The 144,179-nt window shown below is 39.0% G+C and overlaps 3 protein-coding genes across 6 annotated transcripts; 1 reads left to right on the top strand and 2 right to left on the bottom strand.

The window, feature by feature from the left end:
* Nucleotides 1-9,846: 9,846 nt before the first annotated feature.
* On the bottom strand, nucleotides 9,847-99,511 carry LOC120312813 (leucine-rich repeat-containing protein 37B-like). Of its 3 annotated transcripts, XM_039354017.1 has the most exons (16): nucleotides 99,377-99,511; nucleotides 95,611-95,802; nucleotides 93,544-93,638; nucleotides 92,371-92,469; nucleotides 83,058-83,129; nucleotides 82,706-82,777; nucleotides 75,027-75,098; nucleotides 74,222-74,302; nucleotides 70,299-70,370; nucleotides 68,650-68,724; nucleotides 65,913-66,031; nucleotides 62,791-63,980; nucleotides 61,034-61,141; nucleotides 58,904-58,950; nucleotides 19,777-19,866; nucleotides 9,847-11,058 (listed from the first exon to the last, which is right to left on the bottom strand). In XM_039354017.1, exons 3-16 carry the CDS (start codon nucleotides 93,615-93,617, stop codon nucleotides 10,989-10,991), a joined length of 2,241 nt encoding a protein of 746 aa, XP_039209951.1. In that variant the 5' UTR covers nucleotides 93,618-93,638; nucleotides 95,611-95,802; nucleotides 99,377-99,511; the 3' UTR covers nucleotides 9,847-10,988. The 3 variants fall into 3 exon arrangements, with proteins under 3 accessions (XP_039209951.1, XP_039209952.1, XP_039209953.1); XM_039354018.1 differs by lacking the exons at nucleotides 9,847-11,058; nucleotides 19,777-19,866; nucleotides 93,544-93,638; nucleotides 95,611-95,802; nucleotides 99,377-99,511 and adding exons at nucleotides 51,927-54,880; nucleotides 85,262-87,370 and having other exon boundaries at nucleotides 92,371-92,472; XM_039354019.1 differs by lacking the exons at nucleotides 9,847-11,058; nucleotides 19,777-19,866; nucleotides 58,904-58,950; ... (1 more) ...; nucleotides 95,611-95,802; nucleotides 99,377-99,511 and adding exons at nucleotides 59,997-60,476; nucleotides 85,262-87,370 and having other exon boundaries at nucleotides 92,371-92,472.
* Nucleotides 13,566-47,911, top strand: HAP1 (huntingtin associated protein 1). Of its 2 annotated transcripts, XM_039354015.1 has the most exons (15): nucleotides 13,567-13,883; nucleotides 22,070-22,146; nucleotides 22,486-22,602; nucleotides 23,737-23,837; nucleotides 25,425-25,533; nucleotides 27,693-27,771; nucleotides 28,765-28,895; nucleotides 29,428-29,502; nucleotides 30,363-30,497; nucleotides 34,071-34,141; nucleotides 34,523-34,744; nucleotides 35,853-36,142; nucleotides 41,425-41,643; nucleotides 42,331-42,433; nucleotides 46,113-47,911. In XM_039354015.1, exons 1-15 carry the CDS (start codon nucleotides 13,745-13,747, stop codon nucleotides 46,606-46,608), a joined length of 2,364 nt encoding a protein of 787 aa, XP_039209949.1. In that variant the 5' UTR covers nucleotides 13,567-13,744; the 3' UTR covers nucleotides 46,609-47,911. The 2 variants fall into 2 exon arrangements, with proteins under 2 accessions (XP_039209950.1, XP_039209949.1); XM_039354016.1 differs by lacking the exon at nucleotides 42,331-42,433 and having other exon boundaries at nucleotides 13,566-13,883; nucleotides 46,113-46,309.
* A 12,528-nt stretch (nucleotides 99,512-112,039) lies between the features above and the next one.
* On the bottom strand, nucleotides 112,040-119,062 carry LOC120312817 (protein FAM71C-like). Its single transcript, XM_039354020.1, has 7 exons — nucleotides 118,800-119,062; nucleotides 116,896-117,059; nucleotides 114,620-114,819; nucleotides 113,972-114,200; nucleotides 113,414-113,715; nucleotides 112,448-112,497; nucleotides 112,040-112,174 (listed from the first exon to the last, which is right to left on the bottom strand). The coding sequence occupies exons 2-7, from the start codon at nucleotides 117,046-117,048 to the stop codon at nucleotides 112,074-112,076; spliced, it is 1,035 nt and encodes a 344-aa protein (XP_039209954.1). The 5' UTR covers nucleotides 117,049-117,059; nucleotides 118,800-119,062; the 3' UTR covers nucleotides 112,040-112,073.
* Between the last annotated feature and the right edge of the window lie 25,117 nt (nucleotides 119,063-144,179).

Consider the following 144,179-nt stretch of genomic DNA (forward strand, 5'->3'; position numbering starts at 1 on the left):
TTTCAAAAGCCAATAGAATAAAAGGGAGTAGCACAGCTAAGGAAAAGGGGGGAAAAATGGCGGACTGCATTGTTTGGCGATCCCCGTGAAATGGTCGTTCGACCCCAAATGGGGTCCTGACCCACAGGTTGAGAACCACTGCTTTAGATCTGTGTTTTTGACCCTGACTACTTTAAGATGGATGGACTTCAACTCTTAGAATTCCATTGACAGCATTCTGGGGACTTGAGGTTCACATGTTTTAAAGTTGCCAAGGTTGGGAACACAGATTTTGAGTGTAATCTTTGAGGGCAACAAGTACAGACCTGACATTCTCCACAAGATTGCGGTATGCCACTCCCAGGAAGCAGTTTGATAGCCAACTTTGAATTGAAATGAAACAACTTGCACCTGATTGGAGCCAATTACAAAATGTTTCTAATTGCTTTGTGGTTAGTGCTGGATGAGGTTGAGCTGACCTTGCATTTTGCTTCTAGCAAGGGATAGGTATGCTTAGTTGGTAGTGTTCTAGCAACTACTTGCTCTTCATTTCTGTCATCATCTCCTGAGCTACAATATTATCATACAATCATACAATCTACAATCATAAAATGGTAACAAAGAATAGAATGGAATTTTGAAGCTATTGACTCCAATCCCCCAACCCTACAAGGAATCTTGCCTCTGCTGCATACATTCTTTTCTCTAGGGGCCAGAAAGACTCAAATTTTAACCATAGGATTTGTTTTTCATATCCTCTGATCATTTCCTTCCTTTATTCAGATTTCCAAAGAATATAGAGAGCCAATAATGATAGCCTCTTATTCTTTGTGTCAAATGCTCTGTAGAATAAGAAGTATTTCATATATTCACCACCAAGAACATAATCTTACAAGATAGAACTACTGCCATCACAACTAAATGCACTGTAAACTCACATCTTACTGACCTGTCAATACTGACTGGAAAGTTGGTCTGACTCTAACATAACTGGCAATTGCCAGGCAGGGAAGGCTGCCTTGAAGCTAAAATGCAAGGCAATTTACTTTCTTGGGAGCTAAATAGCCTTTAAGAAACCATTTAAAGGATGCTTGGTGTATGTTTCTTTTATCCCGCTATTGTTTCTGGCCCCACTTTTAAAAGAGTACCAAATTCTGCAAACGCAGTTTGCCAGAAATTAGGTATGCTCTTTAGAAGGCCAGATCCTGAAATTGAAACTCAAATTCTTTGGCCACCTAATGAGAAGGAAGGACTCCCTGGAGAAGAGCCTAATGCTGGGAAAGATTGAGGGCAATAGAAGAAGGGGAAGACAGAGAATGAGATGGCTGGATGGAGTCACTGAAGCAGTAGGTGTGAATTTAAATGGACTCCAGAAGATGGTAGAGGACAGGAAGACCTGGAAGAACGTTGTCCATGGGGTCGCGATGGGTCGGACACGACTTCGCAATTAACAACAACAACAACACACAATATATAGGAATGTCTGTGGAGATTCTCAGTCATCCAGGTTATGGTTGTCTCAAAGATGTTTTTTCAAAAGGCAACCGGACTCTTTTTCCCTGAATTTTTCTCTCAGAGAAAAAACAGTCAAATTGCCTTTTGAAAAAGTACCTTTGCAATATAGGAACTGAAGAATATAGGAACTCTATTCTTGCTATGTTTATTTGCCCATGAAAATCCACAAGGTGGCAGCAGCGTTCTTTTTTTGTAAGAGCATTGCTTAGACCGGTTTTTCCCCCCAACTTTGACAATATTAAGATGTGTGAACTTCAACTCCCAGAATTCCCCAGTGAGTATGAGAGTGGAATTCTACATATCTTAGTGTTGCCAAGGTTGAGAAACACTGGACTAGACTGTTCAATGATATTTGTGGGATGAGCAGAGAAACAGAAATAAAAGAGTTGTGTAGCTATTTGCACATGAGACACCCCTCTGGTTTAAAATAAAATTTTCACTGATCTGAACTTCACTCCTAATGGTTTTATATCCGTGTCTATATACTTTTCATGGCAACAGTATACAAGGAGCTTCATGGATTTTATCTGAAAAATAATAAAATTAATAATAGGCAGATATAGTACAAGTAATCCTTGATGTACAACCATTCATTTAGTGACCATTCAGAGTTACAACAGTAACTCAGTCCAACAATAAAGTGATTTATGACTATTCCTTGTACTAAAACCATCACAGCACCCCTATCGTTACAGGATCAAAATTTGCATACTTGGCAACCAGCATGTACATGTGTGTATGCCTGTAGGTAGGCATGTAGCAGTGTCCTTGAGTCACGCGATCACTATTTGCAGTTTTCAAACCAGCTTCCAACAGGCAAAGTGAATGGGAAAATCAGATTTACTTAACGACTACGTGATTCACTTAACAACCCAGTGATTTGCTTAACAATCATGACAAAAATGGTCGTAAAATCAGCCTAGACTCATTTAACAAACACTTTGATTAGCAATGGAAATTCTGGTCCTAATTGTTGCCTTAAGTCAAGGAATAAGGGCAGTTCAAATCCCTTTGTTGTAAGCTGTCCTGTTTATATTTAAAAAAAAATGATTCAACAGCTTAAGAGAGCAAATCACTCATTTTAAGGGAATGCATTTTTGATATCCCATTATAATGTTTGGCAAAATGTCTTATAATGTATTTTAAAATAAGTTAAAGTTGCATAATCTTGTGGCCAAACCCTTGTTCACTTAATGTGACCAAATCACTTTGAAGATACAATATACAGTAATTTTACTAGGCCTGCAAGCAATATAGTATAAACTAGCTCCCAGCAAAGCATTGTCAGCTTGCAGGGCAGACATGATCAAAAGCAGAAGATTGCTCAGTGTCCCAAAGTGGAAGGATGCCTCGATTCCCACGATGGACGGATGGTTATAAAAGCGGATGGAATTAGCAGAAATTAACTGTGCTGAAAAGAACTTAAGTACTTTTGTTTCTACTTGGAAACCACTTCTGGACTTGTGCTTGAGGTGGGAAAAAATGATATCATGATTTTGGGTTTTACCGATTAGACTGATTTGCTGGTACAGAAATGGCTAATGCATACTACTATAGAACTATAAAAAGTTGAGATTCGATTTTAACGTCTGAATTTACTGCAACAGAGAGTTGGAAGGCAATGCCTTTTGTTTCTTCCCCTCCCTTTCTTCACCCCTTTTTTGTTTTCCGTTATTCTATTGTTGTCCCTTACTATTTGCTTTTGTATTTTCACATCATTTTATGATATAAATAAATAAAACTAATGTATATGGGGGGAATCTCATAGGTTTTATAGTGAATGCATCTCATCTGACGAGGGATACCTTTTTATCACTAGAGTAACTGACATCTACTGTCAATCTTTAGTTTTCTTGCCTTTAATGTATTGCAAAATTTAAAATGGGCTTAGTTTCCCCAACATTCAAATCATAGTATAAATAGCACACCAGCTGAAATGGCGCAATATGGTAAATTGCAATCGAGAAAAGCTTGTGATATTCTATAGCTAGGCACATCTTACAGACAATTCAGCTTCTTGAGACCAAAGGGCTTGCCTCACTTTCCCCTTTGCTAATCAAACCATCTCCCTTTGTCTCTCCTCCTATTTTGTCATCAGATTTCTGCAACAGCAGCAATCTGCCAGAAGTGGAAATCATCAGCCTTCTGGGGGAACAACTGCCCTTGTATAAACTCCGGGCAGACACAGTATTTGGATATGACCACAAAGATTGGATTCAGACACCTCTGCTCTCCTCTGATGCTGCTGATGCCCTCACATTCAAACAGGTCGAAGAGACCCTGAAATACTTCTGTAAGTAACGTCTGGGAAGAAGTCCAATCGATCCAGGAGCATAACAACAATTCTTAGTTTTTAAATTTCTTTTTAACTCCTTAGAGTAGGGTATACGTGCTATTTTGGAAAATTACAGTAACTTTATGAGGTAAGTCAGTATTATCGGTGTGGTGCAGAAGGAGAAGCTGGGTGTCAGCTGTGAGATAGGGATCTGATTGCAGTTGGGTCTAGGAAATTCTGAAAGAACTGAGATAAGGCTTCAGTAAAATAATTCCCACTTCTATTATGTTGCTTCTAGTGGTATATGTCTACACCACTGCAGAACTCAACTGCTGGGCTTTTGACTTTGTGGATCACATGGTATATCTTTCTTACTCATGAAAATTTAAGCATTTTTACAGTACTCAGAAGGGCTAGCTCCTTGCCAATCCTTTTTTTTATTTAATTAAGCTACCTTTTTTTTTTAAAAGTAGTCATTTGTGATAAAGGAACAAGAAATGTTCCCCAGGATTGTTGTCATGAGAATCTGTAAAAAGAACAAAAGAAAGGACTGATTTTTCATAAGGTAAGGTGAGACTAATACCACTGCATTGTATATGTTTCTGTGGAAATAATTCCCACTGGGTTCAGGAGAGTTTAGGAAATTGTCTTAGTTCCTAAATCTTTCTTAGGACTCAGTGTGTCCATTATGCTATTTTTCAAAGCATAATTACAAATCAAAACCAAGATAATCCAGTTGGACAGACTCATCAGCAATGAACTTCGTAAAAGTCAAGTAGCTTTGAAGGTGCTGTGGATTTTTATGGAGCAAATGCTGTCACGAGAACTTATTAACCTCCTTTGTTCGGCTCTGGATTGTCCATCTGCTGAGCCTGCATAAATACACTGAATCATAATCACTAGGTTTTAATTGCACACGAAGCCGCAAAAAACTAATCATTTCTGATGTGGTCAGCAAACCATTACTGCTACCTCTGCCCTGCTGCTTTGTGAACTTTTTACCTGGTTTTGTTTTGATTTTGCCCTCTGAGTGCTTAGTACATTTAGGAAGATGCTTTCTAGTGAATTAAACTTTTGAGCTGTTGTTTAGTCCAGAGTGATCTTTGTGTGGAGTGAAGAGGTCGGGGCAGTTTCTAATTTGCATTATTTGAAATTTTCCAGCTTTTCCAAAGATGAGCAATATTATGTTGTGTATTATTTTTACAATGTTTTAAAATCATTTTATATTTTACTAAATTTGTTTACATATGTATGAATCTATGTATATTTCCTTTATCCCTTTATATTCTATAATGTATACAGATATACACTGTGTGTGTGTGTGTGTGTGTGTGAGAGAGAGAGAGAGAGAGAGAGAGAGAGAGAGAGAGAGAGAGAGAGAGAGAGAGAGAGAGAGAGAGAGAAATCTCCTTTATCCAATCTATCCTGTAATGACAATACATATAGAAACAGAACCCAGGATTAACCCCCCCACACACACACACACACAAATACACAAAGCATCTGCTGGTCTCTTGTCTCTTTATCCATAAAGAATAGCAGCAAAACTAACTTTTCTTCCATTCCATTTTTTCTTAACTCAATTTTAAAACATGGGGAAATTCTGTCTGTGTTTCCATCCAGCCTCTTAGGTGTTTTTAAAATTTTAATTTCATTTGCCAATTTTAAAGCAATTCCACATAAAATCTTCTACATTTCTTTCTCCTGAGGACTGAATGCTACTGTGCTTTTTTCCATCAACTTTCATTCTTCCCCATCTCCCCCAGCATAACTGAGGAATGGGGGCTGTGAAGGGGGAACTGTAGGAAGAGGGTGAGGAGAGACTGGAAGTCCCCACCACAACAACCATTAAAACAACAATAATAAAAGTAGCGGCATGTTTTAGCTTTCAAATTGGCCTGTGGGCCTTCTCATTAGGGGGCCGAAGTATCTGAGCTTTCAGCTTCAGTATCTCTCCTTCCAAAAAATAGTCAGAGTTGATTTCATAGGATTGATTGATTTAATCTCCTTGCAGTCCAAGGGATTCCCAAGAGTCTTCTCCGGCACTACATTTTGAAAGCAATGGAACTCCTTATAGGTATATATTTTTAATTCTTTGTCCTCAGTCAGAGCAGCCATTGTGGACTATTTACCGTAAATCTATTAATTGCCCAATGGACTATCCGCAGCGAAGGGGCAAATGCAGCTAAGTTGTTTTCACTCCATATCAGACAATGGGCTTTTCCTCATAGTATGTATGCAGTTGTGAACCCTTGCCATGACAATCAAATGCCACCCTTACCAACTATCTGGTCTTCAATCGATATCCCTAGTTCTCCTCTTTTCTCTTACCCTCTATGAATTAAGCTCATTTTAACATATCAATTTAGGATTCTTGTAGACTTCTGTAGAATATATGTGTATCTGCACACCAGTGCTTTTTTTACAGCCCTATTTATGCCCTTTTCTGTATTTCCTCACGGGAAGACCTGAAAGGCCAAGCTGAGGACAGATTATCAAGGAGAATATCTACTTGATCACTAAGAGTTGACAGTGATTTGATGGTACATAGTCAGTCTGTGTTTCCTACTTCTATAAACAACTCTTTAAGAAACAGTCCTTTCTCAAGGACTATTTTACAAGCAGATCCCTTGTTCTCAAATGTCAAACTTTTGAATTAGAAAGAGAGAGCCATACCATATTAATCTGTTGCTTTGGGAAGGATGATTTGATTCCCAATGATTTTTTAAAAATTCATATGCTCTATTTCACTCTAGATAGCAAGTAAATATGTTTAACTAAAGATTGATTTTGCACCATCAAGTTGCATCACCCATTTGCAGGAGTGCCCCATTAGAACCATACCAGCAGATAAAGTTATTAATGAATTTATCATTGATTTTTGACATATAATTGACATAAAGGTTAAAAAGCATTGGGGCTAGAATACAACCCTATGAGGGTGAACGTTGGTTCTACGAGCTTGTAAACTGATTTCCAAATGTTTCATTACCAGGCTAGGTAACATCTTCATCTCGACTGAAGATGTTACCTAGCCTGGTAATGAAATGTTCGGAAACCAACCCACAAACTTGGAAAACGAACCTTCACCCTCATCCTACACCCGAGCTACAGATATTCACCACTAGTGCAAATACAATGGTATCTAATACCATTATGGGTAATTATATTCTTGGAGAACCATTTACACTTATACAGATTTTCAAATGGGTGTTTGAATAGAGGGTTAGGCCTTATCCAAAAATAAGAATATGGGTTCCATATTTAAGGTGGCCAATTTCTTCCACAAAAAGTTTAAAGAGCGCACTGAGATCTATAAAAGTGGTAAACAGTTTCTTGTCATTAGTTAATTGTTTTGTTATGAGATGGCATAAAATAAAAAATTGTCTATTGTGGAATGCTCTGGTCTAAATGTCTATGGAGATTCTTAGTCATTCAGTTCATGGTTGTCCCAAAGATGCTTTTTCTCCAAACAGCACTGACTTTCTTGATTTTCCTTGAAGATATTTCATTTCTCAACTAAAAAGCTTCTTCATTTTTAACTAATTGATGGGAAATAGGATTTATAAGCTTCTCAGCCAGCCAGCCATTAACACTCTGAGGATCTTGAAGCCACCTGGGGGCTAATCTGTGTCCTCAGAGTCACCTGAATCAGAGTGCAAATGAGTGTGGAACCATTTTGGGATTGCTGAAAGGACTGCATTGCAAACAGAAGATTTTTGTTGTTATTTAGTTGCGAAGTCGTGTCCAACCTATTGCGACCCCATGGACAATGTTCCTCCCGGCCTTCCTGTCCTCTGCCATCTTCTGGAGTCCATTTAAGCTCACGCCTACTGCTTCAGTGACTCAGTCCAGCCACCTCATTCTCTGTTGTCCCCATCTTCTATTGCCCTCAATCTTTCATTGAGAGAGGACTGTTCAGTTTTAACATAGATAACCTATTTGATTCCTCTTTCAAACCAATGATCCTCTCTGTCCAGAATGTGAGCCTTGTTATCTTTAAAAGAACATGACCCTTGTCTTTCAGATGTAGATGGAACTGCTGAATCCTGTCCTGATGCTCTGGTTCTCCTGTGTTGTGCCATACATTTGTGGAATGGTTCTTTTGTTTCCACAATGTATAAATCTGCACTCGCCTTGCTGCATGTACCACATTATTCTGTTTGTGCCTGAGTGTTTTGTCGTTGAGATGGACAAGCTTGTCTTAATGTGTTCCTAGATTAAAGTATACACTTATATTTTGTTTGTTGAAAATCCTGGTGTGCTTTTCCAATATTCCAGTCTAAATGCAGCTTGTTCTTTTGCTAACAGATTTCTTTCCACTACCCAGCTTTCTATTTTGTTCAAAAGGTGTTTTGCATACATTTTAGCCATAATTCCAAGCTATCAGTTTTTTGTAATCACATCTTATTTTTAAATTTTTAGTGTGGGTTTTTTTAATGTTAAGGTCCTGAGTCTGGCATATTGCTGCCAGCAGTAACTTTCTGATATGTAAACAGAATCAAACCAATTTGAATTTACTTGCTGTTTGTTTCTGGTTTGATATTTGTGTTTTTCACTGAAAACTTTTTAATCATAAATCAGTGTAATGGGTCAGGATTTTATCTGCACCTTGGATAGAGGAGGAAATTGAGTTTCTCTGAGTTTGGACCTGTTCTGAATTCAGCAAGATGGATATAACCTTAGCATCAACCTTAGCCTAACTGAGCTTTCTATTCCACCTTACTTTAAGATTAGCTAGTCGCCTCTAGTGAAGCATAACTAGGATCAGATCTGCCTTAGAAATGGACTGTTTGGTCATCATTGCTACCCGCCCTCATGTGAGCCTGGATGTCAGAACAAACCCAGTATTGTTTTATGCAACATACATGCAATCTAAAACACTGCCATAGTTTCCTGAATAATATTTAAAAGGATACATAAAATTAGGTGCTTTACCTTCTAAAGTATGGAAGATTACACTTATAAATTAAGGAAACAAGTTCTGAGCCTGAGGTATTTCTTTTAGAGTCTCTAGAGAGCCATGATGGATCAATTATAAGATAATCCTCAGAGACAGCACCCAGGCATACAAAATCTTCTAAAAAGGTACCAACCCTGGCAGTAGCTTTGGGTGATATTAGCAGAAAGTAGGAAGTGTGGTGGTAGATGTTCAGTAGAACTCTTTCAGAAATTCTACAGCTAAATGTTGGGGAAAGTCATCTCCAAAGACCAATTCCTGCCCTTGCCAACCCAGCTGTGCCTTGGCAAGTGTAGTCTCCCCTTCTTGCCTTTAGTCTATTTCCTTGAAGCATTAGAACAGGATCTAAAGCCTGGTAATTGAATCTTTTCCTTATTTGTGGTAAAACATGTCTCTTGGAATGCTATGAGGTCAAAATTAGACAAGAACTCCATTGGGTCCCCATTCATTACCCTATTTTTCAAGCCAGTGATATTTCAAATCAGTAACTGGATAGAACTAAGTAATGTAATATTAGTGGAGATGATTGGGAAGGAATTGGAATTTTGAATTGAAGGACATGGGTTTTTTGAATGGGACTGATGTTATCCAAAATTCCTTCAGTGTCAAAACAAATCATACTGAAATTTGTCTACCTTTATCTCTGCCTTGCTGTTTGTAAGCTGTAGTAGATTTTGAGATGAGCAGCAATTTGGGTGGAGTACTTTTGCAATTTGGCAGAATAACATCAGAGTCCAGGAGGGATAGCTTACTTTTAGGTGAGTAGTAGGATGATGTCTTGCTTCAGCTTCTCTCCTTAGCCAGTTTTGAATGACTTCATGAACCTTAACCCTTGCTGATGAGTTGGGAGTTAAATCTATTATTAGAAACATTGAGCTAAGGGTGATCTCTTCCTTATAACTCAGAGCTACTCCAAGACCATCCTTGGATGGTAATTCACCAAGATTTGGAATGCGTCTTACTTCCTCTTGTTTATTGAATTCTATTTTATTTCTGTTACTTACATTTTCTGTATCTTATGATGTTTTATCAGGGAGTGGGGGGAGTAAAATGGAAACTTCTCATACACTTTGTTGTTCTTTTCCATGTCCATATTACATGTTGAAAAAGAGGAAGAACCTGCAGATGGTTTCTCAAAGCAGGCATTATTGGGCAGTTGGGATTCCCTTGTTGCATAAGCCTTCTATCAGCTGGACAATCTGAGAAGAGCAAGGTTCCTCAGAGATTGAGGCAGAAAGATATAGAACTGTACGGCTGGAAGGGATCTTGGAGATCAATTAGTCCAACTCTCTGCCAAAGGCAGGAGTTCTTAACTTTAATTACTTTATCAAAGAAGGTAATAAAGCTTGTTTGACATGGCCTGTTTTTAATAAACTTATGCTGGCTTCTAGTAATCACCTTGTTCATTTCTAGGTGATCATAAATCTGTTGTTTGGTTATCTTTTCCAGGATTTTCCCAGGTAATAATGTCAAGCTGATTGGTCTGTAGCTTTTCTCCTTTTTGAAGATTAGAATCACATCAGCCCTTTTCTAGTCTTCTGGCAGTTCCTCTGTGCTCCAGGAGTGCTAAAGTTGGGATCTTGTAGATCCCACTCCAGAGGATCATATTTGTTTCAGAGGCTATCAGAAAAAGTAGGAGAGGTTTGGTTACTTGCTGTCAAGTGGCTGTTTACTTTTTAGATGTCAACTTTAAGCAGTTTAGTAGGCTTGAGTGAAGTCTGGGAAGCAGAATGTTGAGTATTTTTTTTTTTTGCCATTACAGAGATAATAAAAATACCGGTTTCCAATAAAAATAGTAAAAATACAATTGTCCAACAGAAAATGAATACAAGAAATGAAAATAAAATGAAATGGGGTTAAGTAAAAGCAAAAGAGCTAGTTAAAAGTTAAAAGTAGACTTAAAGCAGTGGTTCTCAACCTGTGGGTCGCGACCCCATTTGGGGTCGATCGACCATTTCACGGGGGTCGCCAAACAACGCAATCTGCCATTTTTTTGTCAGCCGGCGCAGGGGGCGCCGCCGTGCATGCACGCCACGCAGGGGGTGGTGCATGGGGCGCCGGCGCGTGCGCACCACGCAGGGGGCACCGGCGTGCATGCGCGCCGCCTGCTTATGTCCGGGGTCACTGTATAAAAAGGTTGAGAACCACTGACTTAAAGGGAGCTCTTAATAACAGATACTACCTCTAGCCATCTTTTCCATGATCATCTGACCCTACCTTCAGGTCTTCCCATGGTGCATCCATCCACCTTGCTGCTGGTCATTCTCTTTCTTTCCACTCTTCCAGCATTATATTTCTCCAGGAAACTAGGTCTTCAAACAATTTGAGCCTGCATTAAAGTAAAAATTAAAAAAAGTCCTTACTTATAACAACATAGTATGTCAGAATTCTTATTAAATCCTCAACAAAACCCTGATCAACACCTGACTTCATGATTTCTACATGTGGGACCTCTTTGTATATAAAGTCTATATAAGGATTTCTAGGGGAAGGTGGTAGACTGATGTCTATTCTTTTGTAGGAGTTCTGACTACCTGCTTTTTAATGCTTTCACTAGATATAATAATAATAATAATAACAACAACTTTATTGTCACTTTGAATGTACACCACTTGGCATACATCAAAATGAAATTTCGTTGCATACAGCTCTCAAAGGGTCACCACCTACTGTTCTAGGAAAGCCTGTGTTTGTATCTGTAGTCTTTCCCAAACTTTGGTCCCTTCAATATGTTAGGGCCTCAGTTCAGCCTGGCATTTTGGTCAGGATGAGTAATTGTGATCAGAATTGCTACAGTCAAAATTGGATCCAGCCTCCATCCTTATGACTAAAAATTTTAAAAAAATGGCTTAATATTAGACTAACTCAGTTTTTATTGCCACTCATTGTTCTCTCTCTTCTTTGAGCTGCATCAGCTACTGGATGCTTGCCATTCCCATTTTGTACTTTTTGTCATTCCATGGCATGGGGTGACTTTTTTGCATTTTCCTATTTATTAGGCCATTGACAACAGTGGATAAAAAAATTACATAATACATGCTAAATGATGGAGCCAAATTTGTAATTTTGCTCGCAGGCTTCCAATTCATAAAAATGTCCAGGGAGGACTAGAATGTGGAAATATGGAAATCGCAGTGTACCGTAAACCTTCTCTTGGATTGTCTTGAGAGCTTTTGGTGGGGTATTCAGATTTTGATAATGGAAGGACCAAAACAGAACTTCAGAAGGCCAGCAATATCTGCTATGATAGAGGGCAGAGAAAATGGCCTCCAAGGACAAAATGAAGGAAACAGTCAAATAAGCAGTCTTAAGCCTGAGCCAAGAAACTAATCTGAGAAAACATCTTCGACGAGCTTCTTCATAGTTCACAGCACCAATTCTGTTACTATAGCTGTTTACAATAAAAGTAATCCTGAGCTACATGGCATTTGTTTCTTAGTCTGGTCTAATTTGTAGAGTTGACAGCTATACAGAATTTTCCTTATTACTTCTAAAGCCAGCTCACAACAATACATCTCTGGATTATAATCAGTCTCATATCTTTCAGAGTATCCTGCTGAGAGTCGCTAACCCAGTGTTTCTCAACCTTGACAATTTTAAGGCATATGGACTTCAACTCCCAGTTGAAATCCACATGCCTTAAAATTGTCAAGGTTGAGAAACACTGCTCTAACCCCAAAGCAGTCTAATTGTGGAACAAGAAACCAAAGCTGGGAAGAGTGGGCTTTGGATGGGATATTCAAGGCAGGAGGATGAGAAAGAAAACTCTGATTATTTATTTGTTTAGTATACCAGCAATCTACAATAAATCATAAAATCCAAATTAAAGTTAGGCATCTGTAGTAAAAGATATGATTTTAGAGACTCAGTTCTTAGAAAAGTTCCCTGTGCAAATTCCTAAAATGAGTAAGTTTGATTAAATTGATCTGAACTTCATGATGGATTGGATTTTAGACCACCACATAAGGGTTTTCAGTCTCTGCACTTTACATTATGCTTTGTCCAGTATGTGCAAAAGATTTTACCAGTGTGTCCCAATTACTGTATTTATAGCCCTCTCAAAACCTGGCACATCCTGTATATGGCAAACATTGGTTGGGCTCACTGTGCCTTGCCTTTTGTTAATAAAATACTTTTTTTATCAAAACGTCGTTCCATTGTTAAAATTTAATTTATTTGCAGCTATCTTTAAACATTGTTCATATTCCCCGGAACGTCTTAACTGCTAGACGTTATGGGATTAGAGAAACATTATGAGGTTGCTGTATTTTCTTGGTTTTCTTAAAAAACAACAACCCACACTTACCCCTCAAGGGAAATTTTTACACCTTTCATTCATCCGTAGAGGCGAGTTAATTAACTTTTGGCTTTTAGTAGCATACTTCCTAATTTTCCCCCAAGCTACTCTGCGAATGATCCATGCTAGTCAGTTTTTGTTTTTGTTTTTTTTAAAGGAAATGCTAATTTGTCAGGCTTAACGTTAAGAAAGAACAACGCATTTAAGAAATGGCTGAAGTCATACTAGCCCACCCTCCCATTCAAAAATACTGCAGAATCCCGGAGCTGGGATGGACCACTATGCTACATAACAATAGGAGGAGGCTAATTTATTTCCTCACCCACAACACCTTTGCTATATCCATTTCAGCTCTACTACCCAATCCTAGCATTCGATCTTCCTATAAAATCCTTTTATCTTCAACTCTTCCTTTCTTTTTCTTGACCATTGTGGAATCAAGATATTCAGCAACTTTTACCCCCACCTCCTCCGTTCCCCCGTCTTACCCCGGAAAATGGATTCTTCCCAAGCAGGTGGACCTCATTCTATAAATGTATATAGGGTGTTGGTAGGACAAGGAAAGCCTGCAATGCAAATTAGCGTTGCTGGAGGAAAGTGAGGTGGGCAAAACGAGCATCTCTCTGACGCAGCTGATGGGCGTCTGCTTGGCTTCGCCTGTTCCTCCTCTCCCAAGGTGAACGATCCAAGGGACCGGATCCTTGGACCTGAAAAGTTAATGTTGCCTACCGAGGCAGAGGCTTTTCTGGGCTCGCCCGGAATGGAATTCTGGGTCAGCCCCGCTACTTGCGACGAAGTCAAGGAGAACAGCGACCTGAGCGGTAACGAGGAGCTCTTACCCCAGGAATTGGAGGAAGGTGAGGAGGAGGAGGAAGGGGACCAGAGCGAGGGATTCTGTTCGGCTTGGACCTTCAGCCTTCTCACGCCCTTTGCCTGTCATGAGAAAAGCTTCTGCCGATCTGTACCTTTTTGTTTTTCTAACTGTATCTCTTGACAAAAGTTCAGTGCTTGGAAGGTGGATTTAGACTCTAGAGCAGGGGTTCTCAACCTTGGCCACTTTAAGACTTGTGGACTTCAACTTGTGGAAGTCCACAAGTCTTAAAGTGGCCAAGGTTGAGAACCCCTGCTCTAGACTGGTGTTTTTCAATCTCGGTAACTTTAAAGTCTATGGAATTCAGCTCCCAGAACTTCCAGCAAGCAAATTTAAGATTTGTAGATGGCAGCTTTCACAATTCTCTAGTCAGTATGCTGTCTGGGGAACTCTGGGAAATGACATCCATACATCCTAAAATTGCTGCAGTCTGAAAAACTGTTCTAGAAATTTTCCTTTCAGTAAAGTTATTCAAGTGTATCAGAATTTCCATCATCCCCAGCCTGCAATATGTCTAGTCTTGGGGCCAGTCCACATCTGTTGGTGAAATGCTATGAATGGTCCAGAAAAAAAGGTAGGTGTGAGCTAAAACAAAACCCAGTTTGTTCTTCATAACCAAGTTGCAGAACAAACTCTAGATGAAGCTGCCTGCCTGCCTGCCTATCTTCCTTTATAGGAGATTGCCAGCTTGTTTCCCTTGGATTTGCCCTTCTAGTTTTGATTGCCCAATGTGTATAGATCTGCAGATTGCTACTTTCCCTATCAGTTTACTTCCAAAATGTTAATATTTTGTTTTTGTTTGCCATGGACATAATTTTAAAAAATCAACCTGTTTAGTTGAAAAATCTAACTCCCAACTCTGTTGCTTTAACCAAATCTGCATAAGATTGGTTAGAGATGGTGAGAATTGTAGTTAAAAAAATTAGGAAAGTGATGTTTGTTACTGTTTCTTTCCCTCTGTTTGAAGCTACTTATCAGAATCTTATAAGTCCTATTTCAACAGGTGCAGGGAAGAAACAACCTCAGATTCCCATCTCTTGACTGTTTCATTCAAATTCTATGAACCTCCTGTTTTCAAACTGTTTTTTTAATCTTTCAAAATAAAATGGGAAATAATGATATTGGAAATAAGCCCAAGATCTTAAAAATTAGATTAGTAGGCATGTGTGTGAGAAGGAGATCATTTTAATGTTACTGACAGCAAGTACAATGTAGAGTAATAGGGCAGGTTCTAATCATTTCAGTTGGAAAAGATATTAGAGAAAGCTGAGTAATAAATACAGTAAACTTCCTTGGCAATTATTGGAGGAATTCTCCTAGACAAAAGGAAGAGGGGATGTAATGTCGTTTTTTTCATATGTGCTCATCTAACTTGAGAGCAGATGGAAACACAGAAATCATTAAAATGTGCAAAAGCTAATCTTGTACAAAATTCCCTCTAACTTAAGTGCAATCAAGGTTGAAGCACATTTTTCATTTTCCTTTAAATTTGAATGGTTTTTCTTCCAATTTGGACCATTTTAAAGGTTGAGATTTATGTGTGACCCCCAGTGATGTTTGCAATGAATCTACAATGTGCATTATATGTGCATTATATAAATTGGCTGCCTGCAGTTTTTCTTTTTCAATGTGGGTTGTTGTTGAGGTTTTTTTTTGCTTTTGCTGTGTATTATGAAGCTTTTAGTTCATAGGAATGAATCCATATATTAAACTTTTGGTTATTTACCATAGTATTAGTTGCTCCTAGATGTTTCTCTGCTTCTTTATGATAACAGGCAATACAACTAAAAGCTCCAATGACTTTCCAACTAAAATGGTTCATTGATACATTTATTACGTGGTGATATTTTGGCCTTTGAATGCTGACCATCCTCCTGCAGGCTGTACTGTATGTTCTATGATCCTTTAAGAAAGTAGAGTATAACCTTTCCATTTTAAGAAATACTCCACAAGGTACTTGACTTCCTAACTATTATGCAGCCCCTGAAGTGGTCATCTATTCATATGTGGAATAAAGCTCCATTGATTCCGCTATGGGGCTTGAGGATAATCTGGTAGGTTAAGGTCTACCGAGCAAAGTGGAACTATCTTACAAATAAACCCAGAGATGATACTATCTCCTAGCAAGCTTTTCCTTCTATTTACTATTTTACTATTTTACTCACCTACGGAGTAAAAGAGGGAAATTATAGCTGCTCACCTGGTTGCTTCTCTCAAGGTTCTTTCTTGTTAAGCAGGTTATTGCAATGTTCTTTTACCATCAAAGCAGAAATCTTGTATAGTTATCTTAATTTTGTTAAACTATCATATCAAAGTTATAATTGAATGTTTTTGTTATCTGGCCTTAATCATAGGTTATTAGAATGGCTTTAAAAATGATTACTTTTGTTTGTGGGGAGCTGTTTTAGTTATTCCTGTAGTAAAAAAATGCAAAAATACTATAGATTTAATATTTTACTTTTCATGGGGATATCTAATAAGGTATCATAAGGTCTAATAATGCCTTTGGTAACATGGCTTATGGCCTTAGTGGTTGGAGGTGATAGGAAATTTAGATCAGCACATCTGGAGAACAATGCATTCGGAAGGCTAATCAGAAATGTCCACCAAACCTTAAGTCAACGTCCCATCTTCTGTAGCTTTTTTTCCTCTTAGTCCAAACTTTTATGTCCAAGAAACCTGATGCTGCTTAATAGGCTAAGATTTGGGTTAACTGACTATAAAAAGTGTACTTTTGTACTTTCTGAGAGATTCCCTTATCTCATTTGCAGCGAATGTAATCTAAGAGTAAAGAATTTTAAAAGTTCATTCTTCTGAAGAATCCGTGAACTATTCATGAATTGTTATGATAAACTCATTTGAGAAAGATTCAATAGCTTTACTGCTATAAAATACAGGGACATAGAGTCATTTTTCTCCCAGGTCACCATGAATTTGAACTAAAGATGCTTTGCTTTGGTTTGTCCTACCATCTTGGGGCCTTCTAGTCCAGACAAGAAACACACTGAGGAGTTCCAACTCTTTATTATAAGATCACATTAAAAAAAAAATCTTAAAAAATATAAAAGTACATATCTTCCCCTCAACTTTATAGTCCAAGAAACTAAGAAGTTTGCCATATGACCATTCCTTTTGTGGGCTCAGCTGCCTCTTGTCTGACCTTTGTCTAGTTTGTGACTCTTCTGTTTCTCAAAGCCATTCTCACATACTGTTACATCCTGTTGCATGTTACATGTTTTGGGTGAAATATAGGTAGTCCTCAACTTATGACAATTGAGCCCAAATTTTTATTGCTAAGCGAGACAGTTGTTAAGTGAATTTTTTGCCTAATTTTATGATTTTTGTTGCCACCGTTGTTAAGTGAATCTGGTTTCCCCAATGACTTTGCTTGTCAGAAGGTTGCAAAAGGTGATCACATGATCCTGGGACACTGCAGCCTTCATAAATGTGAGTCACTTGACAAGTGTCTGAATATTGACCACATGATTACAGGGATGCTACAACAGTTGTAAGTGTGAAGAAGAGTTATATTTTTTCAGTGCTGTTGTAATTTTGAACAGACACTAAATGACCTGTTGTAAATTGAGGACTACCTGAAATGTCAACTTTTGGGTATTGCTTTTTTGGTGAAGTTTTGAGAAGGAATGCTAAATGCCTAATTCTGTCCTGAAACATGACTTCATTTTACAGATTTAAGGTTTCAACTAAAGATACATTTCTCCCTAAGTTGAGAGAGCAATGTTGTCCAGGGATGGAACATTTTACAAAATGGTGTTCCTTGATTTGTGAGATCATGCCTCTTTTATTGCCAAATAACAGGAATCCCAAGGATTACTTAAAGCAGCCTTCCCCAACCTAGTACTCTTGGTATGTGGTGAGATTTATCATGCTGGCTAGAAATTCTAAGAGTTTCCAACAGAAAGAATACTTGTTTGGGGAAGTTTGGTATATAGTAAATCAAAGTTCCCATGGCTTAGGTTTCCTGTGGACCTCTACTCCCAAATTTCTGAGCAATATTCAAACTGGCTGAGGAATTCTGGGAGGTTGGTCCATACTCTTTGGCCAGATACAGCAAGGCCATAATAAATTATCTGCTTATTTTGTTATTGAAATAGCATGATCTGAAACTATGTAAAATGAGCAGCATATATTAACAGCATGTAAACTACCGGTATCTTCTTCCATGAGAATGGAGCAGGAAAGTAAGGAATTAAAAGCATATTTATAACCTGTTTCTATAGACTTTTGATGTAGCATTTTCACTGAATTCAGTGTGACTCCTGTCCATAGTATTTATTTATCCTTAGTCTCAATTACCCAATGCTATAGAAAAAGGACAAGAAACACCCTATAAAGTAGTTATTAATTTGCAAGACATTGAGACAGAAACATTGATTTAATTAATCTAGCAATCACCACCACCACCACCACCATTTTTATTTCCAGACTGAACTTATGGCCTTGTCTGAATTAGAAAAGATTGAACTGCCTCCCTTGTTCTGAACTTCTGGGGCAGAGACAAAGAGAACAATAGGAGCGTTCCCATGTTAGACAGATGCTATGCATGGAATAGCCAGGCAAAGAAAGCCTTTAAAATTTGCATAGCTGCTTTGTTTATCTATACTTTGCTGGAAAACTTTCATGCTCTAATTATTTCCAATTGTGGCTCCTTTGGATGCTGGTATGCCATATAGATCCCCTATGGAGCGAGGGGGAGGTCCATACACACACAAGCTGGGGGAGTGTCATGATGTCTCTGTATAGCAAGATTGTGCCAATCAGCATGCAAGCAGAAAGGGAAGAAGGATTAGCTGGTTTGTTAGAATAGCAAGTGGACAGATAGGACAGGATGTTCTCTAGGATTGGAAATCATAACCACTTTACTTGGCTCTGCATCCACCTCCGGGAACAGCATAATAAGATTGAATGTCATTATTGCTCTATTAATCCACTTACTGTTCATCAAATAAGGAACATTTTTATTTTGCTATATTAATAAACTGCTATCAATTACCGTAAGCATCTAGGTAGCAAACAGCAAAGCAAAATGGACATAATAATAGATGAGAACATCAATGCAATACCATCCAGATGAATGGCTATAATTGAGCTGAATGAACATTGGAATACTATAGTTTTAACTGCCTTGCAGAATGAAAGGAGGAAACTCCCTCCAGGAGGAACTGGGTCAGAGCACAGGAGCTACAGTGAGTAAGGTCTGCTGCTCAGCCCACCCTCCATGCAGTTTTCATGGGGAAAGAGTCTCCATAGGATGTGTCTAGCAGTTTAGACTCTGTAATAGAGGGAAATTAAGTTCTGGTAGGATTACATCCTGTCCTATCTGTAATCCAGTGCTGTACCCTAATGGGCTTATTTACCTTTAAGAAGCAGATTTATGTCTACAGATAATAAGCTATCCTTTCTAATCTATTAACCAGCCCTGGATTTGGCCATGGGGAGGGGAGATCTTATTTAGGTTATAGCTAAATAGGTAAATCCCAAGAGCCTTGGCTCTGTGATATTTCCTGACTTGAAGGGTATTCCACGTGAAAACTGAAGTTTCAGGTCATTTTTTTTCCAGAATATCAATGCCAGAATTGAGCATTTGAAAGGACCATATGTCAGTCTTAGAAAATTCTGCTTGAACATGTTGAAGAATTAGACAAACCTTTTCAGCCCAGGCTAATGGCAATGTTGTTGCTTTTTTTTAAAGGCTAAAATAAACTGAAACGTAGAGATTATTAGATTATTGCTTATGTTTAGTCCATAGCTTCTTCAGGTATTACCAGGAAAGATTTCTGTTTGGAGAAATGATGCCAACCTATGCCATTAATAGTGAATGAGATGAACCAAAAGTTTGATTTTAAAGTTGTGCTTACCACACGTCCAACATAGATTTGCAAATGAGCCAAATAACCATGGTTTCTTCTTCCAATTCTTGATTTGTTTTCTCTTTCTTCTGCCAATATCTGTTAGAAATATGGAGAATGCAAAAGCCTTAATAGTATTTTGACTCAGAACTATAGAAATAAGCCGTTTTACAGGGAGTCAGAATTTGCAAACCAAATTGTAGATTGTAGCCCCAAAAATTCTTTCTTGGGATGGATTCATACATCAAATCGTCACTATGGCTTAGTATAAATGCATAAAAGCTTCCCAATATTTCTAGCTTCTAAATAAAGTTCATATATGAAACCAATAAAAGAGACTAAAATGTGCATCTCTCTCTGTGTGTATCTATATATCTCTATTTGTATCACCTTTCCAAGAGCCTATTTTATGAGAATTTGTGTTGAGATTTCAACTTGCTAATAAATTGAATATTATTAAAAATTGGCTTGATTTTGGACATTTGTAATACAGATATGGGGTTCCTTCAACATTTTAGAAACCACCAGGGAGTTCCTATTGCCTTTGATAATGTTGAAATATTAGTTGAATTGTACCTACACCTCATTAAATTACCTCCGTTTCTCCTACAGAGTCAAATCTGTTCCTGCATTAAGGAGCTTTGAATGCCCTGCTGGAGGTGGAGGGGGGGGGAGGGAGATAATTTATGAGCATTTAATTGAATCTGACAATTGTCCTTGGAGGATAAATGACAGAGATGACATGGCATAGCTTTCTGTGCCTTTCCCCAAATGTGTTTTTCAAACCTATCTTATTTTGGTTGTGTTTTTCCATTCTTTCTTTTCCAGCTTGAGGCAAAGTGTCTTTTGCCTGGGCAGATATGCTTATTCAGCAGAGTAAAGCAAAATTTATGTTTGCCAGGAAATTATTTAATAGATCAGTTACTCCCACAGTAAACATTTTTAAATCTGGGACTAGAAATACCTTGGGTTATTTTTTTAATATTTAAATCTGTTAAAATACTGTATTTTGACTGGAAATATAAGTATAATCCTGGATACCAATTTTATAGTATTTATAATATAAACATAGTATTGAATGCCAAGTAATAATAGTTGAACTGAATTAACATTCTACTAGATGGCACTGCAAAGATGCAAACACAATATTGCAAGTTATGTAAAAGGCCTTCAGAATTTCTCATCTGCAAAATCTAAACGACCCATTTAGTGTGAATCATTCTGAGTTTAGCATTGCATCCATTGTATTTTTTCCAATGAAACATAATTGACTATGTTAACATAGCACACTAAGCCATAGCTTATGGTTTACAAATTACAGTGGCTGGGCTTATGTAGCATAGTGAACCATTAAGACTTAACGTGTGAATTGACCAATGTACGATTGTTCCATGCAACCACAGTGCTAAAACTTTTTTACACTTTTTCAGAACTTGGAACCCGTTAATTAAAATGATCAAGGGGCAAAGCTATAGTGATAGAAAATTGTCATGGATTTTTTTTTCTCCTTAGTTTCTTGTTGAACCCTATACTTTGTGGACCACAGTTTAGGAAAAAAAAAATACTGAACTCCAGCGAGAATTAAACTTAGCATTCTAAGAATTTCTATTTTTGTTTTCTTAATTGTTTTTTTAACAAATATTTACCTATTATGATATAGATATGAAATGTGCTAAGTGCTTACTGATATTCCAATTGATTAATTTACTATATACAATGCAGATGAATTCAAATTCTCTTATTACAATTTGAAATTTGCTTCGGTCAGGCTCCAAAAACTGAGTAATACATGCATATTTCTAAGCAGGTTCCTTTATTGTTTCTTATTTATAGACATAAATCTTGCTGAACTAAAGCAACTACTTGTATCATTAAAGATACACTCTGATTTTTTTAAAAAAACTTTAAAAATAAAACAGAAAGCTTGCATACTGTGAAACTGAGTACTACTGTCCAACACCTTTAAAAGCCTGATTTAAATTTACTTAGGAAATGAAAATGGTATATGGTTGTAGTCCAGTGCTTTGTGTAGAAGTTGCCACTTCCTATCAACCTCCCTTACCAAGCAAAAATAACCGCAATATCATCATAGGAAGTCAAGAGAAGTCTACAAAGCAAGCTCACCAGTTTCCTTCTCAATAAATGGGACTCCTCTGGTTGCCCATGCTCACCGTGGCATCCATTTCTAAATGCTCAAGCCATGATGTGAAACATGCATAGTTGGCTCTCAATCTACATTCCAAAGTGCCTGTGCCTGTGACGTGTACCATGTTCAGTTCTCCTTTTCTTTGTTTCTCCATAGTAATGTGTTCTGAGCGAATTGAGAAGATCACCAAAACATACCATGATATAGATGCGGTCACCACTTTGCTGGAAGAGGTATCTTTCACCAATTGTTCTTTCAGAATCTTAAGTTAAAACATTGTGCAGCATGGTAGAGTGTTACCAAGCTCATGGTGGTTTTGGGCTTTCCTAGCCCTGATCCTTGTGGCTGTTAATTATGGCATGGGCAGGAAAAATTCCACAAGGAAGGTCTTGATTTAGGATGGATGTGGAAGGCGCAAAGAGGAGAAGAAATTGATTTACGAGTGGCAGGCATCGAAAGACCTAAAATTGCTGAGAAAGTGATAATGATAGAAACCAAAGCAGGTAGCATGTGTGATGAGATGGAAGCCTATTAGGTGAAACTCTGCTCTCCTGTCTTCCCTGTCCTCACAGAAGGAACACGATTTGGAGTTAGCAGCCCGCATTGGGCAATCGTTGCTCAAACAAAATCGGAGTTTGTCTGAACGCAATGAATTTTTGGACGAACAGCTAGAATTAGCAAAAGAAGAGGTAAGGAAGATGTCTTTTCTGCATTTATATAGAGAAGAAATAAATAAGACAGATCTTGGGTTTGTTTTTTAAAAAGACATTTGGAGAATCAAGTCAGTAGTTATTTGAGGCTGATTCAGATTCTGAGATGTCCACAGTAGCTGAATGATGGTTTAAGGTTTTATAGCTCTCTGTCTTGTTGTTTATATCTCATTCCACCGTTTCCCTAGAATCTGGGCAGCCTGTTGACTTCTCACTCTCACTATCTCCAATTATCTTTACAATAGCTTGTATATGATTTAAAGTGAGAAAGCAGCTGGCTAAAGTCACCTGGTTGGTTTCACAGTCAGTAAGGATTTGAATTTGGGTCTTCTAAGCCCCGAGTCCAGTGTTCAAAATTAGCCATTTCCAACCTGCTGCTCACCCAATGTATGGCTAGAAATTCTTAAAATTGGAGTTCCACCACATTTGAGCTGCTCCACTTAGGGAAAGGTAGGATTATATGGTGTTGGACTGGCACTGGGAAGATCCAATCCATCCTCATCTGTGGAAGCTTCTCTCAGTCCAATCTGCCTTGCAAGTACTGTGGTATTGTGGGAAAATTGGGAAAAGGAGGGATGTGCTGTATCAATTTGTGTTCCTGAACAAAAGGTGGAATATAGATTTAATAAGTAAATGTATGCCATGTTTAGGAGTGGTGCAAGATATGCATTCCCGAGTGTGCCAGAGTACAGATAGTCCTTGCTTTACAACCATTCATTTACCGACCATTCAAAGTTTCAACAGCACTGAAAAAAGCTGACTTATGACCAGTCCTTGCGCTTAGACTGTTGCAGCATCCCCAAGGTCACATGATCAGAATTTGGGCACTTGGCAACTGGCATGCATTTGCAACAGCTGCAGCATCCTGTGGTCATCGATCTCTCTTTGCCATCTCCCCAACAGGCAAAGTCAACAGGAGAAACTGGATTCACTTAGCAGCTGCATGGTTCACTTAATTGCTAAATCCTGGCCAAAAAAAAAAAAAAAGATTGTAAAACTGGAGACAATTAATTTAACAAATTCTGGTCCTAGTTGTGGTCAAAAATATATATTTTTCCTGTGATTAAACAAATAAAAATATTTATCTGAACTTTTTGTGCTTCTCACACCCAGATAGCTCAGCTGAGACATGAAATATCAATGCGGGATGATCTTCTCCGCATGTTTACCAACAGCACTGAAGACAGTGAGCCAACTTCCATCATTTCTACTCCGTGAGTATTTAGGCAAGGCTGTAAGGTGTCCCCTCTCTCAGACATATCCCTTGCAGAGAAATATCAGTGGGAAATGGTGGGAGGAGGGGTGGATGGGACATAAAGTAATTCTCCAGTTCGTTTAGGATACCACAATTTGTACAAAATAATCACATTTTGATTAAATGTGATATTTGAAATGAAGTGAGTGATATTTTTTCTGCATGTAACCATGGAGAGAGTGGCAAGAAATGCCACATCAAGTACAAAGAAATAAAAATACTTGTCTTAATAGTAAGTTTATTGTTGTAACCATAGATCATGACATATAATGTACCACAAAACAGAATAAGCTAATATTAAAAACAGTATTAGATGTAAAAAGGTTACAGCAATATAAAAGCAAAGCTACAACTTAAGAACATACAGTAAGTATTTCTAAATGTAAATAACAGCAGAGCGAAAGTAGAACTTAATTGCTCACAGTTTCGGACACGTCTTTGGTATTATTGGAATGCTTTGTGTAGAAACCTGTATTACTGGAATGCTTTGTGTGTTTCACAATGCACAAGGCAGCTTTCATCCACCTGTTCACTTCAGGTGTACATTGACTTCAACAATCATTTTCTGCTAGCTTGCTGCAAATGAAGGAAATTGTTCTGTCAAATACTTCTCATCCTCTCCCTACACACACACACACACAAACACACACACAAACACACACACACACACCTGATTGGGTCCCTTGGACCACAACAATTAACTGTTACTGAAATTAAATATTGCCCAATTGCAATGTCAGTGTCAGAATGTAAACATGCATTTTGCATGGCGGTTTCAGCTGAAGGAAAGAGGCAGAAAAGAGTTGTCCAAGCATCACTTCCTACCTCTATCCCCCACCTTTTCTCTCGTTTTGTCTGGGGATTAAGCAGTTGTTGTATCTGTCTGAGGCAGAAACTGTCAACACTGTCAACTTCTCACTTAGCTGTAATGTGATTATAGGTAATCCTTCGCTTATGTCCATTTAATGACAATTTGAAGTTACAATGGCCTCGGAAAAAAGTATGTCCTGTCAAAGTGAGGAGTACTTTGTCACACTATTGCAATTTGGGTGTTTGGCAGTCGGTTCTTACTTTGACAGTTGCAGTGTCTTGTAGTCATATGTTTGTGACGTTCACAGTTGGCTTCTGACAAGCAAAGACAATGGAGGAAGCTGGATCTAGTTTTAATGGCCACATGATTTGCTTAGCGACCACAGTAAAAATGATTGTAAAATTAGATTCCACTCATGTTATTTTTAATAACCACCTCATTTAGCGACCAAATTTTGATCACTGATTTGTCAGGATGTATGGACCCAAATATTATGCTATAAATCCAAGATTTATATGTGAATCAAGTTACTGTGGTTATTTAACAACCATCTTTAATACAAACCCTGTATAAACTAATAGTCCCTGACTGTCAATAGGTCTCTAACTTTTTTAGCAGGTGATTCTGTAGTCCTGTGAAGTGACTAAATCTTGAACCTTCTGTGTGTAAAGCTCTGTAATGGAGCTATGGCTCCACCTCCCTTCTCTGCTCATTGTCCCACTTTTTCTCCAATAGGTTACGAAGGGTTGATTCTTCCCTCTCTCTGCAGCAGTGTTTGCAATATGACCTTCTTCAGCAAAAACTTAAAGGATTGGAAGAGGAGAACCAAAAACTGCGTACTGAAGTAAGACTCGGCTGCCGTGTGTGTGTGTGTGTGTGTGTGTGTGTGTGTGTGTGTGTGTCTGTGTCTGTGTCTGTGTGAGGTTTGCTGTAAGATGAACTGTTTTATTTCTAGTGTACGTTTTAAAATAGCTATTCTCATACATTAAAGAAGCTGACCTGTATGGACTTGATAATAAATTAGATTTGGTTTCAAATGGCTGGATCCCAGCAACAGCATAAAACTGAATTGCAAAGTTTTTAATAGCTTGGAATCCACAAATACTTTTATTAAAATCAACCAAAGTGTGCAAGTTTTCACATCACTAGAATTCTCTCACTAGATGCAGATTTCTGGAAAATTCAATCTTGCACATTCTAATTGTATATACAGTGCCACAAGTCTTCACATTTTCCCCAAACCCAGCCCCTGGAACTTCAGTCAAATCTAAGCCAAGTATCTTGTTCTATAATTTGGGGAAATCTTCAAAAAGAATTTGCCCTAGCCTCCTATTTATTACAATATCCAATTTTGGAGGGTTTTTATCTTAGGCTCTCAGCAGTACTCTTCAAACGCTGTAAGAATATGTGGAATCCCTGATGCTCTCTGACCATCATTGTTTGCTGGCAGATGTTTTCTTACTCAACTAGGTAACTCCATCAGTTCTTTTCTATTGGAACTATAAGAATATTCTAGTGAACCAGTCTTATGGCAGCGTGGGGATGGGTCAATAGAGTCTTTGAGCCATATGGTCCCATAATCTCCTTTACGGGGATTCTAGGATGACTCTCATTTACCCCATTCTGAAGACATTTCCAGGCAAAGAACAGAACTTCTTTTAAAAAAAAATTTTTTTTATTTTTCACCATACACCATACACCCAAACAAACTTAAAATACATAAACATAAATCTTTTCTTTTAACAGAACAGTACCATACATTTTAAGCATTCTTTACATCTTATTTACATTTTATGTACATCAATAATTATGTCTTTTCCTTTCTCTGTTCTAGCCAATTATAACATTTATTCCAAATTTCATAAAATTCTGTCGCCTCCTTGTCTTTTAATTCTAACGTAAGTTTGTTCATTTCTGCGCATTCCAAGATTTTGTACATAATCATCATTTGTGGGAATATTTTCATTTTTCCAACATTGAGCGTATGTTATACGAGCTGCAGTCAATATGTGTATAATGATACGTTGGAGTTGTTTTTCCATCTTTAAATTTATTATGCCCAAAAGAAATAATTCTAGTTTAAAATCCATTTGTATCTCTGTTATCTCCTGTATCCAATCTCTTATTCGTTCCCAATAATTTTTTGCTTTGGGGCACAGCCACCACATGTGATAAAATGTTCCTTCTCTGATTTTACATTTCCAGCACTTTGGGTCTATATTTTTATACATTTTAGCCAATCTCGCCAGTGTTAAATGCCATCTGTAAATCATTTTATATTGATTCTCTCTGTATGCAGTTGATAGCGTCAATTTGCAATTTATGTTCCATAATCTTTCCCATTCCTCTAAATTTATATTTCGCCCCACATTTCGTGCCCACGCTATCATTGGCCCCTTCACTATTTCTTCCTCTAACTCTACCTCTAATAAGTATTTATAAATTTTTGATAATAGTTTTCCTTCCTTACTTATTAGAATTTTATCAAGTTGGTGTGGGGTCTGACTAATTCCATGTTCTTGCCTATCCCTATTATATTATATTATAAAGAACAGAACTTCTATTTGTTGTTCCTATTTGTATTTCTTCTCAGGTTGTTTGTGTTTGCCTCTATATGTGCTATTTAATAATAATAATAATAAAGTTGGAAGGGACCTTGGAGGTCATCTAGTCCAACCCGTGTTCATGCAGGAAACTCTATACCATTTCAGACAAATGGCTGTCCAATCCCTTTGTAGTTAAAGATTCTAATTTTCATTTATTTACATGTATTTTGTGTTGTTCATTGTTGTGCTTTTATCTCTCTACTTTTATATTCCATTCTTATACCTTGTTACAGATCTTATATTTACTACATGTTATTTGATATACATGTATATTTATACTTATTTCTTAAGTTTTGCATCACTATTTTTGGGCTTTATGGCTGTAATAAAGGATTTTATTTTCCCCAAATATTGTACCAATAGTCTCAAATGGTAAATCTCTTTCTTTCCATCTCAGGCTACAAACATTGCCACACAAACATATGAATATGAAGACCAGGAACAGAAGCTCATGCTTGATTGTGTGGAACAATTTTGTAAGTTTTTTCTGGAGAGAAAGGCTGAGGTGGAGGGAAAATAGGAGCAATCTATCAATAGCTTTAAAGTTCTTCATGTTCTCATATAAAGGATACAGTGGAAGATGAAATTAATTATAATTGACTTTATGTTCTGCCTATCTCCTGAGGCTCAGCTTTGTGCTTTGAAGTGAAAGAAAGATTTCATTTATCTTTCAAATTGATTAATTCTTCTACACATTTCCATCTTGTTTGCATGTGGATGTGCTGCCAGGGGATATTCATTGTGTTAATCCAATGTGTTTGGTAGGAGTTAGGTTGGGGAAAGTTGACACAAACCTATCCATGAGCAGTTTTGGCTATGCCTGATGTATTTACAGTAAAATTATCTACAGCATATTATCTCCCTACTGATATATGTGTGCCCGCATAAATACATATATGCCTTAGTGCAGAGGTGTCAAACTGCCTGCCTGCGGACCGGACGCATCATCCAGAAGCTGCAGCCACCTCATTGCCGGCAATGGCAAAAGCGTCTCGATATGTTGTGCGACGTCACGTAACATCGCGAGTTTGACATGTCTGCCTTAGCGGATGATTGTATCTAGTCAATCTTGCTGGACTTAGAAACTAAGCGAACCTATTCTATATAACTGTTACTATAATGCCATTGTCTGAATTTAACTGTGGCTACATTGGTGCCAACTTTACACGTTTAGTAAAAGGTTTCAAGGTCAGCATGAATGCCAATTGCCTCCTGTGTATTTAAAGTGTTTTTCCCAGTGTAATAATACGTTATAATTACATGCACTTACAGCATAGAATTAACCATTAGACAAGTGAAAATGAGCTTAATCTGTATTCTCCCAACAGTCTGTATGCTTGAAAGGTGACGAAGGTAGAGCATAAAATATGGGGCGGAAGAAAATAAATGTCATCCATTGCTGTGCAATGCAGAATGTTGTTCTGCAGCTCTGTATTCCAAATAATAATAATCTATCTCCTCTCCTTCAGCGGATACCAGCCAGCAAGTTATCCTGATTTCTGAGGAGCTGGCTCTCAAAACAGAGGATTCAATCCGGCAACAGGAGGAGATTAGTCAGCTTCTAGCACAGATTGTAGAGCAACAGCAGAAGTGCCGTGCGGTAAGCAGAGGAACTGAGTAAATTTGGCCAGCTTTTGTTCTTTATTTCTTTATTTGATTGATTTGATTTATATAATGTCCCATCTTGCATACAAGATTCTGGAGAGTTTATAGTGATTATAAATAAAGCTAAAAAGAGAATGCAGTCTAAAAATCATATAAAGCCATATTAACACTATATAACTTAATCAGTAGTGGAGGTATAAAAACAATTGACAACAGTCAACATAGTTAATGTACAGGCTCTGCTGTACACTTAGATCCAGAAACCCAGTGACACGGTTATTTTGGGATGCAATGCCCTCTAGCGGTGTCCTAAGGGAAGGAGTTGAAACAGTTTATGTCAATACTTGGGAATAATCATACATTTTGTTTATATTGTCTGTTATGTGCATGTGGTGGTGATGGGTTTTTTTTGTATCTTAAATAATTCATTATAGCACCCAAATTACTCATCTGAAAAAAAACCCACATACCCTTAGTGGTATAAACCAGGTCATTGATTTTTTTCCCCTCTTTCCTTTCTCCTCCAGTATTGTTCTGAAGTGGAGCAATTGCAACAGCAACTCACTGCAGCCAAAGAAATCCAATCTCAGCTTTGCAGAGAGGTAGGTCCCTCAAGCAGCAAAGTGGGGAGAGAGTGGTAGCATGGAAAAGATGGCTAGGAGTGCTGAGCTTTTTTTATAAATTAACCCAAAGGGCTTTATGGCAATATGTTATGGTTTTCTGTACAAAGAGTGCAGCCTTTAATGGAGGTGTGTGAGTATGTGTGTGTGTGTGAGAGAGAGAGAGGGAGGGAGGGAGAGAGAGAAAGAGAGAGGGAGAGAGAGAGAGAGTCACGGTAGAGTTGATTGAGTGATTTTGGGAGCCACATTTTAAGCAGTGCCAGGATTAAACAGGTAGCTGGGACAAAACAGAACTATGATTTAAAATTATATTAATATGTAATTTCATCATTTTCCCACTTCTGCCCATACTAGAAGTTATATCTGTCTTATTTAAATTGGAAGAAACTTCTGAAGGAAGAAAGCCAGCCTATACAAACGTATATCCAAATGCCATGAAGTATATATACACAAAACAAATTATTCTGGTAATAATTGTTTATAAGATATGCTAAGATGCCTTGGTTAGATATCTCGTTTATATAGTCACCTAGTTTTCAACCTGAACAAAAAGGGAAAAAAATAATTGATGTTACTCCCTACTATAGCAAAAATGTCAGGAAATAATTGATAACTCAGGTGACATCTGGAAATGATGACTCAGCTTTAACCACCCATATTACATCCCCCTTAGCAGGCAAGCAGTGCTCCATTCCTACATGATTTTGGCTCACAAAATGGTTTGAAATAGCTCTGAGGGGGAACCCTTTGCTTTTAGTTAGTGTTTCCTCTTATCCGTTTGGCTTGGCCCCATTAAATGTGATGTTCCTGACTTTTTGTTCTGTTCTGTGATATCCTTTCAGCTCCAGGATTCACAGGAGAAATACACAGAATGTCAAGCAATGTTGCATGAAGCTCAGGAGGACATTAAAAATCTTCGCAACCGCAGTTTGCCCAACAGCACCATCCACCACAGTTCCCCCACCTTCTTACCTCTGGTAAGGATAGATAATGCATATATATAGGATAAGAGACTATGTGCATACATATGTGTATTTGTGTGTGTATGTGCGTGTGGGTATATAAATGTAGGGTATATGATGCATATATAGTAGGAAAGGAGAACACACACAAACACACATACACACACAAACATAAATAAGATATATATGTAATGTAGAGCCAGTTCGTTGTACAGTATCAAGCAGCAGGTTAGAGACTGTGAATTCTAGTTCTTTCCTAGGCATGGAACCAGCTGGGCAATCTTGAGCCAGTCACTCTCTCTCAACTCTAGGATGGAGGCAATGGTGAGCCACTTCTGAAATTTTTCCAAGAAGAACGCGGGGATTTGTCCTGGAAGCTGCCACAAGTCAACACTGACTTGAAGGCACAAACAAAACAAACTGAAAATGTTCCCTGTATATATAAATATCAATATATAAACTTGGTTGGATGAAACTCATGATTGGAATGTACTGTAGAAGGATACACACTATTCAAAAAGAAACAGATCTAACAAAAAAGGAGGTGGACAAAACCAAGGATGAAAGCCTGCTAGAATGCACACAGGTCAACATAAAAGGAAAAAAGAATGACATTATTATAGGTATATATTATAGGCCACCCAACCAGCAAAAGAAATAGATGAACTTTTTGCTAAACAATTAACAAATATATGTAGGAAATACATTACAGTAGTAATAGGGAATTTTAATTTCACAGACATCAATTTGGAGACACTCACCAACAAATGGAAAATCATACAGGTTCCTGATCAATCTAGCTGACAACTTTGTTATTCAAAAGGTAGAGGCGGCAACTAGAGGGTCAGTCACACTGAACCTTATTTTTACTAACAGAGAAGAAATGATAGAGGGGATTGAAATTTGGGGAAGAATGACTATGTTATATTAGAATTCAAAATAAAACAGACACAAGCAACAGAACATAATCAAATCAGAGACTTTAAAAAAGCTGATTTTAACAAACTCAGAGAAAGCTTGGGAAGGATTCCATGGATGAAAATCTTAAAGGGAAAATCAACTCAAGAAGCTTGGGAAACTTTGAAAAATATGGTCATAAAAGCCCAGTCCAGTTCAATACCATTGAAAAAGAAAAACAAGAAATACAAGAAAAAGCCAGCATGGTTGCATAAAAAACTGTCTGACCAAATGAAAGAAAAAAAATGATAAATATAAAAAATGGAAAGAAGGACATGTAACTAACAAATAGCCTAAACTTCAGAGATGAAGTTAGGAAAGACAAGGCTCAGAATTAGATAAAACTGGCAACAAATGTCAAAAACAATTCTAAAAAAGTTTCTTTCAACACATAAAATACAAGCAAAAAGTCAAAGAAACAATCAGTTCACCATGGAAGTAGATGGCAAGGAAGTAACAGGCAGTAGAGAGAAAGCAGAATTGCTTAATTCATTCTTTGCATCTGTCTTCATGCAAAAAAAAAAAAAATACAATTCAAAAGCCGAACTGTAAAAGACAGGCTAAGAATGCAAATTAAAATAAGCAAAAATAAAGTAAGAAAACACCTGGCAACTCTAGATGGGTTCAAATTACCAGATCCTGAAAGATTACATCCCAGAGTTCTGAAAGAACTGGCAGCTGTAATCTTTGAACCATTGAACCACATCTTTCAAAGTTCTTTCAGATCAGAGAACTACCTGGGGACTGGAAAAGAGCTGATGTAGTTCCTATCTTCAGAAAAGGGAAAAAAAATCAGATCCAGGAAATTACAGACAAATCTGTCTGACAGTAACACCTGGGGAAGATCTTGGAAAAGATAATCAAGCAACAAATTTGCGAACATCTAGAAGCAAATAAAGTTATAACCAGTAGCCAATATGGGTTCGTCAAAAATAGATCATGCCAAACAAATTTTATTTTATTCTTTGACAAAGTGATTAGTGGATCAGCAAATGCTGTGGACATAATATACTTAGATTTTAATAAGACATTTGACAAAGTAGATTACAACCTACAACTTGGTAAACTAGAAAATTGTGGGATAGCAGCATCACCACCAGATGGATTTGTACCTGGCTGACAAACTGTACTCAACATGTAGGCCTCAGTGGAACTACATGCCCATGGAGGGAGGTAAGTAGTGGGATATCCCAAGGTTCTGTTTTAGGCCCAGTATTCTTCAATATCTTCCCAAATGATTAGATGAGGGAATATAAAAGGAACTCATCAAGTTTGCAGATGACATTAAGCTGGCAGAAATAGTCAGTTCTCCAGAAGATAGGCTTAAGATCCAAAAGGATCTCAACAGACTTGAACACTGGTGCCTATCTAACAAAATGAAACTCAGTATAGATAAAAATAAGGTTTTACATTTAGGCAAGAAAAAGACAACTGAACCAATGCAGAATAGTTGAAACTTGGTTTAATGCCAGTAACTGTGAGTGGGATCTTGGAGTCCAAGTGGACAATCACTTAAATATAAGCCAATAGTGTGCAGCAGCAGCCAAAAAAGCAAATATAATGCTAGACACATTAATAGATGGATAGAATCAAGATCACATGAAGTATTAGTACTGCTTTACAAAGCCTTAGTATGACCACATTTGGAATACTGCATCCAATTTGGGTTACGCAGTATATTAAAAAAGTTGAGTCTGGAAAGAGTGCGGAGAAGAGCAACAAAGAGGATCAGGGGGCTGAAGGCTAAAACATATGAAGAATGGTTACAGGAATTGAGTATGTCTACTCTAGTGAAAAGAAGGACTAGGGGAGACATGATAGCAGTATTCCAATATTTGATGGGCTGCTACAGAGATGAGGGGGTCAAACTATTTTCCAAAGCATCAGAAGGCAAGCCAAGAAACAATGGATGGAAACTAATCAAAGAGAGAAGCAACCTAGAATTAAGGAGAAATTTCTTGATGGTGAGAACAATCAATCAATGGAATGCCTTGCCTTCAGAAATTGTGGGTGCCCCGACACTGGTGTATTTCAAGAAGAGACTGGACAGCTATTTGTCTGAAATGGCATAGAGTCCCTGTTCAAGCAGGGGTTCGGGCTAAATCACCTCCAAAGTATCTTCCAAATCTATTATTCTGTTCTGTTCTGCTCTGCTCTGAGGGAAGAAAAACCTCTAGCCTTTACAGAGCAGGGAACATTGGGGGGGAGGAGAGAAAACACATCTAAGTGTGATTGTTTAATTTATCCAAGATTCAATTGCCGGAACTGTTTTGCAATGAACTTTGGAGGCAGGTGTTAGAGAAATAGCATCTCTGAGTAATGACTAAGAGAACAGTCAACAACCCAATTTCTGTAACACAGAGTCATGATTTCTTCAATCATGGTTTAATGAATACATATTTATTGATTGGAGAGAGAATGCTATGCCATAAATCTTAGTTTGCAGAACTGGATTAACGCATGCTAAATTTAAACAAACATGTCTTTCTAATGAGAGTTTAGGAGAACCCTGTTCAGCTCTGTGTTCTCACTTGGGGAGCTGTAATCCAATAGAAACAGAAAAGGAGAAATATCTTTAGGAACATTTTACTGCCAGAAGAATAGTCTGCCCGTGGTTACTTTTTGTTACAGGATTCCCTGGCTGCAGAGATCAAGAGCACAATGAGAAAAGGGATGGACAGCTCTGGGTCATCTGAGTACAAGTGAGTGGAGAGCACAATAGCATTCACAGAGTGGCAAGAGGCCTGAATTAAAAAAAAAAAGTTTATAGCTCTCTAGGGTTATCATGGTGATGAAACAAAAAGTAAGGGATGCTCACTATCAGGAGATGATGTTGTAAAGGAGCTGCTGCAATTCCAAACTTGTGGAATTGAACTTAGACTTCAGATAGGTAGAGTTTAGAATACTTCTTGGCCTTATGGACAGTAAAGGCTATGACTTTATTAAAAACAATATTGGAAAAAATGGCACCTACAAGTATTTCAAGGATGTAATGTTTGAGTCTTTTGACAAAGAGTGTGACCAACCTTCTCTTTGATTTCTGTCACTGATTACAATATTTCCAACTGTTTGCTTATTTTCAGAAGCTTCCAGCGTGTGTTTGAGACAGTGAAGGCTGTGAAGCGAGCAACAAAAGCTAAATCGGGAAGGGCAACCCCTTTGAGTTTTCCTCCACGTCCCCCCAAAGCAGCTTCAGTGGCCTGCAGTCACTTTAACACTCCACGTAACAACCACTATGGTTCAGATAGCCCCATTATGCTAGAAGAAAAGAGTCACCTGGCTCCTGAAGATCTCAATGACACTCAGTAAGTATTACTAGGATCTGGACTCCTCTGTAGGAATACAGCCTTCCAAGTCTTGTAGGAGATATTTCATGGCTGAGTTAGCTCAGTTCTCCATCTGGCAATCTTCAGATTTCTTAGGACTAGTGTTCTGGAAATTATCATCCCCAAATATCCAGAGCATGCTGTTAGGAAGGTTAGATTAAATCTTAAAGGCCAAACCTACACAATTTCTGGCTCACCAGCCTTGGATTAGGCCTATTTCCTAGGAGTTTAACAATTTTTTCCATCTTCATTCCTTTCCCATAGTTACTGGTGGGACATGAATATATTCAAACAGTTTATGGGCAGCATATATTGCAGGGAAGGCTGTTTATCTCGATGGATTCCAAACTTTCCAGCCCATCTGTAGTCTGAGGTAGTCCCATTCAAAGAAAAAAATGGAAAGATTTGGACACTGCCTTAAGGGGCATCAAAAGATTAATCAATATTTTGTCCTGCTGGGCCTTTGATGAAGAAAAAGCTGTCAGATAATTATATTACCGTCTCTAGGTTTGGAAGCTATTGGGGCACAGGCTTTGATATGAAAAAGCCATAAAAATGGGTAGCTAAAAAAATACAAGTCTCCTCATTCCTTCCTCACATCATCTTGTATTTCTTTAACGAAACAAGGAGAGCAACTCTTTATTACCCTGTTTTTTTAAACTGCTATGTCTATTTTGGCAAAAACTTTCAGCTAGACTCCTTTGGCACTGTTTTTTCTAACTTTGATTTGCAAACTAAAATGGTGTCTTCTGGACACCTAGGATTGTTGGGCACAACCCATCAAACTGCTGATGTACTCAAAAATATCTCCTATCAATCCCAGGGAATTTATTTTTTGAGGCAGGGATCTGTTTCTGGGAGAGATTTTTATCTTTTCGTTGACTGATTGATGGATCATTGTCAGTCTGTGCTTCTCCAAAAGAAGTTGAACAACATTTTCCAGAATCCCACATTGTCATTCTACACATTGACACTATGAGAAGCTATAATTCAGCAACATCTGGAGAACCAGGATTTTCCCCTTTGATAACATGATAATGGTGATGCTTTCAGAATCAGATCACCTTCTCAACTCTCTTTATTTTAGCCACAGCATGAATGCTACGTCAGGTACACCTGGCCACCATGTCTTGGAAGCTGCTATCCAGAGTTTGTCTGCTCGCCAGAAGAACCACAGCACTGAGCATTCGTTTTTTGAGATGGAACGTGAATACAAACTGAGGCGCCTGGCTTTGGAGGTGGAGGACTTCAGTGGGTGCCTGACCCCCAATGGCAGCATCGCATCCATAGGCACCAACTATTCAGGCAGTTCTGGCACTTCCTTGGGATCCTACTCTTGCTTCCCTGATAAGCTTCAAATTGTTAAGCCTATGGAAGGTTAGTGGAAAGGAGCAGCCCAGACCTCTTCACTTGGAGAAACAGCTTACTTTGGGTTGTTTATTTATTGTTGTCCTTTGGCTTTCCAAGTTCGTTATTTTCTGAGTACCATTTCTGAGTAATACAGATAGTCCTCAACTTACAACAGTTCATTACAGCGGCACTGAAAAAAGTGACTTATGACCAGTGGTGGGATTCAAATATGTGAACAACCAGTTCTCTGTGTGGATGCTGCTTCCAGAAGTCCATTCTGGGCCTGGGCAACAAAAAAGTAGCTACTACTTCTTCCGAAGTGGTGCAAATCAGCTGAATCCCATCACTGCTTATGGCTGTTTTTCACACTTATGACCATTGCAACATCCCCATGGTCACCTGATCAAAATTCAGATGCTTGGCAATGGACTCATATTTATGACAGTTGCAGTGTCCCTGGGTTATGTGATCCCCTTTTGTGACCTTCTGACAAAGTTAGTGGGAAAGCCAGTTTTATTTAACAATCGTCTTACTAACTTAACAACTGTTGCGATTCACTTAACAACTATGGCAAGAAAAGTTGTAAAGCGGAGCAAAACTCAACAAATGTTTTACTTTACAATAGAAATTTTGGGCTTAATTATGGTTGTAAGTCAAGGATTACTTGTACTACAGTTCTGAAAGTAACCTTATGAAATTCCAAAAGGGAATTAAAAACCTGGAAAGGTAAATTCCTGGCAGTTTCAAGTTCTAGATGGGGGGGGGGGAGAAATCTTAGACATTTCCTCCCATTTTAATGTGGACAAAAATACAGGCTTTGGGGGAAAGGTTGTTTCTTGTTTATTTTAAGCTATGTAAAATTCCTGGTAAGACTTATATGTAACAGTGGTAGGAGTAATCCCCAGCTTACCATGTAACCTAATGATTGTAACAGATTTTCCACTTACTGTGAGTTGAGCTCAGGAAAGGATTCAAGGAAGGAGCTAAGATACCGAGAAGGCAGTATTCAAGGCAAGGATGAGGATGGAGCAGAAATGGGAAGGGAAGGAATCTAGGATTCTTCCTAGCCATCCTGATTTAAAAAGAGAAGTGAAATGTGCTAGAAAGGAGAAAGCTTTAAGAAAGGCCAACAAACTCTGAAATGTGAAATTTTTGCAAAGAAAGACCCAACATTAAAACATTGTTGGTTAGCAGCAGAAAAGGAAGGAAACAAAGAGGCAATACTCAGATTCCAAGAAAAATCAGGGCTGCTGTTTTGAATTAGTTTTCATCCATATACAGAGAAACAATTGAACAAATAGTAGTTCCTTGGGAATATTGCAAAGTTATATTGGAACTAGTCACGAAGATCCACAGTCTGGACATATGGGTAAAGATAGGATCACATACAGAACTTTGGATTTTATTGGCCAGGGATTTGTAAAGATGTGGCTCATTATTGCCCTGTTCTAATGGAGAAAATGCATTTAATCCCCATTCCTTTTTCTAAAATAGCCCTGAACATTATAGTCCTTCTGTCATGATCTAGTAAATGCAGTGAATATATCCTAGTTGTCTGTGATTAAGCAACTCAGTACCCAGAAGCAGTTCCACTGAGGAATGTGTCAGCTAAACAAATAGCTAAGGAACTGGTGATCAAAATGTTTAGTAGGATAAGCACACCATATAAGATCCTCACAGATCAAAGATCTAATTTCTAAAAATCAGCACTGCATAAGTATCTTTGTGCAGACTTAAGAATAAAAAGGGTGTGTGCAAATCCATAGGCAGATTATTTTAGTAAAAGGATGAACCATATCCTGAAAATTATACTTAAGAAATATGCAAGCTAAGACTCAATATTTTTGGTTACATCTTTTCTGTTGTTTGCATTCAGGAAAATTCCTCAGGCATCCATGGAATTTTAGCCCCCTCCTCCATTTCATGGGAAACAACTTTGAGGGTTTTAGACATTATTAAGAAATGCTGGTGTAACAATATAGAAGACTCCAAATATATATTATAACTCAGAGGAATAAGTTAAAAGCCCTAGGGCACATTGCCACGAATATTTAGAGATAGGCAGAGAAAGACAAAACAGAGTCTATAATAAAGGTTTAAAGGCAAAACAATTTACTGTAAGGAAAGCAAGTATTTGTTGCTATTGCTTAGTAAAGAAAGCAAATTATAGGCTAAGAGGCAAGGTCCCTACATAGTAAAGAGAAGAATTGAGTCAGTGAATTATGAAATTGAACTGGAAGATAGAAAAAAGAAAACCTACCATGCTAGCCTTCTGAGGAAATGATACAATGGATCTGAACCTGGGATGGCTTTCCTTACACTGAAAGAAAGCCATCCAGAATTGCTGGAACAAGTGATACTACAGCCATCCCTTGGAAAGATACATATTAATTCTGACGTAAGACACAGTCAAAAGATAGAGTCAGAAAAATTGTTATGGGACTGTAAACATACAGTATGTTCACCATATAACCAGGTTTAACTGCTTTAGTAGAGCACAGAATAGAAATGGGTTAAATCCAACCAATTAGACAGTGTTTCTATAGGATGCCTGAAGAGTTGAAGTAGTCAGATGCCCCAGATGACATTGTAGAACTATCTATAAGTCACTGGTATTCTTCAATTGATTTAGTCTCAAAACCAAATGGAGAAATATGATTTTGTGCAGACTTCCTACAAATAAACGAAGGGACAAAATATCATGGGTGTCTAATGTCCATCTCTTGGATGACCTAGTGGAGCCAAGTATTTATCATCCTTGGATTAACCAAAGAATATTGGGAAATTCCACTGGAACACTATTCCAAAGAGACAACATCATCTTTCAATTCAAAAGAATGCATTTTGATCTACAAGAGGTATCTGCTCCCTTCCAGAGTTTAATGAACAAGATTTTACAAGGTCAAGGAGAATGGTGTGCTACCTATCTAGATATATCCTGATCTATAGCAAGACCTGGCAAGAACACCTCCAACACTTAATAATTGACATTCTAACTATAAACCCAGAGAAGTGCCATTTGGGATATCAATATTTGGAGTTCATGGTTGGAAAGGGGGAGATAAATCTGAATAGGGAAAGGTTGGAATTCTGAAACAGGTGGAAGCCCCCAAAACAAAGATGTGCATTTTTTTTAGGGCCAATGAGGTATTATCAAAGGTTCATACTTCATTTTTCTACTGTGACTCATTCTGCAGCTGAGAATGGAGCTTGGCCTGCACTTCACAGTGAAAAGCCTTTCCTGAAGGCCACTGCAACTGAGAACCAATCTATGGGTTGAATCCATAGCTTGGTTCTCGGGTGCAGTGGCCTTCCGGAAAGACCTCTGACTGCGAAATGCAGGCCTGGGGATGCCGTAGAGGAAGTGGACTGGCAAGGAGAGGCCTGGCTACAAGGTAAGTGGGTGCAGGTGTGTGGGGCAGCTCCACACCCTGCCCTAGCTTGACTTTTAGTTGTCTGCCTCACCCCAAAACTAGGGCTTATTTTGGGGATAGGGCTTATGTTAGGCCCACCCCCAAAAATCAAGCTAGGGCTTATTTTCGGGGTAAGTCTTACTTTTGGGGAAACGTATTAACAACTTAACAATTCTGTGATTTACTTAATAACTGTGGCAAGAAAGGACATGGGCAAAACTCATTTAATAACTCTCTTTGTTAGCAACAGAATTTGGGCTCATTTGTGGTTGCAATTAGACAATTACCTGTACACTCTAAAATGAGCAATCAATGTTCTTTGTGTGTATCTCTGGGGTTGGGAATTCACTGTAATAACTGATTATAACCGCTCATCCCCCTGCAACAAATGAAAGATACCAGTTCATGGTTAACCAGATGAAATCTGACACTATAACCTTACCATTTCCATATTATATGCTGAGTGCAACACTGATTTCCTATTACAGTATGGAAAAGACAGTGAAATCAAGGTTGGTTTTTTTAATTAAAAAAGTGAGGCATGTGAGATAGTAGGCTACCCAGAAAATGGCCAGCATATATGCTGCTTTCTTCTTTTCTATTTAAGCCCTCTCCTGAGTCAGCATAGCAAGATAAACTATTAAAGCTTTGCTATGAAATAACTGAAGGTATGTGTAAGTAAAGCAGTTAGAAAGAACTTTTTTTCTCTAGCAATACTCACAAGGAAAAATAGTTGGAGTAGCAGGTGTATACTAGCAGGAGTTGTAGCAGTATTGGGGAAGAGTGGAGAATAATGAGTAAATTGCTTGTCTTCACCATAATAAAGATTTGAGTGAATAAATAGTATTTGAGTGCTCGGGTATGCTGTTAGGTCTTTTGGTGTCTTGAACTCATCAAATTAGGTATAGTTTAAAGCATTTGGGGTCGAACGACCATTTCATGAGGGTCACCAAACAACGCAGTCCACCATTTTTTTCCCCTTTTCCTTAGCTGTGTTACTCCCTTTTATTCTATTGGCTTTTGAAAGCCAATAGAATAGACTCTCTTGAATAGAGTCTAATTCTATTGGCTTTCAAAAGCCAATAGGAATTGTCCAAGCTGTCTCTACCCTGCTGAGCCCACCAAAAGTCTCATTCTGCAAACGGTGCTGCACCAGTTGAGTAGTCCTCGACTTACGACCGGTTGAGTAGTCCTTGACTTACGACCGATTGGGGGTCGCGGCATTAAAAAGGTTGAGAACCACTGGTTTAAAAGAACCCATGATAGTGACTCTGACAACTGTAGTTCAGACTGCCTGAGGGACTTCAATGCAATCAATTTTTCTGCCTTGTTTGGAATATTTCCTTTGTTTAGAGCAGGGGTGTTAAACTGGCAGTCCACGTATCAGATGCATCATGCCACGCCCAGCCCAGCTCCGCAAAGGCAAAAAACATCGCGATACATCACGATATGTCATGTGACGCGATTGAGTTTGTCACCCATGGTTTAGAGCCATCCCTAAACATTTAGCTGCATGAAGGAAAGAGCAAGAGGACACCTTGTTCCCAACCGTAACAACCAGTTGGACGGGCAATTTAATATTGTACTGGTTAGACTCCCATTTCTATTATCATTAAAGGTAGGCTAGCAATAGGATTGGCCATGTCAAAAGGGACCAGGGCATGCTGTTCTTTGCAGATAATAAGATTGGACTAGGTGTCCAGCATGGGGCTTAAAACTTACAGGATTCCCTCCTGCCTTTCATGTGTTATCCACGTAGTTTGGAAATTTCTATTTCTCATTGTAATGTTGGTTTGCAGTTCCCCCTACTTCTGTTTAGACCTGTTACAAATGATTTTTGCTGGGATTTGCCAATGGATCCAGTAAACTCACATAGACCTCTGTGCCTCCTCTTAGGTTCCGTGACTCTGCACCACTGGCAGCAGCTGGCCCGGCCTCACCTGGCAGGAATCCTGGACCCTCGACCAGGTGTACTTACCAAAGATTTCCGCCAGCTTGACACTGATCTTGAAGAGGTCCATAATCTAAATGACTTAGAAGAAGATGAGATGGATGGCAGCGCCTTGTCTTCCCTTGCTGCCTCAACAACTGTTAAAGCCAAAGAAAGGCCAACTGGTGAGTGGCTGAGTTGCATCACTCCAAACGGTATACATCAGCTTGTCTTTGAGGATTTGAGGAAATCCTGAAAGTTAGTAAGCATCACCTCATCTTTCCTGCAGGAAAGCAATCATGATTTTTTTGCCCTGTGATAGTTGGAATATGTGCCTGTTGGTGAGGTCCAGCTCAGCATTACTAGTAGATACCATGGGTGCTTTGGCAATGTTCTTGTGGCAGTGAATCAGGTGGGTTCACAAGAATGTGAGAGAAACTTCCAGGTGTAACTTCCTACTGGACAAGCTATACTCCTCTAGCTCAGTGTTTCTCAACCTCAACAAATTTAAGATATATGAACTTTAATTCTCAGAATAATGAAGCCGGCAATGTAATTGCTTTGTAATTCTGGGAATTGAAATCCATGCATCTTAAAGTTGTTGAGGTCTAGAAACAATGCCTTACTTTTGCAGACAATCCACAGGGAGGAATGTTGGGAGTCGTAGTTGAGTAAAATCTTGGGAGCCACAGGTTCCCCATATCTTTTCCAGCTGGAGGCTATGAATCATTGCAGACAAATTGGATGAAATGTAATGTCCTATTGTTCATAGAAGCTTTTCCCTCCACTGTTTCCCTGGATGTTTGTCCACCTTCATAACTCCCATCCCATTCTGCTCACTCATTAACCCTTTGTTTTCCTGTCCCGTTTAGTTTTTCACTCCGTTAACAATCTGCCCCAGACCCCGCCTACTTTCACCATCACCACCTGTTGCATCATGCACCCTATCAAAGAGATTACCATGGTGACACCCAGGTAAGCATCCTATTGCCCTTCCCTTAAAGCTTTCCAGCCATCTCTCCTTCTCCTACATAGCAAGGCCATTCCCTACATAAAGGATGTGTATGTGCACATCTGTAATTTTTGTTTTCTACCTCTTATCTTGCATTCTCCCCATTCCTCCTTGTCAAATCCTGGCTTTAGGCATTTCTCCTGATATGGGCAACTTCTGGGCACATGGATGGGAGACCTGAAGTAAGACATCTTGCTTGCTGCTTCCTTTCTCTCCATCCAGCAGCAGAATTTCCCTCTTTGATCCATCTCCTCCTGAGTGACCCTGGCTTGGAGAAAAGAGGACCCAAGCCCATTGGATAATGGCTGCAGGGAGGAGCAAGGCCTTGCAGGAAATAGAGAATGAAAGTTCATTGACCTGGGAAGAGGAAGTTATGACACTTTAGTGCTGGGGTTTATTTAAAATGAGTTCTGGTGATCAAGCCTGCCCAGAAAATTGGCATTATAAGCAACCAATTTGTGTGTGTATATATCTATGTATCCATGTATCTATTTGTGTATCTGTGTATGTATCTGTATGTGTATATGTATATATGTACTCACACATACACATACACATATTAAGTGTTTTTCTGGTGAAACCGGTCTAACAGAGCACCTGGTTTACCCAAATATGGGATGGAGCAATCTGCTATTGTCGAAATAGCTATACTAGTCTCCCTTTAATTCTTTGTCAGCAAAATCTAAAATATATACACATATATATTCACATATACATACATACACACACACACACACACACATGCATATATACAAACATATAGTATTCTGCATATGCTTAGGGGCATCTTGCTTAACTGTCGATTGGTGACAGCTGAGGCTCGGCCCAGATGAAGCCCTGGCTAAGAAACCACCTGCTGGGCAGCCCATAAAAAGTCATTGTAGGATAATGAAACATAGGCATCTGCCTTTAATCAACATTAATGTTGGATGCAGTTGCTCACATACTTCTTCAGAGGCTTTTAGTTGCTCTGAACTTCTTCTCTCCCTTTATCTTCCCCATCGAATCAGCGGCCTTTCTCTGTTCTGGAGATCTTTCTCTTTGTTTGGTTAATGTTAAGGTTTTGATGAGGATTTGGGTGATAAGCAAAGCATATGGGTCTCCATTCTCCTAACAACTCATTGTAAGAAAAGAACAAGGAAATGAATGAAGGGGCTTATTTAAGTCAGTTTTTCTCAGTCATTCACTAGAAAATATTGGACTACAGCTCTTATAATCCTGGATTACAAGGAGACTTATGAATTTATCCACAACATTGTGATTGATTGTATATGACAAGCTTAAACTTTCAATCTCACTATAACCTTAGCTATAGCAGTTTGCAAACCCAGCAGCCATCATCCGCAGTTGAAGTGTGAAACTAAATTCGGCCTGTCTGGGAAAGCAAGATTTTAACCCACTAATTTTTTGCAGACTTCGCTGCCAACCTTTCTGCTTTTCTGTAAACTAACTGAAATGAAATTTGTGATGCTGACTTTCAATGCTGAGTTTTCAGCAGATCCTGTCCTCAGAAAGATAAAAATGGATAGCTAACAAACTCAAAACTAATGCTGTTGACACCTTTTCCTAGAGCAAAAATGGGCAATCTTTAGTTGGCAGAGGCCACATTTAATATTTGGGGAAGGGTGGCAAGGAGCCATTCTGCTGTGGAAAATGATGTCAGTGGTGGTGTCATATCTGTGCATGGAACATCTTCTCTAAATTTGTGTATTTCATTACACAAAGCCTATTTCAGAACCTATGCAAAAAAAAAAAAAAAAGAAAATCCAAACAACTAGAACCTATTGATTATTTATTTATTTGTATCCTGCCTTTATTGTTTTTATACATAAAGTAAGGCAGCAAACATATCCAATACACCATCCTCCTCCTTTATTCCCCATAACAACAACCCTGTAGGGTGGAGTGGGCAGAGAGAGAATGACCAGCCCCAGTAATGCAGCTGGTTTTCATAGCTAAGATATACAGGGTGAACCAGAAGCCAGGCCTCATAGGCCAATCACAATATGTTTATTATTTCTTAACACCCATCTTTCCTATAACATGCCTCTAAGTGGCTTACAGACTACAAAACAAATAGCAAAATAATTACAATTTGTTAAAATATTAAGACTACACAGATTAAAAATTTAAAAATGATACAAAACTCAAAATTAAGAGACAGATGGCAGAGGGATGAGATCTTCTTATCCTATCACCTACCTCCAGTGGTGAGCATCCCCTCAATTAATATAAAATAGTAATTGATATTTTTAAAGGGAAAATGTTTCAGTTTTAGGAATGCTGAAACATCATGTGTCAACGAAGTAAAGAAGCTGTTAGAAAAAAGTACATTATATTTAATTTAATTTATACAATAGTCAAAGTGGCCTAACTTTTAGTATCCCCTAGGTCAATGGTGGGATTCAAATATGTGAACAATCAGTTCTCTGTGTGGATGCCGCTTCCGGAAGTCCATTCTGGGCCTGGGCAACAAAAAATTAGCTATCGGTTCTGCCGAAGTGGTGCGAACCAGCTGAATCCTGTCACTGCCCTAGGTATATATGTGTGAATATGTTTGTAAAAAATATATTAGTCACTGAAGAAATAGAAAGAAAGGAGCTGAATAGCCAGTAGTTCCCTACCTGTGGCCTTGATGAAAAAAAAAACCTAAATTGCTAGTAATCTAAGGAGCCACAATAGTATTAATAGATGGGTCAGAGCTTTTCTGTCTTCAACATCTTTTCTATCAGGTACCAAGATGGGAATATCTTCCTCCTGGACACCAAGGACAGGTGCCTAGTTTTAGAAAGCAGGCACTGCTGCAGTCATGGCATGGCTGGGGAATTTTGGGAAATGTAGTCCCCACACACTTGAAGGGGGCCAGGTTAGAGAAGGCCGCCCTTCTGTAGCACATGAGAGTGCTGAAAAGTGTGTGTTATGGCTGACACGGTACTGTTAATTTCAGATGCTGTGCTAGTTCCGACTCTTCTTTTGTTTTGCGGAAGGCCCAATTAAAAATAAAATTATGGTGGATTGGGCCTTAAAGGGTCAGTCTGTAGTTCTCAGCCAGCCTCAAGGGCAGAAGCAAAGGCAGCCACTGCCCATATGAATTGAAAGAAGCCTCCCTGAATTAGCTGAAAGGAAAGCAAAAAAATACCTTTTAAAAAAATGCTGCTGATATAATTAGGAAAGAAAGTACTCAGTCAAGCCCTAAAATATTAGGGCAACTCTCTTTTCCTATGCACCAGCAGGAGGAATTTGTGGAAAAGGAGCACAAGCCCACATCCTACAAAACCTTCCTTCGTTTTACCTTTGCAGAATGAACGGAAGGGGGCAGAATAAGCCACTTTTTCCATTTGGTTTGTTCCGTTATATTGCTCTTTTCTTATTTGATATAGAAAATTACTATTTTCAGGGCCCAGGTAATCTGCACCTGGTTGAAAAAATACCATGTAATGTAGACATTGCTCTAAAGCGTTTCTGCGAAGGAAACTTCCCAGTTGCCAGAATTCCCAGCCTGCACAGATTGAGAGACTGTTGCAGAACAAATCAAGGTGGGATGGAATGTATGTTTGCAATTAAGCACCTAATCCAAACATATTAAAGCCTTTAGACTAAATGCTTGGGTTTTTTTTCACCCTTCCTTCTCCTCCTCCTTAGTCTTTATAATACAGTTGTGCCGTCTTGTGGGCCCTGCATGGGGCTGAGCCCGTCTTCCCCTCCTCAGCCCCCACTTCAGGCACAACACAGGCAGGAGAAGAGAGAGAAAGAGCTTGGACTGGTGACTCTCCTGACAGAGCAAGGCATTTCTGCACAGAGCCAAGGAGGGGCGCTCGTGTCCCCACCCCGAGTTATTAAGGATCCAAGCCTCTCCTCTTGCTTTTCTTCTCCCTTGGTTTCACTGTGGCACTACCGCTCGGATAGCTTTGCTGATTGGGCTTCAGGACTGCGTCCACTGCAGCACAAGAAATCTGAGAAGAGTCTGAATAGTATCTTCAGCTTGAACCTGGTGGAGAAACTGCAGCAACTGGGGCTGGACAAAGTGTTGGCTAGAGGGGAAGCATCATACCTAACCTCACATCAGCAGGAACTTCGCCAGGGAAAGAAATGTCTCTCTGGACTGAGCAACCAGCAAGATCCGGTGGAGCCTCAGTGAAAATGAACGGGGGGTCTTTCTCTCTGTGTGTGTCCTATTGCCTGCTTTAGAAAGCTGGACAAAACTCGGTTGTACAGCTAGAACACTGGGTGTGCTGGGTTGAGGAGCACTTAAGTTCTCCCTAGAGCACTGTTTTTCTTCATTACTTGTGAATCATTCTGTTGTTGGCATATCCACTACAGGGGTACATTGCATCTCCATCCTTCAATTTCTCCCCCCCCCTCCCCTTCCCTGCTCCCCACTGCTGGTGGAACATTTCTGATAAATTACGGTTCCCAGATCGTTATCTAGTATCCCCGATCCCAAGCCCATTTCTTCTGCCTTTTTTCCCCAGTCTTATTCTACTAGAATTGCACAAGTCACAGAGCCTTCTGGGTGAGGGGGCAAAAGCTTTGAACTTCTTAGCTACAAATGGTAGTGGGCAGACTGAGCATTGGAAGCAGCAACTGAAGTAGATTGTTGTCTGGGACTAGAAGCAAAGGTTAGCACTGGCTTTTCCACATTTTCTTTCTTTTTCAGATGTTTTCTTTCCCTCTGTCTCTGCCCTCTTTATGTTTCTCAGTTTCTATAGGGATGGCAGGCTAAGTGGAAATTTTGGTGGGAAGTAATATTTTGTTGGGGGGAGTTGATTGGAAACATTTCTTAGTTCTCTTTTACTACCAATACTAGTATCCTTGACTTTTGTTAACTGTGACATGGTGTCTGTGTCTTCATTTGGATGAAGCCTGTTGAGATTTTCCCACTTAAAGACATAACAGTTTATTATAAAAAAAAATTGAAGAAAGTTCATTGGGCTTTGGTTGTGATTGTATTATATTTCTGATACTTCCGAACCAAGGGCTGTTTCGTTCTTTTTGGTGTCTGAGCATGTTCTTTTGGGAATGTAGAATTTCCTGCTTCTTAAAATTTTTCCCCAGCACTTTATTTCTCTTTCCAATCTACTGTACAAGCTGGATCTGTGTTTATGTTTTATCCACACAAAAACAGGACTAGATCATGTTCCTCCCCATTCCTCCCAAGTGATTATTCTCGTTCTTTTCAAGAGTTAATCCAAGTTTGCAATGTGTTGTGTTTTTCTTTCTTCTCTTGAAAATAATGCCTGCATTTTTCCAATTATGAATGTTAAATTAAAAAGCCAACCTCCATCCCTCTTGGACCCGTCTAGTTCTGTACTCTGCTTATATATGTATGCTGCACAAAATGCCATTTGCACTTCTTCTGTGAAGGCCAGTTTGCACTCTCCCACATATACAGTTCTCTTCCTGTGACTTCGTAAAATTAAATGATGATGCTGTTTCCCTGACCAGTCTCCTGTGGTTTTGCCTACATACACATATTTAAATATGAACACACTTCATCTGTTGAGAAAGCTGAGCAAAAACATGTGCTTCACCTATTAATACGGCTGAATTGATTTAGTAGCAATAGAATTTAGACTTGAATAACATCCTGTAATACTTTACAGCACCCTCTGGGCAGTTTACAATGTCAGCATATTCCCCCCAACAATCTGGGTCCTCATTTTACCAACTTTGACAGAATGGAGGGATCTTGAGCCCATCAGGATTGACCTCCAGACTATGGGCAGAGTTAGCCTGTAATAGTGCATTCTAACCACTGCGCCCAGGGCTCATTTAATTTAACATAGTGCTGAACTACTCATTGTTTCTTATAAATCATTGTTTATTATACTTCAGTGTTATTCCTGAATCATGCTGACAAATTATGGTTAAATGAATTATGGTATACAACATGACTACTAAAATGAGGTGTCTACTTTGGTACAAGTGCCTTTGAAATTTCCAGGTAGGAAGAGTGATTGTAGAAGAGATAAATAAGAAGCTACGTTCAAAGAGACCTGTCAATCACAGCCTGATATCCTGATTATTTTTCAGGCTTTGGGCATTTAGATGAATGTCAAAAGCCCTTTTTTTTTGATAGGAGAGAAGATTATGGAGATTGAATGAAAATCTTAGATAAGAAGTTTAAGTTTAAGTATTTAGTTTAAGTATTCAAAGAGTATTTAGTTTTAATGGTATAATGAAGGTTTATATGTTTATTTTTGTGTTCTAGGATAAAGAAAGAGGGAGAGATTAGATTTTATATTGTAGGTATAAATATTCAAAGAAAGTAATGTTTAAATTTGTGTTTTGGAGGGAGTTTATACAGAATGATGGATAATAATATAAGTATAATACTAGAAAATGTTTAGAGTATGTTATAATGTGTTTAATGATTGCAATTATTATTTTTTAGAGAAGATAACCTATTTAATTTAATGTATTTAGATTTGTTTAGGATTTATATGTGTTTTAAGTTTTTCTTTTCTTTTTCTGAAAAATTTTAATTAAGCCTGTACTCAGCTCTGGGAAGGTTGGGGGAGGGTTTGGGAGGTGGGGGAGGGTATGGGAGGGTGGGGGGGTTTCGGGAGGGGATTTGTTTTGTAAAATTTAAAAAACTTTCAATAAAAAAAAAAGCCCTTCTGTTCTGGGGAAGGGTAGTTGGGTAATTCAGAAATAAAATGTATGACTTCTTCCATATACATTTTTTGATTATGATCAAGGTGATTCTGATATTTTAGTACAAACTGTCTAGGAAATGCCACATGGGGGGCAGATTGGTAGACAATAAGGGCTAAAGTTGTATTATCTCTCCCAACAGAATAGATGAGAAGGGAGGGGACTGAGTAGATGCAATTGCTTGATCTAGCCAACAGAGGGCTGCAAAGATCCTTTGCTGCAAGCTGTCTTGGTTTAACTGACTTGGAATTGTATACTCCATATGACTAACAGCTTTTCGACTAACAGCTTTTCCTTTGATTACTCTCTATGTAAGGCAGGGGTGCCAAACTGCCGGCCCATGGGCCGGTTTCATCATACCAGAGCCGTGCCCATTCCATTGCCGGCAATGGCAAAAAAACTCCGATACATCGTGCGACGTCACGAGTTTGACATGTCTGATGTAAAGGATCCCAGCAATAGGATACTCACTGCATGTAGCATATTTGTTCACACAAAGAATATTTTCATTTGAAAATCCAGTAGACTTTCCACTGGGAAGGGGATTCCAAACATAACTTTTGTCTACTGGAGTCTGTCCCTAAAGTGCATTTTCATTATCATTGCAAACTTAATCCGACCAGTACATTAAAGGTAGTTACATGGCATTTGAATTGTGGGTCTGACGTGGAATCTGCCCTCCCGCATATGTGGCAAAGCATTTTTGCATCATGACATCCCATCTAGGATTAATCATTCTGCGAGGACTGTTGAATTGGAGCTAGAAGGTGAGTTGTGCTTTGGGGCTATTGATGGGTTGAGATAATTTAATAATAATTTATCCTTCCTCCAAATGTTCATCCAAAAAAGGCTTGGTCTGCTGGAATGAGAGGGAGAATCCCTTGCTAAGAAGCCTTATGTTATACTTCGCCGAGAGGTCTCCATCAGCCACTTTCCAAGGATGTTGATATCCCTGAAGCTTTTCGCTGCTTGAAAGTGGGGTTACATGTTGTAATGGTATTTACAGCTGACTTTGGGGAAGGAATGAGTGAGCCATTAAGGGAAGATTATATCCTCCTGAGACAGAGAAAGACAGCATGAGAAAAAAACCCTTAAAATTACTTTCAAAAACAGTGTGGTCTAGTGGTTAAGACACCAATTTAGATGCCAGGAGACTGAGTTCTAGTCCCACCTGAAAGCCAGCTGGATGACTTTGGGCCAGATTCTCTCTCTCTCAGCCCAACTCACCCCACAGGGTTGTGGTTGTGGAGAAAGTATTAGCTATGTTCTCTGCATTGAGCTTTTTATAAACAATAATAAAAATGGGATAAAAATCAAGTCAAATAGCCCCACTTTGATTTTGTTTGACATAAGAGCACACCAAGAGAAACTGGGAATGTTTCTCCCTTACAACAATAAAGAATATCTTTAGAATCCCTGCTGTGCCTGCTTCTTGACCTCACCTACCTTGAAGGGCTGGCACATGGACAACATTTTTCTCTTAAGCTCGATTTTTAAAAAAGAGCACAGCTAGTCCTCAACTTACAATAGTTCATTTAGTGACCAAAGTTACAGTGGCACATTCCCACAATCACGTGATCAAAATTCAGACGCTTGGCAACTGGTTCACATTTATGATCGTTACTGTATCCCAAGTTCATGCGACCCCCTTTTCCAACCTTCTGTCAAGAAAAGTCAATGGCGAAGCCAGATGCACTTAACAACCAGGTTACTAATTTATCAACTGCAGTGATTTACTTAACTGAGCCAAGAAAGGCCATAAAGCGGGGCAGAATTCACTTAACAAATGTCTCACTTAGCAACAGAAATTTTGGGCTCAATTGCGGTTGTAAGTCAAGGACTATCTGTATACCTCAAACCAGCTTAGGAATCATCAGTAATCAATAGTCCAGCCTTAATTCCAGCTGGGTTTGCTGATTCTGTTCAGACAGATACTGCTTCCCTTCCTCAGGGTGTCTAAAAAACTAGCCCCTGTTCCATGTCCAGCCTGCCTGGCCCTTTTCCCAGGAGCGTTTCAGAGGAGCAATCTCGTCAGAGAAAGGATGCTGCCGCTTGCCAGCATTCAGAAGCCCCAGTCTCCATCCTGTCTCAGGTACAGTAATTAGCAGAGCTGCTGCTTAGTGGAAAACTCCATCAGGCCGGTCGAATGTTCCTGTTCCCTGCATCTTCCTGAGGATGTTAATGAAGGAGGCCCCAAAGTGGAGAAAACACGAGGCTCAAGTTTTTGGTTGTTTCAGGCATAGGGCGGCCCTAAAGTACAACAGGCCTGATTGAATTGTCTACACAGAATTTTCAAGCTGGGGTTTGCACAAAAGAATGGCATATCAAGAAGCCAGTTTCCTGCTTCTCCTTCTTGCCCTGCCTCAACATGCTCAGCTACTTATCTGCTCTGCATTCTGGCTTTGTGTAATACACTAAGCTGTAAACAAGTATTTTTCAAACTTGGCAACTTTAAGATGTGTGGACTACAACTCCCAGAATGCTGGCTGGGAAAATTCTGGACGCTGAAATCTACAAACCTTAAAAGTTGTCATGTTTGAAAAACACTTCTACAAACTAAACAAATAAGCTGTGTTTGTACCACCTGATCCACATTAAACAAACTGAACACTAAGATTAGCATGGTATGCAAATATTACCACCAAGAGTGCCATCTCAAGGCACAAGCTGGCCGTTGGTTGCAGGAATAGATGGCTCAGGAGGTCCTGATTGATTAAGGTCATCAAAGAGGTTTAGCTCATAAGAACATTGTTGAAAGCCTATTGTACTTATTTGCAAAATGTCTTTCATGGTTGCATGGCTAATTTCTGTGTAATGTGGATATTTACACATGGCTAGCTTCTCACAAGATTTAGTTCCAATTATTTTAACAATAGCTATGTTTGGGTTTAAATTAAGTGGTTGCTTTATTATTGAGTTATAATAATGTTGAGTCTAGGTCAGGGCATGACTTACAAAGTTCATTTGAAACTACTCTTTTAGAGTCAGTTTTGCACTTGATTCCAGCTGGTTAATTTTAACAACATTGTAAAACTCAGTTTAGATTCTACAAAGTTTAAGTTGGCCCTCCCCTGCAGTTGGATCTTTAACTGCAGGACTGAATCATGACCAAAACTGGAAAGTTTTTCTACACTGAGCCAACCCTTGTGTGATTTTGATACTGTGAAGGTTTGCATAGGACATTTAGCTATAAATTAAATAAACCCCTACAGAAGATTGTTTGAACTTGAGCTTTTCCTCAAGCATTAGAAGCACAATCTAGGAGCCTAATGTATGTATATGCTTGTTTTATGGAATTTTTATAGTATGTTTTTGTTATTTGTTTCTTGTATTGGCTTTATTTGACTGATTTTTTTTATATTGTTTTTGTACAGATATCACCAACCAGAGTTAATATTTAATATATATTTCATAATGTAAGTTTTACATTATATTATTTTCTAAATAAGTAAAATTTTCTTCTAAACTGTTCATTATCTCCTTCTAGAATGGGTCTTTTTGCGACTCCCTATCTCCACTGCCGTTAACTGATAGTCTGTGTTTTTTTATTACTGGGATAGTCATTTTTTTATAGGAAAAAGCTGTCCTTGATCTTGCTAGTTCTTGTCTGAGAGTGAAAATGGATTTGTGTGCTATCAGCTTTACCTGCAAGGAAGAAAAAGACTAACGTCTCCCCTTCCTTGATATGGATATAAAGAGACAGAAAAATGGTGAACTGATAATTTGTGTATACCAGAAATCCATGAACACTAACCAAATCACAAACTTCACAAGCAACCACCCCAAGGCACATAAAAGGAGCTGTGTCCAGACCTGCTTTAAGAGAGCCAAAACACACTATAGCACGAAATACCTAAGAGAAGCAGAGGAGAAACACTTTTTCAACATTTTGCGAGACGCAACGTGGAAACAAGTCCTGCCATACATGAAAGGAACATCAGATGTGACCACCAGACTACTGCAGAATAACCATAGTACACAAACCCACTTTCACTCTCAGACAAGAACTAACAAAGCTCAAAGGCAGAACACGGAAAGGAAACAGCAACAACATAATATACACAGTCAACTGCAAAAATTGTAACCAGTTCTATATCGGACAAACAGGATGATGATTAAAAACCAGAATTCATGAGCTTTAGCTGGCAGTTAAGCAGCACGACCCAAAACCCTGATCTCCAACCACACTGACAGTGAACAACTCTTTTTCAACTGGGGTGAAATCATTGGCCACACCAAAACCCATCATGCACACAAATTCATTGAAACCTGGTACTGTACCAATGGATCCATCAACAACACTTTGACTTTGAACCGGCATATTAAACCAATAAGGAAATGGACCAAACCCAAATCACTAATCAGCGACAGAATTGTCCACCTCCTCCCCAGTTGAATTTTGTGCACCACATTTTATCCGAAACCCCACTGAAGATATTACCTAGTCTGGGAGCAAGCTTAGAGAACAAACCACTGCTGAAACCTACAACTGGAGCTACGAATATTCTCAAGAATTTATAATATGGTGTGTATGTGTATATGCTCACCAACCCTTTTTGGGAAATGGGCCGCCCAAGCAGTTGGAAAGTGCGCAAATGCAAAAAGGTGCTTTCGCACAAATGGCACATGCATGCACAATACCATCCCCTCTCCCTCCCCCTCCCTCCCACCAGTCTGCAGAGCCTGAAAGGTTGGGGACTGCTGGCTTAAAAGTATTCATTTAGTTCTGAATGGGATTATCGCAGAGCTTCCTGATCCAATGTTGCCCCTAAAAGCTTGAGCATCCTCCGTGACAAGAAATAAACATTCTTCATCACCTCTGGCTGATAAGCTAGTTCTCATATTTCCTGCAAGTGACAACTGGCCTATTCTTCAACCTTGGTCTTGAAATTTCAGTTGGCCAAAATAATGCTACAAGATTTTTGGAGACTGAGCAATTTGCCATTTTACTGATTTATTAGCTGCACAGAATGTTTTTGGGCTCAACATCCAGTGTTCTTTTGAATTGAGACCAACATTTTAGAAATATCACATCTCAGTTTGAATCATGGAAGCCTTCTCAAAGGTTGTTTTCAGGTGCTCCTGACAAATGAAGGAGGGAAAATAGAGTATTCTCACTAAAAAAGGAGAATAGTCTTATAAAGTTAATTCTGTTATTTTGCCTTCAAGTGAATATTGTTTTATTCCCCAGCGTTTTTAATATCCCGTTTTTATTTTGCACTTTAAATGTTGTAGGTTCTTAGTTGCACTGAGTTTTATTTCACTCCCTGCTACTTTTTATGTTATAATTTATAGTTATAATTATAGTTACAGGTATGCACAGATCTGATATTGTATTGTGATTTGGGAACCTGTAAATATTATTGAACATTTTATAAAGATGCAATAAAAAATGATGAAGGTAATCTTGGCTCCATACAAACATCATGTGAAGGCTCTACACAGTTGTAAAACATCTTTCTGGCACCAGGAAACCTGTAGATTTTATCAATGATAGTCACCATGGCCATGAGTAATAAGAACCTTAGCCCAACAGAATTGCAGTTGTTCCCAATGGGATAATGGCTATTCTAAAATGTTTTTAAGTATTAGGATAAGGATAGCAATAAAAAAATACAAGTCAGATAATATATTTACTATTCAATATAAACCACAAAAGAAAATTGTACAGTGGTTTAGATGATATACAACTCTGTTCAAGCTAAATATGATCAAAGTATAATAAGTTTTCTTCATCTTCCTCTCTTGAACTTCTGTAGATATAAAAAGAATAAAATATATTATACTATGCTTATTAAATTAGATATTCTTTCCATCAGTCTGTTCAAATTTTGTAAAGTATTATCATTATAGTAGAACCAGTATCCTTATTCTCAAATGCTTATAAAATATGAGGGGAATTCGGAAATAAACCTCCATTTGGTTATCAATGACAGATACAAAACTTTTATTATACACATTAGAAAACTACATTATGTTACTTTTTGACATAATTGCTATTCAAATTAAGGAACTTACAACATCTTACAAGGTTTGAAATTCCTTAGTAGTCGCTCAGCGCCAAATCTGGGCTATAGAGGGTGATCAAAAATCATGAATCAACACAACGGAAGTCAGCATACCCAGACGCTTGTTATGGATGACTTGTCTGAGTTTTTGTAATGTTTCACATTAGCTCCATGAACTTCACTAGCAGTACTCCTTTGGTATCTTCACATTTGGCGGGATTTCCTATGGTACCACTTCCGGTGTGGTGTCAGTTCATGATCATGCTTGTCCACACACCACTAGACGCATCCAAGAACTTTTAAAGCAGTTCTGTTGGGATGTTTTTGATCAAACCCTTCCCCCCAACAGCCCAGATTTGGCGCCAAGTGACTACTACTAAGGAATTTCAAACTTTTTAAGACATTATGACAAGTGCCTCAATTTGAATGGCAATTATGTCGAAAAGTAATGTAATGTTGTAATTTTCTAATGTGTATAATAAGAGTTCTGTATCTGTGAGTATCTGTCATTGATAACCAAATGGAGGTTTATTTCTGAATTGTCCTTGTAATTATCTATATAATATTGTATATCTATGTATAATATATTTATATATATTATATATATTGAGGGGTTATTTTTCAGAATAAAGAATTTCAGTATTTCAAAGCTATTGAATTTCTGCCATGCTGAGTAGATACCATGCAGAAAAGAGCAACTGCTCATAGCAAAGATCAAAGGAGTCCTAAGACAGGCCTGTCACAATTCATTCTACTTTTTTATTACTCCTGCTTGACTTTTCTAACTGTTCAAGCAGCTAAAGGTAGGAAGATAATAGAAAATTAACAAAAAAAAGAGAATGTGTGTCTGACTGCTTTGTCCATTCATCTCTGTTTCTTAACCAAGGGATCCAGTATGTTCTTGTAGCCAGCATGACTATACACCAAAGGCATACGGAACACTGATATTCCCACTGAAGCGGCACCTATTTATCTATTCACGTTTGCATGCTTTCAAACTGTTAGGTGGGCGGCAGGACCTGGGGCAAGCTATGTGAGCTCATCATATCAGGGGGTGCTCGAGTCTCGAACTCAGACTGTCAGGTTTCCAGCTGACAACCCCAGTGGCTTTAACTGCTGAGCCATCGCGCCCCTCAATAGAAAATCACCATTTCTCTCTCTTTTGGTTTCATGTAGCAGCCAATGACTGCTTGAAGAGAATATTGAGGGATTATGAATAACTAGGCAAGATGGCAAGAATTCAAATGATGCAAGTGATGCTTTCATCCATATTTCCAATAGACATGTTGCTGCTAAGAACTAGAGCATCAACAAGGTACCCACTATTTGCATTCCTATCAGCTTTTCCTATTGATGCCTAACTTGCATTATTGATACAACACACTGCCTCGTGGGAAGTAAACTCATTTACTGAATAAGCCCAGTTTCCTGTGCTGTCACAACACATGGAGCCATAAATTAGCCAACCACATTTTGGCCTAGCATCTCATGTAAACCCAGCCTAAATATGGTTGCTAAGAGGACAATTCAAGTCCTGAGAATATTAACCATTCTAGAAGTTGCTAATATAGAACACTGGATGAGAAGCAATTTCAACAACACTCTAAGAGAAGAGGGCTTGGTAACCACCCACAGAATCTTCTCAGAACGGCATCACTTTCTCCCTAGGGTAGGGAAAGAGAGAAGTGAAGCCCTAAGGTAAGAAGTAAAACAAGCGTACAGAGGCTTCCTATTGGCCTTCCAACAGGACTGAGGGAAAATCTATTGTGCTCAAGCTTCTCTTTCTTGACATTCTTGAATGAAAGCATTAAAGTATTAATAAATATTGTAAACTGCCTGGAGTCACCTATGTGTGAGTTGGGTGGTTATATACATTTGTTTAATAAATTAAAAAATGAAATGCATGTTTCTCTGTCCCGATAAACATTTTAAGTACTAAGTAAAATTATTTCAATAGGTAGGAAGAATAAAATGGATGCAACTAAAACAAAATACTGTTTATTTTTAGTAAACCAGTGTTTGGAAGGATTCTTACTGTGGCATCCAAATGTAAGTTTACTTAGGAGTAAAACACACTATAATCCCTGGGTAGCTCTGTGAATTGGTTATATAGATCAAGATGCATATTTTTGTATCAAAACCCAGATTTGTAATAGGTAGAATATAATACTATCTTGCCTATTCAGATATTTTAACCAGTCCTTTGAGTTTCTGTTTGCTTCCAGTTCTTCCTTTTACAACAGCCCAGAATCTTTTCCCCTAGTTTGCCAACTCAGCCTCATCCCCTAGCTTGCAGTCCTGAGTAGTATAGCTAATTCTGTTGCAAGATACTTTCTTTGTCAGAAAGAGAAGATTGACTTCTAAATCTGCCTTTCCAGATACTATTAAACCAAGCTAATATATATATATAAATCATTATATATTTTAGCATACATTGGAAAATATGACCCCCCCCCAAATTGAATATATTAAGAAAATCTGGAAAGTCTGGTGTACATATACAAATTCTTATATTTCCCCCCCCCCCGAACTACAATGATCCTAGACTAGATTTTTTCAGAAAGGACTTATATTTTCTCTGAGGAAATCTAAATCTGACAAACATAGGAAAATCACCTAAAAATCATTGAAGCATGAAGTTAATTTGTTCACATCTTCACATCTATTAATGGTACACATCTACTGTATCTTTGCTTTGTTTATGTCCTATATTCCACCGAAGAAGCCACTTAAAGGAGTCTTCTCAGAAAAAAACCTCTCCATTCCCTCTTAATATTTTTACCCATTTGCATTAGAGAGGAAAGCAGGTTTTTTATAAATTTAATACAGAGAAAAAAGTTTATTATTTTTAATGATTTATATACACTTCATTTGTTCTTGGTTTGTAGTCATGCAGATTTTACAAATAAATATAACACACAACTTTGCAAAATCTGTTTGACCACAGAAGAACTGTATGCAGCTTATCCAAACAGAAATATTAATTTACCAAGCATTTCCATTTCTAAAAAGAGCAATTTGTCTATAAGTTACTGCACGTTTTCTGACTGTTGTTTAAAGAGCAAATATAGGATCCAATTTAAACATAAATGCAAAAACAAAACTGAAAAAGCCTTCAATCTGTTAGAATCGGATAGACAAAAAAATTATAGAAAATTTCATCCACATGTATGCAATAGAAACTATACAATGAATGTACTATGTAATATGTGTTTAACACTCCAGAACTGGAAAGGTAAAAACTGCCTTTAAATAGGAGAACTGAAAATCTCTTCAATTAAAACTGTTGCGGTGAAGCATAAAAAGAATCACCAGCTAGGATGAATACAGATATTATGAAGGACGTATAGAACTTTCTCCAATCCACAACCTCTGTATGCATTGGATTATAGTTCCCATTGTTCTGGTCCTTAACCGAGGACAATAAGAGCTAAAGTCTAACTTCAAGAAAACAGAAATATTGTTTTAGTTCCTTAATATCTGCCATGATTTTTTAAAAACGCCATTTGATCTTGTCAAAAATATTCACTGCTCTTTCTGAAATAGCTGGTCCTTTAATATGAGGATTGCTTTTGCTCTTTTCTAGTTTTTCGCCTTCCTTTTCCTACTAGAACTTCTTTCTACTGTTGAACAATGAAATAATCAAGTTATGAGACATTTTACACAGTAGACATCCTGTAAATGTGGATCTGCACATGCATTCTGAACTTCTTCAAAAATTCTTAAAGAGAAATAAATAATCCTGACTTGCACGCTGAGGCTACTTACACTTTCTTTGAAGTGCCTTTGTTTCCTCTTCTATTGCTCCTGACATACTGGCAAAAAATTAAAATTAAGTATTACTCTGGCAGCAGTTTGAATATTTTATTATTACCTGCTTAGCTTGCCTAGTCATTTATTTGTTTATTTTAAAGTATTAAAATCATAAAAGATAAATATTTCAAAGATGATAAAAATTTTTACAATCAAAGATAAAATAAATAAAAGATAACTAAAAGGGGGAAGGAGCAGGCTGTGCACTAAGGGGGAGGTGGACTGCCTCTTAATTAATCAATTAATTAATCAGTGCAGTGAGGTGCTCCCCTATTGGGGCCCCAAACCATCTGGCAGGCCCTTATGGAAGGTCAGATGGGTGGGATTTCACCTTAGGAGATAAGATGTTCCAAAAGGCAAGAGCTACAGCAGAGAAGGTCCTTCTCCTGGACCTGGCCAGCCAACATTCCTTGACTGATGGGGCCTGCAGCACGTCTCCCCTGCTGGCGTGAATGAGGTGGATTAATCCCACTGGGGTGAGATGGTTCCTTAGATAATTTGGAACGATGCCACGCAGGGCTTTAAAGGTAATAACCAACGCTTTGAATTGTACCCAGAGGCAAACCAGCAGCTGGTGCAGCTTTCAAAGCAGTGGTATAACATGGCCCCCTAGAAGCCAAGAACTGCCTCTGTACTCTGCACCAGTTGACGCTTGTATGGCTTCTCGTATGGCTTCTCCATGCATTGGATCTATCATTTTTTTCTCATTTTTCTTTCTTCCTTCAACTGCAGTCATGAGGATTTTATGAATGTGACATTAACCAGAAGGCGCTCTTTCATCACATATTGTGGTTTCTTCTGTTGGGATTGGAGAAAAGTCAACCTCATATTTAGACTTTTTTATCCAAGTCCCAGTCAAGTTGGAATACACTTTCTAGGTAAATGAATATAATAATAATAATAATTGGAAGGGACCTTGGAGGTCATCTAGCCCAACAACCTGCTCAGGCAGGAAACCCTATACCATTTCAGACAAATGGCTGTCCAGTCTCTTCTTAAAGACTCCCAGCGTTAGAGCATTCACAGCTTCTGGAGGCAGGTTGTTCCACTGGTTAATTGTTCTAACTGTCAGGAAGTTTCTCCTTAGTTCTAGGTTGTTTCTCTCTTTGGTTAGTTTCCATCCATTGCTTCTTGTCCTGCCTTCAGGTGCTTTGGAGAACAGCTTGAGGCTAGCATCAAAAACATTATGCAAGGCACGTCTCCATTCCTATTATGTCATTAAGCAAATAAATTTTGTAGCATCATTAACTAAATTCAGTTCCAGCTAGAGAGAGTGAGAGGCTTTCATATAATCTTTTTTCATAGGGATCAAAATAAATTAAGCCTCCCTGGAAGGGTAGCACTCTCTGCTGCTCAAATTTGGGCAGCAAATTATTTTGGGTGGTTTCCTGCACTCAGTTAGCAACTCTCATTTGGGGGAGGGCAGTCTGGAAAATTGCTTTTTGCCTTGTAGTTTCAACCAGGTTAGCAAGTGCTAGAACATGGAGGCATCCTCGACTTTTTGCCCCTCTGGATTTGACGTTTTAATCTGAAAAGAGAGGTGTGGTTGTGAGGGATTAACATAAAGATTTTTCACAGTGAGAAAAAAGAATCAATGATTGGCACAGAGAACAATGTCTTTTTCTCTGTTTCTCAATAAGAAGCTGTTTCTTTTCTCCATCATCTGTTTGTAAAAAGGTTCCAACATGGTCTTGGTAAGACTAATAAGGACCAAATCAAGTCCACCAGCCAGAGGTTCCTTATCAGAATTGGAGGTGGAATGAATCCAAGCGCAATACACCCATTTAGTTACCCCTATTTGTCCCCCACCACCACCATTAATTTTAGAAAAATCAGTTGTATTCTTCCTTGTGATATTACTATATCACTGCCACATCTGCTGTGGCTCTTTGAGGTTGAACATATTATATTAAATCCTGTCTGCAGCAATGTGGTTGTCTCAAGTTACAGTGTTCAAGGAAATGTTAGCTCTTCACTAAAGCAATATATTGAACATTTGGAGAAGTTTATCTTTTCATCTCTGGACTGAGATATTGTAGGTGAATAAATTAGTATAAGGATCTCTAGAAAACTATTACAGCTTACCTGAATCAAAACAATTATTTCAACAATAACCACCATCGTTGTTGCCATCGAAATACCCAGCATCAACTTTTTGTAATACCTAGATTGTGAAATTCCCTGCCTTGGTATCTGCAAAGTTAAACAAAGAGAAGGAAAATGGAAGATGGGCCTTCATATATTTGAACATTTTCTCCATCCTGACTAATGATATAGAGAGCAATGTGTACTCATTGGTATATATCAGACTGCCTTATAACAGTTGGGTTCTCAGATAATGCTAAGCTAGTAGTTGGTTATTTTGAATATCTTAGCCACATCACCCCATCGGTATAATTTAGGAACAACTATAGTATAAACCCACAACTTAAATTTATGGCTTATTATCTTGAACCTAGAATCCTGGTTTATTAGTGGTTTATACTTTGCCATACCCAAGGCCCTTATCAATTCATGATAAACTCAAGGCAAGACAAAGGCAAGTTTCAAAACTCTTGCTCTCTCTTGTAATTTTCCCTGGCAACTTTTTTGCCATCTTGAATACCAGACAGATGGAAGAATCTGGAATTTGTATGTCAAATCACCTATTAGCCCCACAAAAACTAACAAAATACCCCTTTCATTAAAAAAAAATGTAGTTATTTTGAGGAAAAAAACCCATGGGCAGAGTCTTATAAATGCATGCTCATAATAAACCCACTTTGGAATTATTAAATTATAGTGAACAGCAAGAGATAAATTTTATAAAAGGTAACTTTACAAAACATTAACAAAACTCTTCATAAATCATTGACAAAATATAGTCCTATAAATATAGATGGGGAAAGTATTATTGCTGCTAGGACATGGGAGATACCATATGTGTAAGGGTTAAAAAAGTTTTAAGAAGTAGGCAGGAAATAGATAAAATAAGTGATGATTATGTGTAATACTGTGTATAATTTATTGGGAAAAATCACAAAGTAAATCTTATTTAATATTATGTGAATATAGATACTATGCATATTGTCCAAGTTTTATTTTCATCTACTATTAAGTTTTTGCAAAATTTAGCACTAAAAAAAATCTTCAGCTATTCCTGACAATATTCATTCTGTTTCTTTGAAATAGCATGTCAAATTTCAAAAGCAGTTGATAAATCACGCCCAAGACAATGATACATCATCATCATTATTATCATTTTAGCACAGGGAACATTTGACTATGCCATTGCTCAGTACATCTATTTTCTTTAATGACCAGTTATTATCTTTGTGAAACAAATATTGCAAACACTTGCAGTTCTTTTAATCTATATAAAAGCTCCCTTCCCTAGAAAAGAAGTACATTTGGATCCATTTTCATTTTAAAAGCAATAAGTTATGCAAATTTAGATTTCTTAAAACCATATCATCCTATCTCAACTTCTGATTTAATTCTGATGAACCTCATTCTGCTTTTCTTTATTTTCATTTTTCAGTTATTTTAGCTTCGTGCGATATGCCGCACTCCCAAAATGCTGATCACTATCTGTAAGAACATTACTTATATACACATGTCACTTTCTCTTGAGTACAGACATGGAAATCAGGCAGAGAAGTGATCTCCGCACATGCACATTACTTTAAACAACCTAACAAGACTTTTACTTAAAAACAGTAATTGCCTTTACAGAAATGCATGTGCAATTAATTTATACCCATTTGGTCTCCTGGAAAAAAAAGACACATCTAAGCCATCAGATGTTGATAAAGCTCCTAACAGTGCACTTGTTAGGACTACTTATCTAGGTTTCTCTTTACCTCATCAGAAAGTTTATCCATTTTTCTGGAGCTTGCTGCAATCATATCATTTACATTCTTAGGGGGCGAAAAGTAGAAGTTCCATAGAGCAGGTGTCTCCTGGCTACTTTTCACATTGAAGTCTTTCATGAGAAGATCTATTCTAGAGCTTAATTTAGCACAAGCCATCTGGATATTGGACTCTCTGCAGGTCACATTCATGATATGGATCATGAGGGAAATAAGTTTCCTGATAGGCTTACTTGGAAAGATAGATGCCAACCCCTTGTTCAACTCAATTTTATTGAGTTCATCCTGAATCAAATTATCAGCAGTGTCTCCCAAAAGATGAAGCAAAGGGGAAGTAGAGGTGATTTGTTCATGATGTTTCCAATGTGTCTTATGAGACAATGTTATATCAGGCGAGAGTTTATTCAAAGTTTCTGACTCCTCAGCACTGTCATCAAGCACAACAGAAGCAGTCAAAGGAGGCAGCTTAGTTGGAAGATGAAAAATGGAGCAGTTCTTTAAGGAATGAAGTGCTGCTTGAAGAAGCCTGTTAAAGGAAGCAGCCTTCTGAAGCTCCAGTTCCCTTGATAGCGTCCCCAATTTTTCTGCCATGGTATACAAAGCAAAATTTCTTTGCTCTCCTGCAAGTTTTCCAGTGGTTTTTGCAAATTCTACGTTTTCTCTGAGCAACCTGAGAAATAATTCTTTTTCCTCTGGATTTTTCCCAATCCAATGATCTCTCTTTACCCTTTTCAGGTGTTCCTTAAATCTTTTCCGATGGCTTTTAGTGCTCAGGATGATGTTACCATAATCTTCTGAAATTTCTGTAGGCAATTCCTTTTGGATCTCCAACGCTTGAGTCTCCTGTTCGCTTTCTGCTAATTTTGCTTTGAGAGCTACCAGTAGCAACTTTGTTAACTTGTACAGCTTTTTCAGCTCGTTTTTATCAGACCACTTCACATCCACATATTCATCAGGGGTGAGTTTACTTAATCTGATGGCTGATTTTAAAATATGTGGTCTGTGTTTATGAAAATGGATACCTAAATGAGTACGCCCATGGGTCATTAAGAGTGACAGAGTGACATTATAATGTTCAGGTTTTTCAGAGATAATATTTAATATGTTGGTAGAATTTAATTTTCTGGTTTCCAGTACTTTCTTTACTTCATCTTGCATGGTTCCCCAAAGTTCCTCTTTCTCTGGTCAGAAAGAAGAAAAAGGAGGAGGTCAAAAAAGGAAACAGGATTTTTCTTTCACTGGTAGCAAATACTATGGGTAGAACAGATAACTGAATTTGTTAGATATGTATCAGTTTATCCAATTAGAATTAGATGTGGCCTAGAGTTCAATCTGGTACCCATTTAACCCAGGATTAGTTCCAATTACTATTAAGCAGACATGTTTCAGACTACACAGTGTATGTTAAATAACCAGTGCAGATCATCTTGACATTTGGATGTTTAGGTGATATTAAAAACTGGCTTGCTTGGCCTAAGACAGGAATTTGTGGTGACAATCTGTTTGAATACTAGAACCATATAGTTACTCACGGTAGAATTTTGAGAAGGAAAGTATAGTTTGCCATAGATAATATGTGGTCATTACATAGATCAGGTTTGATCCATGGACTGTACCAGTCTTCCCCATACAAAATAGAAAGCACAGATCATGGAAATCTCAGCTAAAGGCTATCTAGATGGCATCAGATTGAGAAAGGCTGGACCACCTAACATAATCTTTGGATTAAGATGAAAAATCATAAATTATAAATGTTTTTACTATTTTCTGCTAACTCAAGTTAAAAAAAAATCTGAGAATAAGAGATAATATCTCAGTTATCACAAGTCACAAGATGGAGAAGGAAGAACTACCCTGAATTCCAGACCTTTAGTTCCCTTATAGTTAATGACATCCCTTAATCTACTTCGCTTAGACCGGGCAATTAGAATGCTGGACTGGGTGATCAAGGAGGCAAGCCTTAAAAAGATAATGTAAGATCTTTTCAGTAGAGATGGGAGGAGCCCATGTGGCTATTGGCAAAAGGGGCTCTGTTAATCTGGGAGTTTATCATCTTTGGTCTTGGATGGAGTTGCACTACCCCAGGCAAATCTGGTGCATAATCTGGGAATTCTCCTGGATTCGTGGCTCCTCCCTGAAGAGCAGGGGCCAGTTTTGCCTAGGAAGGCCTTTGCTTAACTTTGTGTTGCGCACTAGTTATACCCTTTCCTGGGGTATATACCGGAGGCTCTTTGCTTGGTCATACCCTATTTGCACTATTGCAATGATCTACATGGGACTATCTTGAAAAATATCTGGAAGCATCAACTGGTAACAGCTGTGCAAGTAATCTTGGGTGTCCCCAAATGCACGTAACACCCCTGCTGCATGAGTTGCATTGAACGCCAATTTGCTTTCAGGTCCAATTCATGGTTTTGGTTATGACCTTTAAATCTATACATGGCATGGGGTCAGATTACCTGCAAGTGTGACTTTGCCCCATTGCATCAGCCCATCCCGCTCAGGCAGGCAGGGAGGGTATGTTGCAGATCTCATCAGTTAAAAGAATTTTGACTGGTGGGGTCCAGGAACACAGCCTTCTCTGCTGCTACCTCCACCGTTTGGAATGTTCTCCCCACAGAGGTGAGGTGGGCCCCCATTTTTCTGAAGACCAGGCTCTGCCATATTGCTTGGGGCTCAAGCTTGTTTGAAGACCCTCCTCCTTATCTTTTTCACTTTGACTTTTTATTATTTTGCCTCCCAATATTCATAAGCAGTTTTTATATTTTACTTGTACACTGCCAAAGTTTCTCTCTGAGGGAGATGGACATTTCTAAATTAATTAAAATAAAATAAAATAAACCTATCACTTCCACAAGCATTAATATATTGAATGAGACACCAGAAATAATAAGAGAATTTAAGAAAAAAAAACCTGTCTGGCTTAATCAATTTTATGGTGCATGTTAATGCTTGGTTATGCATCCATTTAATATGCAATCAGTAATTTGTAAATCAATCAATCAGTTCTCCCACACTCATGTATTGTTCTATCACTGGATTTTTGCCTAGGTTAGAACTGTAAAAGGATTGGAATGGATGCAAAATATTTTGGAAAAGTGCTTTTGGCTTACCATAATCAATAATGTTTGACACACATCTATTGGTGCAATCCAGCTTGATGGTATTAGATGAGGCTTCAATGGTATCCTGATTTTTGCAAAGGCAGCAGGACATTTTCCTAGGCAAAATACTGTGGATGAAAAAGGACAAGGGCTTCACAATTTTTTATTATTAGTTCTACAAGCTACAATGATATTTAAACTCCAAGTTAAATCTAGTCCTTTCAATCGGGTGCCACAGTTTAGAACAAGCACAAGGAAAGATCTCTCTGTCCTTGTAGCTCAGAACTGGGTTGAACTAATAAGGAGTTAAGATACAGATAGCAAACAATGGTAATAATTGCTCCCCATCATGGGAGTATAACAATATCTATCTATTAGTCAGATATTATATTTCAATGCAGTATTAGTCAAAAAGATGAAGCAAAGAGCTTATTACTAGAGTTAAGTTGTACAGGCAGGAAAGCAAGTATTGAAGTTTCTTAGGACTTGTGTATCTAGAATTCTACAGAAATTTATGCAGGCTGGTATTACAACTTAAGAGACTGCTCTTAAATTCAGAATTTAGGTATAGCGGTAGAATCTTGCTGGAATCTGGATTTATCATATCCTTGTATATTTAAAGAGTACAATTGCTCAGGAGTTAAAAGATGTGAGATTGTCAGTTGGAAAGGTGACTGCCCGTGTCTGAGACATGAGCGTCATGCAATGAAGTGAGCTTCTGCTCTTGCCCAATAATGCCAATCCGCCAACCTAGCAATTCAAAAGTATGCAAATGCGAATAGATAAATAAGTGGGAAGGTAACGGTGTTCCATGCGCCCCTCGGCTAGGAAACAGAAATGAGCACCTCCCCTAGAATCAGACTCCACTGGACAGGGGAAACCTTTATATTCCGCTTCTGGTACATTTAACTCATCAGTTCTGTCTAACTTTAACTGGCAGTAGGTCTTTGGCCCTGCTTCTCAAGGTCTTTTTAACTGGAAAGAACCTTTGCATCTACTGTAGCTAAAGTATATGCTCTGTAGGCTGATGTTTTCATGCCAGAAAACAGATATTCTACAAGAAACAAAACTTTTTTTGTAATGTTCAGAATTGGTAAGGAAAAAAGGATGAAGTTGCGATATGTGTTCTAGTGACAGATGAAAAGGGGGGAAAAGTACCCATCAATTCAATCCTTGATAATTTCAGATGGGACTGGGAAAACATTACAATCTTAGCGCTACCAATTAGCAATTATGTTTGCAGCACATTCTTCATAGTAAAGTCAATCAGAGTTCATTTAATTAAATCAATTTAATTTTCTGGGCTCAGTGACACTGTGACTCATAAAGCAATTACACAGACTAGATTATATGCTATCGTTGGTGTCAATTCTTACCAACCACATAGACAGACTTTCTCCAGGATGTTCCCATATAGCTTCTCAGGTCTTCCAACAATACATCAATCATGTTGTAATCTAGTCTATCCATATTTCTGATTATCCCCTTCTCTTTCGTTCCACATTTCCTAGCATTCAAGGGAGCTGGGTCTTCACATACTATATCCAAAATATGATAATATGGATTTGGACATGCCTTGAGTGAGAATTCTGGACTGATTTGTTTTATGTTCTATTTATTTTCTTGGTTATCTGTGATATTCTGAGGGATGCTCTCCAACATCAAAGTTCAAAAATATCAATATTCTTTCTATGTTATTTCTATCAAAGTCCAACTTTCACTTAATCTTTGTAGATGTGGACATACCACAGCATCTGAACAGCTCTTCATTGCTTCTTTACCAAGTGCTAGTCTATGGCATATGTCCTGATGGCTAGTTCCTTTACTGCTGATAATTAATCCTAAAACACAGAAGCTATTTACCTCTTCAACATCTTCATAGTCAATTCTGAAGTATAATATACCAGGCTAAAGCATAGTTGGCTTGTTTGTAATTCAATGTCATACATGCACAACCAAAGTAAACCAACTTTCTCCTTCCTAATGAGTTTCAAAATTGTTTGATAAGCTAGCCAAATATGAAATTCAAATATCTGGGAGGCTCCCAATTAGGGGCAGCTGGTTTAAACAATATTATTGTAGGTTGTTTGGGTAAGACAGATTTTTTATGCTTTCTATATTTTTTATGAATTTATGACTTATACTATGGTTTGATCACAGGGATTACTTTCTATATTAATTAATCTTTTTCCAGACCTCCAGAAACATCTGCTACAAAATCAATATGTATTAAAAGTATTTTAGGCACTTTTAATCCTAACTCCCTATCAGTGTTCACTGTTGCACATTCACATTCCTTAGAGGTTCCCGCTCTCCCCCTTTTATCTGCAATTTATGTTGTATATATGCAAAAGAGTAAGTTTGACAGCAATGTACAAGCTATCTCTAAGGGACTTTTACCTGCCAGTTTTGATGTTTCCATTAATAAACTTTAGTTGATAGGTTCTAAGGAACTCTGGCTTGTTTCGGGAAGCATTGTGGACAGAAAATATTCTGGGATAACCAACACGTCCACAGCCAACATTCATGACAATTGAGCATTCTCGTCAAGAAATAGGAATTAGTAGCGGCTTGAGCTACTAGTTTTAATATTAGTAAAATGCTCCCCATGAGAAAAATGACAACATCTGCACTGCCATGTTCAAAAGTGTGAGGAGGGGGAAGGAAGAGAAGGGGGAAGAAGGATAATATGGCCTCCTTCCCATTTTGCCCTTGGAAGTTACAGAAAAAGATTAGAGATACTTACAGAGTTTTCAGTTTTAAGGAGATTTTGAGCAAATTCTCTAGTATGTCTGTGGTTATTTCTGTGGAACCAAGGTCCCTGCAAAAAAAAAAAAAAAAACACGACATGGAGACTTTTCTAGATATAGGGAGAGATGGACAATTTGCAGAACAGAGCCTGGGAAAATAAATTCATGAAATTCAGTGGGAGACTTCATTTCATTGGTTATCTCTTGATTTAGTTTATGACTGGACTAACAACACAATTAACCAAGTTAAGACCTACCATCTACCTAGTCACATAATAGGCAAAACTAGGTTATTTTAAATCTTACTTTGTGCTTTTGTGGCTTAGCATGATATGCTGACAGTTCAGTATACCGAGCCAACACGATACACGTTCAGTAGCCATTTTTCATATTCATTAACCAATTTAAGTGTTGTGAACTCATTTTATCTGATTGGATTGTTCAAATATAAAATGAATAAATATTACTGTTTCACTGTACTGAGCTCCTTGAGGAAAAGGACACCAATAACAGTATGGTAATTTAACAGTAATCAAATGATTTGATCAGCTGCTCTAGGTAGGTAGGAATGGGATTGCTACTGCTGAGCAATACCTTACACAACTCTTCATCATGTAGAGTGGGAATGGAAAGTTGCCATGACTTAGCCCTGAAGCTGAATTTCAAATGCCGGGATGTCAATCCTGCCACATGTGAAGCAAAGCTTTAAATAAGAAAAAAAAATACACATAAAGATTTTCCTTTCTATTAAATAATCACAGCCCATCACGGAGATTATTGGCACTGGTTTCCATAGGAGTGTCAGAGTGGTTAAGATGCCAGTCTGGGCACGAGAAGACCTAAGTTCTAGTCTCCAATTAATTGTCTGAACTCCCTGAGTGACTTTGGACCAGTCACTCATTTTCAGCCATCCTAACCCACAAGGCTTTTGTTGTAGGAAGATAAAAAAAGTCTTGGGTTAAGTTCACACCAAATAAAAATGCTAATTGTTGATTTTTGAACAAGACTTGAACTTCAATGCTTATTCGAAAAATTAATTTGCAAATCAATTTGCCTAAAGTCTTCCAGTGGGTACAAAATATATTGGGATGATTCCCTTTGCGGTGTGCTGACACAAACACAAATGTAGAATTAAAGCAACTTCATGTAGTTCTATGGATGCGTTCATAAATTCCAGCCAAGATATGAGATCCAGGACTCAGGATTAAAACTCCATCAATAATATAGTGAAATGCTGCCAACTGCAAATACAATGTATACAAGGCTTTCTTACTCCTTTTCCTCTTCTGTATATAAATATATAATTGATGCCTATTTTGTTTCCTCCTCACAAAAATAACTCTGTGAGTCATCATCTTTTCCTTGAGACCTCAAGGCCATTTACCTGACAATCTCAATGAAGCATAGTTCTATTCTTCCTGTGGGATCTTTTTTTCCTGATCTGGACAATTTTAAAGGGCTGATAGCTAATGACTAGTCCATGGTTATGCTATTTCATGGCTGTAAGAAAATCTGGACCTGGGTATTTCTGACCCTGATCAAGGACCATATTGATCTCCAGAGGTAATAGCCCAAGCCAAATTAATCAGGAAAAAAAAGCTCCAGAGTACACAAAAACCCTTAATAAAAGCAAGAGCACACGTACAGGAATTTCAGTGAGGGCAATTTGTAGAAATGAGAATCCTCAATCTCTCTCAGTGGATTATGGTTGAGAATCCTGAAGGACAAAAGAGCTGGTTACCAGTTTGGCACAACTGAGGGTAGCAGAATAAAACAGGAAGAATTTGGGTAGTTTTCTTTTAGTCTTTGACCTTAAATAACTTTATTATTAATTACTAATCCTACTAGTAAGAAGTAATAAGCAAAAGAAATTAAAGGCAGGAGATCTGAAAAAAGAAATATAAATCTAGTTTATATCAGAACTTTTACTTCATCTCTCCATATTTTCATACCTTCATTTCCATGCTCATCCCATATTTTGCCTTTAAATTTTTTCCTTTCTCTCTTTTGAGACCTTTGTCAACTCCATCCAGTCATGTTTTCCTTTTCAGTCCTCCTTCTTCATGTATTTGCTTTGCATTTCAGTTCCCATTCAATCTAAACCATCTCAATATACTGTATCTCTTCCATATTGGCTAATTACTTTCGTGTTTAACCCTCATTTGCTCATCATTAATTCCTTATGAGCCCTATTTTTTTAAGAAGTAATAAACTCATTTCCACTGCATTTGACTTTTTATGTTTATCTGGCATACTTACTTCTCAATTCCAGTCAAAAAAGTGGCAGGAGCTTACTCTTATACTAAGCAACATTCCCTGAATGTTCAAGACTTACAGCCATTGACGGATCCTTCCTCCATTTCCCTTTAGAGCTACCAAGTTAATATTTGCTACTTCTTACCATAAGGTTCATTTTGCACCAGAGGAAATGCTATATTTCAGGTGCCCTAAATCTATTTCTAATTGTCCTGTTCTCCCCTTTCTTTTTTTCCACTCAATTAAAGAACAGATTCCTCCTACCACTAAATTTATTCGAAAGCTCCTATTAAAGAAATTTGCCCCTTTTTGAAAAACCAATCTCTCATTTCTGAGCATCTCCTTTGAGGTCAGTGTGATTGCATGTATGTTAAATGTAGCAAAGCCACGGCACTCTACTTGTTCTGTATGATTATGTGCTACATTAAGGGCATTTTAATAAGATTAAATATTGGCTAGTCTTTCCGCTGGTGAGTTCCAAGACTAATTAGAATAAGGATAAGGTATCTAGAAATTTGGTTTCACTGTCATGGCCTCTAATAATTACAGTTTTTCCTTTTCATGCCTTCCTTATTTTACTCATCTTAGGGTCACCCTCCACATTTTTATTAGGCGAGTGATAATATATTCCTAGATATGATTTACACTTGTACCCATATTTCCATTCATAGTGATTCTATGGAGAAATCTGGGCTTTCACTTTTTTCTAGCACACCGGACTCTGCTGTCCTTGATACAAAGAGGAATTTCCAGTGCACCTATTCTTGTCTTCTTTATAAAGGTTATCCAGGAATGAGCATATCTACTGGCTCTCTCTATTCTACATGCTAAATTTATGTCTTTATTTCAAAACCAAATACTATATTTTAATCCACCCCTTTTGACTTAGAGGAGTCTAGCATTGGTACAGAAACACTTGTGTACCCTATGTTCTTTTTGATGTGAGTCTTTTTCAGTCTTTTTGACTCCTTCCCATCACCTAACAATCACAGTATCCAGTGGTTCTCAACCTTTTTAATGCCGCGACCCCAACCGGTCGTAAGTCGAGGACTAAACAACCGGTCGTAAGTTGAGGACTAAACCGGTCGTAAGTTGAGAACTATCCGACCGGTCATAAGTCGAGGACTTTCCCTGCCCAGGAGCGCCGCGCATGTGTGGTGCCGCCCCCTGCGCCGGCCGAGGCATAGCTGGCAAGAGGCAGAGACGGAGCAGGCCGACCACCATCTGGACCAACAGCTGGCCCAGCCCAAGGAAAGTAAGGCACCCGCCGGGCCCCACACGCACCAGCAACCCTCCCTGAGCCCGCTGGCCTCCCACCTCCCACCCCTGGCCCTCTTTTACTTACATTTTTGGTAGTTGCTCAGCAGGGAGGGGTGGAAACTTCTAGACAGCTCGCCTTCGCTGCAGACAACTTGCAGCACCGTTTTCAGAATGGGACTTTTGGCGGGCTCATCAGGGCAGAGACAGCCTGGACAATTCCTATTGGCTTTTGAAAGCCAATAGAATTAGACTCTATTCAAGAGAGTCTATTCTATTGGCTTTTAAAAGCCAATAGAATAAAAGGGAGTAACACAGCTAAGGAAAAGGGGAAAAAAATGGCGGACTGCGTTGTTTGGCGACCCCCGTGAAATGGTCGTTCAACCCCAAATGGGGTCCCGACCCATAGGTTGAGAACCACTGCATTAAACCAATTTCATATTAGCCTATCTGTCATCCTGGGAGTGGGACAAACATAACCGACTATCTTTAAGTCTTCTCTAGAGACTTTTTTGATTCCTAAGCGTTTCATTTCATTTTAAAATGTACTAAAACCATAGTTTTAAAGAATAGATGTGTTCCCTGTGGGTCTGGATTTCATTGCACTGAAAACTAATAATAGATCAGAACACATAATCTGACCTGCTGGCTTTTTGCCGTCATATTCTTATGAATCATTTAGGAACTGCTCATATCAAGGTAGCTCATACTTTTGTTGAGTTTTGAGCCCTGATTTCCTCGTACAGTTGCTAAAGGTGTCTTGACACTTAGTCTCAGGAAGTTCATGCACTCCTCCCTATTACACTCCCACATATTTATTTAACTCATTCCATTCCTAAGATTACTCAATTACGGAAACAGGTCCTCTTCCAGTTAGCCTTTCTGCTCACTCATCTGGTTGAGGATTTCCAATTATCTGTCCTATTTCCAAAGACTGCAACCTGGGGCTAAGCTCTTGGCTGAGGAAGGTAACCCCATCCACAAGCCAATCTTGTGATCAGTAATCAGTAATCAGCTACAGCTTCCTGTCAGACCACTGTCCACAAACAAGCAAATACACAACCCAGTTGGCCAGAATAACAACACTGCCTCATCCAATAAGGTTAACAAATGAACTTGCTCAACACCCCAAATTCATCAACCCTAGCCCACCCACCCCGTGCCCATTTTTCTTCATAAGGCAAATATGAACTCGTACTTAAATTCTTATTCTTTGGTATCATTTCTCCCAAAATGATCCTATTCCATCAAAGGCTTTTTCCTCACACTTTACATACTGAACAATAATGCTACTTAAATTTGAGACATTAATGTTCTCCTGGAATTCTTTCCAATTTAGTGATCCTTTACTCACAGAGTTTTGAGAATGTGGTTCTGTTAGTTTATATTACCAGCTCACCTGTTTAAATTTGCAAATATTTCTACTACAGTGCTTACCTTTTTTGTTAAAAGCTAAGGTTAAAAAAATAGTGATATGGAGGGATCTTTCCTCCCTTCCCTCTCTAAGTTGTTTAAAAAAGAGGATTTCTGAGAAAATGCTTAGTATCTCAAAGGATTATCTTAAAGTTCTGCCACTGTATTTTGAGTGACTTGCCTTAAGGAAATATTGTAGCAACAATGAATTTAAAGACAGTTGCCATGCTAATAGCGCCACGGATCTCCACTTATTTGTTATATATTTGTATAGTTCAATAAGAATTCAACACAAAATTTAGTTATTCTTACCCCCAAGGAAGCAGTGTGGAATAATCATAGGTAGAACCAATGTTATGGGAAAAGTGGGATGTAAAGTCATAACAATGTAAGAAATGTAAACAATGTAAATATGCCCTGGTGGATTTAGAGATCAAGACATCTGTCTTGGAGACCAACTTAGAGACTGTTGGCTGTCCTTACTCAGAGGCCACATCTTCTCCTTCAAAAGAAAAGTGTTTGGGATTGAAATCCACCATACAAGTCTGCTAATCTCCTGAAAGCATTAAGGGAGAGCTTATGCCTCATTGCTAGAAACCATATGTCTCACCCACTATCTGAAAGAGTTTCATTTTCACTTACAACTTGGATAGAAACTGCATCCCGTGCCAAGCCTGAAAGGCCCCCTGCGTTATCCGCAAAATATGGTTGCCACTGAGATTGCTGGAAAGGAAAGGAAAGCAAGAGAGCTGTGGAGAGTGCCTTCCACTGTATAAAATAAAGAACAGATAAAATAATGCAGACCCAAAGTAACTTTTTTTCCCTCCTCGTTGAATGGGGAGGTGAAAATTGCATGCAGGATGAGGGTGATTTCTTTCTTTTCCAATGAACTAGCTGGATACTACCATAGACTTCCTCCAATTACCATGCTAGTTCTTCAGCCAATGCATATTTGGGATTCGGGTGTCATTACTTAATAGGACAGCAGAGCTCATGATTCAAAGGCCAAAAGAAATCCCCAGCAAGCAATATAGGTTTGACTATATTAGAGATTCTAAGTTCATAGTAAGCCCTGTAGCTCCACCAAAACACTTTGGTTTTTTTCTCACATATGGAGACTCAGCTCTGGCACTGGCAACTTAGGGCTGAATCTTGATCCACTCAGAGTTCAGTCTGAACTCATTACAATACTTCTTAGAAAATAGAAAATTCATCTTGTCTTACCTGGAATCATAGATCAAACCTCTAGAGGGAAAGCTGCCTCCTTCACCCTCCAGTCCAAGGTCCCCTTTCCCATTTAAAAAATAGTTGAAAGCAGGCCAACCTTTCAGTAATCAGTCATTGGCACACTTAAAGGAAGATTAATAGCCATTTGATTTCAATTTGCCTCCTTCCCCAACTTTCATCATGTTTTAAATTTTTTTTTTTTTTTTGCTTAATGACTTACATAGATTGCAGAAGTGGAACAGGTTCAAATGCATTTTTCTCAATGGTCTGGATTTGATTATGAGAGACATCCCTGTTTAAAAAAGTACACACATTATGTTACACCTGGAACAAATGTCAGCTCCATCGTTACCTCTCACAGTTGTTTTATGTGCTTTTCATTTATTTGCTAGGCTGTAATATGTAGTGTGTTTCTCCCAAAATAAGACCAGGTCTTATATTATTTTTTGGACCAAAAGACCCATTAGGACTTATTTTCAGGGGATGTCTGACTTTGCAGCTGCCCACCCACTCCATCCCACTATCTGGTTGCTCGCGGCTGCAACAGAGTAGGAGAGCTCATGTCACACTGGTGCCACCGCCACGAAGCGAGGTGAGGCGGTGGAGCTGCCCCACGCGCCCCGCACCTGCTTACTTCATGGCCCCTGTAGCCATGCCACTCTCCACTTGGCAATGTCCCCCCGCCCATTCAATAACCCAGCTGCCTTCCTGCCTCTTGCCTTTCACTCTCCTCCTGAGCCAGACTGCCATGCTATAGAGAACAGGCAGGGGAAACTCAGTCACCTTACCAGGTCCTCCTCCATCATTTTGGAACGGGGGAGGGGGGAGTGACGGCAAAAGGCTCCACTGCTGCTGTGCAACATCCATGTCCACTACTAGAGGGGCTTTCTTTGGTCCTGGCAGGCCCAGCTTCAGGCCCACTGCTGCAGATCATCTGTCCGGCAGCAGCTGCCTCCTCCTTCTTCTCTGCCAATTTTCCCATGGCTTATGCCATGACCAGATGGGGCAAGCCTCCCCTGCTGCCTCCCTCTGCCTGCCACACTCTTTCCTTTTGCAAGCAAATGAAGCTTTCCGTCATTTCTCCGTCCAGGCGAAAAGTGTTTGGGCACCTATAAGGCACTTGGAAACGGAGTGAACCACTCTGTTTCCAAGTGCCCCATAGGCGCCCAAACACTATTTGCCCAGAAGGAGACTGGAAGCTTCATCTGCTTGGGGCACTTGGAAATGAAGTGAATCGCTCTGTTTCCAAGTGCTCCATAGGCACCCAAAAACTTTTTACCCAGATGGAGAAATGATGGAGACTGGAAGCTTCACCTGCTTGCAAATGGGGCTCTTAGAAACAGAGCAAATCATACCATTTCCAAGCGCCCCATTTACAGGCAAACGAAGCTTCCAGTTTCCCTCTGAGCGAAAACTGCGCAGTGCGTCCGGATTGCCTGCCTCTTCCCGCTTCTGCCCTCAGACTTACTTGCATTGTGCCAAGCGGCCAGTGGGATGTGGCTGCTGCTAGACACCGTCAGCCCTCATGTGCTCATTGCCTCTTGTGCTGGACATATTCCCTGTGCTTATATTTGGGGTAGGGCTTATATTAGACCCACCCCAAAAAATCAGGCTAAGGCTTATTTTCTGGGTGAGTCTTATTTTGGGGGAAACACGGTAGCTTTAATAAAGTTTAACAAACCAATATATGGTGCATTGATGAGATAGGCATAGTACTTCACACACACCAAACCTCCTTGTATCATTGTTTTTTCATCCACTCCTTTATAGCTTATAGCAGCAGTATTAGTCATGGCAGCAAGCAGAATATTCAGTACAGGGAATTATAGCCCCACATACAGCCAGTTTGGTCTAGGCACAATGCTAGAAGCCAGGAGACTGTGAGTTATATTCCACCTTAGGCATGAAAGCTGGCTGGAACAAGTCTCTCTCTCTCAGCCCACCTCACAGGGTTGTTGTAGTAGAGAAAATAGAAGGAGGAAGGAGCATATTGTGAATTTGCTGCCTTGAGTTATTAATAAAAAGTAATAAAGGTGGTGTATAAACAACCTGTCTGGAGGGCATCAGCTTGAAGAAGGCTGCCCTAAAACTTTACAGATTGTCTGTCTCCCACATTGCTGCCTTTAAGGAAAGGTTGAAAATAAGCACATTTCTGCAGGGCTTTTGAGGACTGATGGCATATATTTGTTTTCATTTTATTTACTGTTTTTTTTACCCTTTATTGTATTTTTGTATCTTGTCGGTCACCAAGAATGTTATAATTGTGGTGGCATACAACTTTGTTGCCTAAGCAAATAAATAGGATGACGTCCCCCCAGAACTATAAGATTGGGGAACTCCACTGCCAATCTGCATAAGACGTCAAGTAGTAGGGAGAAATTTCTATATGGAGGGAGGTTGGTACCAGCAATCGCATCTAATCCCTAATCCCACAAGTAAGGTCTCGTACCCAGCTATCAAAAGACAGGACCCATTCTCAACTCAAAACATCACAATTCTGCTAACATAGCTTTGGTGCCATACTTCTTCATGCTCAGCCAGGTCTCCATAATGCATAGCAAGGTGGCTGCCTGAGGATCAAATCTAAAATTAGGGTTAGGGCTTTATTAGAAATCAACCTATCTGTAAACACACTATAGAAATGGAGGAACACTACCCACAACTTAACTATAAATTTATACTTGAAAAAATCCCTGAAGCTACTGAGCTAATGAATTCCAGATTGAAAGACAAAGGTGTCACCCTAAATTTACAAAATGAAGCCCAGATCTTAACTGTTGAATCTATAATCCAAAAAGCAATAGAAGAGCACCAATTACAATCTACTGAGAACTTTGATAATCAAACCTTGATTTCAACTAAAAAAATCTACAATTCAAAAAGCAACAGAAACTGAAGAAAGCAACACTAAGATGGAGGATGCTGAAGATAACAAGTACAGCATATTGAGAACCTAGACAACCTAGCCAACCAAACAACAATCACAACATTAGACATGACTTCTTACTTAAGCCAGATGAAACCGGAAGAAGAAGACCAGACTGAACTGACGACAAATATACTAAACCAAACATGGAGATTTGAACCATTAGGCCAACAATCCAATGATTATAAAGGGGCCAGTTCCTTTGAAAAAATGATAAAATAAGATAATCTTTATTGTCATTTTTTATACTGTGGGCACAACGGCACACATCAAAAATGAAATTTAGTTGCCCGCTCTCAAAGTGAAACACATACATGACACACACCTAAACATACTATGAACAACATATGTACAGACCCACATCCCTACATATACGTAGCAAATAAATATTAAATACTGTCCATTTTGAATATATAACGGAAGGAGGAAGCTTGAGAGTTCACAAGGTTAATGCTGTATGGGATGAAACTATGGCTGAATCTGGATATTCTGCTATGGATACCACGAAGCCTCCTCCCAGAAGGTAACAAGGAAAACAGGATGGTCTCCCTTGATTCAAATAACATGTGTGGGAATGAAGGGAGATTCACTCAAGGATTTAAAGGCACTGGTATGGAAGCCTGCTTGGCACAAAAAGAAAGCTAGAGTCAGATTTAAAAAATGGGATTTTTTGTCTTGTAATGGAAGAGCCTAAAATCTTACTTAATGGACTAAGGAGATTTTAATAGATATTAACTGATTTAATATTTAGGACTTAGATTTACAATACTTTATTAGTAAGTGATGAGGTACTAGGATGAGAAATAAAATATATTTGTGAAATAAAGTAAGAATCTATTTAAGTAAACAGGGAATTTTTGATGATGCAACCTGAGATATGTACGAAATATATTGTTATTGGACTATTGATTACCCAATCACCACACTGCTTTCTTAAAACTTGGATTTTTGTAAAACTGGAAAATTAATAAAACTTGTTTAAAAAAAAAAAGAAACCAACCTGTTATTCAAAAGCACCAGCCAGAGTCCAAAACCACTTAAGGAAATTGGGGATGAGCACAGGGAGTCAGGACACAGAACTAATACAGTACATTGAGGCTGTATTTTCTGTGGACAGCCCACTCTCTACCTCCAACCCTCTCTCACTGCCCATCACATTTCTACCTGCCCCCAAGATCCCCCCCTTCCTGGCCCTTGCCCCTTGTGATTGGTACTAGGAGGCTTTTGATAGGCATTGGGTGTCTTTGGACACAAACCACATGACTTTTCCATCCAATCATCTAATCACCCACTGCACTTCCACATTCCCTGCTCTTATAAAGAACAGAAGGTAAAATAACAGCCACCCACCAAAACTAGGGCAAACTGCTACCCCCTCCAACTCCCAACATGCAATGAATTAGGCAGTCAAAGCTTTTGTTATCCTTAAACCACTGTTAAATTCAAGCAACATATCTATATCCAAGATTTCCTAACTAAAGGTTCCTTTAGCCTTTGATGAAATCCCTGGAAGCAGAGTAGCAAAATCTTAAGAAGACCATGAGATCTTTGGACACAAGTCTATTTTGGCTGCTCTAGTATCCTCAGATCCCTTCATGATGTGAAGTAGATGAAATGGCTGCCTTCCCCTTCCAGGCACTGTCACAAACAAGGTAAGATAGCTACTATCCGTTTAAGCTAATGAAAAACCATGGCTGACTTATGAGGTCCATAAGATGCTTGAAAGCACGGAATGTGGCTTTTAAATCTGGCGGTATGCTGCCACTTAGAACAGCCAGAGTTAATTTGAAAAGTGCCATAAAAGGAGCAAAGCAAGCCCATTATCAGAAAATTCAGAACTTTTTTCAGGACTCTACAAACACCAGGCGCATGTGTCAATGCTGCTAACATTGGATGTTCCTGCTTTGACAACTGATGAAATGCAGCCATTTTCTCTTCTTCTTCAACATGCCTTTTCTGATATTTAGAAATTAGGTTTAGTAAGGGGGGTTGGGATGAAAACTCAATTCAGCTAGCATAACAATAACTCTGCTTTGTGGGAACCCAAGAACAAGCTGATAATGTTTTGGCGGGCTGAGGAGCTGGGGAGAAAGCCCACGTTTTAGGCTAATTGGAGAATGTGATTTATGACAGCTTATTGGGGGTGGGAATTACACTTTGTTACTTTGTATCTGGGGGAAGGGAATTTAGTTTTTGGGTTCAACTATGTAGTGCCGATACTTTGTTTCCCCAAATAAAATGTTCTTTGAGGAAGAATTTTGCCTTGGAGTTCTTTTGATGGGTTTCATCTATCAGAACCATGACAGCATGTAGTAAGGAATACAAACCATCAGAGATTATAAGGTAGCTCCATGAAGATGCAAGGGTAACAGACTTCTTAAACGAACTAAACACAGTTTTTGGAAGATTTGAGGCATCAAATAGCACCTGTGCAAGAAAAGTTGTGCCTTATCCTGACGAGCAAGTTCTTAGCTTTGATGTTACCTCTATCCAGAGAACATTGCAGAAAGTTAACATCTGGAAAGCAGCAGGCTCAGATAATATCCCTGGATGTGTTCTTAGGGAATGTGCAGATGAGCTGGCTTGCTTTCTTACAGATATTTTCAATCTCTCATTGCAGCAGTGGCTCCATTATATTTTAAGATAGCCATTATTTTGCCAGTGCCAAAAAAGTTTACAGTTACAGATCTCAATGATTACTATTTAGTTGCATTTACAACCATCATTATGAAATGTTTTGAGAGGCTGATAAAGGACATTATTGTATCTAGTCTCCTGCCAGCATTTGACTCGCTTCAGTTTGCTTACTGACCAAATTGCTCTACAGAGGATGTTATTTCTTCTGTTCTCTATCTGAGCTTAAAAGAAATACTCATGTATGAATGCTGTTTGTCGACTTCAGTTCAGCATTTAATGAAATCATTCCTCAGCATCTAGTAGACAAACTGGGTCTTTTAGGCTTTAATATTCCTTTGTGCAACTGGATTCTTGATTTTCTTATTTACAGGCCCCAGTATGTGCGAGTTGGGACTAATATTTCTAACACCATTTTCTTGAGCACAGGTTCTCCTCAGGGCTGCGTCCTAATTCCGCTGCTGTTCAGCATGTGGACCCATGACTGTTGTGTCAGGTTTGCCACCAACCATATTGTGAAATATGAAGATGATACAACAGTAGTGGGCCTTATTCAAGATGACAATGAGAGAGCTTACTGCAAGGAAGTAGAGTCAGGTGAACTGGTATAAAATAGCCTAGTTTAAATGCTGGAAAAACTAAAGAGATCATTATAGATTTCAGAAAAGGCAGGCACAGCCATACTCTTCTGTATATTAATGATTTACCTGTGGAGATGGTTACGAGCATTAAATTTCTGGGTGTGCAGCTAACGAATAGGCTGGCTTGGTTGCTCAACAGTGAGACACTGGTGAAGCGGGCACAGTAGCACCTGGATTTTCTGTGTTGCATGAGAAAATCTTCCCCTATCCTTACCACTTTTTATAGCGGGACGGTCGAGAGCATCCTGTCATTTTTCCTTGCAGTCTGGTCTGGAAGTATCACTGCTTCAGACAGGAAGGCATTGAAGAGTGGTGAGGATGGCAGAAAAGATTATTGGCAGTTCCCTCCCTTCTATTCAGGACACAGCATATAAGTGTTGCTTGAGCAGGGTCCGTAAGATTGTCTGGGACACTACACATTCTCTTCACAATCTGTTTTCCTTGTTTCCTTCTGGGAGGAGGCTTTGTTGTATCCGAAGCAGAACATCCAGAATAAGTCATAGTTTTGTTCCATACAGTATTAACTTTATGAACTCTCAAGCTTCCTCTTTTCGTTATGTATTCAAGATGGACAGTGATTAATATTTATATGTATTTATATGTAAGGATGTAGGTATATACTTATGGTGTATATAGTATGTTGATATGTGTGTTATGTATATGTACACTTTTGAGAACAGGCAACAGAATTTCATTTTTAATGTGGGCCAGTGTGCCCACAGTAAAAAATGACAATAAAGGTTATCTTATTTTATTTTAAGCTCTCACCAGGGTATAGTCCTCAAGGCCCCCACCCATACTCCATTTCTGGGGGAAAAATGTTCTTATGAAAGGCGCAAACCCCAAAAGCTAATGCTAATGGAATGTTATTTCCCACAAATTCTTATGTGGTTTTTGCAACAAAGAGTGTAGCTATTGCAAAACTTTCTCACAATGTTACATTTCCTAGAATAGAGCTTGACTGAATAATCAGCCCTTAAAAGTATGTCCAGTGCTGGCAGATGCTGATTCAGTTCAAATTAACTTTGCTAGAAGGATGAAAATAATTCTAGAACACCAAACCTTTTAACTGTCAGCCTTCTTGATTCTGTTAACATAAGGCTGATTTGGACTGTTTTGACTATTTTCAATATAATTATAGGCATGTAAGATTATAGAAATTGTAAAGAAGAGCTAATGAATGTTGGCCTGGTTTGATTAGTTAATTGAACTGAACACAGAACTCTCAGCCAACCAACAGCCATTCGCTGGTCAATTCAGCGTCTTTTCTCATCCTGTCTTCTTTGGTCAATGCCTACATACACACTGATTCACCCTCTGCACAAAAATAATAATTTTAATAAATCTAATTTCCCTCCCTGTCTCTGTGCTCATTGGGGAGGTCATCTGGACACTTCTGCCTTTTGGCTTCTTCACCCAGGAATGCCAGCCTATCACTACTGAGCAATTTCAGTAATAGGAAAGCAGATGAGGCAATCATTTCAAATGAGAGCCAGGAATGCAGCTTCAAATGCAAGGAAGGAAATCACTTCTGCAAAAGGGAAGACCCAAGCCCAGAGAAATCATAGGACTAAAGAGTAAGCTTTAAAATTGTATGCCCTACTTATTAGAAACTTGATTAGGAGTTTGACTCAATTTAAAAGTGGGACAGTCCTTTCGAAGATAGCAAGTAAGACACTGCTAAGGTTAGAAACTTACAGATGTGTGAGTGAAAGCAAGCCATCTAGAGACGTATTATCCAGTCTGTGCAAGTGATTGTTCTTGAGAATCCTAGAGAGATGGAAGAAAATTTAGAAAAACATATAGACAAAATTGCAACCTTTCATTGTGGTGGAAGGTGGACACCATACTGTCCATTTCACTAGTTTATTTGCAGTGGTGAGACACTTGTGATGCATAGTAATCATCAAAGGCTCTAGTGGACAGGGAGCATTCCCCCTTTGCATCCAGCTACCTTAAGGATGACGTAAGCCCAGGTCACAATAAAGGGGATAGAAATGCATATTCCTTCCATGTTAGTTACATAGGATGAACATGAGAGTATACTCACAAGTATTCAGTCCAAGGATAGGCCCACCACACCCGTTTATTCATGGAAAAAATTGTGTTTCCAGTAAAATCCCTGGAGGGAAAAATGAATATAGGAGAATACAGTTCAAATGGATACTCCCAGCCAAGAACGTCTTGAAATAAGCTTCGTGTTCTATCTCTGATTTGTACACATTAGTCTTACACATTAAATGGAGATACATCTGAAAAGGAAATGGTACAACTCAAACCACTACAGAACCTTCTCAGGGACAGCCACAGGTATTTAAAGAAAAGCAGAAAAGGGGCTTCAGATGTTTTTCTCCTTAGACACATTCTCATCTTGTTATGGTGAACTTGTGATCTGGCAGCTCTAACCCTTACAAACAACAGGGATGATGGTGACAGTTGCAGTTCAGTCACCTCTGAAAGTCACAAGTTGCCTATAAGTAGACCTTAAAATGAAATATTAGGAAGAAACTGATCTTATGCTATTTCTTGACCTGGCTTTACATTGGGGTAAAGAGCTGCCTTGACCTTTCTGCTAAAAAACAAACCAAACATTAAACTAAACTGAAAATTGGGAACATAATAACTTTTCTGAGACCCATATTATACAGTTATGCTTGTTGTTTTGCTATATTCTTATGAAAATACAGCAGGCTTGGTCAAAATGTATTGGAACTATGGCTTCATTTTCTTTATCATCGCATGAATTTCCAAATTTCTAGATACAATAGAATAGAATAGAATAGAATTCAATAGAATTGGAAGACAGTTGCCTTTTGTGCCTAAAGTTGGCTAGAAATCAGAGTTTAATGATTTCTTGGCCAGACCTATAGCCATTGTATTAAACTGGCTCTTTTATGTAATAAAAACAGATAAAGTTCTGTTTTATTATTTTGTCACCTAATATGTATTGATACTCCTTTCTGAGTCTACATTGATGATTTTTATATGAATATATATGCAGATGTTTCTAAGTAATATAGATGAACACATTTCTTGAAATTTGATAATTATTTTTTATTATTTGATAAGCTGTAATTTTTTTTTAAAAAAAAAGTGCCTTTGGCTTTTCTAATAAACTTCTTTGCCTAATCTGAAATATAATCTTTGAGTATGTTAATAATGAATCCAAAGATCTATTTTATGCCCATCTGGGGGCAGTGTTCAGAATAAATATCTACTTCAGTTTCAGATTAACTTTTGAACTAGGTCCTCTCCAGATATTTTGAACTAAAAGAGTTATTAGGCTTCCAGAGCTATTGATCACATTTCCCATACCTGCAGTTAGAAAACCCATGTTAAATGGGGAAGATTGAGGCTGTAATGTAACAAATTGTAATACTGCCACTGCCCTTTGTAACAAACAAACAAACATCAAGCTGGTTGCTACCTCTTCTGTTTTTGTATGTCTTCAAGTCATTAATGACTGCCTGTACTAGTACCTGCAATTTTCTTGGCAGGATTTAGGAAGTGGTTTGCCATAACTTTCTTCCTAGGGCTGAAAGAGAATGGCTGGCCCAAAGTCACACCACCATTTAGAGTAAGGTAACCTTTAAGATATACAAACTAAAAAAATATATCCTGGCCTCTGGATATTACTTTTGGCTAGCTGATAAGGGAAGGGGATAGCAAAACAATTATTAAATCAGAAAAAAACAAAGGAAAAAACCCAACACCTCCCTCCCCAAAAGAAAGTCCAGCTGCCTTTTGAAAAATACACTTTTGGGACAGCCATGACGTTGTGTCTAAAAATCTCCATACATATTAAACCAGACAATTCACATCTAATGCATGGTATATAAACCAGATATATACTTACCAGCTTCTCTGATTGATTTCACGTAACATGAAGGGCCAAATAAAATACAATCCCCATTATGCAATATTTAAAGCATATCTATGATTTAGTCCACATATTGCACAAAACCCAAGTCAAAACATGAAATAAAAATGCTTAACTGATTTTACGACAGTCAAATCCTAAAATATAGTTTACAAACCAATGGCTAACTTCACCGAACCACCTACCAAAACAAACATTATGAATAACCCCTATACATTTCAGGATACACAACTTTCCACTTTTATGCTTATTGTACCTGAGAATATTGTGCCCCGTTTTCCTCTCACTTGTAACAAAAATTTCCTTCTCTGAAAGTGGCCTTCCCCTCTCAATTATAAGAGTATGGTAGTTTCCCCCAAGTTTTAAATACTCACAGCATGACAAAAACATAGGGATGACTGAATGGCTCCGGAACAGGCACATGGTCGAGACTAGGAAAATTGATAGTCCTGCTGCAGTTGAGGATTTTTAACGTACAATGGCATGAGGCTGGGCACGGCTGTATCGCTGCATCCAACCGCCTAATAGGCATCAATAGAGTTCCAAGGAAGAAAAGGAGGGTAGCGGAGGCCGCAACCTGTCCCATCTTTCTCATGTGACCCAGTAAAGGATGCCTTGGAAAATGGCATCCAGCCTTGGAAGTGACTCTATATAGTTACCAAGCAACCACATCCACATCATTCCAAATGGAGGTTGCACAATGAGGCTGCTGGTGGTAAAGACCACTGCATTCCAAGGGCTCCATTTGTTGTGACATCATTTTATCATGATTCCTGACATCATAGAATTGCCAGAACCATGGCAATATCGGTAGGGTCTCTTTTATAGATAATGAGTTGATTTCATGAGATCACTCAGATATTTGTGATTAATTTTTTTGGGTCGGAGCCACAGTGGAGAATACCATATATTTCAAGTGGAAAATCAGATTGTAAGACCTGGCCAGCATTCTACAGCTAATAAAAGACATCACTACAAATTATCTAAGGCTCGAAATAAGGGGGATTAATGGAGGAAGGAGGGTATTAGCACTTAGACTTATATACTGCTCCACAGTACTATACAGCATTCTGACTTTACAGTGTCAGCATATTGCCCCCAACCATCTAGTCCTCATTTTACCAACCTCAGAAGGATGGAAGGCTGAGTCAACCTTGAACCCATCAGGACTGAACTCCAGACTATGCACAGAGTTAGCCTGCAATACTACATAATCATTCTCAGAAGGGAAGATAAATTATAAACAGAAACTTCATGTGCAACATCTAGCTTTCTTCCTTTGCACCTAATTTATTTATTGCATTTGTATCATAGCAGCCCAATTCTTGGAGGCTTAGATGAGTACTATCAGTGGGATAATTTACAATACCAATAGTAAATCTAAAAACAAACCTTGAGAATATTAAAAGTGACAAAGAACAAAAAAAATCATCCCAAATAAGTTAAAATGCTATCCAGAACAACTTGATCTTAATCAGAGACATAAGCCTGATTTCCATAAAAAGACTTTTTCAAAGAAGAGTTAAACTGAAAAGCAGTAAATGATTGCTGGAGGCTTTGGGGTGATTAAATTATCACATCATTTTGCGAGTGATTTGCTATGGTTATTGATACACACACCCTCCCAAAATCTACTTTTGAAGAAAAGGGAGGATGCAGCACAAAAATAATTATTTTATTTAATAACCAATTTAAATTTCTTGTCTGTAAAATAGTATGGTCCCATTTATAATATTTTGATCTCAATCAATATCCACTGACTATTCTTACATATAGAAACCTCTCTCTCTCTCTCTCTCTTACAAACACAAGCATACTGACCATAGCACCCCCAGATATTTTTCCTTACTTCTGACAAGAATACAATAGGGTGGAATGAGATGAGGATGAGTAGGAGCTGCACTAGAGAGAAAGCTGAGGTAAAAACTTGAGAGAGAAAAGGAAACAGTAACTGGAAAAGAAAGGGAAAAAGTTGTCTCTTGCTTCTTTCTTTCTTTTCAACAGTTCTATTTTTACTGGCCCATTCCCTCACTTCCAGTGATTTGGGGGTGGAAGACAATAATTGGATATTTATGATACAAAACTGCTATCCAATTTATTGAAAACATTTGCTGCATATGAAACATATATAGTCAAGTCATATTTTCTATCAGTAAGCCATTTATTAGAAAAATATATAAACCAGAAAAATAACACTGCTTTTCCAACCATCACTGATTATAAATAGGTAATCAGTTTTTTCTTGGAAGAGTATTATCTTCTGATCGATAGCTTGCATTTCGTAGCTTCATCACCCAAATGCTCTAAAAACAAGGAGAACCAATTTCCAGGATGGATAATGGACAGGACAGGACACCCTTCCAGATCAGCAAGAAGAAAACAGAATCGGTGTCCATAATCTGCTATTCTCCATCCATATTAAAATTGCACAAGACCTCTTCTTCTCCCAGAGGGTCCAGCTGTAAAAATGACAATTCAGTTACCTGGGAAGAGAGGGAATAATTTACAAGGATAATTGGCAAAGGCTGAATTCTTCAATTCTCACAGATTTTTAATACAGTACATTTTGAACAATTCCAATATCTTAGATGCTTTCTGCATAGTTTAACAGAAGCTTTAAACCAGGGTTAGGCAACCGTGGCTCTTTTATGACGTGTGGACTTCAACTCCCAGAATTCCTGAACCAGTGGAGTTGAAGTCCACGAGTCATAACAGAGCCAAGGTTGCCTACCCCTGCCCTAAACCATGAGAATGGGCTCCTTTTACATACAATTTCATATCATTTCCAAGCAACTGTCTTTTCCTCTAAATTTTCATAAGGATCTCTAGGATTGACATAGGATGTTAGTTATATTAACCCAAAACTCTCCATCTTTCAAATAAAATCTGCTTAAGATATCATACAAAGCCTTTTGTAATTGTTTTAGTATGTGAATCAAGCCATCCTAGTTTAAAAATTGTAGCAGATACAATTACTGTACCCAACCAACTGTAGCTAAGTCAACAATTACAACTAAACAAACCATGACTTAGTCTACTCTGCAAATACTACCTAAAAGTCATGATTTAACAGTGCAAACACATTCTAAAAGACCAACTGCTTAATGTTCTACTATAGCTCTGCAGATTTAGCTCCAACAAATCCCATAATATCTAGATAATAGTACATGATGAAGGTAGTCTTATTTTTCTTATCTTTGGGAAATAGTATACCTAAGCTGATCCTCTGGATCATATGCTTTGTCCTGTTCTGTATTGGTCACTTTTAGTCATGCTTACATGCTGGCTAAGCAACTAGGACATTTGATATATTTTTGTGTATGCATGCATGCATTCACTATTTCTTTTGCTCTTTTTGCTAGTTAAAACTCAACAGTGGCCACAGATTTGGAAAAGATCAGTTTAGATTCCAATTCCAAAGAAAGGCAATGGCAAAGAATGTTCAAACTATTGCACCATTGCACTCATTTCACATGCAAGTAAAGTTATGCTTAAAATCCTACAAGCTAGACTCCAGCAGTATGTGAATCGAGAACTTCCAGAAGTACAGGAAGGATTTCGAAGAGGCAGAGGAACTAGAGATCAAATTGCCAACCTACACTGGATCATGGAGAAAGCTAAGGAGTTCCAGAAAAACATCTACTTCTGCTTCATTGACTATGCTAAAGCCTTTGATTGTGTGGATCAGATGAGAGTACCAGACCATCTTATTTGTCTCTTAAGAAACCTATATGCGGGTCAAGAAGCAACAGTGAGAACTGGACACGGAACCACTGATTGGTTCAAAATTGGGAAAGGACTCCGGTAAGGCTGTATTCTGTTGCCCTGCCTATTTAACTTATATGCAGAGCACATCATGAGAAAGGCAGGGCTAGATGAATCAAAAGTTGGAATTAAGATTGCCGGGAGAAATATCAACAGCCTAAGATATGCAGATGATACCACTCTAATGGCAGAAAGTGAAGAGGAACTAAAGAGCCTCTTGATGCAGGTGAAGAAGGAGAGTGCAAAAGTTGGTTTGAAACTCAACATTAAGAAAACCAAGATCATGGCATCCGGCCCTCTCAATTCTTGGCAAATAGATGGGGAAGAAATGGAAGTAGTGACAGATTTTGTCTTCCTGGGCTCCAATATCATCGCAGATGGGGACTGCAGCCAAGAAATTAAAAGACGCTTGCTCCTGGGGAGGAAAGCTATGGCAAATCTAGACAGCATACTAAAAGCAGAGACATCACCCTGCCAACAACAGTACATATAGTCAAGACCATGGTTTTCCCAGTTGCAATGTATGGCTGTGAAAATTGGACCATAAGAAAGGCTGAGCACCAAAGAATTGAGGCCTTTGAACTATGGTGCTGGAGAAGACTCCTGCAAGTCCCCTGGATTGCAAGGTGATCAAACCAGTCAGTCCTAGAGGAGATCAACCCTGATTGCTCTTTAGAAGGCCAGATCCTGAAATTGAAACTCAAGTACTTTGGCCACCTAATGAGAAGGAAGGACTCCCTGGAGAAGAGCCTAATGCTGGGAAAGATTGAGGGCAATAGAAGAAGGGGATGACAGAGAATGAGGTGGCTGGATGGAGTCACTGAAGCAGTAGGCGTGAGCTTAAATGGACTCTAGAAGATGGTAGAAGACCAACGTTGTCCATGGGGTCACGATGGGTCGGACACGACTTCGCAACTAACAACAAAATTCCAGAATTTCCCAACCTTTCCAGATTGCAGACTGGTAGGGAGGGGGAGAAAAGAGGTGGTTCTGTTCAAGCAGCTGGCAAGCGTGCACATGCAACTCCATTTGCAAATGCACTCATCCATTGCTCAGACAAGTGGGAATGTGCGTGCCTGTCCCTTCCACAGCCCGGTTCCAAACAGGTCAAGGCCTGGTAGTGGGCTGCGGCCCGGGGTTGAGACCACTGCCCTATTCCAATCAATTGAAAAAAATCTAGATCAGATACAAAGACAATTCCATCTTTGAAAAGGAAGAATAGCTTTATGCTTTAGATCAAAGTGCAGCTAATTATAGGGAGTTTCACGAGAGTTGGACAGATGTTTCTAAGAAACTCAGAAAATTTGATAAGTATCAATCTTCTCTGCTTTTGTTAAGCTTCCATTCTTATTTTACCAGGATTATCAGAATTGTATCTTACATATCTGGAGGACTTCAGGTTGAGAAATGTTAAGGGTGACAACTATTCCCATTTATTCATTAGTCCCCAGCATATGTTGCTTAGTGATATTTTTCTTCTAAGTCCATACTTAGCTATCATGGCTTTATAATTTTGCTTAAAATGGCTCTTGCTAACTAGACTGCTTTCAGATAAGTTAGGCTGCAGTTTCCAGAATTTCCAATCTACCGTATACCTCTGTATGTTTTCTAAGAGGACTGCCAACAGAGTGATCACAGCTTGTCAAATATGCATAAATTCTAGAATTTTTTCATACTCTATTTGAAATGAATATAGAGCCTATGGGCAAGAAAGGTAGCCAAAGAACATTTTAAAGATTGGACACATTGATACATTACTTGGCATTCTTGGAAAATGATTTGCAAAGGTTAGTCCTTTCAACAGCACTTCTTTCTATTCTGTCTTGTACATGGTAATAGGGGTTGTATAGAGAAGCTTATAGATGAGATGCTTGCATCCTGTGTTTCTAGGGATGCTAATTAAATTAGAAACAATTCTTCTCAAGAATTCACCACTCACAATCCTTCAAGCCTGGGACATCAGCAGTCCTGAGGTTCCAGCCTAAATTGCTAAGAAGAGCTGATGAGTGACTTGTTATACACTGTAGCACCTCTAGTTTCCAGACCACTTGTCCCCCTTGGTCCAAGTCTGATAAACTGATATAAATGCCCCAGTAACAATTGCATTCTGCATTCTAAAATGCTTGAGGCATAATTACTTATATTCATTCCTTTCAGCCTCCACACACTTATGATGCCAAGAGATGAGCTTGTTAATTGAAAGCAAGTTGAAGGATTATGTTATTTGTTGTTTGGAATGGTTAAAAGATTGGATAAATTTGAACAACCTAAGATTGTTGGACCTTGAAGGTGATTTAAGATGTGGCTGGTATGCTTATTTGTGGTTATGACAAAGTAAAAGTTAACCTTGGTTTTAAGAATCATATCATTAGGTAATCAATTGGGCATGTATGGTGGAAATATAAAAGATTAGTTATCATCCCATGAAGTTCTACATAGAAAAGAGATGTTATTGGAATGCAAATGGATGACATATCAGGATTTATTGACATTTGAAGAAGAAGAACTTAAGATAAAAACAAGAGAAGAATTAGTAAGTGAAGGATTTGTTTGTGATTGGTTTAATTATTACAGATTTTTTGAAAGCTTTAAACTTGATACAATGAGTTGGTTTTTTTTGTTGTTGTTGTTGAATTAGAGATCAATTTATATTCTGGAGATGACCAGCTGATTGCTAAAGTATATAAAATGGTTACTTAAGATGAATCTGGAAGATGAATTTGTCAAAGATTGTATGGGAAAGTGGGCAAAAAAATTGGGTTATAACCTAATACTGGATAAAGGAGAGAATGTATGGACTAATTGTTTAAAATTACTTTGAGTTACAATCTGAAAGGATTTTTTTATAAAAATGATGTATCATTGGTATTTGACCCCAGATAGAATAGTGAAAAAGTATAGAGGAATCTCTAACAAGTGTGGGAAACATCAACAAAATACAGGCACATTTTATCATATGTGTTGGTCTTGTAAACATGTTAGATCACACTGGATTAACATAATAATGATAATGCTGAAAATATTTAAGATACAAATACTAATGAAACATGAAACTCTTCTTGTAGCTATTATGCATAAATCAGTTACAAAACATTTTGGGATGCTATTTCTTTACATGGTGACTGTTGCTAGGATTGGACTTGCTAAACACTAGAAAGGAAAAGAGATATTGATTGTTGAAGAATGGATTTTAAAATTGACTGAATTAGCAGAGATGGCAAAATTAACTGGATAGACAATTGACTAGACAACTTTACAAGGGATTGGAAGCCATTGGTGGACTTTTTATGTGTTAAATACAATAAAAGAAGATTATCAGAAAGATTTGAAGATTAGTATAATGTTTGGCCTTTTTACATATATATTATATGTTGGATTGATTTGATTATTAGACAGAGATTAACTCATCTGGAATATTTGTTTATTTAATATAGTATTCTTTGTTAAATAAGGATGGGAAATCTGTTATGTAAGGGGAGAACTTAACAGGTTTTTTTTAACTTTATTTTTCAGCATTCAGCCAGGTAAATTTTTTTATGTTCAAGGTTAGATCTATTTAACATGGGGAGGGGAGGTTCTACACAATATTTTTTTTTCTCGTTAGCGTTGGATGTTCATTTTTCTGTTTTGTATTTTATTCTTGTTCATAAAGGAAATAAATTAATAAAAAAGAAGCAATTTGAGGGCATGCAAATGCATTGGAAAAAGGCTTGTTTACCTGAATGAGACCCCTGAGTTCGTCTTCTGATACACAGTCAATGAGGTCTTTCTCAGGATAGTTGTACTCCACTGCCAACTTCCCATTTTCTGAAACAAGCTATCAAAAATAAGGCCAACAAATCAACCATAAACAAATGAATACAGATTTTGAAACATGACTGAAATTTATTTAGGATTTTATAGATTCTCAATTAAGGATTTTTGAACTAAAATTTATAATATTTTTTATTATTTCTAAATTATAAGCTAGTGCTTATAATCAATAACTATAATCCATTTATAATCTGATTGAAAGTAAGATTTAAGATTAATTTAGATGGGATATGAGAGATTTGTGGGCAGAATCTCCTGAGCTTTGGCTAAAGTTGGTTCTCAGTAACAATCAACAGTAAGGTGCTCCAGAAATGGGATATTTAATAAAAAGAAAGGTCAACTGGAAAATATTGGTGTGAGCATGAATATCAGCAATGTACGTAAATGTACCAACAAAATGAATCAGGATTTCCAGTGATGCAGGAAACATGACAGAAATTAAAAGCCAGGGGATGGAATTATTTTATGATTATTGACGTGAATAAAAACAAAGTTTCTATGAAGGCAAACAGAAAAACAACAAGGCAGAGAAAGGATCTATGGAAGCATGAAACTGAATACCTTGAGAAGAAAAAAACCAAAGTACAAAGCAGATAAATGTGTTCACAACAATGAGAATATGTTAAGTCATTGCACCCTCCAATTTGCCAGTAGCTAACTGGAATAACGGAAGCTTTTATGCAACTCATCTGGATGTTGAAAGTGCTACATTAGGCGACATGAACAATCGAAGCCAGATGAAAGAGATTTTAGAGAAAGTGTGTACAAAATAAGTAAAACATTGCTTCACTACAATTTAGTATAATGAATAAGAATAAAATGAGCCTTGGCTTTGCATTCTTGCTTCTCTTTATTACAGAAAGGCTTTCAAGAACACTTAAAGGGAAAACACTTCCGTTTTCATTTGCAATTTATTGTTCAAACTGACAAAAGGATAGCAAATTACATTAAGCCACAAGCCTTAGAGCCAATAAATAGCTTATGTATATTTAATTATACAGATATTCAACCATTTTCTTGGCTGGGAGATGGAGGAAAGTATGGAAGAAGGAATTATAAGGAAGGTTGATGGTCTTGCCTAGGATTATGAAGAGTACGGTATTTTCCGAAATGCATCCGAGAGTGCCTGTTGCACTGCAAACTTCTGAGCATTGCGGGTGGCCATCAGAAACTCTGAAAGACATAAATCAAAAATAATAAATTGATTCAATTTTTTTTTGTAGCTCAAGCACTGCTGAACATTTTTTTTTAATTTTTTATTAGCTTATAGTATAAAATACAAAAATACAAAAGCAAGTAGTAGGAAACAAATGGGGGGGGGGAGGAAAGAAAAAAGTGTGGAAGAAGGGAAAAAGAAAAAAAAAAGCAACTCCCTCTATTGCGGTAGCATAAGGCATTAACACCGGACCTCAACTTTTTACTTTTCCATAATAAAATAAACTAGCCATTTCTATAACAGCAAATCAATCTAATCAGTAAAACCCAAAATCAAAGTTTCATTTTTTTCCACCTCAAGTACAAAGTCCAGAAGTGGTTTCCAAGTAGAAACAAAAGTACTTATATTCTTTTCTTTGATCAAAGTGGTCAATTTAGCCATCTCTGCTAACTCCATCAATTTTGGTAGCCTTCGTCCATGGTGGGTATCAAAATGTTCTTCTATTTTTGTGCATAGAGCAGTCTTGCTACTGTCAACATATATAAGATCGGAATTCCATTTTTCCCCCAAGTCTTTTTCCATTAAGCCCCCCCCCAAAAAAAGTTTCTGGTTTTATCTTTATATTCACTTTAAGAATTTTCTATATTAGAATATGAATCTTACTCCAATATTTTTTTGCTTTATCACATGTCCACCATAAATGATAAAAGGTCCCTTATTTACATTTACATTTCCAATATTCACTTAAAATATCTTTATATAGTTTAGATAGCTTGTCTGGTGTTAAATACCAGCAATACATCATCTTATAGAAATTTTCTTTTAAATTATAGTTTAATGTGAATTTTAAACCTTTCATTCACATATTCTCCCATTGTTCAAGTATCACATTATTCCCAAAGTTCCTTGCCCACTGAATCATATATTTTACATGTTCACTTTCCCAATTCAATAACATTTTATAAATCTTAGCAATAATATATTCATCACTATTCAAGTACTGCTGAACATTTTTGAATCATTGTCAGTCTTGCAAAAAAAGGCAGTTCTGACACAATAGCTAGTTCAAATTTAATTCAGATTCAATATATAAAAAACTTTATCTGACATAAGAAAATTAAATGAAATTAATAAAAATTGGTCTCTTTATATTTTATTTAAACTAGTCATTTTATGCGGCAAACACTGATTTAATAGCCTTTTACCACTATAGTAGATTTAAATCTGGAGCATAATGCATTTGAGCAGTATGTGGCTATGAAATTTCAAGGATAATGAGGATGGTGACTATATCCCATCAAGGTGGTGTATGTAATATTTCCTTACAATGGTTTTGTGAAGTGAGTTGGGCTGAAAGAGTGACTAGTTCAAAGTCACTGAGCCAGATATATGCCTAAGGAAAGACCAGAACTCACAATCTTCTGTTTTTTTAATTGTGGGACTTCTCAGAGGAAATATGGCATGAATATAATGGAGCACATTTCCATCTATCTACAATCAAGCTTTCTTCAATCAGGTTAGCAATAACCTCATTGCCCCAGTGATTCCAATGTTCTACAAGCTCTCTAGCTTTCCAAGCTAGATGAGACCTCAGGTAATTGTCCCCCAAAATAGCTGGAAGATACCTGGCTAAGGGAGACTACTCTAGAAAACTACATCTAGTAGACTATTTAGCCCTTTTTTAACTTGCTGCAGATTCTCACCATTCTTAGGAGCTATCCCTCCAACCCACAGGCTCAATCCACATTTAACATTGCATGACAATATATACTAAAGACAGCTGTGCTTTTTATTAGAATGGAAATGTCATTTAAGTCCTAGTAGCCCTCCATTAAGAATCATCCTCAAATGTGATTTTTGGTGGAGAACAAAACCCCATCCAAGTAGAGAACAACCTATTTATTACTGCACTGTAAGTGATAGTATTACTTTTATTTTGCTTTGGGTACATCACTCCAGCCTCCACTACCCTCTCCATTCCCATGTTACCTTGATTGGGGTTCACCTGAAGTTCAGCCACTCCAATCCCTCTGGTATAAATCCCATAATGAGGGATGTTTAATTCTTGCACACAAAGATACTTTGAATGATGGTGCCTGGGTAATGTTCCTCTTTCTTCTTTCTCATTATCTTCAAAGCCAGGTATATTCTGCAGCTGTTCCATTATGCAGGGAATATATACTGTAGAAGGGAAAACAAGAGCGTATGCCTTTATCCATCCTACAATGGTTCTTCTCCCTTCCCCTTCCCGTAATTCCATTGTAGAACATTTGCATTCTGTAGATTAGTGTTCTAAACCAGGAGTGTAGTTTTTGTTTTGCTTGCACCCTGGCAGCTCCTTATACTCATGGAACAAGAAGCACCTGGTCTCTCACATAGAGATACAGTCTAGGACAAGTCAGAAACAGCTACAACAAATGGAAGACTGTTCCCCTGACCTCTGGAATTCAAGGCAGGCAGGTGTTTAAAAAAAATCTAAACACCTTGGCTTCTGAGTAGTTCTTATCCCTTTCCTCAGGAGAGAAAAGGACTATAGGGCCCACACCAGATACAAACAATGAACGAAGTTGAAGGAAAAAACGGATGTTTACAAGGAAGGATAAGCCTTTTGGGCTTAGAGTGGTTCTTGTTACACCATTGCTTTGTGAACTGCATTACTGCTAGTTTGCTTCTGACTGCAGTTCAAGATGGCAATAATCACCTTTAAAGCCTTTCATGGCATGGGTCCAGGATACTTGAGGAATTGTCTATTGCAGGGGTAGGCAACCTTGGCTCTTTTATGACTCGTGGACTTCAACTCCCAGAATTCCTGGAATTCTGGGAGTTGAAGTCCACGAGTCATAAAAGAGCCAAGGTTGCCTACCTCTGGTCTATTGCAACAGGATTGGTCTGCCCCACCCGTGGTAGCAGAGGAGGCATGCTGTGGGCCCCTTTATCCAGGGTATTCTGGCTGTTGGGGTCCAGAAGAGCCTTCTCTGCCATCACCGTTGCTCTTTGGAACATCTTGCCCCTTAGACAAGGTCGGTTCCCACCCTCCTGAGGTTCTGTAAAAGCCCAAAAGCTGGCTCTGCCAGTTAACTTGGGGCTCCAATAGGGGAGTGTCATACTGGTGATTCTTAATAACCAATCTCCCTGCTCATCTTGCTCTCTCTCTATCTTTTAGTTAGTTGATAATTTGTACTTTTATAGCATTGTATTTATATTATAGGCATGTTTTATCCTTTTTAACATTGCAAGCAGCCAAAAGTTCCCTGTGATAAAATGGACAGCAAGCAAATCTAAATGAATAAATATCTAAATGGATAAATAAATAAGCAGGCCATAATAACAAAATAAATAAACATCCAGAGATGAAGAAGTACAACTACCAATATAGATTTGCCTGAATTAATATTTTTCTCCAAACACTTCTTAGAACATTGTAGTTCTGTAAGTAGAAAATGAACATTTAAATTATGTATCAAAAAGTAAAATGAGGATCCAGATTGTTGGAGGCAATATGCTCACATTGTAAATTGCTCAGAGAGTGCTATCAAACACCACAAAGTGGCATATGCTATTGCTATATTTAGTCATTCTTTATCATTCTTATGAAAATAGAAAAATAAGAAACAAAATGAAAGCCTAAGTGATTCTTACAGTGATGATGCAACTGGACCAACCATTGAAACCAAGGTAGTAATTAGCTAATTCTTGGCTTTTGTTCAAAGGTAATGTTTGCTTTGTAAGAGCTCTCTGTCTGGTACAAATGCAAACCTGAAAAAGAAGAATCCCATATCTCATTAGAGAGATGTACAGAACTCCCCATTTTCTCCCAAAAGAAATAAAGTCATCAAAAACTGGATTTCAGTCTTACTAAGAACTTAACAGGAAAGATACTAATCCATACATGTATTTTCCTGTCTTTTACAAATAGGTAAAATAGATAGACATATTTTTATGCTATTTTTTGCTTTTCGTAAATATTTATTAATATTTTTCAATAAAACATGCAGGAATTGGAAGGAAAATTGTTAACAATATAAAAACTGATAAAACAAAACTCCATTCCATGACAAAACCTAACCTGAATTGGTTGTCTTCAGATATGTTGAATTTCAACCTATATAATTTTTAGCCAATGCACCTTGATACTATAACATTTTATATTCTAAGACAGCTGATCATTTCAATCCCAAGGCTGTATGTGTCCCCAAAATCTGCAATTGGACTGCTTGTATACAGACTATGGTCACTACTCAGCATCCTGTGATACTTCAGAAATTTTAAAAACAGAAGTATTGAAGGCCACCAAGAAAGCAAGGAGGATCAGCATGGATATATTATATACCACCTGCATCCAGGGTCTATCAGAAGTCATTAAGAAGTGCAACCAACGCCTTCTTCATGTTGGCATTCAATCTGAAACTTGACTGAAGGAGACCGAGATAATTTGCTAAAATGTGGGCTCTTTGGAGCCACAACACAACAGCTTCTCAACAACTGTATCTAAAATGGGAAAGTTAGAGATAGGCTGAAAATTACCCAGTAGAATCAGTTTTTGAGGAAGGAGTAGGACACTGCCTCCTTAACATGTGAAGCATTAATACACTTTACAATGCCTTGGTGAGGCCACACTTGGAATATTGCATCCAGTTTTGGTCACCACTATCTAAAAAAGATGTTGAGATGATCAGGAGACTGCAGGCTAAAACATATAAGGAACGGTTGCTGGAATTGGGTATGTCTAGTTCAATGAAGAGAAGGACTAGGGGTGACATGATAGCAGTGTTCCAATAAGAAGAAGGAGTCAAACTATTCTCCAAAGCACTTGAAGGCAGGACAAGAAGCAATGGATGGAAACTAACCAAAGAGAGAAGCAACCTACAACTAAGAAGAAATTTCCTGACTGTTAGAACTATTAATCAATGGAACAACCTGCCTCCAGAAGTTTTGAATGCTCCAACAGTGGAAGTTTTTAAGAAGAGACTGGATAACCATTCGTCTAAAATGATATAGAGTTTCCTGCCTGAGCAGGGGGTTGGACTAGAAGACCTCCCTTCCAACATCATCATCATCATTATTAAATGCAACCAGAACCACTCCTTCCTCAAGGAAGCATTTACTTCTGCTTGGACTTAGTCACATACCATCTTCTGGGAGGCCTTAATCAACTGTGAGAAGGATGGATGTAAGATACAGGTGGCATGCTTTAAGCTTCAAAGATCCTGTCACTTCTTCAGGGCCAACAGGATCAAAGTCTTCCAGATAATTATGTAAGGCTAGCGATGCAACATTATCAACAATACTGAAATGAGCCCTGACTATTAATGGGACTGCTTTGTATGTGGAATACCAGGGGGAATACTCTTTTGCACATTGGATCAGAGAACAGGGTATCTTTAGTAAGCTTGACATTCATTTACTTCAAATAAAGTTCACTGCATCACTTGGCAGGGTCAAGCAACTTGTCTACCAAGGAAAAAGTCAACACCCTGTTTTAGATTATCTGCTAAAAAGTATTCAGGATCTTGATAAAAATCAGGCTTCAAATCACTGAAAGCTATGCAATGGCAGGAATTCATTACTTTAAAAGACCTTCAGCTATAGCATCTGGTTCACATATTGTATTAGTGCAGTTTCTTAGGTGTTGTATGAACATACCCACAGAGCTCTGTAAAGTTCAGTTATGTTTTATTGTGTAAAACACCATTAAGCAAATCATGGTCTAGTATGAGCTGTGAACTCCATGATCTTAGATTATGCAATGACATACCTTCAGAGCAGTTCTCTGAAACAGTGACCTCCCACTGCAAGTCTGTTGTGCCCTGCTGGCATCTCGGGCAGAGCAGAACTTAACAAAAGCATGATAGCCAGGCCCAACTATTGGAGCATTTCTGTGGAGTCTTACAGAATGGAGCAGTCCAAAGGCAGAGAAGGTAAGGTATCGAGCATGCTGGAGAGGAAAAAAAGGCAAACACATAAAGGAATCTACTAGAAAAGACAGTATCTGTGAAAAGCTAAAGGGTCTCAGATTGTAGGTTGTGAGCAACTAAGAGTCACAATTTTCCTGAAAGTTGATTAGCCTTGGACAGAAGGCAAACTAAAAACTACTCATTCTTGCATTATTGGGCAAACCTTGAATAGTGATTCACTTTCATGCTGGCTGATGACATACATTATGCATACCTGTAGTCTTTTTAGTACAGGTAGTTCTCAACTCACAACCACAATTGAGTCCAATACTTTTGTTGCTAAGTGAGACAGTTGTTAAATGAGTTATGCCTCATTTTACAACCTTTCTTACTACAGTTGTTAAGCAATTCACTGTAATTATTAAGTTAGTAACATGGTTGTTAAGTAAATCTGGCTTCCCCATTGACTTTGCTTGCACAACTGTCATAAATAGAAGCCAGCTGCCAAGGACTGCATTTTGATCACATCACCATAGGGATGCTGCAACATCGTAAGTGTAAAAAATGGTCACAAGTTACTTTTTTTAGTGCTGTTGTAACTTCAAATGGTCACTAAACAGGCTTTTGTAAGTCAAAGACTACCTGAGTCTTTGGAATTCTATAGATCAGTAAAGTTCAGTGTTTTTATTTGTAAACCCATCTACCTTTATTAAAAGTAAGATTTTGTTAGGTGGGCAGAAAAACAGTAAAAGAGTATGATACCAATAGCATTGATAAAATAAGCCTAAATCCAAAAAACGGGATGGAAGTTGCTTATCTATGAACACAAGATAATGTTCTTAATGGTGGTTTCCTAGTTTAGGGATTCTTCCCCACTATTGTATAGTGCCTATATAATTTTTTCTCTTTCACTTTTTGATATATAAACATTTCAACAACTCAATTATGCTAGTGGCACCTCTTAATTACTTTCAGTCTTCTTTTTTTGAAGTGGGGTAATTAGACATTGTTTGCTTGTTGGTTGACACTGTTTTAATTTTTAGATGTGTTTTAAAATTGTTGTAAGCTGCCATGGGAAAATACCTTTTTTGAACTATATCATTTATAAAACAGATACAACTGTCAGCATCCCTGCTTAGCTATATACAGTACCACCAAATGCTCATGGAACTAGGGTGTGTTTTGTGTACTATATGTGCAAGTCCCTGCCATAAAACAGACGCTGAGCATTGTTTCCAAGCCCTGTCTACTTCCTTAATACATTTTCCCAAGAGCTTTGATTATTACAAACTTTGTTAAATAAGAGAACAAAAAATAGCCATTTAGTCTGAGGCAACAAAAATCAAGCCTTGTAAATGAATGAAAGTCCATGTTTTCAGACAACAGCTAACTTCTGTTGAATTTCACTTTATGAATTTATTTTTCATCTTTAAATAGAATATGATATGGAAACTTTTGCCACAATATGTGGGTCAGCCATATGCTAAGATGCTGTCTTGTTTCAGAAAGAACAGCTATCCGATTGAACAGCCTATACTGCTTTTTAGAAAGCAAGTGATGGATGCTCCAGAATTGTTACTTGGTCGATGCACCATTTGAAAACTGGCTTCGGCAAATTTTAGGCACCTAAATATTTTATAAGAGTATCATAAGTTCAATGAATTGAAGCCTGAAAAAAAGACGAACTCCTTGCACAAAGCGTACTGTAGTTTTACTACGACCGCATTCAAACTCTCCTTCACTCTCGCTATCCGCAATGGGGCAACGCAGCAAAATGCCGCTATACCCAGTGATCCCCATGTTGATAAGGCAGGATTGCTCTAACGGCCCCCAACGCTTAAGGCGGGAAGAAGGCGTTTATCAAACACAGTTCCCACAGGCTCAAAGAACTTCCTTGTCAATAAATATTCTAACGTGAAGCAGCGGACGGAGCGGTAGTAATAGCTGCTTTTGCTGGCTGACACAAATTCATTGAAAAAGAGCCCGGAAGCTCTGAAAAGATGTCCACACACGGAAGTGGGGGTGGATGGTTGGAGGAAAACCCAACCCTGCTTCTTAGTTACTTGCCTCCGATGCATCCGAAATCCAGCCCCAAGACAAGAAGAGTCCGGTCATCCCCGGAGGGGACGCGGAACTCCACAATCTCAGCCATGCCAGGCACCAGCGTCAGGGGAAAGGGGTGAATTCAGAGGACGGAAGACCCGCCTGCTCTTCCTGCTAGTAGGTTGGCGACCCCCAACCTCTGGGCGGCTCGAGGAGGCGAATGGATGTCAGCACTTCAGTATCAGTTACTACTGCAGCGCGTCTGGATTCCACTCGGAGATTGGTGGGAGAAAAGGAACCCACGTGATGCAAGAAGAGAAGCCCTATTAAAAGCAGCGAGCCTTTAGTGTCAGAGGGCGTGGACTCGGTTTTAACGTTTTCTTGAATAATTTGGAAGCGGAGCGAAGGAAAGCAAAGTAAGGATGAGGGAGGAAAAGGATTCCCACGTGAAGGATGATATTTCCTAAAGCCCTCGTTCCCCCCCCCCCCAGAATTGAAATCGGGAACGCATGTGCAAACTCTACGAAATCCCTGGGCTTGCTTTATTTGCGTAAGAAAGGCAATCCGTTTTTCTTCTTGAATTCTGTTCTTCACTTATTTGGCTTCATTTCTCTTTCTGTCAGGTAATCCTCGACTTAGGATCACAATTGAGCCCAAAATGTCTGTTGCGGAGGGAGACAGTTATTGAGTTTTGCCTCGTTTTTTGACCTTCCTTGCCACAGTCAAGTGAATCACTGCTGTTATTAAATTAATAGCATACCTGTTAAGTGAATCTAGTCTCCCTCTTGATTTTGCTTGTCCGAACTTTGCAAAAGATGATTACATGATCCCGGCAGACTGCAACAGTCATAAATATGAATCAGTTGCCAAACATGTGGATTTTGGTTACGTGATTGGGGCTGCTTCAGTGGTCATAAATGTGAAAAACGTTCATAAGTCACTTTTTTCGGTCCCCTTGTAACTTCGAACACTCACTAAACAAATGGTAGTAAGGCAAGGACTATCTGTGTACTATGCATTAGCTCTAAAATGTTTTCAAAATGCTCAGCTACGGATTGCCATGCCATCTGTTGGTTGAATCAATCATTTCGGTTATAAATCGGAGATCTTTTACTCAGACCAGTATTAATTTGTTCACTAATATAGTTTAGGGCAACTCATTAACTTAATTAAAAGACCAGAGGACTTTTATGTGTCTTCTGAGCTTACACAGTATGCTGAACTATGGTTAGCTGTTTATGGAAAAAGCTACCATTGTCTGGGTTCCTTAGTTCTGTGGATTACAAATGACAGGACTGAGTTCACCCAACATGCAGTCTAAAGCTACCTAGTTGTGATTTATTCAAGAAATGAAATTTACATTTGACAGAATAGGTAGTGTGGCTAAAGTGACTTTTCTTGTATAAATATAGTTTTGCCTCATTGATGCCACTACATCTTAGGGAATCTTTATTTTAAATGTTTTAATTTAATTCAAATGTTTTAATTTAATTTTGCGTTAAATGTTTCAATTTTGTTTTGTTTTTTGCAAATAGAGCCAGTTTGGTCTAGTACAGGGGTAGGCAACCCAAAACACTTAAAGAGCCACTTGGACCCGTTTCCCACCAAAAACAAAACACTGGGAGCCGCAAAACCCTTTTGATATCTAAAATGAAGATAACACTGCATATATCCTTTTTTACCTTTATTATAGGTGTGTGTGTGTGTGTGTATATATATATGTATATGTATATTTATATATGTATGTGTATATACACACACACACACACACACACACACACACACACACACATACACACACAGGTAAAAAAAGGATATATGCAGTGTTATCTTCATTTCAGATGTCAAAAGGGTCTCTCTCTCTCTCTGTGTGTCTCTCTCTCCCTCCCTCTCTATCTGCCCTTGGTCTGCCACTCCTCTTCCCCCGCTCTCTTTCTTTCTCTCTCTCTCTCTCTCTCTTTCTCCCCCCCCTCCTATCTGCTGCTCACCTGGCAAGCTTCAAGCTGTTGTCCAACAAGCAACCTCATCTCTTTTATGACTCATGGACTTCAACTCCCAGAATTCCTGAGTCAGCCTAGCTGGGCTAGCTAGCTCTCTCCTGCGCTGCCTGCTTCCTGCTTCCTGCAGAGAGGCAGCAAAGGGAGGAGCTCCGCCCAGTAAGCTTTTCAGCTCCTCAGAGAATACTGTGAGTGCACTCTCTTTTACACATACACACATACACACACACACACAAAAACACAAACACACACAAACACAGAGAGAGAGAGAAAGAGAGAGAAGCAGGGAGGCTGGGAGCCACAGGGGAAGGCTCAAAGAGCCACATGCGGCTCCGGAGCCGCAGGTTGCCGACCTGTGGTCTAGTAGTTAAGACAACTGGCTAAAAACCAGGAGACAGTGAGTTCAAGTTCTCCCTTAGCCCTGAAAGCTAACTTGGGTGACTTTGGGCCAGTCACTTTGTCTCAGCCCAATTCACCCTCAAGTTGTAGGAAAAATAGGAAGAAAGAGATATGCTGGATATTTCCTTGAGTCATTTGTAAAAATAATAAAGGTGGGATAAATATGAAGATTCATCTGAGCTTACAATTACAGATATAAATTGGACCTGATCATTTTTTATCACATAAAATGTGTTCTGGGGAATATTTTTCAGTATGAGGGGTCACATGAAATAAAATTTGACGAGGGAACTATTTAGACCTTGTCCATAAGATATTCAAATGGCACCTATGTTATTGGTGTTTTGAAGTGCCTGGAAGACATGAGTCTTTGCCCAGGTCTTTGTTGAAAATAAGTGTTACTCTCTTTTTCTCATCCAGATTTTTTTTTCTTGCCATCTTTTTATCCTTTGTTTTGTATTTTTTTTAATGCTATGCATTTTTAAGTGTTTTTGTAAATTGCCTAGAGTTTCTGGGAGTCAGGTGGCATAATAATTTAATAAATTATTAACACCATTCTGGCCAGAAGGAAGAAGGGAAGGTACTCGGCAGAAGAGGATCAAGGTAATCAAAATCTCCAAGGAAAGAAGTGTCACAATATGTATTCATTATGAAAGTCAGAAATTAAAGCAGTTTATTGATGAAAGCTTCATCAGACTTAGTATCTTTTTTACAAGTAATGCTTATGCCTGATTCATTATTAATAAAGATGTGCAGCAGATGAATCCCTTCTATCTGCCATATCTCCCTTATCCTAGAAATTACTTTTTTGGGGGGGGGGAGGGACTGTTAGATCTAATACTCTCTATCTGACCTAATTGCAAGCAAATATCTTGTGTATGATCACAAGCCTATTACTTGTCCTCTTACATTATTTCTGAATTTAGAAGTTTCACTTGGCCACAATGGTCTTTAAGTGAACAAAAATATTTACAGAATAAGCCATAAAGTAGTAGTAGTAAGCAGACTTTGATGTGAAAAAAATAAAGGTGGAAAAAAATGTTAGATTCCACTGAGTCACACTAAAATAATTTTATTGCCTTAAGTTGAAATTGACATAAGTGGAAGGAAAATTGCCTCCATTACGAACTAAGATTGAGCCAACACTTTTCCACTGTTAAAATACATTTACAAGGCTGAAAAAAGCCAGCTATATAGCCAAGATGGAGTCTGATAGACTTTGGGAAATAATGTGGTAGGTTTGCTCTTAACTCGGGCATGTAGGCAGTTGGACAATAATTGTACATTCACTTTTCCACATTCTAGAAAACTGGGCCGGAAAAGTGGAATGGAGAGGTTAGTTTTTTCTGTTTTTAAGGGACACAACTGATTTCTCTAAAATGAAGACTAAAATGAAGATTAAAATGGCATTTTAATCACCCGTAGGTGATTAAAATTCCACTTTGCAGTTTTTCCTGAAGCAGGACAAGAAATTGTAGTTTTTCAGCAAAGTGACTTCATTATGGAGATTGAACTGAAACTTTTCATAGGTGGGTCCTGGAAGTAAATCATTTAAGTGGAAAAAAATACCATAACAGCATTAAGCATCTCATTTTTTTAAAAAAACATCACACACACACACACACACACACACATCCACACACACACCTCTGTACACCTTATCCTCAATTCAAACTTAGTAAGTTGAGTATTTAAGCTAAGAAATTAAGTTAATTTATAATAATTATAATTCATAATATATTTTATATAATTACATAATGAAATATATTTTATATAATTATAGTTATAATTTCTAATAAGTACTTAAGTATTAGGACATTGTGTTTTGATGCTTGATTGTATTTTCTGTTTTCTGTCTCTACTTGGGAGGTATTTGTTACTCATGTTTTGTATAATCAGAAATACATACATACAAATACACAAGTGAATATATTTATGAACATAAAAGGGATAGTGAGCCTATATCCGCATCATTGTGACCCTCTGAATTCCATTCTACCAGAGTCCATGGGTGGGTTTACAATTGTAGGTGGTGGCAGAATTCCCACTCCCCAACTTTGGGAAAGCGTCTGAATATAATTTGGGTTCCATATTATTTAGCAACTTTTGAGTTCTGGAGTAGAAGGCCAAAGGCTGTCCTGGTGGGACATTAATGGGAAAGTTAAATGTGTCTGGAAGGCACTGAGTTGAATAAAACCACAATAACTATGAATGGCTAATCTCATTGATATTCTGCAGATCACTGAATATGGGTGCTTGTGAATTCATTTTGGAATTTATTTTTCTTTTAATCTTATGGAATACCTTAAATCCATATACTTGCCAGCTACAAACTCAAAATCAGATAATTTTCTTTATCCTTTTTCAATAGCCCCATTCATCTTACAATTTTATACAGGTAATCTTTAATTTATGACTGTAATTGAGCCTAGAATTATGATTCTAAGTCATGGTGGTTATTACATGCATCATCGTGTGATCAACCTGATTTTACCTTTTTTTATAGTAGTTAAACAGTCACAAAAAGCAAGTCTATTGCCACATTGGGTGGGGTATTTTTTTCTGGAAACTGGAAGTAAGTGCCAATTTCCAGCAAGAAATGTCATAAACTGCAATGACCTGGCAACAGTGCTGCAAGGCTGTAAATGAAGGCTATTTGTCAATAGCCTAAAATATAATCGGGACTATAGTGCAGACATGTCAGACTCACGACGTCATGTGAGGTTGCGCGACATAACGGAACTTTTCCCCCATTGCTGGTAATGGGGTGGGCGTGGTTTCCTTGTGACGCGTCTGGCCCACGGGCTGGCAGTTTGACACCCCTGCCATTGTGGGAGCAGCCATTGGAACTTTGAATCTGATCCATTGTAACTTCAAGTAGTCATTAAACGACTGGCCATAAGTCAAGGAGTAGCTATATTTTTTTACATTTCTACATTTTATTTAGTTTTAACAAATCACAGTTCTGGAAGATACTAACTTTGAAGGTTAGGATTCTTCTGATTTCATGAATAATGAGGTCTGTCTTCTCTAGTTTCAGAATATTAGCCAGGTGGGACAGCACAATCTGTGATTAGTATTTAAAAACTGTTCTTTGGAAGGGATTGCTTACCCTCATAAGAACTTGGATACCTTGTTTCAAGTCTTGGAATTTTTTGCACACTCTGTCTGAGGTCCCAAACACAATACTGTAAATATATAGGACTTATCCAGAACTGAATGAGAATCAGTGAAAACCTCAGCAGTTCCATGATACACTAAAAAAAAAAAAAAAGCCATTTAAGGCTTCTGTTTTTTACCCTGACTTCCTGGAGCCCAGAGAAAAAGAGCAAGAAAAATAACATTCGGTATTGCTCTTAAGATAAATGGCTATAGAAGTTCAAAGGCAAGAAAAATTGCAGTTAGGGCAGACCACCTCTTTCTGATCAGTTCCTTAAACTTGCTTTAAACCTGTTGTTGTTGTTGTTAATTGCGAAGTCGTGTCCGACCCATCACGACCCCATGGACAACGTTCCTCCAGGTCTTCCTGTCCTCTACCATCTTCTGGAGTCCATTTAAATTCACACCTACTGCTTCGTGACTCCATCCAGCCATCTCATTCTCTGTCATCCCCTTCTTCTATTGCCCTCAATCTTTCCCAGCATTAGGCCCTTCTCCAGTGAGTCCTTCCTTCTCATTAGGTGGTCAAAGTACTTAAGTTTCAACTTCAGGATCTGGCCTTCTAAAGAGCCGTCGGGGTTGATCTCTTCTAGGACTGACCGGTTTGAACGCCTTGCAGTCCAAGGGACTCGCAGGAGTCTTCTCCAGCACCATAGTTCAAAGGCCTCAATTCTTTGGCGCTCAGCCTTTCTTATGGTCCAACTTTCACAGCCATACATTGCAACTGGGAAAACCATGGCCTGGACTATACGCACTTTGTTGGCAGGGTGATGTCTCTGCTTTTTAGAATGCTGTCTAGATTTGCCATAGCTTTCCTCCCCATGAGCAAGCGTCTTTTAATTTCTTGGCTGCAGTCCCCATCTGAGGTGATCTTGGAGCCCAGAAAAATAAAATCTGTCACTACCTCCATTTCTTCCCCATCTATTTGCCAGGAATTGAGAGGGCCGGATGCCATGATTTTGGTTTTCTTAATGTTGAGTTTCAAGCCAACTTTTGCACTCTCCTTCTTCACCAGCATCAAGAGGCTCTTTATTCCTCTTCACTTTCTGCCATTAGAGTGGTATCATCTGCATATCTTAGGTTGCTGATATTTCTCCCGGCAATCTTAATTCCAACTTTTGATTCATCTAGTCCTGCCTTTCTCATGATGTGCTCTGCATATAAGTTAAATAGGCAGGGCGACAGTATACAGCCTTGCCGGACTCCTTTTCCAATTTTGAACCAATCAGTGGGTCCGTGTTCGGTTCTCACTGTTGCTTCTTGACCCGCATATAGGTTTCTCAAGAGACAAATGAGATGGTCTGGTACTCCCATCTCTTTAAGAACTTGCCACAATTTGTTGTGATCCACACAATCAACGGCTTTTGCATAGTCAATGAAGCAGAAGTAGATGTTTTTCTGGAACTCCCTAGCTTTCTCTATGATCCAGCGTATATTGGCAATTTGATCTCTAGTTCCTCTGCCTCTTCGAAATCCTGCCTGTACTTCTGGTGGTTCTCGATCCACATACTGCTGGAGTCTAGCTTGTAGGATTTTAAGCATAACTTTACTAGCATGTGAAATGAGTGCAATGGTGCGATAGTTTGAATATTCTTTGGCATTGCCTTTCTTTGGAATTGGAATGTAAACTGACCTTTTCCAATCCTGTGGCCACTGTTGAGTTTTCCAAATTTGCTGGCAAATTGGGTGTAGCACTTTTACTGCATCGTCTTTTAAGATTTTGAATAGCTCAGCTGGAATACTATCACCTCCACTAGCTTTGTTGTTGCTCAGATTTTCTAAGGCCCATTTCACTTCACATTCTAGGATGTCTGGTTCGAGGTCAGTGACCATCTCATTGTGGTTATCTGGGATGTTAAGCTCATTCTTGTATAGTTCTTCTGTGTAGTTTTGCCATCTCTTCTTAATCTCTTCTGCCTCTGTTATGTCTCTGCCATTTTGGTCCTTTATCATGCCCATCTTTGCATGAAACGTTCCCTTTATATCTCCAATTTTCTTGAAGAGATCTCTGGTCCTCCCTATTCTGTTGTTTTTTTCTATTTCTTTGCACTGTTCATTTAAGAAGGCATTCTTATCTCTTCTAGCTACTCTCTGGAATTCTGCATTCAATTGGGTGTATCTTTCTCTTTCTCCTTTGCCTTTCGCTTCCCTTCTTTCCTCAGCTATTTGCAAAGCTTCCTCAGACAGCCATTTTGCTTTCTTGCATTTCCTTTTCTTTGGGATGGTTTTAGTTGCTACCTCTTTTACAATGTTGCGAACTTCCATCCATAGTTCTTCAGGCACTCTGTCTATCAGATCCAGTTCCTTAAATCTATTTGTCACCTCTACTGTATATTCATCAGGAATATGATTTAGTTCATACCTGAGTGGCCTAGTGCTTTTCCCTACTTTTTTCAATTTAAGCCTAAATTTTGCAAAGAGAAGCTCATGATCTGAGCCACAGTCAGCTCCTGGTCTTGTTTTTACTGACTGTATAGAGCTTCTCCATCTTTGGCTGCAGAGTACATAGTCAATCTTATTTCTGTGTTGACCGTCTGGTGATGTCCATGTGTAGAGCCGTCTCTTGGGTTGTTGGAAAAGAGTGTTTGTTATGACCATCGTATTCTCTTGACAAAATTCTATTATCCTGTGCCCTGCTTCATTTTGTACTCCAAGGCCAAACTTGCCTGTTATTCCGGTTATCTTTTGGCTTCCTACCTTAGCATTCCAATCCCCCATGATGATAAGGACATCATTTTTTGGTGTTAATTCTATAAGGTGCTGTAGGGCTTCACAGAACCGGTCAATTTCATCCTCTTCAGCACGAGTGGTAGGGGCATAGATTTGGACTATTGTGATATTGAAAGGTTTGCCTTGGATTCGAATTGAGATCATTCTGTCATTTGGGGGATTGTATCCCAGTATTGCTTTTCCTATTCTTTTATTGACTATGAAGGCTACTCCATTTCTTCTGAGGGATTCTTGCCCAAAGTAGTATACCTGATGGTCATCTGAGTTAAATTTACCCATTCCTGTCCATTTTAGTTCGCTGATTCCTAAGATGTCGATGTTCAGTCTTGTCATCTCTTTTTTGACTACGTCTAGCTTGCCTTGATTCATGGATCTTACATTCCAGGTTCCTATGGAGAAAAAATCTTTACAGCATCGGACTTTCCTTTCACCACCAGATCTATCCACAGCTGAGCGTCCTTTCGGCTTTGGCCCAGTCGCTTCATTCTTTCTGGCGCTACTAGTACTAGCCCGCTGCTCTTCCCCAGTAGCATATTGGACACCTTCCGACCTAGGGGCTCATCTTCCAGCGTCATATCTTTTTGCCTTTTAGTACTGCCCATGGGGTTTTCATGGCAAAGATAGTGGAGTGGGTTGCCATTTCCTTCTCCAGTGGATCACATTTTGTCAGAACTCTCTGCTATAACCTGTCCGTCTTGGGTGGCCCTGCACGGCATAGCTTATAGCTTCATTGAGTTACGCAAGCCCCTTTGCCACGACAAGGCAGTAATCCATAAAGGGATTTAAACCTAGTTTCTTGCTTTAAACCTAGTTTCTTGCTAAAGAACAGGGATATTTTCATTATTGTAGAGTACATGTATTGACAGTAATAGATAAAAATGCTTTCTTGATGGCTTTTAGCTACCTATAGCTAGAATATGTCTCTCTTGTGTCAATGGAAACGTGAGCATTTAAAGCTAATATATAATAGAATCTGATTTCTTTTTGGCTTAACATGGAAGCTTCTCTATACAGAGAGTAATTGTTATAAGCCACAGTGGCATTTAATTAAGGGGGGGGGAACCCAGCATTATTGCCTAGCTTAATCTGAAATTGGTTAAATGAAAGAAGCAATAAGGAGGAAATTTGCAGAAGTACCATTTGGAGAGTAGCATGCTCTGTTGTGGATTGGCATTACATGACTGAGTTCATTATACAAAACCATAATATTTGTTTGGTTTTAACAGGGTGCTGTATGAATCCAGACTTGTGATTTGTAAAACATGACTTCGATTTAATGCAGTACAGAAAAGTATGTTTGCAGAAAATTTGTTGTCTCCAGTACTGATCCTGATTCTGACCCATTGTCTAATGGTGTTATTCTGATTATCAATATAGCTCATGACAGCAAAAGGATGGTAGTTTAGTCTTCTGGCTATGGTGCCTTCCTTCTTCACATCACTAGCTGATTGGAAAAACTCTTACTAATTGTGCAGCAGATTCATACTATTGCCTCACAAGATCCTCTTCTTTGGGACATGTGTGTGACATCACAAGTAACATGGAAAAGATACAGGTCTGTGATTGAGATAAAAAGGAAACACAAATGCCATTACAGCTGAGAGCAAACACTATACTTGGGGTGCAAAAAAAAGTGGTGCAAATGTTGTTTAAGATATAGTTTCAGAACTCTTCTCCCACACAACTTTTAAAGATTATATTATGATTTGCATGTGAGTTATGGGGGAAGAATACTGTGTGCATTTGTGTTTGTGTGTATCTACTCCCAATTTATATGTGTTTAGACCAGTGGTTCTCAACCTGTGGGTCGGGACCCCATTTGGGGTCGAACGACCATTTCATGGGGGTCACCAAACAAGGCTGTCTGCCATTTTTTCCCCCTTTTCTTTGGCCACGCCCCTGGCACCCGGTGATGTATAAGTGGTTGGGGGTCATCACAACATGGGGAACTGTATTATGGGGTCGCGGCATTAGAAAGGTTGAAAACCACTGGTTTAGACAAATGGAAAGAAAATGCAGAAATTAAGAGGATGCAGAAAGGAGGATGATTAACTAACAAAAAGTGAAACACAAAATAAAACACGAAGGTTTTTCAGGAATCAGATTATTTTTCATAAACTTCTTAGTGACTAATGTTTAAAATCACTCTTTAAAAGCTCATTTGAAAACCAGTTTTTTTTATTACAATGAGATGGAGAAGAGGCTCTTCCATTGAAGGTCTGCCTTTTGATCAGCGTTTCTTTCCTTTGCCTCGGGATTTGCTTCTCCGCCAGTTCCCCCAGGAACAGAAACTGATAAGGGAGAGGATCTTGCTGGATTTCCGGGCTGAGTCTGCAGAGTAACAAGGGGAGCAAAATAAAATGCTTCTTGAACTTCCCATGTGGTGTTGAGGGCAAGGGCAGTTGGCTGGCGGTTGGATTATTTTAAAAAATTAACTTTCCCAGGTTCACATGGTAGGGGAATAACATGGAAATCAGACACCCCCGGGAATGCCAACTGTTAGGGGGATGAATGATGCAAGCCTGATGCTGGCTATCCGCTGGAGTACACCTCAAGAATAAGCAGCCATAGGGGCAGTGACATTTGGATGACAGCCTGTCTTACCTTTTCGGGGTGATTTCTTTCTGTTTGCTCTGACACTCTTACTGGTTTTCCTGAAAGAAAGTCCCCAACAAACTATTTAAGTCTCCTCAAACTCTTCATGGGAAATCCCTCAACCTTTTCTCCTTTAATCACATTGAAAAGCTTGTTTTGGGCTGAAGACCCAAGCCCCCTTTGCTGCAGACTTTCCCAATCTTTGCCCTCCAGTTGTGTCCTGGATTATAATATTCAGATCCCCAAATAGCTACTCAACACAGTGTGCTTTGTATAGAAAGCAGAAACACAAAAAAGTTGTGTTAGAAGGTCCCACCCAATCATCCTCAAGTCTGTCTTGCATCATCTGTGCCAGAATTTACAACTTTTATCAGGCTGATGGAAACAGAACAAAATCTACTTTTTATATCTGATCAGAGGCTGTACTTGGTTCAAACTGCAAATAAATCGGATTTATGACTCCAATATAGTGTATTCCCTTTTTTTATAGTAAGCTTTCCCAAAAGGTGTCCTTCAGTAAGTTAGGTTGCACCCCAAATTATTTTCTAGAAATGATGGAAGCTGTGGATGATCACTTCTATAGAGGATATCATATCAACTGAGGACTTCATAGCTCAACAGAAATGTGGAGTGTAATCTTTCCAGTTCTGGTTATCAGGAACATCAAGAGGGGGAAATTACAAACCTAGATGCTGCTGAATGTCAACATGAAATATCTCCCAGTCTTGGCTATGCTGGCTGAATTGCTGGGAGCTATCACTGAGCAGCATCTGAAAGGTTTCACCAGTAATCAGGACACCTCCCTTGCTTTAGTAGCTGTCCCCATGCACCTATTACTTCAGCTATGGATTGTTTGGTGGGTTAGAATTAAAACCCTACTAAAAAGCAGTAAGTTCTCTTGACCTCCCCACCTGAAATTCAAGTCTTTTTTTGATTATGGTAGTAAAGAAATATGGTCCTAAATAAACTGGGTACCTGTTTGAAGAAGTAGTGCTTGCAGCCCTCTCCTTCCTACTGCCTCGGCTCTTGCGACTAGGAGGTCTTTCAAAAGGCTGTGGTGGTGACCTCCTTCCCTCTACTAGTGGGAAGTCAAATACCTTTTCTTCACTAGCAATGGGAGACCAGCTGGGCCCTTGGGAGCTTGGCAGGCTCTCCATGGACATAATCAGGCTTTGTCTGCTTGCAAGCTCTGCATGGATAAGGCTGGGTGTTCCAGATGCTAAGTATACACTCTGTACACTCTCTTTTTCTTCTACATTTAAGGATCCTGCTGGACTCTAAAACAGATAAGAAACAGAAAAATCTGAACAAATCTTGTGCATTGTTTTTGGAATGCTTTCCAACCATACAATAACCTCAAGTTGGCTTGGGAAAGACTTTTCCTAAAACAGCTTTCTGTGTTCCTTCCCTTCCCTCTGTCAACTCTTGGACTACAAATGTCTTGGAATGATCCCCTTTGCATACATTATTCCCTGCCATGCTATTCCATTAATGATTATAAAAACAAATGAAAGCAGTAGAAAGACAGTACACCTTTGACCTGGAGGTTTCATGTTTGGTCTTGCGGTGAGATTTTATGCTCAAGTCTAAAGGTGATCGCAGCATATTGACCACCTTGACCCACAGACTAAAGATATCTTCTTGGGTGCCAGGTTGGGGACAGAGCTGCAGGTAAAAGGTACGGCCACTTGCCAGCTTGAATCGTAGCTGCTGCTTTTCTGGATTGTGGATTGAGATCCTAACCAGACACAGAGGAAAAAGCCTGCAAGATGGGGAGGAAGACAAGGGACATGAAATATAGACAACTTTTTCATATTTATAGCTATTAAAAAATAATATGACTATTTGAAAATGCTGTTTTGTTCAGTACATATCATTAAATTAAAGCAATTCAACAATCTTTAATAGTATATTCTGCAATCCCAGTGTGAGTTAATGCAATGAAATAATTAAACCATCCCTTAGTAAATGAGATAGAAAAATGTTCAAAATGTACAATTGGCATTAAGTTTATTAAGACATTTTCAGTGATAATCACACTGTCTTGGTCTATTTGATTCTTACCTCTACAGAAAAGAGGTAATCTCAGTCAATAAAAAGAGGTGCCAATCTATAGTAGAAGATCTGAGAAAGATGAGACTACATCTCAGCCTCTGTCTTAGAGAGAAAAACTAAACCCACCTGGTAAGCTCATATCTCTTGGCTGGGTGGCGGGGATGAAAGAAGGATTTAAGTTTTGGAGGAGGCTCTTCAGGGGGAAACAGGGGACGAGCCAGAAGTAATACATTGGGGACCAGCAGACTGGGGCTTGTGCAGGCTACTGCAACAGTCACCATCTGAATTTGATTGTGCACGTCAATCATTTCTCCTCGCTTGCTAATCTGCAGAGAATAAGATGGGATTAATGCAGAGACAGCTCTTTTGCGAAGGCAAGTAAGCAGGTGACACTTTCCTCCAGAATTTCAGGGAAATAACCCACAATAGGGTTTCACATTGCTGAAGTTTTTAATTTTGTAAATATTTCTTGGTTCTAGGTGAATCAAATAAGAACAATGGATCTTCCTATTCAGAGATTTAAGCTCTATGCATCCATCCAGGCTTCCTTTAGAGATGGGGTGCAAGGACGTAAGTCTCTAGTGATCCCCTTCCACAGGGAACTCAACTCCAATCACTTTCAGCCTCCAGTAGCTATGCTGATGTGGAGGATGGGAGTTCTAGTTCCAATATATTTGAAGAGCAAGCATTTAGGCAGCCTCTGTGACAGTAGTAGAGTTTACCTTCTTCTAGTCCATCACCCTGTTTCACTCTGTTTTCTATTAAACAAACCAAACCAAATTTTAAATATTTGGTTACCTAGTTACCTATCACCTTATCTAACTTGATCTTATCTCTTCAAATTAACCTTAGAACGAGCAGGAAGGACTTTGTCTCTTTGTGATTAAGATTACAGTTTTTTAAACAGACCCTCTTAGTTATCCTTTATTAGCCACTTGCTCTCTGGCTTATTATCAGATAGTAACACTTATTATAGCCAAATATGACATCTTCACTTGCTAATTTATTAAAATCAAGGCTGCTGTTAGAGGTGGAAAAGCTGCCTTCACCATTTATTTGTTTTTACTGCCATTTGGCAGACTACATTATTTTCTCATGCTCCCATGAGGGCAGAAATTCTACAAATGCAGCTTTTTTCTGGAATGTGAGGCAGTGAGGGGAAAGAGGCATATGTGTGATCTGTTCAACTTCCACCTCTGCAGAAGCTGTGGCATAAGGGTTGGGGCGCCATTTAAGAAAGGACAGGTGTCTTCCTAAATGCTACCAACATAACTGGTTGGAGAAAACATTCCGGGATCAAGAAGAATCAGCACATTTTCAGCTGTGAATGTTGCTCTTGGCTGATAAACAGCATTACATCCATTTAAGACTCCATGAAGGCTTAAAATTTCTCATTCTCATTTTTGAGGGGAAAATGGTGATCCTACAATCACCCTCTATTTTCCTGCTGCTCTTCCTTGCTTTTGAACTGCAGCCTGGCAAGCAGGAAACAAATTAACTCCAGCTGTTATCTCCATATTCTGGTGCCAAAAACGACAACCTTTCATCTGCTAAATTTCTATATGCCATGATCGAACTGATAAAATACAGATCAGCTATTGTACTGGATGTCTTGAATTATTTCCTACACATTTTGGATAGTTCCTTTATCAAGAAGAATTCTATAATGTAAAATGCCAACCTAAAATCTTCTTTTCAAGAAGAAACATTTAGTCAGTGTTTTACATGATAAAGTTGTCTTTAAAGGAAGAATCTAGAACCAAAAGGAGTAAAAGTACAAAATAATCTGTTTTTAGGAGGGTTTTCTCCCTTTGCTTGTTTAGATTCCCCCAATTTTTTCCTTCCAATAAAACACAAATATATGTGCACAGTCAACTCTGATAAATCCCAGGAATACCATCAATTTAATCTCTGTATTTCTTACATGGCAAAATTGTCATTCCTTTTTTCCCTTACATTTTTACAAATATTTATATGTAATAAAAAGACCAGTAACAAAAGAAGTTGGTTTCCCTTTGGGGCTTGTTTTTATGATTCAGTTCCGCTGAGTATCCCAGAGAAAACACTCTCAATTTATACATTTTTTTAAATAATATGATAGGATATGTAGTTCAGATTTTTCCACTGCAGAAATCAATGGAAAGGCACCTGAACAAATGAAGGGGAAGGGAGGGGAAGGGGGAGGGTAAATGGATGGCTTGGAAGTTCCCATCTGGGGAATGATCCTCATCCACTCAGAAGGTGCTTCTGGTTCCATTGTTGGAGTATATAGAATTTGCTATAAGTTGCTTTGTTCTGCTATCAGAAAGTTAATTTTAAAAAACATGTTGTCTATAGCACTGTTGGAGGCAAGTGATAAAACTAACAAATCTCTGACAATCAAAAATCATCTTTAGACATACTTGCACAAAGTCACTTTCCAACATGGGAGCACACTTGAGTAAGTCATATTCTCCATGGCAAAGTTGATCTTGCAAAGGTCCCATTTCTCTGCCGAAAAGTCCTTTGCTGTAGTCACCGCCTGCTGAGACACTGGGCATCCGGGACCGTAGCATCTTTCCTCATCCTAAACCAGCATTGAGCATAGAAAAATGTGAGAGCACATCTTTCTGTGAGTCAATGGCCCCCTGCAGAGCCGGGTGATTAGATGGCTGTATAACTGCAAGTTCAAATTCCACAGCTAACCAGAAAATCTACCTGAATGTATGGAAATAGCTGTCCAGAAAGCTGCAGCTTGACTGTTGCAGGAAACTATTAAAAGCTGCATAAAACTCCCTTGTTAAAATAGCTCATATTGTGTGCCTGTTTTTAAGCAAAATTCAAAATCTTGACTAAGACTTATACAGTGCTCTGTTATTACAGGTGACACGTTTTGAAAGGCAGTGTTTTTTCTTTTGAGCCTACGCCAATATAAAATTTTCCAAAAACAAACTCTTATGTTGATCTTACTACTCTCAAGATGTTTGGAAAGAATGGACAAAACAGCCTTAATAAGAGTTGCTCTCCAGGTTTTGGAGCTCATTGCCAAAAGAAATAAGGTTAGCTTTTTTCTGGAATAGACAAAAATATTTTTATCCTGGCCAAACTCTTCAATTGTGTTTTAAAACATGTTTAATGAGGCTTTAAATCTGGGTAGTAAGATGGGTGTTATATAAATAATAAAGTAAAATGCATTTTATCGCTGTCAATGTGATAAAACATAGACATGTATTTTGCATAATATGACATTTCTTGGTAGTGCTGGGCACCAATTCAATAAACAAATGATACATGAAGATGGAACATAATGATCATGATGTAATACTTTGACCTTGAGGAGGTCTCAGAGTATAATATCCATCATTCCCAAAGAGAATACTGGTTTGAGTTGATAGAAGTTGTAGATATCAGCATTTCTGTAGAATACTAGGAAGGCGAAAGCTGGCACACAGGCTTATTTGGTAGTACTTTAAACAGGTAACTGAAATAATTAATTTATCCAATTAAATAACTATTGGTTTATTTTAGGCCTAGTATTTCACATCCCAAATCTGTGCTTTCCTAAAATGTGTAGCTGATCATCAGGAGAGCAAAACATAGGATTCAACAGATTTTGGTTGTCCCAAAACTCTAATATTCTTAATTTAGAACTACAGCAGCATATTCAATATTTTATAAATTCAGCACAGCATGTTAATTAAAAGCAGCTGATAATAAATGGGATTCAATGCCCTATTGATAGTCAAATTTTATTTCTTGGCAGGATTTTCCAGAGATAAGGGATATCAATTGCAAAGTTTCCCTGTTTAAACATAAAAGTAACTGCAATAATCAGGCATTTCCCAATTAGATGGCTGATAGGGATGATATCCTATGTATGAATGAGTCCCCTGTGCATAATTACTATTTATTGACAGGAAAGGCAGCCATAGAAGTGAATGATCCAATATTATTTTTAACGAGCTTGCATCACTGCAGATTCAAATTTATTAAACTGAATTAGTTCTCATAATCAGATATTATTCATATATGATGCTTAATAATTAAATGGTGTTCATGCATGTGTATGAAGGACTATTAGATAAAGAAGGGCTTCCTCAGAATAACTTTTGGGTGCCCAGATCAAAAGAGCAGAACAGAAAATTTAAAAAAATCTTTTGATAGATTAGGAGCATAGGAGAAAAGTTTAACTTTTGCTCATCTTTTTCCTTTAAGACTTCCTTGCCATTACTGAATCTTATAGACAAAGCTCTTAAATGGTCATTTTTTGTAGTCATTTAAGATGACTTCAGCTAGCCTAACTCTCATCCCAAAATCTAGGACTCACTGATTGTCTTTATGGAGCTTGTAATGTATGTTCTTCCCTGCTTACTGCCCAGAGCTGCTTGATTTATGCCTATTCTTCTTTGGCTGGGGGAAATTTTGTGATGTCATTATTATCTCTATGACCTTTTTAGCCCAAGTGTGTGTGTGGGAGGGTAAATAGGAAAGAGTTGGTGGGAGCAAGTCTCCATTCACCTATCAGTTAAGTTCAAGATATAATAAAGATATAATATATAATGATACAATGAAGATATAATATACTGAAGTTCCTTCATCCCTCTTCAAGAAACTTCCTTGTTTTCCCTTGAGAAGATGCTTGCTCTGTAATTCTGGTAACAACCTGCCCCAGACCCCGCCTACTTTCACCATCCATTGCATCATGCACCCTAGTAAAAAAGTTACCATGGTGACACACAGGTAAACATCCTATTGCCCTTCCCTTAAAGCTTTCCAGCCATCTCTCCTTCTCTTACATGGCAAGGCCATTTCCTACATAAAGGATGTGTATGTGCACATCTGTGATTTTTGTTTTCTATCTCTTATCTTACATTCTCCCCATTCCTCCTTGTCAAATCCTGGCTTTAGGCATTTCTCCTGATAGGGGCAACTTCTGGGCACATGGATGGGAGACCTGAAGTAAGACATCTTGCTTGCTGCTTCCTTTCTCTCCATCCAGCAGCAGAACTTCCCTCTTTGATTCATCTCCTCCTGAATGACCCTGGGTTGGAGAAAAGAGGACCCAAGCCCATTGGATAATGGCTGCAGGGAGGAGCAAGGCCTTGCAGAAAATAAGAGAATGAAAGTTCATTGACCTGGGAAGAGGAAGTTATGACACTTTAGTGCTGGGGTTCATTTAAAATGAGTTCTGGTGATCAAGCCTGCCCAGAAAATTGGCATGATATACAACCCTGCCTAAGAAACCACCTGCTGGACAGCCCATAAAAAGTCATTGTGGGATAATGAAACATAGGCATCTGCCTTTAATCAACATTAATGTTGGATGCAGTTGCTCACATACTTCTTCAGAGGCTTTTAGTTGCTCTGAATTTCTTCTCTCCCTTTATCTTCCTCATCGAATCAGCGGCCTTTCTCTGTTCTGGAGATCTTTCTCTTTGTTTGGTTAATGTTAAGGTTTTGATGAGGATTTGGGTGATAAGCAAAGCATATGGGTCTCCATTCTCCTAACAACTCATTGTAAGAAAAGAACAAGGAAATGAATGAAGGGGCTTATTTAAGTCAGTTTTTCTCAGTCATTCACTAGAAAATATTGGACTACAGCTCTTATAATCCTGGATTACAAGGAGACTTATGAATTTATCCACAACATTGTGATTGATTGTATATGATAAGCTTAAACTTTCAACCCAGGTCAACAAAATCCAACTGCTGTATTCAGACCACCATATTATGATTTAATTAATAAACAATAGTGAGACTCCCACGGTTTGCTGAACTATATGCTACTCAATCTCACTGTAGCCTTAGCTATAGTAGTTTGCAAACCCAGCAGCCATCCTCCGCTTTTGAAATGTGCAATTTGGCCTGTCTGGGAAAGCAAGATTTTAACCCACTAATTTTTTGCAGACTTTGCTGCCAACCTTTCTGCTTTTCTGTAAACTAACTGAAGTGAAATTTGTGATGCTTACTTTCAATGCTATGTCTTCAGCTGATCCTATCCTCAGAAAGATAAAAATGGATAGCTAACAAACTCAAAACTAATGCTGTTGACACCTTTTCCTAGAGCAAAAATGGGCAATCTTTAGATGGCCAGGGGCCACATTTAATATTTGGGGAAGGGTGGCAAGGAGCCATTCTGCTGTGGAAAATGATGTCAGTGGTGGTGTCATATCTATGCCTGGAACATCTTCTCTAAATTTGTGTATTTCATTACACAAAGCCTATTTCAGAACCTATGCAAAAAAAGAAAAAGACAGTCCAAACAACTGGAACCTATTGATTATTTATTTATTTGTATCCTTCCTTTATTGTTTTTACACATAACTCAAGGCAGCGAACATATTCAATGCACTATCCTTCTCCTTTATTCCCCATAACAACAACCCTCTAGGGTAGGGTGGGTGGAGAGAGAGTGACCGGCCCCAGTAATGCAGCTAGTTTTCATAGCTAAGATATACAGGGTGAACCAGAAGCCTGGCCTCATAAGCCAATCACAATATGTTTATTATTTCTTAACACCCATCTCTCCTATAAGGTTCCTCTAGGTGGCTTACAAATTACAAAACAAATAGGAAAATAATTAAAATTTGTTAAAATATTAAAACTACATAGATTAAAATTTTTAAAATGATACAAAACTCAAAATTAAGAGAGATGGCATAGGGACGAGGTCTTCTTATCCTATCACCTACCTCCAGTGGTGAGCATCCCCTCAATTAATATAAAATAGTAATTGATATTTTTAAAGAGAAAATGTTTCAGCTGAAACATGTGTCAAAGAAGTAAGAAAGTTATTAGAAAAAAAGTACACTATATTTAGCGTAATTTATAGAATAGTCAACGTGGCCTAATTTTTAATATCCCCTAGGTCAGTGGTGGGATTCATATATGTGAACAACCAATTCTCTGTGTGGATGCCGCTTCCGGAAGTCCATTCTGGGCCTGGGCAACAAAAAATTAGCTACTGGTTCTGCCGAAGTGGTGTAAATCGGCTGAATCCCACCACTGCCCTAGGTATATATGTGTGAATATGTTTGTAAAAATATATATTAGTCACTGAAGGTAATGTGGAATAATAAAAAAATCACTAAAATAATGACGTGTCTGCATAATTACTAGAATAATGCTGTGTTAGCAATATGTGACTAACCTAATGCGCATTGCACTTGGATACAATGTATGTAACAAACTCTCCGTTGTATACTTGTGAGAAACGGACCTAATGTATCACAATGTGTATTAGAATGTGTAGTTCTTTGTTCCTGAGAAAAGGAATGTATAAAACTGAAGTCTGAACCCGCCCTCGGGGTTCAGAATTGCTTGTCTCTATTGCTTCTGAACCTGTGCAATAAATCTCTCTGCTAAACCCTCTGGAATTAAAGTCCTTGCGTTTTTCCACAAGATTTATGGCGACTCCGCCGGGACTTTTAGAAAGAGGCCGTTGACCTTCCAAACGGACTGCCCTGGTGGGTAGCCCCTCTCTTAAAGACGACTCCAAGCCAGCTCCGTGGCCTTTGTCTATGGGGAGACCTCGATGGGAAGGGAGGGGAACTCACCCGCCATTGAAGCACTCCAGTCAAGGATCCACTGAGGGTAGCAGATGGGTCTTTAATCCACGGAAGGGTCTGGAACGCCTGCAGGCAAGTATTGTAAAAGGGGATGCCTGATCCCATTTGGATCGGAAGAGGGGGTGATCAAATTGATCACCCCCTAGAAGACAAGGCGGCGTCCTTAAGTCTTCAAAAGGTAGGACTGTGTGAGTGGTTAAACCATCGCATTTCCTGAAGAGTGACCGTTGGAACGTCCGGCACTCCAGGTCAGTGGTAGTGTGTTAGGGAGAAATGGAAGGGAACCAGACTAAGAAGGGCGTTGGTCAGACGCTGCTTCAGTGTATGTTAGGAAATTTCAAAAAGGGTTTTTCTAGGGATTATGGGGATCCACGACCAAATCCAGCCATGTTAAAAAGATTCTGTGAATCTGAATGGACCACCTTTGGCGTAGGGTGGCCCAAGGAGGGATCGGCGAATCCTGAACTCATGGCACGGGTTCATCAAATTGTGACTGGAAGTGGTCATTGGGACCAATATCCCTATATAGACCAACGGCATATCAATATTGAAGAAAAGCCTCAATGGTTAGCAAAGTGTCAGATAGAATGTGCTAAAATATATTTGGCAAACCAAAAAGCCAAACCTCAGACAAAAGCTAAGATTTTGAGCCAGGAAGAAAGGGAGGAAGTTGCGAGGCCCCCACCTTATGTTCCTAGAAGAGAAGAAGGGGGGATATATCAGCAAATTTCACCCCCTTTGGTTGAAAGAAATGAAGTCCACCTTCAACCGGAAGCCGGTGTGAAAAGAAAGATAAAAAAAGATAAAACCATTCAGAAGAAAGATCAGGACTTGGATAGCAATGACAGCAAAACATCAGTTTCTAGTCAAACTAGAAGTAAAACGAGGGTCAAAACAGAAGAAATGATAACCCCTCTAAGAGAAGTTTTGGTCCCTGGACCAAACAACACCAATATTCCGATGCTCCACTGTGTTCCCTTTACAACCACTAATCTACTCAATTGGCATCGGCCAATTTTCAGAAAAACCTCAAGAAATAATAGACCTATTCTCCACCATTATTCAGACACATAACCGCGCGTGGAATGATATGCAACAACTTATTTCTACTTTACTGGCTATGGAGGGGAGAGAAAAATATAGGTTAGGGAAATTAAAAATACTTGCCCGATGAGGGAGCGAATTATCAGGCAAGCAAAGATGCCAAAGCAGTAGAAGAAAGACCAGACTGGAATGCTAGCGATGCACAACATCAAACTTTGTTGCAGAATTATTGGCTTTTGTGTTTAGAAGCCCTGAGAGAAGGCACAATTCGTCCAGTTAATTATGCTGCAGTAACTAGTATTTGGCAAGATAAAAATGAATCACCAATTGCTTTTCTCAGCCGACTGATAGAAGCTTATAAAGTAAACACAGGTCTTGATATGGAGGTGGCACAAAATCGCCCACTCCTAATTGAAAGATTTATCACCCAAAGTGCCCCAGACATAAAGAAAAAGTTACAACACAGAGAAGGGTTATTAGGGAAAAATGTAGCAGAGATTATGGAGATAGCTCAAAAAGTGTTCTGTAACCATGAAAAGGAAGAATGTAAGTCAGATCAGAAAGCAAAAAAGAAGGTTGAAATGTTAGCAGTGGCCTTGGGGGGGATGCGTATTGGACCCAACCAATGTGCCATCTGTAGACAGAAAGGACACTGGCAAAGGGAGTGCCCCCAGTGGACTGGCCAACCTAGGGGACAATCTTGCCAGCATGGAAGAGAACGAGGAAGAGGATTTAGAGGGACTTTCCAAAGAAGTTGCAAGGGAAGCTTCAGGGGAAGAGGGCGTGCAGCCTATCCCAGTCAGACAGAAGAAAGAGAAGAAAACATGATCGGTTTAGCTGACATAGAATGGGAAGAATGAAGAGGACAATTGTTAAAATATGGGTGGGAGGACAGATCGTCCCAATGCTAGTTGACACGGGAGCCACCAGATCGGTCCTAAATAAATCTATTGGCAAGCCATTAAACCAGACCATCCAAATTCAGGGAGTATCTGGAGAAACTCAATCCCGACCTATCCTGGAATCTCTAACATGCCAAGTGGGACAAGGAATCATTAAACATCAATTTCTATATGTCCCAGACTGTCCAGTCCCATTATTGGGAAGAGACTTGCTTAATAAGTTAAAAGCAACAATTTCCTTTGACAATGGGAAGCAATTAATTCAAGTGTGCCACCCAGTGGAAGAAATATGGCGTTTGATGATAGTGACAGAAGAAGAAGTAGGAGGTACTAAGTGGCAGAAATTTAATGTCTCACTCCTGTGGGCAGAGGATAACCCCCTGGATTTGCGAAATATGCCACGCCTGTTATGGTAGAACTAAAACCACGAGCATATCCTGTTAGAGTGCCTCAACAATATTGTACTCCAGAGGCTGCTACTGCCATTCAATAATTAATCCAAAAATACTTGATAGCAAAAATCATTAGAAAAATTCAGTCACCCTGGAATACTGCAATTCTACCTGTTTGTAAGCCCGGCGGACAGTGAAGACCAGTGCAAGATCTCCGCCCCGTTAATAAATTGACCTTAACCCTACACGCAACTGTTCCTAATCCATATATTCTTTTAAGTACAATACCTGCATCCGCTAAATGGTTTTCGGTTGTGGACTTAAAGGATGCGTTTTTCACCATATCTTTAGCTGAGAATTGTCAGCCGATCTTTGCATTTGAATGGGCTAATCCAAAGACACAAGTTAAGACTCAATATACCTGGACTAGACTACCACAAGGCTTTAAGAATTCACCTACGTGTTTTGGTCAAGCTTTAGCCCAAGATCTTGCATGTTTGAAGTTAGTCAGACAAGAAGACTGTTGCCTTCAATATGTGGATGATGTATTGTTAACTGGACAAGATAGGGAGGATTGCTTTGAAAACACATCCAGACTGCTCCGAATGTTACAAGATTGTGGCTACAGAGTGTCCAAAAGGAAAGCACAATTAGTTCAAATGACTGTAATGTATTTAGGCTATGAGCTATCACAAGGACAAAGAACTCTGGGCCCCCAGAGAAAGCAAACTGTGTTACAGATTCCCATACCCCAAACAAAACAGGAAGTTAGAGCCTTTTGGGGAATTACAGGCTTCTGTAGAATTTGGATTCCTAACTTTGCTCTCACAGCTAAACCATTGTACCAAGTTTTAAGAGGACCAGAAAAGGAACCTCTTTTATGGCAACCAGAGCAGACCCGAGCAATGAAATACCTTCAAAAGGCACTTACTACAGCACCAGCTCTAGGACTACCTGATATATCTAGGTCGTTTTCACTTTATGTCAATGTGAGACAGAATGTGGCTTTAGGAGTCCTTACCCAAAAGCAGGGAAATTGGAATCGCCCAGTCGCTTATCTGTCAAAATAGTTAGATATGATGGCGCAAGGATGGCCACAATGTTTAAAAATTCTAGCAGCAGTTATGCTGTTACTACAAGAGGCAAATAAGTTAACCTTTTCTGCTCCGGTGGCTGTTTGTACTAGTCATGCCCTGCAGACAATTATTGACAATAAGGGACATTTATGGATTAGCAATCAAAGGATGCATAAGATACAGGCCCTTTTATTAGAACATCCACAAGTTACACTGCAACAGTGCTCTACTCTCAATCCGGCCACTCTTATGCCAATACCAGACTCAACTATGCCCATGCATAACTGCATGCAAACAATAGAACTACAATATTCTTGCAGACCTGACCTTACGGACCAACCATTGCATAATCCAGACTTTCAGTGGTTTACCGATGGATCCAGCTTTATGGATCAAGGAATTAGATACTCTGGTTATGCAATTGTTTCTCAAACTGCAACTGTAGAATCAGCACAATTACCTAGCCAAGCAAGTGCACAATTTGCAGAATTATATGCCCTAACCCGAGCATTAGAAATAGCTGCAGGAATGATTTTAAATGTATATATGGACAGTAAATATGCATTTTAACAATTCATGCACATGCAGCAATCTACAAAGAAAGAGGATATTTGGACTCCACAGGCAAGATCATTCAATATGCAACTTTGATTAAAAGACTTATTAAGGCAGCTCAATTGCCGTCTAAAGTTGCAATATCCATTGTCCTGGACATCAAAAAGACTCAAGCCTTATTACCCAGGGCAATAGGAAGGCAGACAAAGAAGCCAAAAGAGCTGCGTTAGAAGGCCCCTCCACTCCAGTGGGATGTCACCAGGTTCATGTATTTAGACACTTATTTAGAACAACTTGATCCTACATATACGAAAAAGGAAAGCCAAAAGTTGAAGCAGGATGTACAAGCCGAACTAGTTAAAGGCTGGTATACCCTTCCCGATGGACATATTGCTGTTCCTCTTGTGCTTGCCCTTATTTTTCAGGACCATAAACAACATCATTTGGGAACAACTGCATTATTACAGCAGCTTGAACGATTTTTCTATCTTCCCTTTGCTTCTTCGCTAATGGCACAAGTATGTTCTCAATGTTCCATTTGTGCCCAAACCAATGCACGCCAAGGACTGATAGTACTGCCTGGTCGACAACCAATCGCTTATTTCCCAATGGACTATGTTGTTGTTGATTTTTACTGATATGCCTAGGAGTAAGAAATATGTAGCCTTGTTAGCTATAATTGATACCTATTCAGGGTGGATTGAGGCCTTTCCGACTGTAAATAAGAAAGCTATACAAGTTGCCAGAATCTTTCTTAAAGAAATTATTTCTAGATTTGGTTGCCCTTCTAGGATTTCATCAGATAATGGCCCTGAGTTTGTACACCAAATTAATAAGGCTTTAGCCCAGGCATTAGGAATTAAGTGAAGATTTCATTGTGCTTTCCACCCCCTATCAGCTGGTAGGGTGGAACGTGCTAATCGCACGATTAAAACCCTTATTACCAAATTTTGTTTGGAAACTCATCTCCATTGGCCAGACGTTTTGCCTATAGTTTTGTATGCAATCAGACTGGCCCCCTGTACTAAATTACAACTTAGCACTTATGAGCTCATGTTTGGCCATCCCCCTTGTCTATTTAAACCTGACAGTCAGGGCTGGCGGGACTTGGCTGATAAGGGGGGATTAGACCAACAGAAATTGTTACATCAGTTACAGCTTCATAATTTAGCTGTTTCAAATTTGCGCCATTATATGATGGAACAACTACCCCCTCCAGTGGTCATGGCAACACATGGGTTCAAACCAGGAGATAGAGTATGGGTAAAACACTGGAAATCAGACCCCTTGAGCCCAAGATGGAAAGGACCATATACTGCTGTCATGTGTTCTCCTTTGGCAGTGAAAACCTTGGAGGGAAAGTCCTGGATCCACTGGAGTAGATTGAAAGCAGCTGCACCTGCCGATCCAATAACTTACAAGGTGGAAAAAACTGACAAACCTTTAGTGTTGAAATTTACAAGAAATACATTCTGTCGAACCCTACTGGCAACGGGTTCTCAACACACTGTGTGAACATCAAGACCTTGCTGAGACACTCCAGAAGCTGTCTCTCTACGCACGGTGGAAGATATGAGGATTCTACAGCTCATAATATCTGATAATTATTTAATATGGGGAATATACACACACATTTCTATGCAAATCAGTGCAATGGCTACATGAGAGGTCATACTGCAGAAACCCTCTAATAGAAAACTATTGAGTAGTACACACAAAGAAAGAACAAAAACACAGGGAAACCAGGGTTGTCAAAACTGTATCAAGATTACAAAACAAGGAGGCCTGATAAGTAAGACTTTGATTTATTATACAATGAAACCAGAAGGGTGCCAAGATAGCTCCCCTACTCTTGTACATACAATAGAACTACATATAACGTTTGTAGAAAAGGGGTCCAAGATCAGTGTTATAACCCGAAGTCTGATCCTGATAGTTGGGCTTTACAAATCTGATCACATAAAACAAGAGGGAGCTCTAGGGACCAGGCACTATTAGGGATCTCTCAATGGAAATCCAACCCACACTCCAGTTTTAGCATCACCTTTGATGTTTGTAAGGCAGCTAATTATTGGGTTGCAATAGATGGTTGCGGAGGGATCAGTCATATCCACAGCTATATCCCAAACTATAAGTACTTGTGCCCACCAGACGGGTGTGCAGTCTCCATGGTCAGATGTAAGTGGTGGTCATGTATTAAGTGGCATACCCAAGACCCAAAGGAGATGGAGCACATCTTGAAGGACATAACAGAGAAAATGGTCAAACTAGCTTACGTTCCGGTGCAAACCTGGAAAGGATTTAATTTGGAAGACATATTTTCAGGATGGTGGCCAAAGTTACCAGGCCTACAAACCATCATAGTTATAGCAATCTTGTTAATTCTAGGATGTATTTTGATTCCCTGCTTACTCCCCTGTGTTGTAGCAGTGATTCGAAGGATCTCAGAAAATACAGCCCAATTAACTGCAAAACATAAAACAATGTTAGCTTTATGGGAATATAAAATGTTGCCCTCTAAAGATCCTGAATTGGAGGTAGAATGATGGAAGTTTAAGCAGGAAAACTTCCAAAGGGGGGAATAATGTGGAATAATAAAAAAATCACTAAAATAATGACGTGTCTGCATAATTACTAGAATAATGCTGTGTTAGCAATATGTGACTAACCTAATGCGTATTGCACTTGGATACAATGTATGTAGCAAACTCTCTATTATATATTCGTGAGAAACGGACCTAATGTATCACAATGTGTATTAGAATGTGTAGTTCTTTGTTCCTGAGAAAAGGAATGTATAAAACTGAAGTCTGAACCTACCCTCGGGGTTCAGAATTGCTTGTCTCTATTGCTTCTGAACCTGCGCAATAAATCTCTCTGCTAAACCCTCTGGAATTCGTAAGAGTCCTTGCCTTTTTCCACAAAAAAGGGGCTGAATAGCCAGTAGTTCCCTACCTGTGGCCTTGATGAAAAAAAAAACCTAAATTGCTAGTAATCTAAGGAGCCACAATAGTATTAATAGATGGGTCAGAGCTTTTCTGTCTTCAACATCTTTTCTATCAGGTACCAAGATGGGAATATCTTCCTCCTGGACACCAAGGACAGGTGCCTAGTTTTAGAAAGCAGGCACTGCTGCAGTCATGGCATGGCTGGGGAATTTTGGGAAATGTAGTCCCCACACACTTGAAGGGGGCCAGGTTAGAGAAGGCCGCCCTTCTGTAGCACATGAGAGTGCTGAAAAGTGTGTGTTATGGCTAACACGGTACTGTTAATTTCAGATGGTGTGCTAGTTCCAACTCTTCTTTTGTTTTGCAGAAGGTCCAATTAAAAATAAAATTGTGGTGGATTGGATCTTAAAGGGTCAGTCTGTAGTTCTCAGCCAGCTTCAAGGGCACAAGCAGAGGCAGCCACTGCCCATATGAATTGAAAGAAGTCTCCCTCAATTAGCTAAGACGAAAGAAAGAAAGTACTCAGTCAAGCCCTAAAATATTAGGGCAACTCTCTTTTCCTATGCACCAGCAGGAGGAATTTGTGGAAAAGGAGCACAAGCCCACATCCTGCAAAACCTTCCTTCGTTTTTCCTTTGCAGAATGAACGGAAGGGGGCAGAATAAGCCACTTCTTCCATTTGGTTTGTTCCGTTATATTGCTCTTTTCTTATTTGATATAGAAAATTACTATTTTCAGGGCCCAGGTAATCAGCACCTGGTTGAGAAAATACCATGTAATGTAGACATTGCTCTAAAGTGTTTCTGCGAAGGAAACTTCCCAGTTGCCAGAATTCCCAGCCTGCACAGATTGAGAGGCTGTTGCAGAACAAATCAAGGTGGGATGGAATGTATGTTTGCAATTAAGCACCTAATCCAAACATATTAAAGCCTTTAGATTAAATGCTTGGGTTTTTTCTCCCCTTCCTCCTCCTCCTCCTTAGTCTTTTTTTTTTTTTTTTTTTTATTAAAAGTTTTATAAATTTTACAAAAAAAAACAAGAACAATACAGAACAAAAAACAACATATACAAAAGAAAAAAAAATTAAACAATACATATAAAAAAAACCCCCCACCCCACACCCCTCCCAAAAACCCTCCCTTCCCCCCCCCTGAGCTTCCCAGAGCAGAATATAGGCTTAAGAAATAATAATAAAAAAAAAAAAAAAATAAAAATAAAAATAAAAATTAAATTAAAAACTTTATATTTATATATATAAAAAAGATATCTATAATATATATAAAAATAAAACTTATGAAAAAGCTATATAATATTTTTGTATACCCAATCTAAATTGTATAAATTTTATCCATTTGTCCCAGATAGCAAAAAACTTCTCTTGCGTTTGTTGCTTTAAGAAAGCCGAAATCTTTGCCATTTCTGCCAGATAAGCTACTTTAAAAAACCATTCCTGCAATGTAGGCAAAGATTCCTTCTTCCAATATTGTCCAACTAACAGCCTCGCGGCTGTGATCAAGTTTAACATCAATACAACCTCCTTTGTATCACAATCTGTAACAATACCTAACAAAAATCATTGCGGAGTAAATTTTACCCTCCTTCTAAAAATTACCCGGTGCTTTCCCTAATTTCAATTGTTGAATTGCTGAGGCGATTTCCTCCTTAGTAATTAAACCATTAATTTCATATTTCTGATCCTCAGTCAGTTTAGGAAAACTTGCCTCAGCTAAATATTTATTTATATCTAACAGTTGTACATTAGTAGATTTGTATAGGTTTTGATAATAATCCAAAAAAGATTTTTTAATTAATTCCTTCTGAGAAACTAGTTTACCCTTATAATTTATTTTCTCTATTATTCTCAGTCTCTGTTTCTTTCTTAATTGATAAGCCAACCATCTCCCCGGCTTATTAGCATTACAAAATGTATTTTGTTTCATAAATAATAAATTGGTTGCAGCTTGATCTGCTATCAACATATTAAATTGTGACCTTAATAACTTTACAGATTCTTTAGTACTTTCATCAGAAGGATTTAGAATCAAAGCCCTTTCTTTTAGTTTAATTTCATCTTCAAGTTCTCTACGTTTCTGAGTCTGATTTCGCTTATAAAAATTATTCATTTTTATCAAAACACCGCGCATAAATGCTTTACCTGCATCCCATACCATTGACATTGAAGTCCCCTTATACATATTCAAAGCAAAATAGTCCTTTAAACACTCCTTTAGTTTTTGAACATTCTTCTCTTGTCTAAACAAATTTTCATTAACTCTCCAGGATCTTCTTTCCTCTTTCTCTTGAATCAACTCCATCCAAACTGGACTATGATCCGTCAGTGATCTAGGAAAAATCTTTACATTCTTTACTTTATTATACAAATCCGTGGTAATCAAGAAAAAGTCAATTCTTGAAAAAGATTGGTGTCTGTCAGAAAAAAAAGTAAAGTCTCTCTCCTCTTGATTACGTTCCCGCCAATAGTCCCTTAATTCCCAGTCTTCTTTCATATCAAAAAAGGCTTTAGGTAGCCTTGCTTGTTTAAGAAAAGGAGAGGAACCTTTCTTATCCCTTTGTGTATCTAAGACACCATTCCAATCACCCATTAATACCACCGATCTATAATCAAGCAAAGTTATTTTTTGGTGTAACTGTTTATAAAATTGTTCCTGTTGTTGATTTGGAGCATAAAGTCCAACTATAAGTACTTTCTTACCATAAATACCAAGTTCAATCATCACATATCTCCCCTGGGGATCTGATTCTACCAGACAAGCTGGCAGGTTTTGTTTGACATATATAACAACTCCCCCTTTCTTCCCAGGTGCAGGAGATATAAAATGAGATCCCAAACGAGCATTAACTAAATATTTCTGATCTTTAAGTAGAATATGAGTTTCCTGTAAACAAATAACATCATTGGTATGTTGTTTCAAATAATAAAAGATTTTTTTCCGTTTCTGAGGAGAATTCAATCCATTAACATTCCAGGTCAAAAACTTTGCCATCTCCCTTGGCACGCAGCCTGGAGAAGACACCATCAAACTCTGACAGAGCTGCGTGTGTTGCATAACTCTTGGGTCTTGCTCCTCCCACCGGCGGTGATGCACTTCCAGGAGAATTCTCTTTGGGCTCTTTTTTACGTTGCTCTTTCTCTTTACGCTTATAAGCTGCACGAGTCATCCTCTGCTCTTTAGCCTCCGTTTGGCGTTGCTTTGCCACTTCTATCATCCCTGCGGAAACCAAATCTAGTGCCTCAGATTGCTGCTCAGGTTCCTTAGCACTCAAAGATTTCCGACCAGATGAAGTTGAGCCTGCACTCAGGACCGAAGTATAGAAATCTCTAGCTTTGTCAACTGTGTTCAATCTGTAACGTGTCCCAGCATGGCTCAAAACGATACCCATCGGAATTTCCCATCTGAATGGCATCGATCTAGCTTTAAGCTCATTGGTTAAAAAAGCAAAGTCTTTCCTACTTCTTAAAATTTTAGATGGGATTTCCTTTAGAATGATGACATCTTGGGCGGCAATCTGAAATCTTTTGTTGTAAAAAGCTTGTATAATCTCATTCCGCAGGGACTTCTTTGTAAAGTAAATCACCACATCTCTGGGCAAATTCTTCTGCTTAGCAATCCAGGAGTTGAGTCTATAAATTTTTTCTACTTCTCTCTGTAATTCTCCTTTATCCATATCCAAAGCCAGCGCCAGATCACTAAGAACCACCTCCATCAAATCTTGATTCATATCTTCCTTGAGGCCTCTAATCCTCAGAGCATACTCCATTTGTCTGTATTGAAACATCAAAATATCTTCTTGTGAGGAGTCCACCTTCCTTTCCACGTCTTGAATTTTGTCATCTAAAGAGTCAACTTTGTCTTCCACTTCTCCTTAGTCTTTATAATACAGTTGTGCCGTCTTGTGGGCCCTGCATGGGGCTGAGCCCGTCTTCCCCTCCTCAGCCCCCACTTCAGGCATGACACAGGCAGAAGAAGAAAGAGAAAGAGCTTGGACTGGTGACTCTCCTGACAAAGCAAAGCATTTTGCACAGAGCCCAGGAGGGGCGCTCGTGTCCCCACCCTGAGTTATTAAGGATCCAAGCCTCTCCTCTTGCTTTTCTTCTCCCTTGGTTTCACTGTGGCACTACCGCTCGGATAGCTTTGCTGATTGGGCTTCAGGACTGCGTCCGCTGCAGCACAAGAAACTTGAAAAGAGTCTGAATAGCATCTTCAGCTTGAACCTGGTGGAGAAACTGCAGCAACTGGGACTCAACAAAGTATTGGCTGGAGGGGAAGCATCATACCTAACCTCACATCAGCAGGAACTTCGCCAGGGAAAGAAATGTCTCTCTGGACTGAGCAAACAGCAAGATCCGGTGGAGCCTCAGTGAAAATGAACGGGGGGTCTCTCTGTGTGTGTGTGTCCTATTGCCTGCTTTAGAAAGCTGGACAAAACTTGGTTGTACAGCTAGAACATTGGGTGTGCTGGGTTGAGGAGCACTTAAGTTCTCCCTAGAGCACTGTTTTTCTTCACTACTTGTGAATCATTCTGTTGTTGGCATATCCACTACAGGGGTACATTGCATCTCCATCCTTCAATTTCTTCCCCCCCCCCTTCCCTGCTCCCCACTGCTGGTGGAACATTTCTGATAAATTACGGTTCCCAGATCGGTATCTAGTATCCCCGATCCCAAGCCCATTTCTTCTGCCTTTTTTCCCCAGTCTTATTCTACTAGAATTGCACAAGTCACAGAGCCTTCTGGGTGAAGGGGCAAAAGCTTTGAACTTCTTAGCTACAAATGGTAGTGGGCAGACTGAGCATTGGAAGCAGCAACTGAAGTAGATTGTTGTCTGGGACTAGAAGCAAAGATTAGCACTGGCTTTTCCACATTTTCTTTCTTTTTCAAATGTTTTCTTTCCCTCTGTCTCTGCCCTCTTTATGTTTCTCAGTTTCTATAGGGATGGCAGGCTAAGTGGAAATTTTGGTGGGAAGTAATATTTTGTTGGGGGGAGTTGATTGGAAACATTTCTTAGTTCTCTTTTACTACCAATACTAGTATCCTTGACTTTTGTTAACTGTGACATGGTGTCTGTGTCTTCATTTTGATGAAGCCTGTTGAGATTTTCCCACTTAACATAACAAAAGTTTATTATAAAAAAAAATTGAAGAAAGTTCATCGGGCTTTGATTGTGATTGTATTACACTTCCGAACCAAGTGGCTGTTTCTTTCTCTTTGGTGTCTGAACATGTTTTTTTGGGAATGTAGAATTTCTTCTTCCTCAAGGAAAAAGCAGTCCAGTTGCCTTTTGAAGAAAAAAACACCTTTGAAATAACTATAACCTGGATGACTGAGAATCTCCACAGACTTCTTCCATATACATATTTTATTCTGATCAAAGTGATTCTGATATTTTAGTAGGAAATGCCACAGGGGGCGGATTGGTTAGACAATAAAGATTAAAGTTATATTATCTCTCCACCAGCAGAATAGATGAAAAGGGAGCAGACTGAGTAGATGCAATTGCTTGATCTAGCCAGCAGAGGGCTGCAAAGATCCTTTGGTGCAAGCTGTCTTGATTTAACTCACTTGGAATTGTATACTCCATAATATGACTAACAGCCTTCCCTTTGATTACTGTCTATGTGGGATCTCAGTTAGCCATAGAATACTCACTGCATGTAGCATATTTGTTCACACAGAATATTTTCATTTGAAAATCCAATAGACTTTCAAATGGGAAGGGGGTTCCAAATATAACCTTTGTCCACTGGAGTCTGTCCCTGAAGTGCATTTTCTTTTTTTTTCTTTTTTTTATTGAAAAGTTTTATACAAATTTTCCATTTTATTACAATACAATATCCCTCCCTCCCACCCCCCCACCCTAACCCTAACCCCCCCTCACTTCCCAGAGCTGATGACAGGGTTACAAATAAGCAAACAAATTCTAACTAAGCTTATCCAACTATACCAATAACCAAATCCCTAAAATACTTTAACTCAAATACAAGAAAATTTCAAAGAAAAACAAAAATAACAATATAACAATTCTCACTTTAAACTATAAGTTATTCAAAAACTAAATGATACCATATTTATTTTGTACATAATTTATCCATCTTCTCCACACCGAGATGTATCTTTCTTGTGAATGATCCTTCAAATAAGCAGAAATTTTGGCCATTTCTGCTAAATTAGAAACTTTAAGAGACCATTCTTCTATAGTGGGCAAAGAATCTTTCCTCCAATATTGCCCAACCAGTAACCTTGCAGCCGTAATAAGATTCAACATTAAAATAATTTCTTTAACATCACAATCTACAATAATACCTAACAAAAATAATTATGGTGAAAACTTTATCTTTCTCTTAAAAATCTTTTGAATGTTCCACCAAATCTTAATCCAGAAAGCTTTTATGTTTCTACACGTCTACACGTTTCTATTACTTCAGAGGATGTGAATTTGGTAAAACACATTAGAGATCAAAATCGAGCTCATATAAAGAGAGTTTATAATGTATTAGTGGAATTGGATTCAGAGACGGAATTAGTAAAAGATTGTATGATAAAATGGGCCCAAAATTTTCAAGAACCGATTTTATTAGATACATGGGAGGCAATTTGGGTTGGGAATGTGAAGTTTACTCAGGCTCAAAATTTAAGAGAAAATTTTTATAAAATGTTTTATAGATGGCATTTGGATCCCCAAAAATTGTCTCGCATGTATCCTAATGTACAGCCTAAGTGTTGGAGATGTGGTTGCTTGGATGCAACCTATTATCATATATGGTGGACCTGAAGTACATTTTCATTATCATTGCAAACTTAATCTGACCAGTACATTAAAGGTAGTTACATGGCATTTGAATTGTGGGTCTGACGTGGAATCTGCCCTCCCGCATATGTGGCAAAGCATTTTTGCATCATGACATCCCATCTAGGATTAATCATTCTGTGAGGACTGTTGAATTGGAGCTAGAAAGTGAGTTGTGCTCTGGGGCTATTGATGGGTTGAGATAATTTAATAATAATTTACCCTTCCTCCAAATGTTCATTCAAAAAAGGCTTAGTCTGCTGGAATGAGAGGGAGAATCCCTTGCTAAGAAGCCTTATGTTATACTTTGCCGAGAGGTCTCCATCAGCCACTTTCCAAGGATGTTGATATCCCTGAAGCTTTTCGCTGCTTGAAAGTGGGGTTACATGTTGTAATGGTATTTACAGCTGACTTTGGGGAAGGAATGAGTGAGCCATTAAGGGAAGATTATATCCTCCTGAGACAGAGAAAGACAGCATGAGAAAAAAACCCTTAAAATTACTTTCAAAAACAGTGTGGTCTAGTGGTTAAGACACCAATTTAGATGCCAGGAGACTGAGTTCTAGTCCCACCTGAAAGCCAGCTGGGTGACTTTGGGCCAGATTCTCTCTCTCTCAGCCCAACTCACCCCACAGGGTTGTGGTTGTGGAGAAAGTATTAGCTATGTTCGCTGCATTGAGCTTTTTATAAACAATAATAAAAATGGGATAAAAATCAAGTCAAATAGCCCCACTTTGATTTTGTTTGACATAAGAGCACACCAAGAGAAACTGGGAATGTTTCTCCCTTACAACAATAAAGAATATCTTTAGAATCCCTGCTGTGCCTGCTTCTTGACCTCGCCTGCCTTGAAGGGCTGGCACACGGACAACATTTTTTTCTTAAGCTCGATTTTAAAAAAAGAGCACAGCTAGTCCTCAACTTACAATAGTTCATTTAGTGACCAAAGTTACAGTGGCACATTCCCACAATCACGTGATCAAAATTCAGACGCTTGGCAACTGGTTCACATTTATGATCGTTACTGTATCCCAAGTTCATGTGATCCCCTTTTCCAACCTTCTGTCAAGAAAAGTCAATGGCGAAGCCAGATGCACTTAACAACCAGGTTACTAATTTATCAACTGCAGTGATTTACTTAACTGAGCCAAGAAAGGCCATAAAGCGGGGCAGAATTCACTTAACAAATGTCTCACTTAGCAACAGAAATTTTGGGCTCAATTGCGGTTGTAAGTCAAGGACTATCTGTATACCTCAAACCAGCTTAGGAATCATCAGTTAATCAATACTCCAGCCTTAATTCCAGCTGGGTTTGCTGATTCTGTTCAGACAGATACTGCTTCCCTTCCTCAGGGTGTCTAAAAAACTAGCCCCTGTTCCATGTCCAGCCTGCCTGGCCCTTTTCCCAGGAGCGTTTCAGAGGAGCAATCTCGTCAGAGAAAGGATGCTGCCGCTTGCCAGCATTCAGAAGCCCCAGTCTCCATCCTGTCTCAGGTACAGTAATTAGCAGAGCTGCTGCTTAGTGGAAAACTCCATCAGGCCGGTCGAATGTTCCTGTTCCCTGCACCCTCCTGAGGATGTTAATGAAGGAGGCCCCAAAGTGGAGAAAACACGAGGCTCAAGTTTTTGGTTTTTTCAGGCATAGGGCGGCCCTAAAGTACAACAGGCCTGATTGAATTGTCTACACAGAATTTTCAAGCTGGGGTTTGCACAAAAGAATGGCATATCAAGAAGCCAGTTTCCTGCTTCTCCTTCTTGCCCTGCCTCAACATGCTCAGCTACTTATCTGCTCTGCATTCTGGCTTTGTGTAGTACATTAAGCCAGGGGTCCCCAACTCCCAGCCCGTGGCAGGCATATGCATGAAACTATCCCCTCTCCTGCCGCTGCTGCCACCACTGCTGGTCTGCAGAGACAGAAAGGTTGGGGACTACCGCATTAAAGGGGTAAAGAAGTGTTTCTCAAACTTGGCAACTTTTAAGATGTGTGGACTGCAGCTCCCAGAATGCTGGCTGGGAAAATACTGGGAGCTGAAGTCCATAAATCTTTAAAGTTGTCAGCTTTGAAAAACACTGCTACAAGCCAAACAAACAAGCTGTGTTTGTACCAGCTGACTCACATTTAACAACTGAACACTAAGATTAGCATGCTGTGCAAATATTGCCACTGTGCTATGTGCATATACCCTTAATGTCAAAGTTCTGGGCAAGACCCATCTCAAGGAACAAGCTGGCAGTTGTCAGAGATGGATGACTCAGGAGCTCCTGAAGGATTGGAGTTGCCAAATAGGTTTAGCTCTTAAGAACACTGTTGAAAGCCTATTGTATATCCTGAAGTTGTGATAAGTTGTGATAACTGATTTACTTATTTGCAAAATGTCTGTCCTGATTACATGGCTAATATCTGTGTGAATATGGATATCTGATACTAGAAATCCTAGGGCTAGCTTGTCAAGAGATTTAATTCCAATTGTTTTAATAATAGCTATGTTTAGGTTTAAGTTAAGTGACTGGCACCCTCTTGATTGATAATCTGTGTTTTTTTATTAGCGGAATAGACATTTTTATAGGAAAAAGCTATATCTCACATTTTTCCACTTTTCTTTGTCATGCAACTAGTTAGTAGCAAACACAAATATATTCTTTAAAAATTGTAACAAGATTTTTAACAACAATCTCACAATTTTTTAAAAAGTCTTTTCCAAGGCACTTTTAGCTTAAGTATATTATTGGCTGATATTTACCCAAAGTATACAAGTCATTTGTTCACTCCTGAGAGAGATGATGGGTGGGTGGGTAAGTGAGTAGGTGGACGAATGGATGGGCAGAAAGAAAGATAATTCTCAGCATCCTCATTGTAATTTCTAGATTACCTGGCATAATTCAAATGATTAAAGTTGATACACATCTGATATCATGTTTGTAGGGCAGATTGCCTTCTTCTTGTCTGGATCTTTAGTTATCTGCAACTCTGTCACCAATTTGTTTCTCTTCTCTTTCCATTTCCTATTTAGCAACTGCTCGCTCTTTCTTAACTGATTCCATAATTTTGCATAATAATGCAATATTACAGTTGCAAAATAATAGCTTCTGGACAGAATTTCAGGGGAGTATGAGCATTGTGCGGTTTTTCTCTCTACGTGAATCAAAAGACAGGGCTGTGAAAAGGTTGGATTGATGCATTTCTGATACGTTTTAGGAGGGGACACCACTCTGGTAGCTGTGTAACTCATTATATAGATGTGCTCAAGGTGAAATGTGCTAATTTTTAAACTGGCCTTGTGCATTGAAATAATTATCTTACCTAGCAAAAAATAATTATGCATCCATCTAAAGCTAATCACAGCATTCCTAATCTGCTTTTCATTTAAAAGGAATCAACATTTCTTTTCATACATTTGCATGTAAATTATGATCAACACCATAGAAATGTTCACATACAAAGGTCATTGTAACTCAATGTCCCATTTTGTTCATTTTTTTCCTATCAATTGCACTGAAGCAAAGATTTAGAGAAATGAGTAACATAGGGGGTAAGGAAACGGGGAGGAGAAACAGGCTGGGAATGGAGGAAGGGAAACAGTTAGGAAAAGTGATCTAACAACAAGGAAAACCAGTTTCTCAGAGTACAATTTTATAGTGGTAAACAAGGAATAGTAGTACAAATGTTGTTTAAGATCAGAACTCTTCTCCGATACAACTTTTAAAGATTGTAATATGATTTGCATGTGGGTTGTGGTGGGGGAAGAATACTGTGTGTATTTGTGTTTGTGTGTAAGAGAGAAAGAACTACTCCCAATTTATATGTGTTTAGACAAATAGAAAGAAAATGCAGGAATTAAGAGGATGCAGAAAGGAGGATGATTAACTAGGAAAAAGTGAAAAACAGAATTAAAACACAAAGCTTTTTCAGGAGTTAGATTATTTTTCATAAACCTCTTAGTGACTAATGTTTGAAACCACTCTTTAAAAAGCCATCAGGATGAGGATTAACATTTTATGGCATGAAATCCCAAATGTTGGTTGTACTCTAGGGCAGACTAGGATGCAAGAAGAGACATTGATATGAAGAGGTAAATGTGAGAAGAATAAAGATCTCGTGGGTGGCATACATAATGAAGCAAATGGATGTTCCTCTCCCACTGGAACTCTGTCCCCAGTTGGGTGGATCACTTTCTTCATTGAGTAGGCCTCCCTCATCCCTCACAAGTCCAAAGTTGATCAGTGACTATCAGAATTCAGACTTAATGAGGTAGCCCCCCCCCCCAAAAAAAAATCAAGACACTGAACTTAGAAACAGAGGTCTGTAAAATTTCTATGCATATGAAGTGAAATCTCATCATAGAGACCTAATCTAGGAGAAACATTTTTATGAAACCTGGCTCCTTTTGACTACATTCCCTTCCCACACCCCCTGCTTCACACAATCATTGTCACCTCCATGCTGGTAAAACAACTTCATTTGAAAACCAGTTTTTTCTTTTTATTACAATGAGATGGAGAAGAGGCTCCTCCATTGAAGGTCTGCCTTTTGATCAGTGTTTCTTTTCTTGTGTTAAGTCCTTCCAACAATGGCGAATGATGAAGACACATTTTGCATGGAACAGCTCTTTATTTCGTTTTCAGCCAAAACACCAACAACGCAGGCCTCTTTTTACATGACCAGATCCCCGGGCACAATGGCAACAACCCGGGCGCTTTGGTGCCTTGCGCATGCGCGCAAGGCTGGCACCACTCAGTCTGGTCCCGAGCAGCTTCTGGAATGCCTGGAACCATTGCAACGTCCCGAGCCTGCTTTTGCAGGCTCAGGACACAACACCCCCTCTCCCCTAGATTGAACATGCCATTACACCCTCACACATCACTCCATGATAAGAGTGTTATAAGTTCCATTAATCAAATGCATTTAATTTGGAGTACCTGAGGTTGCTTTCAGGCAAACCCTCCCATCCACATTGTTTTGGTGAATGTATGTACCCAAAATCATAAAATAAAACAAAATAACATTTTTATTCAGTGATCTTAGGAGTGTTACCCCTTTGACTGGACAGCAACTTCACAAAATCTTTAAGATATTTGGGTGGGTACTTGGCCCTTTGCGACCTCCTCGGACTGGGAGAGTCTACTTGGCCCCCCTGATCGCCTACTAGGCTAGGTGGGCCAAAGTGTTGCTGCCCTAATTCCCCAGGTGACCCTGGGCTGTTGCCTGGCCTACCTGCTCGCCTACCAGGCTTGGCAGGCCAGGACTTTGCTGCCCCAAATACCCGGTTGACCTGCCAATCTACTGGCTGGCTAGACCCTCTAAGCCCAAGCCAGCATCCCTTGGAGGGGTGGTATTCCCCAGTTCCACAATGGACCTTTCTTGGGAGCACTGTCTCTCAAACCCAAGGCCAGCAGATGGAGATTCCGGGGTAGCTGCAGGGCTACCCTGTGGACCCTAAGGCCATGCCTGAAGTGCCAGAATCAGGAGTTGCCTCTCTGTTTGCCCTCTTTCCAGAGGACTTCCTTCTGGGAGCAATTGCAGAATTTGGCCAGTTCCCTTGCTGTGTTGCCAGTTCTCTTGTAGGTTGTGAGTTGTGTGGATACCCCCAGTCAGTCTCCCTGTGTGGAGCACTATATGTTGTGTATGAATAATGTGGATACCCCCAGTGTGACTCCCTGGCTGGAGTAAGTGTGGGTGTGTGGGATGACCCCCTGCCCAATGAATTCCTGTTCCGAGCACTTGCGGAACCTTGTGATGGGGTATCCCTGGCCTCATCAGCAGCCGGTGAATGCCGGTGATACTGATCCTCAGAATGCATGTTATAATCCTCCTTCCCCCCAGAGCAGAGCCAGGAGCGGAAGGGTGAGAGTCCAGTTTCCAATGCAGCTGATCTATGTGTCTGCAAAAAATGTGGCCGTCTTCCGAGGTCACTTCATATGACAGCAGCCCCGAGACCTTGCAGACCACAGCTGTTACCCAGAGATGACCAGGCCCATAGTTATGAGCCCAGGCCGGATCACCCACTTGAAGTGTCCTTGGTGCCACAGTTATGACACCTGTGACACCACCTGATCTGGGTGCAACCTGTCCAACTTAGTGATGAGGCGGCGACCCCAGCATAGTTCAGCTGGGCTCTTCCCTGTGGCAGTGCATGGTGTGGTGCGATGTGCAAGAAGAAAATCTGCTAACCTGTGATGCCAGTTACCGTAAGTCAGTTTCTTGAGGGCATCTTTGGTGGTACGCACCATTCTCTCTGCCATACCGTTGGAGGAAGGGTGGAAAAAAGCCAAGGCCACATGGCGGATCAGGTTGGCCTGCAGAAAAGCCTGGACCTCTGAAGAGGTGAATTGAGGACTGTTATCTGAAACCAAAACATCTGGAAGGCTGTGAGCTGCAAAAATTCCTCTCAACACCTGGATTGTCTTGGTAGTAGTAGTGGAGGACACAGGAACAACCTTTAGCCACTTGGAATGGCTATCAACAACAACCAGGAAGAATTGCCCTTGAAAGGCCCAGCATAATCTATATGCACCCTAGACCATGGGGTTTGCGTCACCTCCCACCTATGAACTGGGGCCTGAGGCATTTCATGCTGGGACTGTTGGCACACTCGTCACCCATGCACCTGGGCCTCAATGGTTTTATCAAGGCCAGGCCACCAAAGATGACTGTGCGCAAGTGCTTTCATCCTGACTATACCAGGATGTCCCTCATGTAGAGAGATTAAGATTCTAGACCTCAATGAGGCTGGGATCACTACCCTGCTACCCCATAACAGGCAACCCTTGAAAGTGTACAACTCATGCTTCTTGTGCCAGAAGCTTTGGAACTGGGCATCAGGGTACTTGTCAGACCATCCTGACAACACCCATGTCAGCACGCATGTAAGCGTGTGATCAGTGGCAGGTTCTGCAGCCACATCCCTAGCATTGAGGGGAGACTCAGGCAATTCCTGGACAAAATATTAATGGCTGGAGCAGGATCAGGCTCCACTTTGTTCAATGGCAATCTGCTCAGACCATCAGCATGACCCATTTCTTTTCCCGGTTTGTGAACCATTGTAAAATCATATGCTGACAGGAAAATGGACCATCTCAGCATATGAGGAGAGAGGATGTATGGGGTCTGTTTGGTGGTGGTAAACAACTCCAGCAAAGGCTTATGGTCAGTGTAGACTGTGAAATGGTGGCCATATAAGAAATCATGAAATTTCTTAATGCCTGCCACTATAGCCAATGCTTCTCTGTCAATTTGAGCGTAATTATGCTCTGCAGAAGACAGCGTCCTAGAATAATAGGCCGCAGGGACCTGAGTTCCATCATCCTTCAGATGACTTAGTACAGCTCCTACCCCATAGGGAGATGCATCACAGGCAATGCAAACAGGCAGTTGCTCATTGAAATGAGCTAACACTGCATTGGAAGTGAGCAAGGCTTTAACCTCACTGAAACTTTTTCTGTGGACTTTGGTCCACTGCCAACAGGCTTGTTTGTCCAAGAGCCTGTGTAAGGGCTCTGCTACTGCAGCTTTATGTGGGAGAAATGCATGGTAAAAGTTTAACAGCCCCAAGAAGGCTTGCAGCTCACCCTTAGACTTAGGGCTTGGGGCCTGCTGGATAGCTTTCAACTTAGAGTCAGAAGGTTGAATGCCTTGAGCATTTATCCTGAATCCTAAGAAGTTAGTAGAATTGACTCCTATCTTACACTTGTCCTTCTTTAACTTAAGGCCTGCTCTTCTAAAACGCAGCAAGACAGCCCTTAATCTCTCTGCCAAGTTTTGAGATGACTTTCTAGCAATGAGAACATCATCAAAATATAGGCAGACTCCAAGAATACCCCAAAGTGTGCTCTCCATGACACTTTGGAATATGCCAGGGGCTACATTCACCCCAAATTGCAATCTCTTTACTTTGAAAGCTCCTCTATGAGTTACAATAGTTTGAGCCTCAGTAGCTGCCTCATCAACAGGCAACTGTTGATAGGCCTGTGCCAGGTCAAGCTTCACAAAAATGCGCCCCCCCCCTTGAGGGAAGCCAGATGTGGCTTACTACAAGCACTGGATAAGCATGCTGCTGCAGCGCCTTGTTGTGCACTTGTAGTCTGCACATATACGTATGTCCCCATTAGCCTTTAAAGGCGTCACTATGGGGGTTTCCCATGGACTAGAATCTACAGGTTCTAAGATGCCCTGCTATAGCAATTTGTCCAGCTCAGCATCAATCTTACCTTTGAGGGCAGAAGGTACCCTCCTAGGCTTAACCCTGATGGGCGTTATGGTTGGGTCTAACCGTAGTGAGACTGGAGGCCCCTTATAGGATCCAAGCTCAGAGCTAAACACATCTGCAAACTCCTTGCAGACCTCTGCCAAGCTCCACGTTTGCAAATGGTGCAGCCCTGTAACCTGGATTTCCAGACCCTCGAACCAATCAAGTCCAAT

The sequence above is a fragment of the Crotalus tigris genome, unplaced genomic scaffold (assembly GCF_016545835.1).
Source record: "Crotalus tigris isolate CLP2741 ecotype Arizona unplaced genomic scaffold, ASM1654583v1 scf7180000018544.1747854, whole genome shotgun sequence".
In the NCBI taxonomy this organism is placed as follows: domain Eukaryota; kingdom Metazoa; phylum Chordata; class Lepidosauria; order Squamata; family Viperidae; genus Crotalus; species Crotalus tigris.

Excerpts from the sequence above, each read along its gene's own strand:
- HAP1 (XM_039354015.1), top strand. The coding sequence starts at position 13,745 with ATGTTGCCTACCGAGGCAGAGGCTTTTCTGGGCTCGCCCGGAATGGAA. Across the intron at positions 13,884-22,069 it reads ACCCCAGGAATTGGAGGAAG|TAATGTGTTCTGAGCGAATT; the intron begins GTGAGGAGGAGG and ends GTTTCTCCATAG. Across the intron at positions 34,142-34,522 it reads TCTGGGTCATCTGAGTACAA|AAGCTTCCAGCGTGTGTTTG; the intron begins GTGAGTGGAGAG and ends GCTTATTTTCAG.
- LOC120312813 (XM_039354017.1), bottom strand. The coding sequence starts at position 93,617 with ATGCTCAGAAGTTTGCAGTGCAACAGGCACTCTCGGATGCATTTCGGA. Across the intron at positions 83,130-92,370 it reads AACTCAGGGGTCTCATTCAG|GGATTTTACTGGAAACACAA; the intron begins GTAAACAAGCCT and ends TTTTCCCTCCAG. Across the intron at positions 58,951-61,033 it reads AAATAATTGTTTTGATTCAG|TATGTCAGGAGCAATAGAAG; the intron begins GTAAGCTGTAAT and ends ATTTTTTGCCAG.
- LOC120312817 (XM_039354020.1), bottom strand. The coding sequence starts at position 117,048 with ATGCTACGGTCCCGGATGCCCAGTGTCTCAGCAGGCGGTGACTACAGC. Across the intron at positions 113,716-113,971 it reads ATGAAACCTCCAGGTCAAAG|AGTCCAGCAGGATCCTTAAA; the intron begins GTGTACTGTCTT and ends TATCTGTTTTAG. Across the intron at positions 112,175-112,447 it reads AAAGAAATCACCCCGAAAAG|ACTCAGCCCGGAAATCCAGC; the intron begins GTAAGACAGGCT and ends GTTACTCTGCAG.